This window comes from Ictalurus punctatus, chromosome 15 (genome assembly GCF_001660625.3).
Source record: "Ictalurus punctatus breed USDA103 chromosome 15, Coco_2.0, whole genome shotgun sequence".
NCBI classification, from domain to species: Eukaryota; Metazoa; Chordata; class Actinopteri; order Siluriformes; family Ictaluridae; genus Ictalurus; species Ictalurus punctatus.
This window is the reverse complement of record NC_030430.2, coordinates 16,901,175-17,032,400: the sequence shown is the minus strand read 5'-3', so window position 1 is coordinate 17,032,400 and position 131,226 is coordinate 16,901,175. Positions and strand designations below refer to the sequence as shown.

Below are 131,226 nucleotides of genomic sequence, written 5' to 3'. Positions count from 1 at the left end.
CATTTTTGGCAACCACATCAATTTATTTGCTGTTTATAAATACATATTTATTTATATATATTTATTAATTTATTCCACACTATCTCACAAAAGTGAGTACACCCCTCACATTTTTGTAAATATTTGATTATATCTTTTAATGGGACAACACTGAAGAAAGGACACTTTGCTACAATGTAAAGTAGTGAGTGTACAGCTTGTGTAACAGTGTAAATTTGCTGTCCTCTCAAAATAACTCAACACACAGCCATTAATGTCTAAACCACTCGCAACAAAAGTGAATACACCCCTAAGTGAAAATGTCCAAATTGGGCCCAAAGTGTCAATATTTTGTGTGGCCACACTTATTTTCCAGCACTGCCTTAACCCTCTTGGGCATGGAGCTCACCAGAGCTTCACAGGTTGACACTGGAGTCCTCTTCCACTCCTCCATGACGACATCACGGAGCTGGTGGATGTTAGAGACCTTGTGCTCCTCCACCTTTCGTTCAATAGGGTTTAGGTCTGGAGACATGCTTGGCCAGTCCATCACCTTCACCCTCAGCTTCTTTAGCAAGGTAGTGGTCATCTTGGAGGTGTGTTTGGGGTCATTATCATGCTGGGATCATGCTCTGCTTCAGTGTGTCACGGTACATGTTGGCATTCATTGTTCCCTCAATGAACTGTAGCTCCCCAGTGCCGGCAGCACTCATGCAGCCCCAGACCATGACACTCCCACCACCATGCTTGACTGTAGGCAAGACACACTTGTCTTTGTACTCCTCACCTTGTTGCCACCACACACGCTTGACACCACCTGAACCAAATAAGTTTATCTTGCTCTCATCAGACCACAGGACATGGTCTCAGTAATCCATGTCCTTAGTCTGCTTCTCTTCAGCAAACTGTTTGCGGGCTTTCTTGTGCATCATCTTTACATTTTACAAATGGAGACACTTTGGGACTGTTGGTACTCTACCAAGAAGTGGGTGCCCAGTCAAAATGACACCAAGAGCACAACGAAGACTCATCAGTGAGGTAAAGAAACAACCTCGAATGACAGCCAAAGATTTGAAGGCATCATTGGAACTGGCTAGCATCGCTGTTCATGAGTCTACAATATGTAAAACATTGAACAAGCAGGGTATCTATGGCAGGACACCACGAAGGAAGCCACTGCTTACTTAAAAGAACATTGCTGAATGCCTGAAGTTTGCAAAAGAGCACATTGACACTCCATAGTGGTATTGGCAAAATGTTTTGTGGACTGATGAAACTAAGATCAAACTATTTGGAAAAACCACACAGCACTACATCTGGTGTAGAAAGGGCATGGCATATCATCATGAAAACACCATCCCAACCATAAAGTATGGTGGAGGAAACATCATGATTTGGGCCTGCTTTGCTGCATCAGGGCCTGGCCGGCTTGCAATCATTGAGGGGAAGATAAATTCCCAGGTATATCAGACAATTCTTCAGGATAATGTGAGAATGTCTGAAACTGTGTAGAAGTTGGGTGATGCAACAGGACAACGACCCAAAACACCGGAGCAAGTCCACAACAGAATGGCTTCAGAAATGGAATGACGTGGAGAGCCATACACACGAGACGTCCAAAGAATATGACGGAGCTAAAGCAGTTCTGCCAGGAAGAATGGGCTAAAATTCCTCCTGAACAATGTGCAGGTCTGATCCACAGCTACAGGAAGCGCTTGGTTGAGGTTATTGCTGCCGGGGGGTGGGGGTGAACCAGTTATTAATTCTAAGGGTTCACTTACTTTTTCCACTGCCATATTGAATGTTGAATGAGCGTGTTCAATAAAGACATGAGGGATCAGTTTTTTTTGTATGTTATTATTTTAGACACATTATATTTGTCAATATCCTTGACTTAGATGAAGATCAGATCATATTTTATGACAAATTTATGCAGAAAACCATGAAATTCAAAAAGGTTCACATACCTTTTCTTGTCACTGTATATGTTTGTGTGTGTATATATATATATATATATATATATATATATATATATATATATATATATATATATATATATATATATGAAAACCATGCATGGTATGGAAAAGTAAGGGTGAGGCTAAATTCTTTGTAGGCCAGACTAGATGCCTGCAGCTAATAGATTAGGTCACATGATTACACAGAGTGAAACTCTCCATAAATTTGGGTTGATGTTTTTTTACGGCCAGCTTCTGTGACCCATGGGTTACATAATGTCATCAGCAGTGATGGAGACTGTACATGTGAAATACAGAGTCTGGTGTAATCAATGTGAATAAACTGGATTATTTTCTCTTTATTTTCTTGGAGGAGAAACTTAAAGTAGATGGACTAAGTAGACATTGTCCACAAATGACACAAAAGGGCAAAATGATTGAACCATAAGTTTAGTGTTACTGCCTATCTGTCTGTGAGGTGTGTGAAGTGTGTGTGAGGTGATAGTTTGCTTCACATCATTCTTATTGCACCATTTGATGATACCTTGTGATTATAATGCTTTGCTCAACCTTAATAATTTCATTCTCAAGCTTATTATATTAGATGTTAGTCCTCCCATCTCTCACTGCCTATTACTATATTTGTATCCGTTGAAATTGGTAGCAGTTTTAACAGTCAGTGCCTGTTTCCTTCCTGAAGTCTTGTTCCTCTGCTGAAAAGCCGCTATCTTAACACTCGTCCTTTGTACTTGAGCTTGTCTCTAAACATTTCGTCCACATCTCACACACACGTAGCGGAAACTTTATCTCTAGACATAACATTTCAGAAGCCTTTTAAGAGGAACAGGACCATGCCGCGCCGTGGTCACACCGTGTCATTTGATTGGTTCCTGCGTGCTTTGCGGCTGCTCTGATGTAATTGAGTGCTTACGGTGAGCTCATTCCTGACTCTTAAGGCAAATAAAATGCTGCGGGTCATGGAGAGGAGTCCGTATCATGTTCCTGACGTCACTTTGGTTGCCATGGGTGTGTGTTTTGCATACACAGAGCATGCTGCTGCTTCAGTATGAAGTCACTCATCTCAAGTATGCAGCTTGGCGGGAACACTACTGTTTGGGTGTCTGGAACAGTACATTCCTGCCTGTGCTATTCTCCCAGAGTGCTGAAGGCCAGGAGCATCTGCACACACTTTGAGGAGAAAGTACTTCTTTGTGATTTAATTGTCTATTCAAGACTGAACCTAGCTGTTCTAACTTCAGTGGACAGGTGAAGTGCTTATTTGTGTAGAAAAAAATGTTATTATGTCTGATAGAAATGTTTGGACTTTCTTTAGCAGACTTGATTGATGCAGTTCATCAGAACTAAATGAACATCTGAAACCCTAAAACGGGGCTTAGAGCCAGAGCAATCAGTTGTGCTCTTCTGTAACAATAAAAGGTTTTATGGAGTGACCTGTATCTCACTGTGTGTTACGATGGTGGTCAAGACAACTGTGTCAGAGCTGAAATTTTGCATTTGCATCTGGCCTACAGCCTGTTATATGTTCCTTAAATCAAAATCTTTTATCTCCTCGATTTTCTCTCCCAAAGCTCCCAAAAGTATCCTTCCCAGACCTTGTGTGGGTGATCAAAGAAAAATGTAATTAGGGCCCAAATATAGCCTGTAACCTGGCACAGGATTGATGTGAATTTGTTCCTCCTTTACAGATATTTTCTTATCCATGGTAAGAAAGTTCAGATTGTGTGGTTTCCAGATTAGCAAATTCCCTCATTTTAGGTAAATCGTGGCCATATTGTACCAGTTCGTGCCCACAATTTCATAAATCCATCATCCTTTTACTGTATGGTGATGACAGCTATAGCTGCTGTTATTGATGGTGACAATTTGATTGAGTTTTATTTTGAGTTATAGAGACATTTCAAAAGCCTTGTATTGTATGGAATCTTTTTAAGTGAGAGGGACCTACATCGCATATTCAGAGTCAGTGGGCTTTACCGGCAACAGGATAGTATCTTGGGGGCTGGGCTTGAGCGTCGGCTCTGGTGAGCCCGGGAATTAAAGGGGTCACGCATAGAGAGAACGATCCTTACTCCATGTTCTTTTCCAGGGCCTTGCAGCAGATCAACAATGAAGTCAACACCAGCCCCCAAGTCACCATATCGTCACTGGTAAAGCCCCCTGTCTGTCAGTATGCGATGTAGGCACGAATTGGTAAAACATGGCCACGATTTACATAAAACGAGGGAACGAAATGATACACCGTGTTCATGCATTAATAAATTGTGGGAACAAATTCTTAATTCGTGTCCATGATGTATTGTTTTTTTACCTGTGTGTCATGTGCGGAGCTCTGTAGGCATGTGGATGAATGTAGAGAACACAGACACTCTCATTTTCCAGGTTTGCTGCTCTAAGGTGTGTATTGTTTGACGAGCATGATTGAACACTGAGACACATTCACTATCTTGCCAGACCTTAATCCCAAAGAAAACTTGTGGGATTAATTGTAATATAGCAAGTGAAACACCAACATAGACACCATGAATTCTAGTGAACTGCTGATCCATTCAGTGAGAGAGTGGGCTTTGACTGGAAGTATTATGGGTAAGAAATGACACAAAGTTTCAGTCTGACTGCAGTGTCAACATATTATTGCTCCTATAATGACAGTCCATGTTTGGGTGTCTACAAGCACAAAAAGAAAAAAAAAAATCAGAATTTGTCACCTATCCATCAGGTCTCCTGGGTAATGCTTGTCCAGTAGATTAAGATTAGCTTCAGTAATTACGCACTGTCCCTGCCACAAGCTTCAAGTGAAAAGTATATCTAATAGTAGGGTGACCAGACATTCTATTTCTTTATGAAACTGAAATTATTGGTGAGGCTGTGGTTTACACAATTTTATTGAACTTGTTACTATGGTAGACTACCTGACAGGATTAGCACTGTTATTATGGTGTAGGGAAATGGAACGTGGTGTTAGGAAAGAAATGACATTAATGTTTTGTCAGTAGAGCTTAGTTAACGGCATCCATTAACCCATCGTCAGTGCAAAATCATTTGTATACACACCTGACTCTCCAATGGACTTGTTCGCACTGTCCCTGACTTCAGCTCGAAGTAACTGATCCACCTAGATGTGTTTAGTTTCTATAGCACACCCAAACACAACGTCTTTCTACAGCATTTTCACCAAGCAAAAACTCCAAGGGAATGTTTTACACTGTAACTGTCTCCTGTTTAGTCTGCTGAGAAGAAATCAAATCTTGTTTACATTCAGATGAAAAAACGTCTGGGTCAAGAGCAGCCTCCCAACCAGCAGTTACCGAGTTGCACTGTACAACAAGCTGAATAAGCTTGTAAATGTTTGTACAAAGACATACCTAGCTGAGCTGCTTTACATGTGGTCTTCCCTGGGCCTCACACACATCAAGAAGAATGAATCTGCCTCGGTGGACTGGGGAACGCTGTTTTGTTTAAACACACTTCTGGCTTTTACCATTCCATTGCACAGCCATAAAAAGAGCGCGAGTCTAAAGCCTAAAGCACAAGTATACAGGCAGTGTACAGTTGAAAAACTGTCCATTTGTCAACTCTTTTTGCAGCGTATCCTTACAAAAGTCATAATAAGGGCTAGCGTGTATAATCTAATGCTAATATTGTCTAAAGGAAGTAAAGATAGACTCATGAGATCACACAGGATGCCACCTAAAGTGAGAGCACTGCAGGCAGACATGCTCTTGCAACCCAGCTAAGTTTAGCTCCCTGACCTGACATGTAAGCGTGATGGGAGAGCAATATGACATCCTTTTTAAGGGCTTGCTGTGACTGAACACCGGAGGTGCTATTTCAGACACTAATCTCATGGGTACTGTGGTTGTGTGTGTAAATATGTTATTGGTCATCTGAGCAAAAGGACCTCCAGGAGAAAATGTAAATGACTTACAGGAAAACAAGCAAGAAAAGGACATCTAGATTGGGCTGCTTAATTTACAGTGGATAGTTTGAACGTGACGGAATAAAATGTTAAGTCAATATTGCTTCCAGCTGTAAATGACATTAATGCTCTTAATGTGAAAGTTTTAGGAGCTCAAGTGGAGTCAAGGGGACACACACACACACACACACACACACACACACACACACACACACACACACACACACACAACCATTAACCACTTCAAGGTGCTGAGAAACAGGAATTGAGGCATATCAGAAAATTTCTGCACAGAAACAGCCAGGAGAGGTTTTTTTATTATTATTTTTTTTAATGTACTGCCAACAATGATGATCTATGTGCCTTGATTGAGATCTAAAAGCACAAGAGAGTGGGAATGTGGGAAAGGTTTGTGTGAACAGGCTGTCCCAGCTGTAGACATAATGCCAGAGCTGACCTGGAACTGCTGGCGGGGAATGCGGTGCACGGATGAAGGGTAATAAGTTACCCAGAATTCAGTAGTCCAGAGGGGAGCATGAAAGGGTCATCGGCTTCAAGAAGCCTTATACCCAACAGAGACCAGTAAATTCACATGTACACTTTGTTGTTCTATAATGGGTGTAAATTATACCCAATGATATGACAACAGCGAGTTCTACAGTCTGCTTCAGTCCAGCCGTGGTGTCTGACCACCTCAAATTAAAAGCTTTTGTAAGGAATTGCTCCATGTGGAGCTTCACTAAGTGCCCTGATATTTCACAAAACCACAGTGTCAACACCTTATTGCTCCTATAATGGCAATCTGTGTTTGGGTGTCTGCAGGCACAAAAAAGATTTTTGATACCACATATCCATCGTGTGTCCAAGCTATTATTAGTACTGGTTATTATGTTCTGTCTATGCTGTAAGCTCTGAGTGAGAAATCTGTGTAATATTAGGATGACAAGATGTTCTGTATTTTTTGGACATGTTCTCTTTATGAGACATATGAGAGGTCCAGCTGGGGATTACGTTTTACACAGATGACAGGTCAAAGATATATTTTTGTTGGTTAAAAGCATGACTGGTATAATGATAACAACAACAACAACAATAATAATAATAATAATAATAATAAAGGAACAAAAGATTGTGGACACCTTCCAGATTTAGTCCCCCAGTGCTGTTATAATAACCCCCACTCTTTTGGGAAGGCTTTATGCTAGATTTTGGAGCATGGCTGTTGGGATTTGTGCTCATTCAGCTGCAATAGCATTAGTGAGGTCAGGCACTGATGTCGGTGAGGAGGCCTGGGACACAGTTTCAGTTCATCCTAAAGGTGTTCAGTGGGGTTGAGGTCAGGGCTCTGTGCAGGCCACTTGAGTTTTTCCACTTCAACCTTGACAAACCATGTCTTCATGGAGCTCACTTCGTGCACAAGGGCAATGTCACACTGGAACAGATTTAGGCTCCTTAGTTCCAGTGAAGGGAAATTGTAATGCTACAACATACATAGACATTCTAGGCAATTCTGTGCTTCTCAAATTTGTGGCAAAATTTGGAGAAGGCCCACATGTGGTATGATGGTCGCGTGTTCACATACAATTGGTGCATATATAAATACAATAACAGAGGATGGATAGCATGCAAGAGCAAAAACAAAGGACATAGGAACCATAAGCAGGAGCAGGACACCATGTATGGGAATGGGATGGGAGTTCAGATGCAAACAAATTTTAGGCAAGGCGCTAAATAAAATTTATAATTTAAACAGAGTACAGTGCAAAAGTTTTTATGCCCATAGGATTCTTTATGATAACAAAGTAACAAAATGGTGTAATAATGTAAGTCATGACATGCACTAGTACAGAAATCAAAGCAATACCATTTCAAAAGTTTGTAGCTCCCTTTCCTGATGTGATCTAAATATTTTCTAATAACTTGTATGTCTACATTTTGGCTCTCCAACCTGTTTTGCATTCTCCTTTGGATCCTCTCAGACCTATCTTGATTTAACCTTCTGTTTTAGATTGTAGTCTTGTTTCAGGATACACCCATATTTCATTTTTAACTTCCTGGAAATTTTTTGTTAGGCATAAATTGTAAAAAAAAAAAAAGTACGTTCTGGGAGGTGTACACTTTTGCACTTAACTGTACATTCCACAGCAAGGAGAATCTACAGCAAATAGCTGAATAACAATAAATCTAATGAAGGTTTAAGTTGCTTGCTTACTTAACACCCCCCCCCTTCCCGAGAAAATGAAAGAAAAAAAAATACTGACTGACCTACATGGTCTTAGAATAGACAATGTGTTCTCTGTAGCTTTATTGGCATAGATAGATATACTGTGCTTGATTGATCCCGCGAGAGAAATTGTTAAAATTAATAGTAGCATAATGGCATAATATTATATCTTGTTTTAAGCTACATAGAATGACCAAAAGTATTAGAACAACACAACAAAAGTAATAACAGAACATACTAAACAAGCCAGTGAGTACTACTGAACATTTAATGGGACTCTGATAAGGTTCAGTGAGGTCAGAGTGATGAGTTTAAGGTTAGGATGGTCGTTAGACTTTCTCTTGGCATGTCCGCACTCTTGAATCACATTCTGTGTTATTGGCTGGCTTTTTGGACCTCTGTGTCCTGAACAAGGAGAGTCTCAGCTCTTAAAACTCATCATTGCAGCCAGTTCTCCAGATAACTTCCTCCAACAGCTTGATTTGTCCATTATATTTATATGCCCTTGTCTTTTTGTAATACAAACATTAGAAGTTTATATTGTAAATAAAGATAAAAGAATGGAAATTGAAAGTTGGTACTGAACCTACTTCAGGTCATATTATAAAATTTGATTGTTTCCTGTGAATAAAACCTGAACTGACATGGTACCCTTTTGAGAAGGTTAACAGTAAAGCTTTTTGTAGAGAATATGTCCTCTTTGGTAATGTTCCCATAACCACGGCATATAAACAGAATCCTGCTGGAAACTGGGGGAAATCCAGAGTGCTCACCTCACCTCCAGAATTTGTCTACCGCCGCCACGGGCCAGATGAGAGAAGTCTGTCTGAAACACTTTTCCGACACTGCACATGCCTGGGTTTGGTCAGATTATCTCCTGTCTTTGCTGTCTAGACGACACATTATAGTCAGGTTCGGAGAGTATTTTGTCTACGACGTTACACAGGATAAAAAGAGAATTACAGCAGACCATATTTCAACACTCATCCTGCTCAGACTGATAAATGTCCAGCAGGTTCCCCCCCTCTCTATGTGCTTATCTGGGCAAAGTGACAAAAGATATCTCTGTTAGTCTGCTATGATTGTGTATGAAACAAGAGAATCTCCTAGATTTTTGCAAGTAAGGGGTACAGTGAGATCAGACATGTCTTATTTCAGGAAAATGTTGCTGGCATTTAATAAATCATAAAAATGTGTGTACGTGTCACCTTTCATACTCGTGCATATTGTATATGTATAATACTGTACATTCACATGCAAGACTTTAAATATACAGTGTAACTTATAATTTATGGTAAGAGTATCATATAGGGCAGTGATTCTGCCAACTGGAATTACAAATGAGTTTAGAGCAAGGATTTGGTGTATTTTTGTCAGACATGAGTATGTAAAAAGTGCAGGAATGGCAGAATTGTATTTGTATGGGAGAGCCAGGGCGGTGTGGATCCCCATGGCTGTGCTGGAAGTAAGGAGTCAGGTTTTTTTTTAAACAGCACTCTAGTGCCAGAAGGGAAGCAAGGACTCACATGTCAGCAGGGTCTCACGACTATTTCTCTCTTTCTCCCCCATGTCCAACAACAAGCTGTCCAGGAACCTGTGGTAAATTAGCTGCTCCAAACCTATGACCTGAAGACTAATCCTCTTAAGACACTTGGCACACAGAATGGAGCAGAAATATAATTCTTTGGACAATGTACCAAATTCATCCTCAGCATGCTTTCCAAAACCAAAAACACGGCAGCTTAAGCTTAAACTTTCACAGCCTCTAATGACAGAAGCACCATTTTGTTGTGTTCTGTTAAGTATTAGTCACATTTATTTTACTACCTTGTAGAAGAAAGAAGAATGCTTGGCTCCACTGTTATCCCAGTGTATTACACTATGTAGAATAAACCATAAGAATGTTTCAGTCATAAATAAAAGTAATTTAGACTCATAAATGCACAATAGTTGAAAGGGGGTTTAAGAGGCTGTAACATTGGCCATTTATTACTTTTCCAGCAAATACATAATCAGCATGGCCACCTGTTCTGTGAAGCTTAGGATTCATACGTTTGAGTGCACTTTATTATGGCACGATGAAACCAACATGACATTTAATGCAAGCTAGGCTTTACCGGTCCCTGTAGGATTTTGCGATCACAGAAATGAACACAAAATCATGCAAACTCCGCAATAATATTTGGAGCCGCTTACAAATTTTCAAAATGACTCACAGCTTTTCCGCAGATTCGGGCCAAGACGCATCATGTGACATCATCACAACGCGCATTCAGCCGAAGTTCTCTTCGATTCATGCGCATCGAACATAGTACAGCTAAAAAGTTGCATTTACCAACAAACTTCACTGTCACAAAAGACTGTGCGAAACAATTTCGGGCAATTCAAGTAGTATTCCACAAAAAACACACAAAAATTTAATCGCACATTTTGAAGGAAGAAAAAAAAACGTAGTAAAATCAACCATTTTTGGCAGCAACAATCACAAAAAATGCTGCAAAATCCTGTATGGACTGCTTTACAGTGAGAATACAATGAGAAAAAATAGTTTCACAATTAATTTAGATATTAATTGTGAAAAAAATAAAATGGCATTTCTGAAAGTGATATCAATCTGGTCTTTTATTAGACTAACTGGATTTTTCCAAATCTGTCTAGCCATTTACAATAATAATTCTTAATATTATCCTTAAACACTGATATCTTGTTGTGCTCTATGAAAAGTCATATCTTATGTCTTAGATTTTGTTGTAGCTGTTTTCGTGTTCTAATTGCCTGCTCTAAATGAAAGTTTGAGCCTTAAGACTTAACATAGTAAATACGTGACTATTTTAAGCCATTAGCCACCTTAATTAGGCAAATTAACATAAATGAATTATGCTATGGCAACGTTTGCACCTGCTAATAAAGATAAGTATTGATCTAAACTCAAGTGCTGTAATATACAGACTATGCTATTATAGGGATTATCCAATAGAATTTTGTTTTGTAGATAAACTCTAAAATAGTGGAACATTTTTCATATTTTCACCCAAGAGACAAGCAGGTTGCAAACCTTTTCACACAATTGTAAACAAGCTTATAAGAATAGATTATTTACAAGTATAATTATTGTGTGTCAGTGCTTTGTGTACACTCCTATACCAGCATGCACAAGTGTGGGGGATAATTTTGTCCATATGTTTGCCAAACTCAAGGGCATCAGTGCTGTACCACCCAGGAGAGGGCAGGAGGACAGGAGGTGCACTTCTGAGGAGTAACCGAGGCCAGTCATGGAAAAGAGTGTAATTGCTGCAAATGGCTGCCAAAGGCGATTTGAAAGTGGAAAAATGGCAAACTAGACTGATTAACGAAGACGCAGTTTGTTTAAGTGTCCCATTTAATTAGGCAGCCAATTCATTATAGTGAGCAGCAGTAATTACCTCAGTCCTCCATCATGCGTAAAAGAGGAGGAGGGCTAAGGGTGTAGCTGGGGTCAGGGTGGCTGAGGCAGGTGGGGGGAGGCTGTGGTCCAGACTGCTGAAACTTCTGCATGGAATCAAAAAAACATTGAGACTGACTCAAGTACTGCAACTCAGCAGTCGAATTACATCATCAGTACCTCTTCCTCATATTGGAGTTTCAGGTCAAATGCTGTGGTTTTCTTTGTGTCTAAATATAACTGTCTGTCTGGTAAAAGTGCAGCAACAATCTACACAGACGATGGCTAAACGTTTTATGCAATGGGCCTTTAAACGTTAGTGGGTCATTATGCGATTTTATTTTTCATATTTCATTTTAGATTAATGTTAACAACATGTCTACATGAAAGAACCAAAAAGAACTTCTGAAACTACATTCAGTAGAATAAATATGACTCTAGACTAACATTTGTGCTACTTCAAATCTTTACAATGGTATAAAGAAGCAAGGCTGGGGCTGGTTTCTTGCTAGCCCAGGCTGCATATTGATGCAGGGGGTTTGGGTTATGATATTTTTGGCCTACTTCACTGACACATCTGTACCACATCATTAAGTGCATGTAAAATACAGTCACAGGTGTAACTAACATGATTCAGGTGGATTATTTACACTATCATCAATCATTTTCCCCAAAATCCCTTTGAAGGAGAAACTAAAAGTAGATAGACTAAACACACATTGTCCAATTAAAGTACAAATTATACACATGGAGAGATGGCAGACTTTTGATGTGTTTTGGTTTGAATGAAAGGGATACAACTTTTCTGTTTACCATGTTGGGTATTCAGAGGAAACACGCCATGAACTCAGAAAAGCATTATGGAAATTAGTCATCAATGCAGCTGCTTATCTGTCTAAGTCTGTTTGTGGGTGTGTTATAATTTGCGCCACATCATCTTATTATACCATCTTGTGATCTGATATAATGCACTACCCAACCCTAATAGTTTAATTGTCAAGCTTTTGATAGATATTGATAGACATCTTAACCCTCCGTTTTAATATCATGACCTGCTTTCCCCACCAGAATGCTATCATTAACTTTATAAACTAAAGTTGCACTACTGAGGCCTGCACCCCACTACAAAATGTATTGCTGTATTCTTAAAATACAAAGCATTTATATGTTGTAGTTCATACTGCGCCCTGGTGTAGTCATGTGTCTGTAACACCCTTATGTACAAAGGTGAGTGTATGAATCACTGTTCTTTGTAACAACATAAATGATGTCATTCTGCATAGGGCTACTGGAATAACAGGCAGATCTAATTACATTCTACATAAATTTACAACACATTCATGACTGATTTTGACTATACATAGCTAAGCAAACTTGCAAGACATGCAACCATGTCTGTAGCACACCATTAATGTCCTCATATACCCCCTAACCCCTGCAGAGAGGGCTCACCATTTTTCGCATTTTATTCCATTGTTCAAGGAAAGCGTTTCAGGCATGGACTGATAATATACCGTAGGAATGCTTGTCACAAGCAGATTTTAAGTGTCCTTTGGTCTGTGTTTGCGAATGGTGATTAAAGCCATGTGGGCGAGAACATGAGGGAGCGCCCAGTGCCGGGAGCTCATGTGAGCAGGCCACTTCCTGTGGAGAAATTATTCGCAGGCCTCTGCGGTTCACAGCTCTCCCTGTTGGCTAGACATCACAAGCCCCCAGCCAGACACCACAACACACTGTTTTCTTTTTTCCTTGCTTTTTTCATGGCCTTGACCACACACGGAAATTTAGCTGTGCTGATCAGCTGTGGAAGATGGGCACAGCTGAAGGCGCTAGAGAACAGGCATGCTGGATTGCTTGTCTCTGGCCTGGCTGGGCATGTGTGGCTGGTTCAGGGGCATTTCCTGGGTTCTGGGATGCTGAAGGTGAGGGAGGACAAGGCTGACCTCAGGCTCTGCAGGAATGATGGACTACATGCTGAGACAATTAGCTGTCTGGATGTCATGTTGAAATTAGACCATTCATGACAGACCATAGGGGCCAGCGAAATCTGAAAATATGCTCACACTGAATGATGCATAGCACAACTTATTGGTGTGGAACTAGTTAAGCACTACAATTTTTATGAAGCAGCAGGGTCTATAAACCCAAAATAGACTACAGATGGAGAATTTATCAGTCTGCAGATCTCTGTTCAAGGAGCGGAGGGATGAATTATTTTCAGACTTTCGTGGTGTAGAACTTATCTCTAATGTAATCTGAGCCCAATTAGAGCTCCCAAACTTTTGAGTGTGATTGCTTAAGAGCTCAGCAAACTCTTGATTTACAGCTGAACATTGAGAATAGAAAGGATATCTACAGACAGTGCAAGTGAGACCCTTCTGCATGCAGAAAGATGAATGTGTGAGTAATGTAATGATAACAGTGTGCAGGTGGCTTACTTTAATGTACTCATGACTATGGCATTTGTCTCTAAAGCAAAACCTTGAACCAGACAATCTCTGCCAAATAGCTCTTGTTCAAAGCAACAGAAGAATCTTATGTCATAGACATTATCCAATCTGCTTAAGTGGAGTAACATTATGAGCATGAACATATGAGCTAGATAACATGTTAATGCTGCTAACTACCCTTACCTAGAATTCTGAAAATGCCTCTATAGATGTGCCAATCTTCACATCTGTAACTAGCCTATTGCTAATGTGTTCCCCATTTAACCAGGGTTTATATTTATTCAACTTTTTACTGAAGACCTATAGCTATCTAATATTTATGACCTATGTTGATTACCTTGAACATGGGGTTCTTAGGCATGGACAGTCTGGCTCAGAGCTCCACCTCATCTCATAATAAACTAATAGGTGATGATAATAGGTGATCTCAGATCTCAGATAATCAGGGAAATATACGTAACTGCATACTTTGATCCTCTACTCTTGACAAATTTGGCACACAGGTTTAATGTGAAAAAAGATTAGTGCACTGGTTCCCAAAGTGGGGTCTGGTGATTTACTATCTTTTTTTATTTTAGTTAAAGCAGTGAAAATCACACTGCACCATTATCAAAGTTATTATATTTAATATTAACTTCTTATAGTTATTAACTTGTTTGACTGATCGCTTGAATTGAAAAGGTTTTCATTCACAACTGAAAAGCTCAAAATATGTACCACTTTAAATAATATCAACTTGGAGCCAATGTGTTCGGGACAAGAAAGCTCTACAGCCAATATAAATAGACAAATATTATTGCATACACTGAAATGCTTATGAATATTTTTTTATTATTTATTATTATTATTATTATTATTATTATTATTATTATTATTATTATTTTACAGTTAAAGGGGTCCCTGGCTACAAAATGTTTGAGAATTTCCAGAATAGTGCATACATTTAACTTTTAAAACTCCAAGACACTGTGGGTGGTTCCACATTTATTACTTACTTTAAGAACATAATACTATACACTGTATAATAGTCTTTAGTGTTTGTCCCACTTTACTCTAAAGTCTATACAGAGAGATATTTTAATGCACACTCAGGATAGACTGCTGATTCTAAAATAAAACAAACAAACAAACAAACAAACAAACAACAAACAAACAAACAAACAAACAAATAAATAACCATGTAAAATGCTCCCAAATGTTGCTATTTGTTAATTACTTCCAAGCAAGATTACAGTGTGAATAAAGGAGATTATAGGAGAGATGTCAAAACAGAACTAAACAGATAGAGATGGTAGAGCAGAGTTCTAGTAATACCTGTTTTGATTTCACAAACCTCATACATACCAGCTAGGTCAAGCTGGTGCCCTGAAGGCATCATACTAATTTTAAACCCTTAGACAATACCTCACTGGCTTTGAGCACAAGTATGTGGATAAACTGTGATGCCGTCTATGGAAAAAAAAATCACAAGAATGTCCAACATGTGTTTGTCTTAAAGCAGCACTAGAGGTTGTTAAAAAATTGTTTGAATGCTTAGATGTGAAATGAAAAGCAAATGTAGAAAAGGTTCAAATACAGGATAAAATGGCTGGTGCCATAGAAAGGAGCTCCGGGCTGTTAATGTGAAAACTATTTATCACAACGTCTGTGTGCCAATAAAATTCAACCGGCATAGACAGACATCATAAACCGTGTTTCCTGTTAAGGTGACAGAGCTGTAAAATGGGGTTACTTGGTGTTGAGGATTGTATTTACAAGCAGCATAACTGAACTATGGTGAAAATTGTACCTGTCGAGGTTACGAGCCATAATATGTTTGCTAGGGTGGATTTTTAACTGTTTTCCTATTATGTATCTGTAAAGGTGTGCAGGAAAAGCTATAGTTCAATCCATATTCTCATTGCTCAAGGTTTTTTATTTATTTATTTATTTATTTATTTTTTTACATAAAATAGATATAAAAGATATGATTTTACAATACTCCTAAGATATGATCATGCTAGAACTCCTACGTCTCTTCTTGTCCTAAGTATCATAATATCATGCTTTTGAGTACAGATAATCCTATGAGTGATGAGATTTTCCTTGATTACAGGTAATTTTAATATTGCTCACAGCCACAAAGCCCTTGGACCAGGCTGCTTGAGACTTTTTATGTTCAGTGAACTCAAAAATCCTTTTCTATTGACTATAAGAAAATAGTGCCATGTTGAAAATGAACCATTAACGTATAATCATTTAGAAGAAATGGAATTCACTTGCACTTCATGGAATGACATTTCCTGAAAATTTGCCTACTTTTCTGGGATGAAACAGAGGGAAAACATTATTGTCGTCAGTATCATACTGTGAGTGTTTTTCTGATCAAACACTACTGATAAAAGAAAGCACTAGGCAAAACATTCTAGAGCAATTTCAGACTAATTCAATCAAGTTAATAAGCAACATTATGGGAAAGGCACACTATGTAAGGTTTCAGAGATGTCTTTACCACTAGATAACTGCTGTCATATTTATAACTGTCCTACAATAACCTTCATGAGGCTGGGCAGGAGACAGCTATTCTGAGTCAGAAACAATGTTTTGTCATTGTCCTTACATAAAATCTAATCTACTCAGTCTAATTTACAATCCTCCCTTTTATGACACAATCATGTCACCGTGAACCTGTAATGCTACAGTACAGACGTGTGCAAGTTTGTAGCCCATGTTTTTTTTTTTTAAAACAAATAAAACAAAACAATTTATTTACAAATAAATAGAATTCCATGAAGTTAAAAAAAATAATGTGATTATTTCCTTTAACAACCTAAAACAAATAATAATAATAATAAAAAAGAACTGAATAATCATTTGAAAATAACCTAAAGCAAGAGGTTAAACTTTTGTAGACTCACAATATGACTGGAAGAAGGCTCTCTATGACAGCTGTTCCAGTTAGAACAGATATTCCAAGAAGAATGTACAGAGAATGAAACTGACTGTGGTTACTCAGTAAGTCTAGTGAGCAAAGCGGTGGGTGTAAGAGTCAGATATGTATGATGTATGTATGATATTATACTATCATCCAGATTAGTTGGTTATGCTTTGCATTAAGATTCCATGACTAATATTATTTACAGAATTAGCTAAGAAATCATGAACTTTAGCATTAATACAGCGTAAGCAATGTTACAAAGTAGCAAAGTTAGTTAATTGCATTTGTTTCAAGGTTAATGAATTCAATACGTAACCTCAAAATAATTCCACATTAATGATCAAAAACATTCTATTACAGCATGTTCCTACATGTTGATAATGTTTAGTGAACTCCAGGTGTAAATATTGTTCTGAATTTTATTATTTTACAAACTCAAACATGTACCTTAAGGTGTGGTTCACACTGGTCATTGTGGGCTTTGCTTGACTCATTTATAGTATAAACATTGGTTAATGTACATAGGTGCTGAATTTTTTTTTTTTTTTTGGGGGGGGGGGGGGGGGGGGGGTTTGGTTTATCATTAAAAAACAGAGTTGATTTTTTCATGGTATTAATGGTGCATTAATGCTGGAGTTCATGGTTAATTCATGTCAAATACTGTCAGTTAAGAGAGTCTTTATATAGAGTGCAACCAATGTTTTCACTGTTAATATTTTAACATACACTATTTGATCACTTCTGTTACTTGTGATAATGAAGGAAAACCTAACATTGTAATTGTCTTGGCAAACATTAATGACTTTGTCTTCTTCACTTTTTTTTTCTGAGGGCACACAAACTTATGCACTTAACTGTATTTATATACAGTCTGTTTTTATTACTTTTCATTTCCTGAAGGAATATGCTGTTGTTGTTAACCTCTTAATTTGTTTTCAGACTCTGAACTTTGGCCCTAATTATATTACCGTAAGTTAGAATTCAAGATTTATTAACCGTGAACGGACAGATGATTCAGATCTTAAATTAATTTTCTTCACTCCGGAATTGTTCACAGAAAACAAGTGACGGCATATCATATGGTTGAGGGAATTAGAGACTTTATCTGTTGTGCTGGCAGGGTGATGGTAAACAAGTTATCTACCTCACAGTGCCCACAGAAAGCGTGAGCAGAAAATAAGGCTTTCTCTGTACTGTGTCTGATAATGATAATGATCAGCCCAACCAAATCAGAAATTATTACCAAGAGCCAGGAAAACACTTACAAGCATTTTCAAACAAACATGTGATTAGTGTAAAGGGAATGAACTGTGCTGAGGCTCTGTGGTGAGAAATATATTCTGGTAATAATTTGGTGATATTCAATTGGGATGAATTTCAAGTCTTGAACTGGGTGAGTGTACAGGGTAGTTCTACATTCTTTCCTTGGTGAAGTATCCAGACAAATAGGCATTTGTTTGTGGTTGTAGCCACATGAATCTGTCTGCAGGGCCTTGCATTCGTACACAGAAAAGACAAAAGCTGCTTTATTGAATGATGGGAAGAAATATAGATCAGTATATTATTTACAGGAGGAAGCAAAACATTCATGAATGGAAGCCATTGTGACAGTCATCCGAAAGTGCATATGTGGCTGAGACACGATTATGTTTCCTGTGGTGGAGAGGCCATATTTTGTGCTTCAAATGTTCTAAGTGTCCTGAAGCCTTCAATGTAACTGGAGACCATATGTGTAATAGGTAAGAATTTTAATAAAATGACAAAACCATCACTGTGTGTGAATTTGCAGTAAGTCAGGCATATTAACAGCACTTACACACACTTGGTATAGAGAGTCATTTGACTCCTGAGTGTGGTTTTTGTCATGCGTTTTATTCCTTGTGTCAGGGTTGAAGTATGAGCGAGAGAGAATGGTAAAGCAATCATGCAGCTGGGTTCCCTTCTGTATGTCAAGCTATAGAGATTTACCTCAGAAAATGTCTCCTCTACACATAAACCTCAAAAGGAAGAAAGCTGGGTGGTAGAAGAGTCCTTATAAGACATGTGAGAGCATGCTGTGTGTGTTTGGGTTTTTTTTATTATCTTGGTGACAGTTTTGAAATAGTGGGGACATTTGTATATCCCCATGATAAAAGAAAGAAAGAAAAACACTACAAAACTAAACAAATTTCATTTTGGGTACTGATGATAAGGTTAAGGTTAGATTAGGCACAGCATTAATTAGCTACATTAATAATTATGTCAATGGAAGGTCCTCACAAGGATATTAAGACAAATATCTGTGTGTTTGTAGGTGTGTCCTGTATGCCACAATAGCAGCTTTATAGGCGTATGGCCTGCTTCATATAGGAACATAAATAACTATATTAACACAGTCATTAAAGCATGAAGGCTGTTTTTGTATCTCTTGTGTAGTTTTCAGTGAACACTAAACATCAACATTTTGTATCGGTGGTATGTGCTTGTAATTAATTCCAATGTCTTAATAAATGGCTGCATAAAGAGCTGATTCTTTCAATGTTACAAGGAAATTTATGAGGAGTGAGAAGTTTCTTTTGGGATGGTTGTTTCCCAGTAGTCCTGCTGTGGGTTTGCGACTAGCTGTGAGAAACAGCTGGATTTTCCTCTCTTTCTCAGAAAGAGAGAGAGACACACACATTATGGGCACTTAAATCACTCTATATAATTTATTTACTCTTTGTTTATTTAAACACATCTTAAAAAGCCACTCTGGAATGTTACGAGTACAAAGCCAAGAGCAATGCGAGGATAAATTTGCATCATTTTACAGGGTCTGTCTGCAGATCATACACCACAAACACTGTGTCCCTGTGAGGAAGCCTTCAATTAGGAGGAAGGGATTTGCTGGCATTCATAGGTACACATGCAATTTTGGTAGTAATCTATCTAAGAACAGTGTACCTGACAGGATTTCTGAGAAAACTTTAGGTAATGTCCATAAATTCATAATTTACAGCTACTGCTAGCCAGCTAGTTAACATGAGCAAATCTAAATATGTTTTCTGAGAGAAATATTATCATTTTCATCAATGTTCACACCTAAAGCCAGACAGCTAGCTAGCTAACCCAAGCTAACATGTTAGGATTTCTGTGAAAATCTTTAAGACATATTCAGGAATGTTTATATAATCTTTCACTAGCACAAGCCAGTAAGGTAACATGAGCTAATCTGACAGGATTTCTGTGGGGAATTTAAGTCACATTCATAAATGTTTCAAATCTTCACTGCTTGCTTCTCTCTATGTGACTAGCACAAGCTAACATCACAGGATATTTCTGACAGTGATAAAATGTAAACCTGTTCAGAAATGTTTAATAGGCGTATTTTTGAGGCATATATTGTCTTAAGGATTCACCCACTGGACTGCATTATGCAGACCCTTCTTGGATTATAATGAGTGGGGTTATGCATAAAGGTAGCATATGCATAAAGTGTTATCCCTGCTGAAAAATCCAGCATGGTCTGATCAGCTGCAGAGCTAATCAAGCTGGTAGACCACCTTTACCATTATTAGTCTAAATAGATCAATAATTGAAAATTTCTTGATCTTGACTGTTGTGTTATGTTCTCAAAAACACCCTGACTGTGATCACTAGTAGCAATAATTTCAAAAACGGTTTCCATCTACCATCTAATTAATGGAACATGCAGTGTGCCCTGGGCCATGCAGGCTGTGCAGCTGTACTTTCTGAACCAATCTCTCTCTGGCCTGTCAATGCTCATGGCTGGAAAACGTAATTCAGTCTGAAGAGTAAACTCTAGAGACTTGTCAACCTGGCTGTGTTTAACAAGCAGGTGTTCGGGTTTGCCCATTCAAAGAAAATAAATAAATAATTAACAATAGTAAAAAATAGACCACTGTCACTCTTTGCCTCTTTGCCCTAACTGTCTCTTGGCAACCAGTTGCTAAAAGACTTTCAGTTCACTTATAAAAACAAAGACAATGGCAGACCACAGTTTTTATGATAGTCTATTATGACACTTGGAAAAGCAGCCAGCATTGCTCTATAAGTACACCAAATAGCTCCCTGTCACTCGCGCAGCCAATTCCATGCCTGTTTTATGAAACAGTGAGTCATTCTCAACGATTTGATTCATGGGTAATTCCCAGTGTGTTTTCCTGAAAGAATTTACTTAGACAAAGTTATTTGATTTATTAGATCACATTCTCATGAGTAATATTCAAGGGAGGTAAACAACAGAAGCCTTTATTTGTCCTTGTATCCATGTTTGAAGATGTACTTGTTCCTATAATCTTATTATGAGCTTGGGGTTGTTTAGGAAGATAGTTACTGGGTTTGGGAAAGGGAAGGATATTTTACAGAGGCAGATATTGTTCTCTGATGTACATACAACATGCTGATGCAGACTGGACATCTTGTCCATTTAGCAATGATGTCTAAAAAAACACACTGGCGTCAACAAGGGCCTTGGCAGCCATGACCTAGTAAGGGTCTCTTACTATGTCATGGAGTGAGCTGTGTTTTTCCTACACTAGGTGGCATAATTCATGGTGAAGTAGAGCAGAATGGAAATTAACCCTATCCTTTACCCTGTAATATGCTTGCTGACAAAGCATGTTGTTTACATTAAAAGCTCAATGTAACGTCAATCCCCTGAATGTGTTTAAGGATTACCCTGAGGTGAGAACCGAACAGACAAGGCAACATACAGATAAACATGACACGCTCCAACACTTAATTATAGTTTTGTAGTTATAATCTAAATGCCACAGTAGTTGCACACTGTGGGAGTATTTTTAAAACTTCTGCTTTCACACAAATCAGGCGCCAAAACACAGCCTCACATACACGCCAAAAACACCACGCTGTCAAAGGGGCCATGATCCAAACTGGTTGAAGCTGAGTGTGTATGAGTGTATCCAAAGTACAAGGGGCTTTTTCACTCTCATTTTTTGTTGGTCATGTGCTAAGGTGTTAAGTTAACTTTTTTTTTTACTCGAGAGATTGATTGTGATACAATTTGTGTTCCAAACTTTCGTAGCTTAAATAGTAATATTCATAAACACTATGCACATTCTGGAGAGTATGGAATAGCTTCTGCACCAAGGTGAATCTGTAATTGAATTCAATGCAGAGATTTGGTGATGCTATGATAAATCAGTGCCAAGGCAACAATTGTCAGTAGCACATCAAATGAGACTTATGTACATCTCCAGCTTATTGTGAGTTATTCTAGCAAACTCTCTAGTCTGACAATATTTACAGAGAATAAATCAGCCTGGGTGAACATGCACACTAGAAAAAGGTTACAATGCTGACAGTGTGAGAGTCTACATCTATGATGGCTAATTGAATGTAGTTCATGTTGGTATGATGAACAAAACATCTTGTTCACTTCGAGAGCTGAGATATATATGCTTAATTCGGTTTGAAATCTAATGCAAATAAATTATAATTATTCCCCCAGTTTATTCTGGTGGTCTGTAGTAATAAGCCATAAGTTGTCAAAAGAATGTAAATTGATAAATCACACAATGGCAACTTATCTCAGTCATTTATGTACATGGATGTACAGTACATGTATATACAAGTTATGTACATAGTTCCAGTTTACCTTCATTACTTCTTAGAAAACTCATTTTTAGACTTCATTCACATTGTGGGTACAGGGGTTATATGATAAATTGAAGCATGTTATGATTAACCAACTGCAAGTCAAACCCAGTAACATAAGGGTTGTTTACTTTAAAGAGACCCCAGTCACTGGGAGTCAGAACTTTGGCAGTGAGTCTAATCTGCCTAATTCCCAGACAATATAATGTTGAGGGACATGTTTTATATATTCCCAAAAGCAGTTCCTCAATCTCCATCAGTTATATGATATTCCTGGAGAAACAAGAGTATGTGAAGAGTATGTGAGACAATGATGTGCTAAGGGACTTTTGATCTAGTGTAGCGAGAATTACATCCAGTGTTTATCGTGGAGTACTGTGCCCAGTGGCATGCATCTCTCTGTTGCTCTGTGCACAAAGAGTCTTGTCTAATCCCATGCCTCTTGCCAGACACTCCCAGTGCCCTTAGTGCCACAAAAAACGTCACTTTTTCCCCTCAGACTACATCACATTTGCTTTCTGTTGTAATCAGCTGGCTCACTTTTCCTGTCTGTAATGGTCTCATTATGGATAGAGTCTAGACGCTCTACAACGTGAACATGCTGCCCACATGGAAGTGACAAGGCCAAAATCCCAGCCAGATATTATAAAAGTGTCTTTTGTGAGTTTCAGTGGCAGAATATTAGACAGAGATTGCTGCTTTAATGTCTCAGACAAGGTGGGTGTGCCAAATCTCTTGGCTTTTGTACCGCAGTCTGAGTAGGTTTCTTATGAGAAGCAACACTGTTGCCACATGAACCATCAGGCTGAGGTGGGCTCTGAGCTTGTTATTCATTGACATTTAACATACAATTCAGAAAGAATTTAGTATTCAGTTGAAATGAAAATATGAAAATAAAATAAAAATCATAATTTGGAGCTGTCCTCAACCTCAAACTGGCTGTGATGACCTGATACCCATATCTCCTGGACACAGAAGAAGATTATAGCCTAGTGTATATGGTTCTCTCCCAGTGCCATTCACAAGTATTAAAAGCCACTTAATCACCAACCCACCAGACATTCTGATGTGCTATCAAAATAAAATTTCCAAAGTGTCCAGAAAGATCAGGGTCATTTGTCTCCTCAGATGCCTGTGCTATTAATAGCTTAATTAGACTAGATTGTCCTTGATCATATCAAGGGTATCATATCAAGGGTCCTTGACCCTCTGTTGCTGACTGAGGCATAGGAAATTGAGGTTCATCCAGTCTTCTACCTTTAGTGCAGCAGTGAGTTTCTTCATTTTTGAAATGGACTACACTCATGTTTTAATTATTTATGCCTATTAATCTCAGTTAAAAACATTTTTTACACCACTTGATTAATAAAATACTTTCAATTGTTACAATCTTCTTGATTTAAAAGGAACACCATTTCCACATCACTGTGGGAAATGTAGTTAAATTATGACCCAGCATTGTGCTGATAGACACATTTGATGAAGAGAGACTCTCAGGCAGGAGGAGTCACTGCTGTTTTCGCCCCTTTTACCATAATTTGCACATCTCTACTGATCACTCACTGAGGAGATAGATGGGAAGTTGGTACCCTTCCATTTTGGACAGTAACTTTTGCAAACTGCTGTGCTCCACCCAATCTGAAGTGCTTTTGTATGGAATCATATATTATGCTTAACTGCTGTAACTAAACTATCACTACCATTTCCTACTTGTTCCAGATGCTTTGGAACATCTGCAAGGTGTTGTGTACTTTACCAAGATCTATTGAGTGTCTACAGTCTAGTGCCTACAAGGGAGGAGCTCAAATGGAAAATAATGTTTTTTTTTCATTACATCTATGCACTATGATTAAACTGTGCTGTTGTATGGTCTGTCTAATTCCTGGTATGACTCCTAGCGTATTAGTCTGTTATTCATTACAAAGCATGTAACTTAACACTAATATTGTCAACTAATATTTTCTCAGGATATGACTGGTATATTTGTATTGCATATAGACAACAGTTTAGAGATGCCAATCAGCCTACAACACATGTCTTTGGGCTCAAACAGGAATCAAACCCCAAGGGACGTGCTAACTACTATATACCATATTCGTATGCACTGATGCATGCACACACACACACACACACACACACACACACATACATATATATATATATGTATATTTATATATATATATATATATATATATATATATTGTATATATTATATATATCTTTATATATATATATATATATATATATATATATATATATATATATATAAAGATGCCTTCAAAATAATGCATGTTTGCATGTTATGTAATGCATGTTAGCATGTTTGCCTCACACCTCCAGCGGTAATGGTTCGATTCCCACCACGGCCCTATGTACACGGAGTTTGCATGTTCTCCCCGTGCTTCCTCCCCCAGTCCAAAGACATGCATTGTAGGCTGATAGGAATGTCCAAAAAATGTGTCCATAGTGTATGAATGGGTGTGTGATTGTGCCCTGCAATGGATATATATATATGTGTGTGTGTGTGTGTGTGTGTGTGTGTGTGTGTGTGTGTGTGTGTGTGTGTGTGTGTGTAGTATAATATATTATACATAATATATCTAATAAAAAATACAAGCTTTCTTCCTCATTCATCACAATGATTGATGATCGTTTATTGTTGAATAGCATTGTTTTTGTTAACAAAGACCTCTTTTATCATTCAATTATCAGTTTATTCCTTCACTTTTTTCACCTTTCACAGTAAATCCCTTATAGAAAATGGCTGTTCAATCCAACCTGTGCCATGGTGGTATTTCTGCAATCTAGCAGACTGGGATTTCTGTGCAGGAGAGCAGTTTGGCCCCTGTGTTCCTTCACACTCATTGTGGACTTCCATCAATGTTTCCTGGACTGACAGATCTTCAGACCAGACAGAGGTTGTTAATCTCAAGGGGTTTCTATCACAGATCCTCTGTCAACAGCTGCCATTTTTGGGGTCATTTTTTTGCTTTCTGACTTACTCAGAATTTACACAGCTAAGATGTTTCAGTTGTCTAACACACCACTGACTTTATTTATGAGTAGTAGTGGAATATAATGCCTTTGCAAATATACTGATGTTTTCAATATCTGTCCATTTTGCTGCAGGCATGTTTCACCTAAAACTAGATTCGAACCTTTTTATTCCTCACATATAAAATTCAGAGTTCTCCGGAACTGCTTCCTTTACCACATATTTAAGATGTATACATAATTTAATACATTAGTCAGCACACTTACTCTGTCAATGCTAATGTCTAATGCCTTAAGCTAGGAGCTGGGCAGGCAGACGTTATTCATCAGTTCAAATGTAGATGCTGACCTCTATTTAATGACTTCATTGAGTCATGGTCAAAAGAGATTTACAGACTATGATAAAAAAAGAAGCAGGCTTTTAAAACATGGTAATGGATATGTAAAACTGCTTAATTAGCTCGATCAGACCCTCAGGCATAGTGAGGTGATGAGGAGTGTGTTAAGTGGGTGGCAAGCAGTAAATGAAGTGCTAAATGGGAGTTGATAAGATCTGTGTGAATTATACATCACATTATGGTATGGTGTGTGAAGCCATCAGCTCCACATTGCCGTCTCTTTACACTGATGCCCACTTGCACAAACATCAACACCCTTAGATACCTCCTAATATATTTTTCCCTTTCTACCATATTCTCGCTGTCCCTCTCTTCAGCTATAATCAAAATTACATTTACTCCACAGGCAATAAAAAAAATAAAGAACAGAAAAAATAAAGACAGAAACAAAACATAAATCTATTTATTTCTAAGGGTTGTGGCTGATTCACAGACATTTCGTATGACAGAAACACACTTCCTGGAGACCAAAGACTTCCATATGTGACTCAGGCCTATACATAAATCTTGAAACACACATGAAAGCAGCAGTGAATTTAGCAGTAGTAACATGTGTTGGGATATATAACACATCAAGGTTGTTGCTAAATTTTGGAATGTCTATCAGGTGCAACACATGTGGAATTACATATTAAGTGCTTATTGTTAAACAACTTGTTTTTTAGCACCAGCTAATGCCAGATATTCTTACATTTACATATTAATCATTAAACCCTGATATGAACCCAAATTGAGGAGAGGTGCCATAAATTATGCACCTGGTAAAAATATCCCTAGTCGACCTTCACTGATTTAATAGGATTAATCATTAATATTATTTGACATGTCTATTATTGAAGATTTACACACCAAAGGGCAAAGACCTGTGGGAGGATGTTGTGGATTGTATTAATATCTAATTGTGCTTTATGACATTATTTATGGGTTTTTAATATGATTATTTAAATTCTGTTGCTATACTTTTTGGTGAGACTGGTGGGTCTCATCTTTTAAACCCACCATATTATTATTATTATTATTATTATTATTATTAGCAACAACAACAACAATAATCATCATCATCATCATAATACTACTACTACTACTACTACTACTACCACCACTAATAATAATAATAATAATAATAATAATAATAATAACAACAACAACAACAATCATCATAATCATCATTATACTACTGCTACTACTACTACTACTACTACTACTACTACTAATTATTATTGTTTATTTATTTATTTATTTATTAAAACAATTATAAAAAATCTGGCGTATTGCATTAACACTGAATGGACATCTATTTAATGTTCCTGCATTGTACAATAATGAACAATAGGGATGTCTTGTGCATATGGCCAACATCTGTCATGCTTACATTTACTTTCAGTTTTTCTTTGATTTATCAAAAGCAACCATTCATGAATGAGTTTACTTGCATGTTTGCTTTGAGCCAACTGGAACTGGATTGTGGTGAAGAAAGTGTTCATGTGGACAAGTGGTAGTGAGGATACACACTTCTATCACACACTATCTCCCTCTAGTGTTCACTCAGTTAACATGCTTATAAAACTCTATGAGGATTTAAACTATATACTCACTGTCTGCTTTATTAGGAACACCTGTACACCTGCACATTCATGCAGATATTCAGTCAGCCAATCATGTGGCTGCAGGGCAAGATAAAACAATTCAGATACAGCTGAAGAGCTTCAGTTAATGTATACATCAAACATCAGAATGGAGAAAAAGTGTGATCTCAGTGATTTTAAATTTGCTGTTGTTGTTGGTGCCAGATAGATGGTTTGAGTATTTCAGAAACTGCTGATCTTCTGGGATTTTCACACACAACAGTCTCTGAACACATCACATGAGTGGCCGTTCTTTGGGCGGAAATGCCTTGGTGATGAAAAAGACCAGAGGAGAATGGTCAGATCTCTGATAACTCAAATAACCACGCTTTTCTACCATGGTGAGCAGAAAAGCATCTCATAGCACACATCAAACCTTGAGGTGGATGGATTACAACAGCAGAACATCACATTGGGTTTCCTACTTATTATTCAAGAACAAGAATAGAGGCTCACCTTAACTGGACACTTGAAGAATGGTTGTCTGGTATTTTTCCAGTGCTCAATGATCCAGTTTGTGAGCCTGTGCCATCTGTAGCCTCAGATTCCTGTTGTTTGTGCATTCTTTTGTGCATTCTGATGCATTTCTTCTCACCATGTTTGTATAGAATATAACAGTAAACAGTAACTGAAGTGCTTGACCTGTATCTGCATGACTTTACTCATTGTGCTGGTGCCACATGATTGGCAAAGGTGGTCCTATTAAAGTAAAAATATTTTCTGAGTCCGGGAAGGCAGAACAGTCCATGAGTTTAACATTGGTATGGAAGTACAACCCCAATTCTGAAAAAGTTGGAACAGTATGGAAAATGCTAATAAAAACAAAGATATGCTAATAAAAATGCTAATAAAAACAAAAACGTATAAAGACAAGGTATTTGATGTTTTACCTCATCAACTGCATAGTTTTTTTTTTTTAATTTTTTTTTTAAAAAGATTTAAAAACCTTTATTTTGAAATTGATGCATGCAAAACGTTCCCAAAAAATTGGGACAGGGACAATTTGGGACTAATTGTGATGTGACAAGTTGAAATAAGAAGGTGATGTGAAACAGGTGAGGAAATCATCTAATCATAATATATAAGGAACCTCCAAAAAAAAAGGCCTAGTCCTTCAAGAGCAAGGATAGGTCGAGGCTCACCAATCTGCCAACAGTATGTCAGCGAATAATCCAACACTTTGAGAACAACATTACCCAAAGACAAATCGGTTGGATTTTGGGCATTTCACCTTCTACAGTGCACAATATAATTAAAAGATTCAAGGAATCCGGTCAAATCTCGGTGCGTAAAGTGCAAGGCCGAAAACCACTTCTGAATGCGCATGATCTCCGATCCCTCAGACATCACTGTCTTAAAAACCGTCATGAGTCTGTAATGGAGATCCTGACATGGAATCGGGAATACTTTGGTAAACCTTTGTCTGTCAACACCATTCGCCGCTGCATCCACAGATGCAAGTTAAGGCTTTACTATGCAAAGCAGAAGCCAAACATCAACACTGTCCTGAACTACCGCTGACTTCTCTGGACTCGGTCTCATCTGAGATGGACAGTGGCACAGTGGAATCGTGTTTTGTGGTTTGATGAGTCAACATTTGAAATAGTTTTTGGATAAAACAACCGTCAGGTTCTCCGGGCCAAAGAGGAAAAGGACCATCCAAGCTGTTATCAGCGTCAGGTCCAAAAGCCGGCGTCTGTCATGGTATGGGGTGTGTGAGGGCATCATAAATGGGGTATGAGGGCATCATAAATGCAGAAAGATATGTACACATTTTGGAGCAACATATGCTGCCATCCAGAGCAGGACAACACCAAACCTCATTCTGCTCGGATTACAGGAGCATGATTGCGTAAGCAGAGCATGACCTGCCTGCAGTCCTGACCTGTCTCTGATTGAGAATGTGTGGCGCATTATGAAGCGCAAAATAAGGCAATGAAGGCCCTGTACAGTCGCGCAGCTGAAGAAATGCATAATGGACGAAAGGGGGAAATTCCGCTTGCTAAACTTAACCAACTGCTGTCTTCAGCGTGCAAATGCTTAATAAGTGTTATTAAAAGAAAAGGTGATGTTACACAGTGGTAAACAGTTGACTGTCCCAACCTTTTTGGAGTGTGTTGCAGTCATCAGATTTGAAATGAGTGTATATTTTCGAAAGTAAATTAATTTCACAAAGTAAATCATCAAATAATGTGTTTAATAATGTGTTTTCAATATAGTACAGGGTGAATTGAATTTTCAAATGACTCTTTTTTTTTTTTTTTTTTGCATTTTCCCTACTGTCACAACTTTTTCAGAATTGGGGGTTGTATTATATTCAGGCCTCAACTCTGAGCCTTTTTAGCTGAACAAAGTACGGTGAGAAATCTATGTATTTTTTCAAAACTGCCTATAAAACAGCAGCAGTGAAATTATTATTAAAATTATTTATAATTCATGCTGTATAGAAAATCAGTTAAGATGAACACAGATTATTGCATGTGTATAAATCACACAGTCAAATCTCAGAGAAATATTCCACCCAAATCTCTTTATTTCATTTTTTTTGGGCAGTAGGACTATGTACAAAACAACTGTATTTACACAAATGAGCCCACCAAAGCATGAAGAGGTCACACTAACAGTCATAGCGATGCTTGATCTGTACCCTGTTTTGAGCAGCACACATTTCCTGCTCGATTTTTTGTTACCTAATTTGACTTTTGTACTGAAACTACAACATGGATGCTTCTAGCTTAAAAAGACCAGAACTGACCACAGAGGGACACAAAAGCACTAAGCAGGGTTGACAAAGCCAATTCATTTGTTTCAGCAAAAAAAAAAGAGAGAAAGAAAAAAAGATTTTATTTTTCTCACTTTTATACATTTCATTCAAAGTATTTCTATGAACTTTGAAATTGTCATTCATCTTCACACACTAATGACCTGCATTATAGAGCAAGACTGATATGAAGGTCAGTCAGGGAGATGTATATAAAAACTCCCTTTAAACTCCCGGGACCCCACACATTTACGGTATATCTCACTCATAATGACATACTAAAGGAATTAAGGGTTTAGTAGACTGATTCATAATCCTCATTTTCACTTGTTACCAACAAAAATGAATAGAAAGTTCTGTTCATGGCTTGGTCACTGGGGACAAATAAAAACAATCTTTTTTTTTCTTTCAAATAAATAAGCATATATACTTGAATATTTACTCAACATTTATACCTTCAGCTACCTCACATCCTCTGTAATTGCCACTGTTCCATACAGTAAAGCAACCACATGCACTTTAATCCTTTCTCAGTGATTCTCGGTGATATCTACATTTTACATAAGGACACATGATCAGTGAATTTGGCATTACTGAGGTACAAAGACAGTGTCAGGTTTAGGCTTATGCGTATATAGAGATGATCTATATAGACTAATCTTTATGTTTGGAGAAAAAATAAATATATTTTACAACACATTAGCTTCGGGTCGAAATGAAAATTATCACCATATATGACAATTTGTGTAGTGGCATGGATTTGAACAGGAAGGCTTGCATATTTTAGGCAGATGTTAAACCTTAAAGTGGCATTCTTCAAAGAGCTAGGGTCCAAACACATTAACCAAGGACCAAGACACCATTTTATACTCAAGTGAGCATGTTACAGAAAGAACTCACAGTTTGTTGTATATAATGTTTTCTGTGCTGTATATAATTAAGGTGACGGTCTCTTGCACAGAAATAACCGAGACTCAATAAAGGAGTTTTTCTCACTAAAGACAGGACATATGAAGTTTATAACACCACAGTTAATCACGTTTGATGAACACTGGGGCCACTTGGCTGGCTAGATGAATCACCTGTTTGAGGGTTAAGTAAGGCAATTTCTATTTAAAGAATGTATACTAGCTGACTAAAACTCAATCTTTTTTTTCCATTTTGTTGACAGACTGGGAATGATATTGATGAAAATGTTTACTCTGTAGTTTTATATAGAAATGTATGTTTTTATGTCACACAATATCAGTATCAGTAGTGATTATGCAGAGGCAAAAATTAGACAATAACAATAATAATCAAAATAAAATAATATAAAAAAAACAGCATGCCCATGCCAATGTCTGAGAAACATTCCAGTCAGCTTTACCTGATGAACAAGCTCCTGCTGCATGCTGCTCTTTTAAAAAAATATTTGGAGCTCAACATGGCACCGCTTTAGGAGACATTCGCAAAGATGAGAAAAGGATAGCAGTCTATGCTTAACAGGCAAAAATAGCACTTGATTTTCTACATGGACTAGAAGCGGTACTGAGGACAGAACAGAACCGGCCAGATTCAGCGGAGTGGAAAGCAGATGAGAAATTGACCATGAAAAGGAAAATGATGCAGTGCAAATGAGATCTCTCCATGCAGCCTGTGACCCCATTCCCACCTCTCTCTCACCCGGTCCTGCACTGGGCCACCAGTAGAGCAGTAGTCTGATGCAGGGCATAGTCACTCTATTATGTACATAATCACAATCCTGTCACTGTGGTGCAGGTTGGAGCTATTTTCATTATCTTCATCATCATCTTCAGCAGCAGTAGCAGTCACGGTGAAAACCCGAGCTCGTGAGTTTTATAGGAATGCTATAATGGTAGCTGTGAAGAGAGACGTATAGAGACAATGGTATGAATAAATTATGAAACATAAATATTAAGTTTAGATTGACTGTTTAACAGACTTTTTTGAAGGTAACATTCATTCTGTCCATGTTTTCAATTTAAATTTCATCCCCTATGTTGGAAAAATGCTATCTCAAGCTGGAACAATTTGAACTGTGGGTTGTGCTGCTTCCTTTTCCACCACACAGCACACAGTAATCTCACAGCTGTGAGAGTCAAGTAATAGGCATATACTTTAAATGAGAATTCAGAGCTGTGTCCAAAACTGAATTCCATCCATCCATCCATCCAGTTTCTGTATCGCTTATCCTACACATGGTCACAGGGAACCTGGAGCCTATCCCAGGGAACTTGGGGACATTCTGGACGGGGTGCCAATCCGTCACAGGGCACAATCACACACACATTCACACACTATGGAGAATCATTAAATGCAAGTACCCAGGCTGTACTGGAGTACCCAGAGGAAACCCCTGAAGTGCGGGGAGATCATGCAGGCTCTGCGCACACAAAGTGGAGGTGGTATTCGAGCACCAACCCTGGAGGTGCGAGGCAAACGTGCTAACCACTAAGCTGATGTGCAACCCCCCACCTCACAAACTGACTTCCATTCACTAAATATGATTCCTAATTTGCAATGATGCTAATAATAAAGTGAAAACCCTTGTTGTAGGGAAAAGGGTTCTTCATGTGGCTCTAAGACAGACATTGCCAAGATAACCTGACTATCTTTATTTAGCTGTTTAGCTAAAAGGCAGTGTGGGGAACTGTGGTCATGTTTGGTATGTGTCTTTATCACCTGATCTATACCTGCTATATACCTGCTATGATCTGGGTTTTCACAGCATCTAAGGAACATCACATATTAAACTATATTGTGTTCTCTCCTGACTCATTTTTTTCCAACCAAAAATCCTATGTACTGTAGCTTTAAAATGAATATGTTTGAATGAATATGAAAAAATAAGTTTTTTAGAATGGTTTTACGGTGTCTGTTTTAAGTCATCTTAAGATACCTTGATTTAATCTTACAGTACCTTTCCTACAGTAAATCAATGTTCCTCTGATTACTCCTTCAGATATGTGTTAATTAACTCTGCTTAAGTTCAGTAGTTGAATGAAGCTCTGACCTGTTGATGGAGAGCCATGACGTAATCAGATTGGCGAGGCTAGCAGCTCTGCACAGGACACACACACATACACATACACACACAGCACAATGGTTATGCAGGGAACAGAGCGTTGCCTAAATACTGCATTTCTTTGTTTCTTAACATTTCTTCTTCACTTTCATGTCTTTATCTTACAGCAGATGCAACATCCAAGATAATATTTTATGTTTTTAATTGTTTCAGGCATTTGAGCTGTTCTTTACGCAAGTGTAATATTGCAAGCTGATATTAAATGTACAATTCTTTATTAGAAGTAGTCACTGGTGACATCACAAAAAAGTTTTTAAAAAAATCTTCGTATAAACAAGTACAACATATTATGTAGAGTAATGAGGCATGCCCTATGAGTCATGCCCTATATATATATGTGTGTGTGTGTGTGTGTGTGTGTGTGTGTGTGTATATATATATATATATATATATATATATATATATATATATATATATAGCATAGTATATTCAGGGCCTAGATGGGTTTTTTTTCTCTATGAAGAAAAATTAAAGATGAAATGAATCAACAAAACCATTATGTAGTGAAGACAGTTTTTGTAATTCTGTAAGGGTGAATTAAAACTAAATCTGTAAATGAGAGCGTAAGATTTCCCCCCAGTAGATTTCCTCTGTAAATTAGGCGGATATATTATGTCTTTCGCTCTCTCTTCAACAACAAAGTCAAACAACCTGTTAAATGTTCTACATGAACAGACATTAGAGAATGCCTCTCACCGATGTAGACTTGTGGTCAAGCGGTCGATCTAGTTTGAAGCGGATGTCCGTCCGGTTCTGCTCATGACCTTTACCACCGTCGGGAGGTTTTCCTGTACCTGTTGCATGAACAGTCTGCAGTGAGCTTTCACACACTTGACATGACTCAACCTGACACGGTTACACACATCAGACTGTACAACTGTAGTGAATTGTTTCTTATTTATGGCTAAACATTATCACCCTGTGCTAGTGTTTTTAACTCACCAGGAGAACTTCTAGTGGTGGTGATGTTGTTTGCGTTGTCCTCCAGCCATGTGCTGTAGGTGAATGAGTCCCGCTTGTGTGGTGTCCCTGCTGATGACAGACTTTCCTAAACACAGAATGACACACAATTTTACTCTGCACAAATGTATCCACACACACTCTATACATACCAAAAGAGATGTACTTTAGAATCCCTTTTAGCTACAAGGACCAAATTTAGATTATTTTGTCAGCTATTATTAGTGTGTCAGGTGCTTTGAGCAGAGAATTATAAAACACTCATACCATGCCTGTATCGTAGTCCTCAGTGGCCTCGGTCACGTTCTCCTCCACCACACTTGCAAAGCTGCTGGCATTTGAGGAGGAACGTGACAAGTCATGAGCTTCAGGGATGGAAGGAACTCTGAAGCACATGGCTGAGCTACACACACACACACACACACACACACACACACAATTTAATATCAATACAACCTTACTGCTTTACTGTTTCATCCCAAATGCATATTTTCAGGTTCGTATCCCTCACTTGTTCTTAGTGACAAGGACCTCAGGTGAGCTCTGATTGGATGAGTTTTCAGACCTGGGTTCCTGTGAAATGTGTCCACTGTCAGGAGTCTTCTGTGTGCTCGGCGAACTGTCCCTGCTGCTGCACATAAACACACTAACCATTAGAGGGCAGCAGGAGAATTCTCTTGCACACTGTAGTTGAATATAGTGCTCCAGTTAGGTGCAGGTGAAGACCAGGCTACACGCTACATCATCTTGTTAGTCATGAGAGACATTAGACATGTATATTTGGAACAAAGCATGCTGAATCACTACAGTATCTGCTGAACAACAGGAATTCCAGAAGAGCAGCTGCGAGTGAAAGTTGTGCTCTGAGGTTTAACATGAATCATAAAAAAAGCTCTATTTTTGTGATCGTAACGCAAGTGCTAAAATAAGGCAACTCGTCATGGCACGGTGCAGGTGGCAGAAATATTTTGGGTTTTCTTGAGGGAACATAGCAGAAGAACTTTAGAAAAGCTTTGGTTAGAAAGAATTCATTAAAAACTGATGTGGATAGACAAGCTAATACATCCAAATTGAACAGTTCCTTTAAACAGTCTGTCCAATATTTTGCAATCACCGAAATGAGGGAAAAATCAAGGAAATGTCATAATATTCAGAGGAGCTTGCATTTTCATGCAAACAATTTCATGCAATTGCAATTTCACCAGTTCAAGTAGTTTTCCGGAAAAAAAAGCACAGAAAATCAAGCATTTCTGGCCACAACAATCGCAAAAAAAAAACAATTATATAAACTCAGCAAAATCCTGGCTGAGACATTTTCTTAATGGCTATAAGAATTTACTTATAGACTTCATAATAATATACAGCATGCTTTCTGTTAGATATTCTGTTGCTTGTATGGAATATACTATGACATTCAGTGATTAATGAACTATAATTCACATTTAACTACCACCAAAACATGCTGATTGTTCTTATTTGTTAAGAATAAAATGAATTTTTGGTTTCGATTAATTCACTTCTTTTACATTGAAAGTGTGGAAACATTTACAAAACAGCTGGTTGAACTACTCCGAACAATGATTCAATTTCTGACCACAAAAATTCAAACCGGACAGTGATATGTCTCTTATACCACTGATGCCAGCATGAAAATAGAGCCCATATACAGATACAGTACAAAGCTCTTTAACTTTATGTTAAGCAGACTTTCACTGTCAGTGAGGCAAAGTCTTAATGCACTGACTCTGCCATGGAATTCTTATTATTTGGAAGCACTGTGCGTTTCAGCAGCATTTCTTCTCTTTTGTTCATCACAGATACTTCAGCAGGGCAAGACGCTTTAAGTATGAGTTACTAACATTTTTAGCACATATAACAGAGGTCAATTAAGCTGCATCATTAAACACACAATCAGAACCTGTTATCACTCACTGCTCATTTCACACACGTAACTAATTTTATCATGCACACTGAAGCTTATAATCTCATCCACTCTATTCCACTGTGTTATATCTAAAGAGCCCAAGCAGTTCTGCTGTTAATAAGGCGATTCTAAGGTGGCATCTCTACTTTGAGGAATCCATGATGAGTCTGCCGTTCCTGAGACTGACGCTGGGTAGAGAGACACAGAGCACTGTCCTGTCCTCTGACAAAAGAGCGGCAATCCTTGAGTAACCACACAAACACAGATACAATGGCACACAATCAGTGACCTATTACTTTGTTTGTCGCTACATCTAAATCAAAGGGTTTAAATATATAATTTAATAGGAACAAATGTACACCTGCTCATTCATGCAATTATACAGACCAGGTGATGTTTTTCCAAACTTTACCTGACTGGTTTCTGAAAGCATGTGCCCACTGTAGCCTCAGATTCCTGGTCTTCACTGACTGAGGAGAGGAACCCTGAGCCAATCCACCTCAAGGATTGGCATTTTGTGCATTTTGATATGTTTTTCTGCTCACCGCAGTTGTAAACAGTGGTTATTTGTTATACTACAGCCTTCCTATTAGCTTGTACAACTCTGGTCATTTTCCTCACTGGATGTTTTATTGTTTATCACATTCTGTGCAAATCCCAGGAGAAAAGCAATTTTTGAAATAATCAAACCAGTCTGTCTGGCAGCAACATCCATGCCACAAAATCACGGAGATTATATTTCTCCCGTTTCTGATGTTTGATGTGAACGTTAAATAAAGCTCTTCACCTGTATCTGCATGATTGTATTCATTGCACTGCTTCACTGCACATGATTGACTGATTGCATAATTGCATGACTCTGCAGCGTTCCTGGTTTTCCTTCTAAAGTTGCTGATGACTGTAAATCCACACACATGCAATATCTTTCTTTCCCAAACAGCACAACAAACATCAGTGTACTGAGTAATAACATGACCTAAGACATTACAGATGCTTCTGCTTTCTGACTCACAAGGAGTCACTGAGCTCCTTACCTTTTCTCCTGCACCTCCTGGATGTTCTCGATGCCGATAGCACTGCTCCTGCGAGAGTTGAATGGGCCAGACTTTTTCCTCGTTGGACTTTTCCCAGGAATGATCAGAGACTGTAGGAGAGAGATGGCAGCTGTGAGCTTTTAATAATAAAAAATACTATACCATACCATCAGCCTCCCACATTTTGTAGTACACATAGTTTTGTTATATTCTGCTGCATGTCACGGAATGATTCGGTTGGACAGCTATGTCATTTTTTATTTTACTCTCCAAATATGCCCGAGAACTACAGCTTTTTACCATGCCCGGTTGTAGTTTTATTGTGACAGGATGCACTTTGACATGTCTGCGAGATTGAAAGCTATTGATGTGATCCAGAACTGGCTAGAGGCGACATGCTGGTCCACAGGCATCACTAAAGTGGCTTCAGCACCAGGCTTTATACATTACTGCAAGATAAAAGACAGGGGCTGAACTACAGAGCTTCGAGGAGGTTTACCTTACTGAGGCCACTTTGTACTCTCGGTCTGTTTACTGGATTTTACTACTCCCTCTTTACAGTTTTAAAAATATGATTTGAAAAAGCCCTTTATCTTGAATGACTTCAAAATCATTGGGAGAACTGACACTGAATTCCACCCCCCAACCCCCCCTCTTTGTAGTGCAATGCTAGCAAGCTATTAAATACCAATGAATATCCAGACAAGAGAAAAGAAATACACTGAGCTATATATACCACAACAAACAGGGAGGGAGACACTGGGAACGTAGCGATACAGGACATAATATGGAAGGATATTTGAAAGGGCAGGACACTGGAAAGGTGAATTGATATTTACAGTTCAATGACAATTATGCTGAGTAAGTAAAATGCAAAATGATAAAAATGCTTTCGGCAGCTAGAGAGCCTTCAGTGGTGTGACAGAATGTTGTAATTTTTTTTAAAAAAAATCAAAACTCCATGCATTATTAGTGAAACAATCATGAGCTACAGGTCATGAATAGTGTCCCTATGCTGAATACAATTCTATAGAGGGCTAATTTGTATAGGGGTTTCTTAAAGTAGCTGCTAATTGTAATAAGTAATTATGTTTTCAACATGGGAAGGTGAACACAATAGGTTTTCTATTCAAATGGTTCATGTCATGGGAACACTGTTGCTAGGCAGCTGAGAAATTAGCTAATGACTGAGGCAAGCATTTCGCTGTTGTCTTTTATACATTTACATTATTGTAAATTATTGTAAATGTATATTGACAGTGAAAACAAAACCAAAGTGTCTAGAATATCAACATTTTCCTCAAATGTGTTGACACATTATAAAGATAAGACTGTGTAAGACTAAAATCTCGGTATGATGAGACAAAACACACAGTACATTCACTGCTAGAGTTTTTAATATAATAAGAACACTGTTGCTTGGCAACTGAGAAATAAGCTAGCTAATAGGCAAAATATTAAGTCTTTATATAGACAATGTAAAAGCATAGTGATTGAAAAAAATTATAACAGATGTCTTTGTGAATTGCTAAGAAAAGTCTGTTTGACCATACTTCCATGGATTCTGCAATTTAAAAAAAAAAACAACAACAACCAACAAAAACAAACAAACAAACAAACAAACAAACTTGTAAACAAGAAATTCCTCTTGTGGAATCTTGTAAACACAGGGAACATAACCCAATGTGAAAGCAGCATTCATTATTCTAGATATAAAACTAAGTGAAACCAAGCTACTCCATACTGTTTTTTCTGAGATCGGGTGTTTGCCTGTATAGTGCAATGGTAGTGCAGCGAATGAGAGTCGGTCATGCAGTGGAAGCAATAGATGGAGAAAAGAGTGAGAGTTTTACATGAACCTCTTCTATCGTTCCTATCCCTATGGCACTGCCGCGACGTCCGTATTTACTGGGACTTTTCCCTGGGACAAGCAATGACTGCAGAGGGGCCACACAAACAGAGAGACACAAAGAAAGAGAGAGAAGGGGGGGAGGGAAGAGACCATGAGCTGTCATGCAGCAGGTTGTTGAAAAACCACACAAGGCAGTTGTCGGGCTTAATAATTCTACAGTAAAAGGGTTATTATGGAAACAACAGAGCAGCCAGATGAGGAGCCTGAGGAGCCATGGTTGGTTACGGAGGCCTGTGAGGAACAAGAGAGCAGGGCTGAGAAAAAGGAGCACACACAGCAGACTGTTAGAGACAACCCAGACATTGCGGACACACATACATTCATACAGGTTACTTTGCACAGTCTTCGATTAAGATAACCAATACAAGTTAGTGTTATGCTAAGAAATGAACGTAATCATACATATGGTTAGCAAATTTATTGTATATCCTGCATTTTTAGTTTCGTGATATGACCCTGAAGGACAAGCGGTATAGAAAACGGATAGATGGATGGATATCTGAAATTTGGGTGGGATTTCTCTGAGTATTCCAAGCCCTGTATCACACCCTGGACTTTCATTACAGTTGATAAATGCACAGTACAGGAAGCTACAGCCGTCTGTAAACTTCAACCGTCAAAGTCAGAATATCTGACTCAGCATGTAAATACACAGATGAGAAAACAACAACAACAACAATGGGGTCCCTAACAAACCAGCAGATACACAGTAGTTTGATCCAGCATGTTTGCTCCTTGTGGACAAAACCCTGTGATTGTTAGGAGGGGAATTGTGTGTGGGGGGGTGGGGGTGGGGGGGTGTTTCAGAGCAAACATGGTCAGAAAGGGCAGTGACGTAATTCATGTGGTGTCAGACAGCTGCAACAATCCCCAGGGCTGGCAGGATCTCCATTAGAGCAGCTGTGCTTGGCAAAAAGAAACTGATATAGAGAGGAGCAGGCAGGAGGGTGAGCTGGTTGACTGAAGAAGGCCAGTTTTGCCCTCAAGCAGTGTGACCCGGGCCTGCTGTGTACACATATACTCACCACACACACAGCAAAGCACAGCTCAGCTCATCGTCAGCTCATGCCTGTGGATAAAACACCAGAACAGCAAAAAAAACATCAAGCACGCACACACACACACACACACACACACACACACACACACACACACAAAGCTCACTCAGCAGGTTGTGATGCACACTTCACTCATGCCACATATTCGCATAGGTCTTCTTTCCAACACTGCCAGCACAAACTGAAAGCATGTTTCGACATTCTGGTACAAATTCATCCCAAAACCATATACAGCTGTAAGAAAACACACTGGACACCATACACACCCTGAAGGCTTGCCAAGAACTCAAATAAAATGGACAGAACTTTCATATCAGGACTAGGAGTGAATAACACTGTATTGGGATTTGACCATTTCTCTGAGTCATAAGACATCCCTTTAGTATAGCAGGTGGCCATTTGAACCTCTGCTATGGTTCAAATATCATTATCATCCAGCTTATCATGAGATGAGATGAGCAAGGACTGAGAATGCACTCTAGTGAGTATGTTTTAAAGAGCTGCTTGAGGCAGCGTGTCATTAGTAAGAGAAAAGAAGTATTAGAGTATGGATATGGCAAAAAGCTCTATCCATACATGAGCAAATAGTGTTAAATATGAATTTATACAGCTGGCCTCTCATGTTGTGTTCTTGTGTTGATTAGCTGTTGATCAGTAGTTTCATTTTGCTTGTACTTGTACTAACAGAGATATATTTATAAAAAAAAAATAGAAGTGGGCAGAGAAAGAAAAACTTTGTGAGGGTGGGACTTGGAAGAGGCACAATATTGGGATTCAGGGTGGTGGGAATGGGGGTGAGGGCTTCTTTTGGCTCATGTTGAGGCCAGAGGGAGTGTTACTTACTATCCCAGCGTATTTGGGGGTCTCTGGTGAGTGCAGCTGATCGTTGTTGTTGTTGTTGTGGGTAAAACTGCCGCTGTGACTAGAGGAGACCACGCGCTTCCCAATACTGAAACTCATGGCATCCAGAGAGTGGCTCCTGTTGCGGATCACCCGCTAGGGGTCAGAGAGAAACACTGTGAGCCAGGGGGCATAGTGGGCACAGGGACCATGAACAGAGAAGTGAGGAGGTGGGAAACCCGTTGATTTGAACGCCAATTACATGGGAAACCCTGAGTCATTGAGGAGGCCTGGAGGATTCTACAGATAAGAAGAGAATCAGAAATGAAAACAGAGATGGAGGCATGAAGCAGAGCAGAGGTCCATGACTGTAGAGAAACTGAATGGGCAAGGTGCACACAGTGAGGTCAAGCAAGGCTAGCTCAAGCCAAGGGGAAGCTACCGAGATATGTACCAGGCACTACTGAAGCCAGCTCACAGAGAGAACAGACTGTCCATAATCCTAACAGGAGTTAATTAAACAATTACAATCAATTATACTCTCTTAGAATTGCCGTACATAGGGATGCATCAATACAATTTATTTCACACTGAGTACATGTTTTTTGTACTGGTTTATATCAATACTGATGCCGAAATCAGCTTTTATTAACTTTCTTTGCATTAATCAACCAGTGGCACTGTGAAGCATGTTATTTAGCTCTGTTTTTTTGTTCATGGTAAAAATGAGTGCAAGGTGCTGTGAACTGCACCTTGACTTGAGACCCTGGTGAAAGCGGGCAAAGAAAGCATGCGTGTCTCAGTGCTCAGTGCTCGTAGAACTGAACAGCTCTTATATGCGACACTTTCTCTGCTCCGTGCTTGCAAATACCTCAGTGTGCATGCAATTCATGCAAAGGCCTTGCACTTATTTTTATCGACCACGCTCGCAGATACTACTCTATACACTCAGGTCAACAATCCTGTTGTAGTTCCTCCTGTTGATATTTTTGCAGAGCACAGTTTGCTGTCAGTTCTGTTTGATTGCCATTGTTAATTGTGAAATAAATACAGATCACTGTCATTTTGTGTTGTCTATTGATCACCTAGTATTACCCTACAAGTAAATGAGCATGGTAGTGAATGGATAACCAATTCATGTATTGATGTATCCCCAGCACCAAATATGATCAGTGCCCTTGATGTCACCCTAGCCAATGCGATCAAGGAGCTGTTTATATCAAATCTTTCTATATCAAATCCAATGCTCAGGTAAACTTGGACCATACAAATAGGTAGTGTGGCCATATGTACTGTAAATTGTTACATGGGTGTCTATTTATCCAAATAATGGACAAATGATTAACCCTTTAGACTTCTAGCTAGTTATACATAGTATAACTACTATGGATTATTTAATAATTACCCAGACAACAATATGAATGATATGTCGTTATGAGAATGAGGAAATGGTAAACATGCTAATGAGGCCTGAGTGTTAAGGGGCTCAACTATTTTAGGAGATAAAATAAGGGGATTAATCTAAGCAAATATTATACATATAAACAGTATCCTTAGGTACTGAGGCCTTAAGAAAGTAAAGAATATGAATTATACTACACATTTATAACAGTCCGATCTACATATTAGAGTGACTATAAATTCACACCTAATCTAATCATATTTTTGGTCGTTGTTTTTTGAGTACCAGTGTAGCAAATATGGATGCGCTTTTACTGCATGTGCTATCAATCAATTTAGGGTTATTAATCATGTGTAACTGTAATCATCAGATGACATGCTTGAGCACTGCTATTTCTTCATCTGCTAAGTGAACTAATTAAGGCTAATTAAAGTTTGAATGATTTCATTACATCACTGTAAATTCTGCAGAGCATCTGTTGGAACTTAACAGTTGTTGTAATAAGCATGCTGACTTGATATCTCCATCCTAGAAGATGACAGGGCCTGGCATTTACGCATTTCACAAAAACTGATACTAAGCTGCTAGAAAAAATGTGTCTAAAGAATAAGGTATGATTGGGTCTGATTAAGGAAAATATAGTCTCATAGAGGATACTGTGTGAAACCAGCACAAAAGCTACAGACTCTGTGAAGCACACCCACACCCACACCTGTAATGAAGAGCACCATGGGAGCCCACACAAAAGCAGTGCATGTTTATTATTAGGAGCACTCAGACAGACCCAGCCACCCATAAATCACTGCCCGTCCTCCAGATTATCATTAGCAGCACTTTGGGAGACTAGTAGCAAGGTCCTACCTTAAAAGACTCGAAGAAGCCCCCTCCTCCACCTCCTCCATTCTCGAGCTTCTCCTCATCCCCACCGAGCCCCATCATGGCCTGACTGTGGATATGCAACTCTTCATACAGTGTCTCCAGCAGGGCTCCCCGAGTGCGCTCCTGACCGCCCACACACAACAGACAATTCAATCCATGAGATACATTAATGAATAAATGATGGAGATATTAAAATATTTTCTATATATAACCTTCATACTTCCACAATTGAGATGTAACCAAATACGAATGCATTATTCAGACTGAACAAATAATGTGTTCTAAACAGGTACAAAAACCAGTCAAACAAGAGGCACACTATTTGTATTTTTCATTCTCTTTTGTTTATTCTACTTGTCCTTAGTACCTGCATGGTCAGGTGGTTTAAAACTAGGCTACTAGTTTGTTTATATTTTGGGAAACAGAATCAGCAAAATTTGTTCGAAAATATCACAGCCAGGTACAAAAAAAAATGCATGGTCAGGATTTAAAAACAGTCCTGTGCACATCTATTAAGTGAAATGAGGTTGAGGAACTGTCAGAGACAGAATTCACACACCATGCTGACAGTGTTTTTTTTTTTCCAAGTGTACTTTTCCAAAGTGACATAACTGTAGCCAAAAGTCTCAAAATTAATTTAGTTAAAAATGGATGTTTTGCTATGCAAATCAGCGTAACTGAATGATACACAAATCAGCCATAACATTAAATTCATCTGCCTAATATTGTGTAAGTCCCCCTTGTACAGCAAAAACAGCTCTGACTCGTCGAGGCATGGACACAAAGACCTCTGAAGGTGTGATGTGGTATTTGGCACCAAGACCTTAGCATCATATCCTTTAAATCCAGCAAGTGGCGAGGTCTGTCCTCCATGGATCGGACTTGTTTGCCCAGCACATCCCACAGATGCGCGATTGGATTGAGATCTGTGGAATTTGGAGGCCAAGTCAACACCTTGAACTCTTTGTCATGTTCTTCAAACCATTCTTGAACAATTTTACAGTGTGGCAGGGAGCTTTATTGTGACAAGTTGAAATGTGTTAAGTTAAATAGTCAAATGTTTAAAAAAAGAGAGTTAAAAGAGTGTTTATTTTTCGCTGTTGTTCCATTTTAATGTTTCAATACATAAAAATTCAAGTAAGTATAACGCTGATCAGTCATCTATTAGGATGGTCTGAATCCTGCACTCTGGGATCGATTGCTTTAGTTTCTGCCCACATACTTGGAGGAAAAGCGGTAATTTTCCATTCGAGTAAAGCTCTCGTGGAAGTAACACCGACCGTCATGCTTGTGACTTATTTCTCCTATATATAGATAGGGGACAACATTATCTTGCTGTAAAAGGCCACTGCTATTAGGGAATACCATTGCCATGAAGAGGTGTACATGGTCTGCAACATTGTTTAGGTAGGTGGTTTCCCAGCAGAACATTGCCCAGAGCATCATACTGCCAACTTGCCTTCTTCACATATTGCATTCTGGTGCCATCTCTTCCCCAGGTAAGTGACGCACGAGCACCCAGCCATTCACATGATGTAAAAGAAATGTGATTCATCAGACCAGGCCACCTTCTTTCGTTGCTTCATGGTCCAGTTCTGATGCCCGCGCTTTCCGCGGTGGACAGAGATCAGCATGGGCACTCTGAGCGGTCTGTAGCTAGGAAGCCCCATACGCAGCAAGCTACAATGCACTGTGTGTTCTGCCACCTTTCTATCATAGTTAGCATGAACTTTTTCAGCAATTTGTGCTACAGTAACTCTTCTGTGGGATTGAATCAGACAGGCTAGCCTTCGCTCCCCACGCACATCTATGAGCCTTGGGCGCCCATGAACCTGTCGCCGGTTCACCGGCTATCCTTCATTGGACCACATTTGATAGGTACTAACCACTGCATACTGGGAACACCCCACAAAATCTGCCATTTTGGAGATGATCTGACCCGGTAGTCTAGCCATCACAATTTGGCCCTTGTGAAAATCGCTCAGTCAGTTTTTCCTGCTTCCGACACATCAACTTTGAGAACTGACTGTTCACTTGCTGCCTAATATATCCTACTCCTTGACAGGTTCCACTGTAACGAGATAATCAATGTTATTCACGTCACCTGTCATTGGTTTTAATGTTATGGCTGATCAGTGTATGTTGATATGCATTTGAATACAGTATATGTATATTTTCAACAGTTCTAAATTGAGTAAAGAAAAACTAAAATATTATGTGAAAAAAAGTACACCCCATGGAAATTGTTGGCTTTTTTGACATATTTAGACAAGCAAACATTTGATCATCTTTGAAACAGTGCCTATTAATAAAGTTGATATACAAAATCAAAAGGAAAATTAACTTCTTCAATCATTTATTCAACAGAAATATCAATAGATGTGATATTCTTCTGTGGAAAAAGAAAGTACACCCTTGGCCTCAGAAACTAGTATTGCCCTCTTCAGCAGAAATAACTTCTTGTACGAGTTTTGCATCAACGTCCACCAGTCTCTGACATCGGCTTGAAGGAATTTTTGACCACTCTTCCATGCAATATTCTTTATAAGAAGAATATTAGTTGCAAGATGTTTGAGGGTTTTCTTGCATGTACTGCCGATTTCAAATCCATAGGGTGTACTTATTTTTTCACATGACTGTATATGTGGTACATTGCCTTAAATATGATCAACTCACCTCAAGTCTGGCAAACTTCTCAGCTTTGTAACAGGCGTGCTCAGCGTTGATTAGCTTTGTATATAAAAACTCATGGAACTCTGATCCCTAAGAGAGAAACAGAATACAAACCATGGTTTAATACTGAACGGTCTAAAAAACAAATGAGGATATGATAAGTTGCCACAACTTCTTTCAGCTTACTTTCCTGAATATGGCAGGATCAGGAAGGGCCGGTCCAAAGAATGGGACATCATCTCTCGCAGTCACTGACACCTGTAGAATGACACAAAATTTAAAAAAAATCTTTAAATAATGGTAATAGAAGATATTCATTTAGGTAAGTAATTTAAACACAACTCAAGCATAATGATGATTATTATGAAATAAAATAGTATTGGGTTGCTAAAGTTCTTAATTAGCTAATAAAAATGTATACACATATATCTGTGAACTTTCTGCTATAACACTATAACTTCTTTTAAGATAAATAAAGTTGAAAGTTCTATGCTTCAGTGAAGTAAAAATATGTCAGTTGTTTCAGGATGCTCTACCTTGTACAGGACATTGTCAGAACACGCATTCTCCACTTGTACCACAATGTAGGCGTGAAGGAAGTTTGATGCAATCATGTCTGGCACAAATGGAGTGTTCTCTTCTTGGAACACAATGGCCACAATGTCATTTCCTATATGTCTCTTTCTCTGCAGCTAAAACATAGAGAGGGAGGAACAGAAATAATAATGAAAACACATTATATACTATATTACCCTATACTACCCTGATCTATATCAGTCCGTTTCTCTACTTTTTTTTTTATCCCATTCTCAAACCTATCATATTTGCTTTCTTTAAAATACAAAAATATCTGCTTTTCAAAATGTACTTGGATTATCTCACATCAGAGCAAATGTTGCAAACATTTTTCAATTCAAGCAGAACAAAAAAGAGTAGCCAGAACATATGCATGAAATGCGGGGGGTGGGGGGTTGTGGTGGGGGGCTATAATCCTGATTGCAAAACACTTTCATGCACAACACTAACACTAATAACATAGCACTGCATTAAAACCAGGCATGATTCTGCAATGGAAATTATTGCATGGGCCCAGAAACACCTCCAGAACTCATTGTCTGTGAACACAGTTCACCGTGCCATCCACAAATGCTGGTTACAGCTCTATCATGCAAAGAAAAAGCCATATTTGAACGTGATCCAGAAACGCCGCTGTCTTCTCCGGGCCAAAGCTAATTTAAAATGGACTGAGGCAAAGTGAAAAACTGTTTTGTGGTTAGACGAATCGAAATTTGAAATTCTTTTTTGGAAACAATGGACGCTGCACACTCTAAACTAAAGAGGAGAGGGACCATCTGGCTTTTTATCAGCGATCAGTTCAAAAGCCTCTCTAAGATACTCTTTTTTATACCAATCATGTTACTGACCTGGTGCCATTTAACCTAATTAATTGCAAAATGTTCCTCCAGCTGATTTTTTGTAGTAACACTTACTTTTCTAGTCTTTTGTTGCCCCCGTCCCAACTTTTTTGATGTGTTGAGGCCATCAATTTCAGAATTACCTTATTTTTTCCTCGGTTTAAACATTTGATGTGTTTCCTGTGTTCCATTGTGAATATCATATGGGTTTATGAGATTTGCAAATCATCGCATTCTGTTTTTATTTACATTTTACACAGCGTCCCAACTTTTTTGGAATTGGGGTTGTAGCTATAAACATAAAGACATGAAATCATAGTGATTTTAGAATATGGGATGCAAAATGATCTTTTTCAAAACTTGGTGCTCCTAAAGTAAACTTCAGGTCACGTGATGCTACGCAGAATCTACAGGAATAACATGTTACCAATTATAAACTAGTAAGAGATGAATTCAGATGGTTAATTCATGCTCAATAATTTACAGAACAGAGCTTTATCAAAGCATTTGTTGCAAATTATCACAACTAATAATGCATTTATTAGACATTTTGACATAATACCTCATTAAATATGAAACAATATGAGTGTTGATGAATAAAGTTGAATTCCTATTGAATACCATTTACAAGTGTCTAATTTGGGGTTTACTGAACAAAGAACAAAACCCTATTTAACCCATAATATGTGTTCCTTAAAATAAAGTGTTACCACAAAATAAGTTAGAATTAGACAATGTATTAGAAATGTATTAATTACCATCTGCAAACACAAATGATCACAACTGATCCATCCATCCATTTTCTGTACCACTTATCCTACACAGGGTCGCAGAGAGTCTGATGCCTATCCCAGGGGACTAGGGGCATGAGGCGGGGGACACTCTGGATGGGGTGCCAACCCATAACAAGGAACAATCACACACACATTTACGCACCCATTCACACAGTATGTACAATATAGAGATGCCAGTCAGCCTACAATGCATGTCTTTGGACTGGGGGAGGAAACCGGAGTACCCCAAGGAAACCCCCAAAGCATGGGGAGAACATGGAAACTCTGTGCACAAAGGATAGAGGTGGGAATCAAACCCCCAAATCCGGAAGTGCGAGGCAAACATGACTCCAAGACATGAAACACTAAGCCACCGTGCCCCCCAACACAACTGATGAAATCAAATATCGTCAAATGTTCTATCCACCATTTTCCTACACCCCATGATGCTTTGCGTGAATTATAGGAGTAACATCCGTTAAGACGTAAGCAACCCTTTCGCCGCGGTGTCGCTAGTCATTAATTCGTAGCAAGATGTGGATCCCATGCTAACAGAGCTTATAAAAGACATCAGCATACCCGTCCCTTCCTTAATACAGGAATGTGAAGACAATTTAAAAAGTTCCCATGGATAATATCATATTTAGCATATTTAGCTAATTTGTTGATTCTGTTGCTTGTAATGGTAAGACATTGAGCAATCTGAAGAGCTCGGAGTCTTACCAGTAGCTTCACAGTAATAAAGTCGGTCGTGTGTTACTGAAGGATGTGGGAAATGATTTTGTGTACTTAAAAGCTGAAATAGAGCCATGTCAAAGCCTGAACCTGTCACACCATAAAGCTTGGGTTTTAGTGTCAACATCAGATGTCATACAGACATCGTATATATCGTATGTACAGCCGGTCTAGCACGCTCTTGTAGTCATGCAGCTGCAATAACGTGGAAGGTCATTAAATTAAGGATAAAAAAAATGGATGATGATGATGATTATTAGTATTTATTATATTATAATTATTACTAGTATTAGTATTAGGCTAGTAGTATTAGCATTATCTGAGCTCTAATAGTGTTTTATAGCTACATTATAGCTAAGTTAAAAAAAGAGTAAGAAAGACTGTCGTTTCTTCTATAAAGGTAGAGAATGCAGTCAGGCAAAGCAAGACAGGCATGACTGTACAATGGCTCACAGGAACAGTCCACCTTAACTCTAGGTCTGTGTATTTACCACTTTTCTTTAAGCTACAAATTAATTTTTGCCAAGTTGTAAGTGTAGACACGGACAGCACATGTTGTTCCTGAGCATCGTAATGACATTCTGTAATGATATTCCCGCCTGAAGCTACAAACAGTATTAGTTTTTAACACACACGAATCTCGACATAAACAACACCTACTGCCATCAGAGCAAGCCAGTTAACGCGGTGCTACTACTTCTGCGGAAGTTATACCCATAATCCTTTTTAGAGGAGCATCCTCAGGAAAAAGGTGGATAGATAAGAATTAAGAATATGTCTCATGAGTGGCTCTAATATATTAAAACCCTTTGGTGCAATGCACAATGACCAGACCAGTGTACCACTTGCGTCATAGCTGGAAGTGCAGGGAAGCCTGAATGTGTAACCTCCTGCAGCTTGAAGACTGCTGAAGTCATGATAATCTCCCTCAGCAGACGGTTGGCAACGATAATGCAAACTGCAGAGTTTGGATGGGCCGGTGCTGCTGATTATTTATTTATTTATTTATTTATTACCTAGAACTCAGTTCTATAATGGTGCTCTTTCTGAAAGCACCCTATGGTCTGTCAACCGGCAACAGCTGCTATTGGGCTGTGTGTGAGTGTGTATAAACGTGGCTGAATCCCTAAGGAGCGTCTAGAAAAACACTGCTCCTCAGAGAAACCGTTTGGCACCAGGAGACAAGAAGGTCACTTAGTGCAGCACATCATCTGCCAGCACGACAGCAGAGGACAGCTGGGTGAGAGATCTGCCGCTCACGCCTGTCCTGTCTGATCTAATAGGTTATTTATCATCTTAAATAAGGATGTAACAACAGACCAACTGGTTGGGAGCAATTGTACTGCTCACAAAAAAGATAATTGGCAGGCAGTTTAGTCCGCTAATAAAGAAGTACACAGCAGCACAGATGTTTACTGAAGCAGATGATAAACCTGATGGATGCTTGTACCTGCTGCATGTCACCTTCCGTATAGGGGAGCTTGGTGGATACGTGGAACATGACCTCTTTGTTATGGAAATTGTAGTAGACTGATTCTGTGCCCGTTTGCCCGTGTGTCACGTCCAAGCCTCCCCTAAATCTAGAGAAAATACAAGAGGACAGGTGGTGAGATTCCATTTTCAAGCATAATGGCATTTAATTTTCAAAACCATTAAATTCAAGTCCACTTTTACATTCCTCACACTTCTCACCAAATATTAGGTTTAGGCTTAGGTTTACTGTATTTTCAAAATATTTAATAGCTGTTCCTGAATAAATGTTGAGTCACAAGTCCACCTACTGGCATGCTTTTGGACATGATGATGCAATAAGGTTACTTATGGATCATCAGAATAAAAGTAATTATGAGGCTTATTGGCTTATTGATTGTCCCAGGCTTAAGTCAGGGTTTTAATTAACTTTGTTGTCCATCCCCCATGTTATGTTTTACTGACGTTGCTGTATGTATGCTATTGCACCAGTGGTAGCAATGTGTTGTTCATGCAACACAGAACCATGAAGAAGATATATTTGGTGTGTGTTCTTGGTGATACTGCTCCAGTATGAAATTATTGGGTTTTAGTTAACTACGGGGCCAAGTTCACACTGCCCAGATGAAATGAGGCAAGGGGCTGTATTGTCCGGTGAGCCTTGAAATGGATACTGGTGCATTACTACATGACAACTATCCTTATATGTAGCTGTTCACATAAGGTACAAAACATATCAGTGGGTAGCATGTTCAGTATCTTACCCTTTAAAATCATGGAGCTCGATCTTCTGACCCAAAAACTCTAAAAACTCCACAAATGCAGGACTTTCCTCATTATTTCCAAACAGCTCCTCCTCAACAGTCTACAATGACAAAGACATTACATTTCAACTTAGAAATAAATTCAGATCACTTCAAAAAGGATCTTATTCAATTCATTACAATTGAAGTCATATGAAAAATGTACGAATGCTAACCTTGGCTTTAACCCTAACCTTTGTAACCTTTCATACAAATCGAAACTTTGTATGAACAAATTGTTATGACTCCACGTTGAATATTTACATACACGACATTTGCATTTACGTTCTTGGCTGTTCTTGACTGTACAAAAGCACCTACACAGAAAGTCAATATAATTCACAGGAGCATCATTCATTGTTCGAATCAGTGCTTACAGTAACATGAAAATGTAATGACACTGCTTTTGTTAGACAGAACAAAGCTTAAAATTCAAAAGATGCTAAATAAAATGAAGAGCTTCAACATACAACTGACAAAGACAAAGACCCTGGCACATGCTCATATTAGCAAAACCTACAGAGCTAGTTCATTATGATTCCCTATGGGGCAATTAGGCTGATGAAAATGCTAATTGCTTTCCTGAATAAACATCGTGCCTTTTTTGAGTGAAGCTGTGGGTGCTGAGTGCACAGCGGTAAAGAGAGCTGTCTTGATGCTATGATAAGGTGTAGGTAAAACACTTGTGTTGGTCTCCTGATAGGTTCAGTAGAGAAGAAGAGAGCAAGAACAGAGCATTTTGTGTGGTGTGTGATAACAGACAGAGACATGACAGGAAGAGGCTCTTTGTGTGGCTGCATCATTAGGAGCCTCTCTATGCTAATGCTGCGAGTGGACGATTTCATAGGCTCTCTTCCTCTCTGCTCACCGCTCATCTAGTCCAACTTAAAGGTCAAGGAGCTGTGTCAGCAAATCTCTCTACCAACCCTAACCACACAAAAGCGTAATAATTTAAAGAAGAGAAAAACAGAAGTAATGTTCGGGGTGCTGTAACTTCTCACTCAGAGGAGGCATTACAATGTGAAGAGGACTTTTCAATACTGTATGAGCTGCTTTTGTTATTTAGAAAGTCTGTGTGTCTGTGGGCTAGGCACCTGGGTGCTGTTTGAAGATTTAAAATAGACTAAAAAAATTATATAGCTATTCAGACCTTGATAGAGACGCTCCTGTGGGACTCACCTGTCCAAACTTCTGATATATTACTCCGAACTTGAAGTTGTTGTTGATGACATGCTCATCAAAAGCCACAATAAGCCTCGAAGCCTATAAATAAATTAAAAGATTAAATAAATAAAACATTTTTGCACCAGAACTGTTGCATGCAAGAAGTGAGAGACACCGTGTCATTTGTATTACAAGCTATTGGGGTGAAGAAAGACGTTTGAGATATGGGACATCAAATCTTTGACATTCCAGCTAGCAAAACTTTAAAACTTCTTGAGCCATTAGAGAGTAAACTTCAACAGTGATCAAAGATTATGCTTAAGCCTTTTTTTCTGTAAGGCTTTTTAAAAAGGGGTCTGTCTGGTTGTTTCTCTTTAACTTAAAATATTAAATAAAGTTTTAATAAACCCAGAAGAGAAAGACATTTTGAGTCTATTAAGCCTATTTTTCTGAATGGCTTATCTGAGATCTAAAATACAACATAATTAAAAAATAACATTTCACTTTTTAAGATTGATAGAAAAACTTGACAATACATTAGAACATACAGTACATGTTTCTATTATTTATAGACATCAATCCATTTTCCATCCTATGTATCCTACACAGGGTCGCGGGGAACCTGGAGCCTATCCTAGAGAACTGGCGGCACAAGGCGGGGGGCACCCTGGATGGGGTGCCAATCCATCGCAAGGCAAATTCGTATGCACACTGACACACCAATTCACACACCCATTCACATACTACAGACAATTTGGAAATGTCAATCAACCTACAACACATGTCTATGGACTGGGACAGTAAACTGGAGCAAAGGGAGGAAACTGGTTAGCAAGCAGTTAACCACTAAGGTACCAAGCAAAATCCCCCCTCCCCCCACCCCCCGCCAAGCAACATTAAATAAAAATCTTTATTTTTTTTCTTACTTCACACTCAACATTACATTATATGGCCAAAGGTTTGTGGAGACACATAACCATTACACCCATATGTGTTTGTTCAAAATCCCATTCCAAAACCATGGACATTAATATGGAGTTGGTCTCTCCTTTGCTGCTGAAATCGGTTCCACTCTTCTAGGAAGGCTTTCCACTAGATTCTGGAATGTGGCTGTTGGGAATTGTGCCCTTTTATACAAGAGAATGACGTTGGGAGAGCAGGCCTGGTGTGCAGTCGACATTCCACTTAATCCCAAAAGTGTTCAGTGGGGTTGAGGTGAGGGCTCTGTGCAGGCCACTCAAGTTCTTCCACACTAACCTTGGCAAACCATGTCTATGCTTATGGACCTTGATATGTACACGGACGCATTGTTATGCTGGAACAGGTTTGAGCCCCTAAGTTCCAGTGAAGGGAAATTTTAATGATACAGCATACAAAGACATACTAGATAATTGTGTGCTAACAATTTGCGGCAACACTTTGGGAACGACCTACAAATGAGATGGTCAGGTGGTCACATACATTTGTCCATATAAATATACTTTGAGGTGCATTTTAAATATATGAATGATACTATATAAATATATATAAAACACAAAGGTTTTAATTATATTAACTGAAAGGCTAAGCATGTATGGTGGAGAACTGCATACCTTTGGGTAAAGCACTGGGAAGAAGCGATCCACGTTCACCTCCTCACACACAAGCTGGGAATAAGAAAACAAGGAAAGAAGCTGAATGATTTTTTTGCTCTTCTTGTTTGTTGTAATAATCAATCCATTGCTTTTGTCAGGACTGGTCAGATGAGGCTATCTATCAGTCATGATATTGAGGATGATAAATGACAATGGCAGAAAAGAACAACACTGAATCATACTCTCACCTTGGCCATCTGGACAACGTTGGGGAATTCAGTCAGACATGATATTGGGATCACATCGTGATATGTCTTCAATTTGCTCCTGGAAAATACCAAAAGAGATTCTGCAGTGTTTACCGGATTCAATTTTAATCTTACATTTTAACTGATGGATGTACAGACTCATCATTCGTTCAGTTTATTTGGTTTCAGATTGGATGCTGTACTGTAATTATATCACACTGGTGAGATGTCAGCAATGTCCTACAGTTGTCTCTTTCCACCCACACACTGGCCCAAATTGTCCATCTGGTGTCTAATTTGGAAACGATGGTGCTGTGAAGGTGCTGCCCATGTAATCTCAGGAGAGAAAGGTGTGACTGAATGGGATATTCTGATACATACTGTCTTCGGATATGACTAATGGTTCAGAGAATGGATACTGCCACGTCTAGAATAATCTTTAATCCAAATGAAAGTGCAAAGCAAAGCAGCTCAGGAGGAGAATATCTGTCAAAGACTAATCCCTCACTCAATAAGACATTAGGAAGGTTTAATATGAAAATGTATGGATGAGATATTAGGAGTGACGATGCATACCTTAACATCAGACGGAGGTGCTCCTGGTCCCCAATCACTTCGTATTTAACTGAGAAGACCAGGTGGCCCAGAGCGCTGTCCATTGTGTAGTAATTAAAATGCTCCTAATGAGAGGAAGGGAAGAAAGAGTGTGAGAACACATTTATCACACACACACACACACACACACACACACACACACACACACACACACACACACACACACACACACACACACACACACACACACACACACAATTGAATAAATGCACACAGACATGTGTTTGCTACAAGGTCACACTATGAGACTCATCCATTATGAGGATTTCATTAGCTAAACACATTATGTCAAATTAAGGGCAAAACTAATATGTCTTCTTTAGAGCTAAGCTCTAAAATGCGTACAGGGACACGCATAAACCTTCTTGGTGTGACACTAGTCATGCGTCTTACTTTGGTCAAATGGATTTTCCAAATCTCTAAGGGAAGGTTTTTTTGTTCAAATGCAAATGTTGTTGCACAAATGCAAAATACAAGCCTGACACTAAACAGTACAAAACAGTGTTCTTGTCTTTTATCTTTTTTTTTTTTTTTAAATATGGATTGAAAGTAGTACATTACAGTGGAGTACAGTCTTACCTTTCCCATGAAGTGTTTCCGGAAGATCCTGGCTGTAGTGTTGGTTTCCAGCTTGATGTGGGACGTAGGAGACAGCAATTGATCCAAGTCATTTCCATTGCTCAGCTCGTGATTGGTGCCTTCGATCCAGTAACCTCCAAACTGAGGCAGCAGGATCAGAGGAAAAGGGCTTTTCCTGCCTAACACCTAACCGAGAGAGCAATCACACCTGTGAAGCCGTGCAACAGATTTACAAAAAAAAAAAAAAAGGAAATGTGACTGAGACCTGTTCCTGGGTTATACCGTACCTCATGAACACTAGGGTATGGGATATAGTCCTCCTCAGTCTGTTAAAAAGACCCAAACAAACACATGCTGTTGTAGTTTACGATAATAACATTTGAACATTATAATATTCAGAATACACATATCAATATTCAAGTGTGAATTATTTCAGACAAAACTTCCACAGAACAGAAACTATAGCTCAGCACCAATACATTTCATCTGATTGCAACTCTATTAGTTGGTGTCTGAGAGAAGTTATTGCTGTAGGAACTCAATGCTTATCAGTCTGCCTGATAACTCGCCTTCCATCTGAACCAAACAATGGCTTGGAAACAATAGGGGCTGTGTGTGAGGTGAGTATGTGTGTGTGTGTGTGTGTGTGTGAAGGGCATACTTTAAGGGGTGGAGGAAGGGTACACCGCTGTTCATCCATTCTGTTGCTCTGAAACATAACAAAAAAAAAAAAAATACAGTACATCAACATCCTCTTTGCCACAATCTGTTCACGTCTCATTCATTATTAAAAAAAAAAATCTAACAGATTAGATAGAAATTGTAGCATATTATAAGCTGTAAAGGGTAATTAATATGAATTTGATGTCATATTAATGACAGTGATGATGAAGCATTAACAGTTGCGTGATGTAACTGATAACATTTAGTCTGTCACTGTCAACATAACACATGTATAAATACTGAACAACATACGGAAATATTCTTTTGTGTCATTCTACAGGACAAAGACCCAGTACGGTTTAAATTTTTTTTTTCAAAAAGTCTAAATATGGAAAGGTTAAGCTTTATTAAACTGTAATTAAGTACACGTAAATATATAGGTAAATGACTTGCATTGATGGATTTACAGAAAATAGTGATGTCATAACACCTATTTAAAGGCAATGATCGAGTGTTTATGAGCCACCTTTGTCAGTTATCAGGATTGTGTGAGATGCTTTATGAAGTCAATAGCCTTGTATAAATGAAAAGAAAAACCCTGATAATGTCACTTATGTAACACATACATAAAACCTTTTTTTTTTTTTTTTTTGCTTGTTTTTAAAGTTTGTGTGCATTCATTATTCTCTTTGTCCTCACTATAGGTATGATGTTTATGAATCCTTGGTCCCCCTCCAGTGTGCACTCATCAGCTTTAAGAATCAATTATCATAATTACAAGTCACAGACTTTTAACTCTTTCATATATTTTAATGCCTTTGAACTAAAGTGGTGTTAACTACGTTCAAGGCAGTGAATGATAACATGATCTGTTCATATAACCCCATGCATTCTTCTATAAATGTAATTCAATTCTTATGCATGTTATACGTTTTTACGGAGATTACGTTTATGTATAGACATACCCAAATGTTATAAAAAGCAACCAACAGCATGAACCACAAGTAGATATGAGAGTAAAAGTGTATTGCAAGAAGGAGAAGTGAATATGAGTAAGTGTAGAAAAGAGTGAAACAATGAAAGAAATTACACAATTACTACAGAATTGTCAGTGTTAGATATTAAGAAAAAATGATCATTGAAAGTATAGAAAATCTTTGACATGAACAATTTGACATGTCACTTTCATACATTGAGGACTTGCAGACGTGCGTACTGTATATCCAGGCCAAACCACCATTCTGTGTGTGTGTGTATTTGTATGGGCTCAGATGCTACTGATAGGTGTGTCTGTGTTTGAAAAGCACAAGGGCGATATTCAGATTACTGGATTGTTGGTTTATCTGCTGATACACTGCAAACAGGCATCTTTATCATTTTGTGATAACAGCTGTTTCTTGTTGGAGTGGAATGTCTATGATGTGCTTTCTTCTTTGCAGTCCCATTCTTAATTTTTTTTCACTAGAATGAATTCTAGGCATTACAGCTGTACTATCCATCAGCCCTGTTCGGATGGTATTACAGTCCCTCCAGGATTTTACGATCGCAGAAATTAACGCAAAATCAGGGAAACTCCTTGCTTGCAATTTTTCAGAATTACCGCAGATTTGGGCCAAGATGAGTCATGTGACATCAGCACAACGTGTATTCAGCCAAAGTTCTTGTCAGTTCATGTGCGTCGAACATAAGTACAGCTAAAAGGTCTAATTTACCAACAAACATCATTGCGAAAGTCCATGTAAAACAATTTTGTGCGATTGCGATTTAGCCAATTCAAACACAAAAAACTCAGCTGCAAAGTTGTACATTTTGAAAAAAAAAAAAATCAAGTATTTTTGGCCGTAATTCAGCGAAATCCTGTATGGACTGGTGTTAGTTTCCTAAGATGATGTCTACCATCATAATACTCACACATCTAAATTTAGGCAAAAGAATGATTTTCTTGCAGGTTTCCTCTCCCGCAAAACCAGACTATTGTGTCACACATGGTGATATATTCATATACTGGATGAAATTATTAACAAAACACTACAAAACACTACAATGATATTGTGGCATACTGTATGTGAATACAACTTCTAACAGCGGGATTGCAATCTTTTTTTGTGATTGACTTCATGTGTTTGATTGACTTCAAATGATATAACACTCTTCCAAAGCATACATTATTTTTGGACACTGGAAGTATAAACACTTTCTTCATGTAACAACTTCAAATATGACTAAATATGATGTCAATATTTCTGCTCTGATCCGAAACAATTGCTGGTATAATGAGAAAGATGTCGGTACATTTATCAGACCAATTCTTAGACCAGACTTCTATCCAGACAAAACTAAAATGATCAGACAATTATTTGACCAGATGTTTATCCAATTGGGACTAAAATTTTCGGACCGTTATTAGACCAGATGCCTACCCAGTTGGTAGTAAAATAATACGAGTGTTTTTAAAAGCCATATACTATATATTGTAGGTTGGAATTTTCTCAAAGGTGCATGGATTAAAAAATGAACGGAAATAAAATCACTGAGTACAGTTCCTGTAATAGATGCAAAACTACAACCATCCGAATGGGGCTATAAAATATCATGCAAAATAAAGTTATTGTTATGCAAATGTCTATCACCTATCTGTGAGTGATGAATAATGAAAATGAGTAACTGCTTTAATCACAAGTTAATTACTCAGCCGTGTTACACAAAGCTGTCTGCAATGATGAACGATTTGGTCCTCCTCTAAATTTACAGACAAACTTATTGACGAAGAATGAACAAGAAAATCTTGCACATTAGAAAGCATAGGACAACATAATGAAACAGGGTTTTCTCATTATCTACAAAGCTTTCCTTTACAAGAAGTGGAAAGTAAACAAGTCATGTCTAGGCAACCAGTTCTGAGAGCTGGTTCTGAGGTTAGTGGAAGACATCTAATATGAAGAACGTAAGAGCGAGATTTAGATAATAAAAGCAATACTTTACCTGTATTCTTTCAATCATTTCAAATAAATCAGTAGTCTGAAAAAGGGGGGAGAGGAAATGAGATGAGTGATGATAAAACTCACATGTGAGAGCTGAACCCTGAATTATGTTACACTGTCTAAGTAGAGCAAGAGTGAAGACAGTGAACACACTGCAGCTCTTTTAATCTGCTACCTGCACTGAACTCTGCTTCACCTGATTATGCCACTGTAGCTCTGCTGTGTTAAGGTGACCTTACTGGCCTTCATTTCTACAAATGACATCAAAAGATTATATTTTTTATTTAATGAAGCACTGAAGTGTCTTAGAACAGGAGGAGCTGGTGCTGAGGTTGTTGGAGTGCGATGTTAGTAGCAATAAGTCAGCATTAGTGGTCAGCAAGGCCCCTTGCTTATCTTTAGTGTTAAAACACTGATTCGATGTTAAATCACTTGTGTTATATAACCATAATCACATCATCATACTACAATGTTTCGTAAAGTTAAGGCATGTACACTACCGGTCAAAGATTTGGACACATTAAACTGAAAACACACTTCATTTGTTTATAAAGCAAATGTTTCTATGTGCTTTTCTGTCGAAGTCCCATCATTGCTTGATTACTCTAAAGTCTTGACCTGATCTGTGTCTGACCTTCATAAGGTTGGTTATTTCTGCTCTGCTGTTTTTGCATCTCCTTTTAAAATTTTATCATGCATTTCTAGCGTAAACTCCAAGCTTTGTTTCCCAGCCTTATTACTGCTTCTGTGTTTTATTGTCTTTAACCCATACTAGTGTTTTCTTTCTGTAATATGAATTATCCTAGGATTTATATCGTTATCCGAACACTTGTCTCAATCACTCCATTATTCCAATATGAGTTACTTTGCATCGTTAATAAGTTCTTCTATAAATTATCATTATAGAATAATTAAACAATAATAACAAAAAGAAAACTCTTCTATACACAAGCATGTTCAAGCTTATAAGAATACAAGCTGAAGTTTAGGGGCTACGTGGGTTTGAGTTCACTTCCTCATTCCACACTCTGAGGGGATCCGTTTATACTTTTTCATATTAGATTCACTGAATATCCTAGTGCATGACACTGCACAACCCTCATGTTTACGAACAGCAATGCGTAGACAGCTGACATGATACCCGTGTGTTTCCGGGAGGGGTGTGTCGTATGATTTCTACATGAATTTCTTCCCATTCGCCTGGGCAAACAGATTGTGTACCATGTCACATTGTTTGAGTACATTGTGCTAGTCCTCCTCCATATGCAAACAGACCCTACTGCCTTGAAAACAAACACCTGAGAAATTCAACCCAGCAAAATAACAATTTCACAACCTCGCTGGTAGAGAAAAGAAAGGAAATAGAGAGAGTGTGTGTGTGTGATGCGAAGCTGATGATCTATTTAGTGTATTGCTCTACGGAGGGTTCTCATACCTCTCAGCTATCAAACAACAAACTGAAACAGCAGACACTGAGGCTTTATCAAAGACTAATAGTAAAACTCTGCACCATATGCTGTTCCTGATCCTCAGCCCAGGTGATCCTCCTTCAGCAAACAGTGCCTGAGTCATGAACACTGGCGGCTTTAAAATAATACAAAGCAAATACAAAGCTAAGAACACAACAATAAAAAGTGCTCCCGGATACAACCATTACATGGTAACCATTACTTTATTGCTCTGGATAATTTTGCAGACTTTAAAATAGTGCAAAAATACTGTGAAATGTTACAGTTACTTCTCTCCATATACAGGAGAGATGCTATGGCACGAAATGCTTTTTTTTTAATCAACCTGACTAATCAGAAATTGATCTTTTGCCTGCAGTGCTCAGACTCTGATATAATTCAACACATTTTCTCAGAGCAACATCACTTCTTATTCTTATATTTTTGCTCTCTGACTGCTGTCAGGCTTCAAAGATTTACTTACAGTTCCAGGCCTTTTCCAGTGTCCCACTGTCACGCGGACTGGACTTTTTATAGCCATTCTGAAATGATGTCCAGTGTCTCTTACACACCCACACACACACAAAAAAAAATACTTTACATCCAGTCCAGACTTGTTCAGATCCAGAAATGTTTTTCCTGGGCCTCCAACGAGACCTCCTGTTTCTGTCCGATTGAGAAGAAAAGTACAAAGTGAGAACCAGCAGAGTGTCCCATCACAGCAGTGTGAGAAAGCCTCTGATAGAGAACGCTGCACTGCTCTGTGAGGTGTGTGTACCCTGTATGTGTGTTTGTGTGTATGAGCATGAGGTTAGGGCCAATATTTCTCTTTTCCTCTCTCCAGACTGGTGTGGGAATTGGCAAGGCAAGTCTTGCATTCCTTTCTCACAGAGCAGCTCTTTTTGTACTCTCTCTCTGAGGTGTAGAGGTGGAGCTGAGACTCGGGTTATACTTCAACAAGCCTACACGGAGCCCACCCAATGGAGCTCTAATGCTGTGTTCCACACCAACAGGTGCTGGGCATTTTCTTTATATCAGTTTTTGGAGCTGCATATGAGAAACCGGTGCATGATGAGATATTATCTTTACGGCTAATGAGCTCAGATTCTTACTTTGAGACTCTCGATCAAAACACTTTCTGTTCTGTTCAGGTCAAAATGACCCATTTTGAAGTCTTTCTAAAAGTGGAACATTACATGAATAAATCACTACTAAACCACTTTTCCACTATGAACCTTGCTTGAGATTATGTTTAGCTGATTTTGCCCTGAGGGCAAGAATGACAAAGTGAAAATGAGTGCTACATAGAGGGAAAAAAAAGAGTCCTCCAAGGGCTGTTTGCATCAGAACTGGTTGTATTGTCCATATAGTGTATAATGGTGATAAGGTAAAATGGTTATTTTAAAATAAATTTTTACATTTATATTGCTATCAATGCAGAATAAATGACACGGGAGCAAGAATTAATTAAGTTAAACCAAGAATTAATGTTCTTGGCAGAGAATCTTGACTTTCAGACAAAAGTTGTAGTTTGCCGACCAGGAATTTTATTACTAAAACAGCCTAAGGAAATGAAAAGCATTAAGGAAAAATAAAGGAATGACAAAAATGAAGACGATGATGAATTTTGAAAAGTGATGCCAGGCTTCTGGCAGATTTGAGAATATATTGGAATTCTCCAAAACTGTAAGACTATAACAACCACAATAAATGGTTGTTTGTAAAAAAACAAAAAAACATCGATGAGGGAAGCCATTTTACATTGGGGGTGCCAAAATTTCAAGCAGCATGCATGTGGTGTGTGCTATCTATATATTATTATTATTAATTTAGAAGGTGCAGTTAAAAGAATCCTGAAAGTGAAGGGTGCTGCAGCTTCCTCAGCACCCCCACTTCTTGGGTCCTTGCAAAAAAACCCAAAACCACAACAAGAACAACATAAAGTGCCTTTTTAAGGTGATCAACCACCAGGAGCTGTCAGAACAGCTTCAATGCTTCAAATGCTTCAAAGCTTCAATGGCATTGATTCTGCAAGTCTCTGGAACTGTACTGGAGTGCTGAACACCATTGTTCCAAAAGATGGTTTGATGATGGTAGTATAGAGCATGGTCTAACATACCGCTCCAAAATCTCCCATATTTGTTCAATTGGGTTGAGATGAAGGCCATAGGTGATCAATCAGTATAGTTTTGTATTGTTTTGCAGTGACTCTTTCCTAATAAGGGGACAAGAGAATTCAAAACCTGCCAGCACAATGCCTCCACAACATAGCCACTGGTTTTCCTTTAATTTGTCACCTGTCTATGTTTAGATAACTAGTGTTAGAAAGTAATGTTAGTTATGGAAACTGTACAATAGCTATGCCTACTCGTTATGCTGCTATGTTGACTACATAAGTACGTATCTATATAATTATATAGACATATATAATTGTAGGCATATGTAGGCAACACTTATACTGTATGTAGAGCTATGGCTAATATTTACATTGATGTAGTGTACAAATGCACATAAAAAACCCCAACAAATTCAAACAGTGTATGAATCAGTATGGAATACATATGAATGAAGAAAGCAGATGGACTCCTTCGGTGGTTACATTTGGCAGAAGTTAGCAAGAACTGCTAACATTGCTTACAGACATGTTAAATGAAGGATTCCACTGGTGATGTGGCTGAGACATTGCATAAAAAAAGATGAGCACTAAAAAAAATGGGCACTAATAAGGAGTTAGCACTGCAGCTCTTTCCCCTGATTACAGCTTTGCCTGCACCACCCAAGTTAATCCCTTTTTTTGCTTTTCAAATTCAAATGCAAATAAAATGCAGAGAGAAAAAACAACACTAACATGGAACAACGACAGAGCAGAACAGAACTCAGTGTCTGCTTATTGATTCTCCACAATGAGATGGTGCTCCACCTGCAGCTGAACATGTCTTTTTAATAAGACCATAATAAACATAATGTTGATGTCTATCGTGGGCCATCTAGTTCCGTGGAAACAAGGAACTGCAATCATCTCATAAAAGGATTTAGGATGAGAGTATGCTGTGTTGTAGATATGCTCAGAAAGTACACACAGACACACATTATTGCACTATACAAACAGTGATGACTGGGTGCAGCTCAATATCAGGCTCATCACTGGTACACGATAGCCATCTAATCCACTCTTAATTGATAACACAGAGCCATTTTTTCTGTACACACAGTCATTTGTGGTGTATACAGCCCATTCCTTACTTCATTGACTATCATGGGTAGTGCATAAAATAAAAACCCTGCAATATGTAAATCAATAAGTGTGTGCAATTTAAACTGTTTGTAGTATAAAAGATCTATGCCCCCCCCCCCCCCCCAAAAAAAAAAAAAAAAAACCTTGCTTAAGTTTTGCATCAAGTAAGCCCCTGCATCAAGCTATGCATATTTCTAACTTTAATAACTTATTTTAAACTAGCATGACTTAGACATGATATGGTTTCCATCATATGGAGTATACAGTACTAATCCCACCATGTACCATGGAGAAGTCTCATTACCTCACTTTCTTATTGAGGGAGTTCCTCAGGGATTAGTATTTTGTCCACTCTTATTTTTCCTATATACTAAATCACAGGGCTAAGTGTTCTGATCTCATGACTCCTACCACTACTACACTCATGACATGCAATATTATTTCTCTTTTCTTCCATCCAACCCCAAATCTCGAATTTAGGTGTGGGTATAGCTCATGGGATCAACTGGTGCAATCACATAAACTGGTAGATCCTGCATATTTTTGTTGGTCACATCACTAGAATACAGAATAATACAGAAACCATTTAAATTCTCACACAATATTTCCACAGGACCTCTCCCCTAATAATTCCTAGTGGTTATTAGTAGAAATGGTAGGCCTAGTTATTTAAAAAATCATAGTGCATTGGCATGGATTGTAAATTTCATGCATGTGGTTTAGTATATATAGTATAAGATGCAAATATCAGTAAATATTATAAACATGTATCACCACTATAATACAGTGTAATACAGTGATCATAATATTTAATTTCATAGTGTTACTAGCTAGAAAACATGACCATGCCATGCCACAAATATGCTAATTTGTGTTTTAAATAGCTGCCAATATAAAAGTCACATTGATCAACATGACAGCATGATGGATGTGGTGTAAAATGAGCTTAAGATGAGTTCCAAATTGAAATGCTAACAAAATGTAAATAATACTATACTAATAACCTGGCAGGTTTGTTTATTATAAAATATTCCATAAGTCTAAATGATATATACAGAGCTACATTACAAATAACAAATAGGAAAAAGAGAGAACTCCATCTGTTTCTGAGTCCATTCCAAATGGGGGTGAGACCCCAAGTTTCAGAACCTATGGTCTAGAGAGAGAGAAGCCCATGGTTTCATGGTATGATGAAATTACCTTGTGACTGAGGAGTCTGGGTACTGTCTCAAAGACACAGCAAACCTCCTCGGCTGTGATATAGCTGTCTTAAAGATGCATTGGTAAGCCTTCTGGATCATGTGCAAAGTGGTAGAATACATCACAGGTCCTGCTAACCCTAACCCTAACTCAAAGTGTCATACTAATTGCTATGTTACTCCATTTGTCTCGTAGCTCCTGAAATCTTTCCTGCAAATCATTGTCTATTGTTTTGACATCTATCTAAACCTGAATCCACAGCCTTAATTAAACTCTATATTGTTAATAATAAGTCCTACTGTGTCAGAGGTTATACAATTGCTGCTGTCCTTATAGTGCATTCACCCTAGTTCATCAGTGTGTAGTCAGATTACATCAGTACAAATCAGCATACAGGATAACCATGAATGCCATTTGAGATAATAAAGCCGACTGTTTGTATTTAACTAGATAAAGCTAATCCACCGAGACGTGCTCTGATAAATGGCATTACTTAATGCCAGGAGAATGATGTAATTCTCAGGCTCGTAACTTGAATAAAGTTATATTCATTGGTGGCTTGTCCCTAGTGGCAGCCAATATTAATCTTCATAAAGTCCTCATTCACAACTCCATACATTTTTTAATTCTGTTGAAATACTAATGGCCTCTTTTCAGTGACCAACTATCTAAAAAATGGTAGCTATTTGACAGATCCGCTGTTCTGTTCCGCTGATTTGGTCACCTTTCTACAGATGTTTTGCAATCATGAGGCAGCATGCTTACTGCCCCACTTAACTCCATAGAGTTATTATTGCACCTTGCGGGCAAAAATGGGAAAAGAGGCCCATTGGGGGCAGAAATCATATTGCCCCATGCTCAGAAGAGGAGCAGAGGGTAGGACACAGTTGCTAAATTGGGTTAGTTTAAAAGTATGGTCCCCAAGATCCAAGATCTTGGATCCATATAGTCAATAATTGGAATGAACTAATTCATATATATATATATATATATATATATATATATATATATATATATATATATATATATATATATATATATAAACTCAGTATGATGTATTGCAAAGATTGGTTGAGGAAAAGAGGGATTATGGAGTGGATAATATCTGTACAACAGAAATGCATATGTGCACAATGGTGCAAAGGCTGAGAAAGAAAAAGGCAAATGTGTCTCTATATTCCTATTGCCTACATTTTTGGGCTAGTTTCATGACTTTTGTGTTGTTTCACTAGATGGCAGCCTGTACCATAAGTCAAGTATGATAGCCTCTCAAATTAATGTCATTATTGTTGTCCAAACCAAAATCGATGGTCACAAGCCGCTGAGAGTTCTGGTGCTAGAACAAGTGACACTGGTCGAAGAGGAAACTTACAAAAACTTTACTTTTAAGATTAAGATTGTCCAATTTACAAGTCCATGGAGATTATTCTGCAATTATTCCCCAATTAGTCCTCCAATATTCTCAGATTAGTCACCAATTATTCTCTTTTGTGCATGCATGTTATATGTCATAAATCCAATATTATCATTATCAGAAAGCAATACAGATTTCACATTCCTCGGGCTTTTAATGTTTTGCATCCCCCTCTGCTTTGTGCCAGATTTTAAGATCTGGACTTGTTGCTGTCTTTGAAGCTTGGGAGCCAATTGCTAGCAGTCTGTCATAACTTCAAAAACTGCTGAGCTGCTAAATACAGGTGCTCCAGGGTTGGATATCTGAGTGTAAAACAGAAAATCAATTTAGTCAATTTAAAAACACTTTTCCAGTGGAAATATATTCATGATGCCATGGGACATATCTGCAATATCAGATCGCTTCATTTACAGTACATGATTCACCGTGAAAGGTTGTTCTGAAGTGGGCATTTTGGCTGCTTGAACTTTGAAGGAATATGATGCTAAATTCTTCTTAAAAATAAAACAAATCACATAATGCTTCACTCAAATAGTATAATGACTACCAAAAACCAAAAAATCTTTTCTCTGTAAATTTTTCAATCATAAAAGTCAACAATAGTTCAGCAGAGTAAACAAGTGCTCTTCAATGTAAGAGAGCGAGAGAATGAAGAAGGCTTTTTTTTTGTATAATTAGACAGTCTGGGAATAAAGAATTGCATGCAGGGAATCATTAATTAAGGGTGGACCTGATTTCAGAATCAAGATTTCAGTCCCCTTTCTGACTTTAAGTCTTTCTCTCTTTCTCACACACTCCCTCCTCCATGACCTTCCATGGCTCAGCATTAATTAAATCAGTGATACCACAGCACTGTCCTTTGGACCTCCTGTATCCTAATCATGGCTAAAGTGTCTGGTGGAGTGAAGGCCTGAGAGCTCAGGCTGAAAACTGTGAGTCAAACTCCATCTCACCTCCAGCCACAGACAGGCCCATGGGCACCGGGTCCTGGTCTGAGCTCTCTCGCCACTAATTAACATGTTTACAGCCTATGCTCTCTTCTTGTTTATTGATATTAGACATTATTATTCTCCATGCACTCCTGTTAGCAAACTGGCCCTGACCGTGCCAGTCTAACAATTCATGTTATCTTTCCAGAGCAGGTGGGGATGAATAAGTGAGAAATTCCCTTCGAGTGAAGAACAACGGGGGCTCACAGATAGGCATCACAGCCATGCGGTGTGTACTGACCGCAGAGAAAGGAAAGCAGAAAGCAAATAGGACTGTTAAATTCTCTTTTGCGAGAGCTTAATAGCAGCTGTCCATACATGACTTACTCTTAACTGACTGATTAAAATTATAATCAGAGGCATGGCTGGTTCAGTTCTGCAGAGGGATATAATGTTGAATGCAGAACAAAGTACAATAAATAAAAAATACTTCACTGAGTAGTTGAATAGAGAAATGCATTGTCTATATTTTAAAGAATGAGTGATTTATACAGTAGCTCCCTGACATTATCTATATTCTCTCTTGTTAATTCTCAGGCTCCATTCCCTTAGTGTAGGAGTCACATGTATCAGATTACACGTAGATATTTCAGTCTCTGCACTTCAGCCATAATGCAGGACGCCGTATCCTCTTCCATATAGTCTCGCAGAGCAGAATTCCAACTGTTGTTAGAGAGTCTGGTTGTTTTTGTCACTCAACGCAGTCGAGGCTATTTGACTGGCATTGCAAATGACCAGCCACACCCTTTATTTTTCCCTGCCAGGACATCAGACATACGGGCAACATCCTGGAAACAGCATGGTTTGCCACAGCCTCACATCTAAAGAGTCTGAGGCTAGGATTCAGTGAGCTAGTGGTGGTTGAGGAGATCCCCCCCACAATGTAAAGCACTTTGAGTGTCTAGAAAAGTGCTGTATAAATGTAACTACGTACATTCTGATCACTTGCATTGGAAACATTTGGAAATATAAAGACACCTGAATACAAGGAACGGATAATGACGTTCGAGTCAGTATTAGATAACTGCCTGCATATTTTGTTTTGTTTTGGGGTTGCATAGGCTACATTACACAAATTCCTGGTCATGGATATAGTAGGTACTGGGAACACTGGGAATGAGGCAAGTATACACCCAGGATGGGACAGCAGTTTGTTGCAAGGCACCATGCAAACATACACATTGACTTACACCTAGGGCCAATTTGGAATAGCCAATCCACCTACTGTCATGGTTTTGGGATGTGGGGGAGGTACCTCACATAGACGGTAATCTGAGTTCAGGATCGAACCCTGGAGCTGTGAAGCAGCGCTGCCCTCTATGAAACTGTGCCTAAACACGGCCAGTAAATAAAACTGTATGAAATGTTTAAACCCACAGCACTTCTGTGAGCAGATGATATAAAAAATAAACAGTTGTGTGCACACCCATAAAGTTTGCACACCCATAGGACAAAATGACTAAGAGAGAGAATATAAACGTATACCAACAGGACAATTAAGCCCTGATTTCCTAAAGGTCTGTCTGTGTAAGCCTGCGCAAACCTGAGAACATCCGTCTTTTCTGTTTTACATGTTTGCCTTAATGTATATGCAATTTGGGGTGTGTCTACCTAAAAGGGCAAAATGAAACAGGACTCAGTACAGATTAAGTTAGCACCTGAAAATACAGTTGAAGTCAAAATTGCACCATTCATAATTCATTATCAATATTATGCCTCAGAACAGAGGTGTCAAGGATAGCCTCATATTAGGATTTCGCAGCATACTTGCACATCCGATACGAACAGCACTTAAATACAGCTTGTGAAAAAGGTTTCATTGGCACATACCTTCTAAACAAAACAGACACTTGGTTATTCTGAATAATGGTGTATTATTAACAATTTTCAATAGACCTCACCGCCTGTAATTGCTTTTTATATTGGATATGCGTATGCTGACATTCAGTTTCCATTTCATCTCCCTGGATCTCTCTTTGAGATCTGAACTTGCCATGACTACGAAGAATAACTAGCCTAAGGAAATGGGAAAAAAAAAAAAAAATCAATTCATCCCATTGCCATGCAGATTATTTGGGATCTTAGTAATTCCTACCTAAGGGCAAAAGTGTGTTCGGTTTCACAGATGTTCTTTCTTACATTACCAAAAGTAACTAAATTGTGAATGTTAAGCTACAAATCAGTTTCGTATCCCCCTTTACACTCCAATTTTAATTTGACAGTTTATTTGTGGAGAAGATAGAGCTTTATTTTCCTTTTTTCACCCACAAACCATGCACAAACTTTTGCACTCCAATGTATGCAGATGATAGCACAAGCTTTTGAGTTTTTGTTTTGTTCTAACATGTGCAAGGGTGAAAAACCATTTTGGCTTCTTTATCACCCTCTTATTTAAACACATACAATGCACTGTATACAGTAAAATAATTAGTGGATCTCTTGCAGGGCAATGCGTTAGTGAGCAGGAAATGTGTTTTATGACACAGGCGGAACTCTAGAGCTCTGAGCAAACTGCCAAGCCATTGGTGTGAAATAAATAAGCTTTATAATGTGCATTATTTCAACAATTACACCTTTGTCTCAAGGAACAAATAGTGTGACTGAGGAACAGAATAAAATCAGGACAGGTGTTTAAAAAAAAATAAAAAGAAATCATACAGCGCTGGATTAACTCACTCTCATGTCAGTAATTTGTATCAGTTGTTAGTACCATGCTTGCAAACTTGATACAATTCATGCCATGACAAAGGTTGTGCTCAAAAGCTGAGCCATCTGTAGGAAGACTTTTGGTAATGTTGCAGGCAATAGATTAAAGTTCAATGGGAAAAGGCAAAGCTAAAGGCATCAGGGAGGATTTAAGGCTTAGTGTTAAAGGCAGCGATGTGTGTGTGTGTGTGTGTGTGTGTGTGTGTGTGTGTGTGTGTGTGTGTGTGTGTGTGTGTACTTGAGTACCTTTAGGAATGCAGGGGCAGTGTAGGGCAGCGGAGCCTGGAGCAGTGTGGCGTCTAGAGTGCTAGAGATACGTGCCTCTCCTCCATCCTGTTTCCTGCAAACAGAGAGCGACAGATGCATTGCTGTTCAGTGCTGCATCACATCTCACGCACAAACACACACACAGTGTATACATAAACACAAAGACTGTGAGGTCACAGCAGGGGAAGCTTTATCAATGTGGCAGCCTGGGGGATGACATTTGTGTTACTCCATGCAGCTGTGTTGGAAGCACCTCCCAGCAGTCTTTGCACTTTCGTTAGCAGATTCCAGGATCTGTATGAGTTCTTCACATGGGGAAGATGAGCAAGAGGTATCTGCTGCAGGGGAGAGATGAGTAATTCAATTCGGTTCTTCTCTCTTCTGACTCTTTTCTTTTTTTCATTTTTTTTTTTTTTTTTTTTTTTTTTTTTTTTTTTTTTACATCTAGTCATAATTAGATTTTCCATTGTTCTGAGACTGAGACAAAACAGGTTGCATTACAATGCTGCCTAAATATGATTCGGTGGCCATGTGAGTGAGCTGCTGAAGCATGACCTTCAATTTCCCATCAGAAGACAACTGTGGTATGATCCTCAGGCTGAAAGATATCCCTCTAATTCAGCAGGAACCTAAAGAACTCTGGACGTCCACTTCAAGGGATAAAGTCTTTTCAACATCAAGAAGCACAAATGAGGTTACTGCAAAAATACTGCTTGAGGTAATATAAATTGAATACAAATGCATACCATTAATCTCATTAGAGACCTGGAATTAAATGCAGAACTTCTGACTCCAACTTAAATATATAAATATGTTTCCAAACTTTATGTAGTATAGAAAGGAACAAATGAACACTGCAGGCTGGTACACATTTCCAGAGCCAGTACTGAATAAAACAGACTGAAAAGAGCAACATTCTACCTCAGATCTTCAGAGAGCCCTTGAACTATGATGATGCAGCACTTTCCCTCTGAGTGCATGTAAGTGTATATGTCTATTTAGACATGAAATGTTCAAGCTGATTTACTAACAGGGTGTGAAGAGGATAATTTTTTTTTACATGAGTAAAATAGCATGTCTTGTCAGTGATTTGTTTGAGTGTGTTTGCCTTAATGAAGATGTTATATTTTTGAAAGTGACTTCATGACCTCAGTCTGAAATTATTCTGTGTGTATATAATAAGACAACATGAAGGGCTGGTGTTACATTTGTGTAAATCTGTTTCTTTCATTTTAATGACTGAATTAAACTATTATGTCTCAAAATATCAAATATATAATAAGAATATTCCTTGAAATGATGACTTAATCTTTATATTTAGTATTCACTGAACATTCACGCCTCCAAACCAACAGCATTTAAACAGGGCCTGTTTCATTTACATATGTTTTGATCAGGTCTACTTTCTTTCATTTTGCATTCATATAATATTTTATATAGCAGCTTTTTAGTCATCTGAGCCTTTAAGTAGCACTATACTCAATGTGCAATTATGCATATGTATGATATGTAAGTTTCAGTTTTACTCTTCTGCAAGTCTTTGAAATAAAATTTTCATTTAAATATTGTTTTTTCCCCCAAACTGTGAAATTATTCGCACAGCATTTTTTGATAAATCACCTACAAATGCAGGCAAAATTGATCAGACTGCACAAGCAAATTAGTGCTTTATTTTTTATTTTATACATTTATTTGGGATCTTATTATATCATATAGATTATATCATGATGTAATCTGCACCTGAATTCACTTGAGGAGAATCCCAAACACAATGAACTGTCTATCCAAATGGACTCCAGAAAAAAGCGTATGAAAATGCGGTCATTTTATTGCGTGTATGTATATATTTTTAGTTGGAACACTTTATCTTCTTTCCACAGCCATCTGGCACTTGTTTTTGGCTAGTTGCTTGAAATATAGTATTGCAGCACTTGTCAGTGTCACTGTTGACTCATCAAACAGCTCTATGATTGGATTTGATTCCCATTTTTAACCTGAAACAACCTTAAAATTATTTAAAATCTCAAATAAACCAGTTTAAAACCCTATCATTTTTTCCACTTTCACATATTAAAGTTATCTGATCCTCTTTGCTGTGCTCTGCAGCACTGAAATCCAGCTTGGAAACAAACTTTAAGGAAGCTATCTCTGGGGATCAGGTCTTGACTAGGAGGTTGCACCTCCTTCACCAGTTACATTAGACCTTCCCTGCCTGGCAAATCCATTCATCATGGAGCAGACAGGCATTTTCGAGTGAAATACGGTTATTCTCCGATATGCCTCCTTTGGGTTATATCCTCCTGAACCTTCTTTATCATAAACAGCAGTAGAAATGCCAAGTATAGAATAGAATTATAGTATAGAATAGAATAGAATAGAATAGAATGGAATGCAATGCAGGTTTCATTAACTTTCAAGTTCCCTTATAATGCACATAAAGGGGTTTCTGTTAAATAATACTGTCTTTCTGCTTTCATAGCCTTCATAGCACCTTCAAAGCACTTCATGTAAAACAATATAAAATCTGTAAGGCACACTGAGCTAAAACAGACAGACAGAAAGAGGCATGACCTTGAGTGAACTTCAGGCAGGAGCCAAAACAAACTCTTCAGATTGCCTCCATCCTTCATAATGCTGTGAGTCTGAATCGTAGACCAGAGCCTGCCAAATGGATCATCATTTACTGATCATCTCTATGACTAATGATGAAAGAAATGAATTATGGTTGAAGTACAGTACCATGATGTTAACTCCAAAATTAACGCTCAAAGGATACAGTGCCCTCGACTAATATTGGCACCCTTGGTAAATATGAGCAAGGAAGGCTGTGAAAAATTGTCTTTATTGTTTAACTTTTTGAACTTTTGTTAAAAAAAAATCACAAAAATACTCTGCGCTCATGGATATCAAACACAACACAGGTTTATAAAAAAAGTACCTTTGTTAAATATAGGTGTGCACCAATTATTGGCACCCCTATGAATTCATATGAGAAAAATATGTTTGAAGTATATTCCCATTGATATTTAATTTTTTTTAGTACACTTGGGTGACTAGGAACAGGAAATTGTTCTCAACCATGACTTCCTGTTTCATAGGGGTATAAATATGAGGTAACACATAGGCCAAATTCCCTTAGTTGTTCGTCACATTGGGTAAGTCCAAGGAATATAGTTATGATGTGCAGCAAAGGGTTGTTGAGCTTCACAAAATGGGAAGTGGCTATAAGAAAACAGCACAAGCATTGAAAATGTCCGTTTCCACCATTAGGACAATAATTAAGAAGCTCCAATCAACTGGAAATGTTATGAATCAACCTGGAATTGGACGTGTGTCTATATTGTCTCAGCGCGCTATGAAGAGGATGGTTCGAGTGGTCAAAAAATCTCCAAGGATCACAGCTGGAGCACTGCAATATTTAGTTGCGTCTTGGGGTCAGAAAGTCTCCAAAACTACAATCCAAAGTCACCTATATCACGACAAGTTGTTTGGAAGGGTTTCAATTAAAAAGCCTCTACTGTCATCCAAAAACAAACTCAAGCATCTTCAGTTTGCTAGGATACATGGCATCATGGACTCTATCAAATATCAACAGATATTAAATGAAAACCTGACTGCCTCTGCCAGAAAGCTTAAAATGGGCCGTGCTTGGATCTTCCAGCACGACAATCATCCAAAACATACATCAAAATCAACACAAAAATGGTTTACTGACCAAAAAATCAAGGTCCTGCCATGGTCATCCCAGTCCACTGAAACCCATAGAAAACCTGTGTGGTGAACTGAAGAGGAGAGTCCAACAGAGTGGACCTTGAAATTTGAAGGATTTGAAGAGATTCTGTATGGAGGAATAGTCTCAAATCCCTTTGCCATGTATTCTCCAACCTCATCAGGCATATTAGGAGAAGACTCAGAGCTGTTATCTTGGCAAAGGGAGGTAGCACAAAGTTTTGACTAAAAGGGTGCCAATAATTGTAGCACACCTATGTTTCACAAAGTTTACTTTTTTTTGATAAACCTGTCTTTTGTTTGCAATTGTTTGATATCCATGAGCCCAGAGTATTTTTGTGAATTTTTTAAACAAAAGATCAAAAGGTTAAACAATAAGGACAATTTTTCACAGCCTTCTTTGCTCATATTTAACAAGGGTGCCAATATTAGTGGAGGGCACTCTAAATACAAAATGTATGACTCATGAATCAGTGTTGTAGCTGATGCATTAGTGTAGTAGAAGAGGGTTATTAATTTCTCCTTGTTCATCCTGATCTGACATAGTAGAAATTCCCATTAGACTCCCAATAGCCGCTTTTCCACTGCTACTTTTCTACAGCCTGTAACACCCTACTGTGGGAAGGGATAAGGTGTCTTTGTAGCACACAGTCCACTGAAAAAGTAATTACTGGAGAACGGCTTCAGCTGCTCCACTCTCTGTGGGATACAATTCTTTACTCTATTCTTTATTCTTTACTGATCTTCGTAATGTGACTTCAGGCTTTCACTATTAGCACTATTATAAATTGATTATGACACGATATGATATGCTGAATTAAAACAAAGCATGAAAACCAAGGTTTTGAAGAATATGTAAAATTTTAATTATATACTGTACACGTCACATTAAATAATCTTGTATTTTACTGTAGTGTATTTATTAAACTGTGATTTTTACCAGTGATTTTTCCATCTTTTGAACTATAGGTGAGATTTTAATAATTTAAATTTGAATTTAATTCCAAATTACAGGATTATTATATGGTTATAGTTTTGAGATTTAAAAAAAAAATCTGAGCCCTAAATATACAAAATCTTAATAACAAAAAAAAATAATTCGGAAACACAGAATGTATGCAAATTTGACCAAAGGTAAAGCATCCAGGATTCCCATGGAAATTGGCTATTTAAAGTGGTAGCCAATCACAGCTGTCTGCCGTGCTTCTGTCCATGAAGTAAAGATTAGAGTTATGTGGAGTCAAAATGGAATATAGGAATCAGGAATAATTAGGTAAATGTATTTAATGTTCTTACTGTATGTTCTATACCTTATATTCTGTAACGGTTAAATTCATATTAAACGTCTAACGTTGCCTGTTGTCTAGCAAATTTTTAGACTGAACCTGTTATTTCAAATGTATGTTTTTTAAGGCAAAAATTATTAAATATCTAAATCCCTAGGAAGTTCAAAACAAACAAACAAACAAAAACTTTCGTAAAATGTTGGTAAAAGGTCATATTCAAAACTTTTGTCAGCTTCCACACTCCATAGACAATGAGCTGCACTGAGGAAAAGCACATTGCATTCATTAAACACACACTTCACAGCTATTATCAACATCATCAGTGTTCAACAGCGTATATAATACACAGCCAATGAGATGGAAACGTGAGGGGATCAGCCCTCCCGATTTGTTATGCTGCCGTAATTGAAGGCGTGCATATATTAGGAGTGCTCAAGGCAGTAAACAGGTGTTACTAAATGACAAATTCTCTTGTGATGAACATGTTAGCATCCTCTGCCAATAAAATTAGACATGCTCTTGTATGATTAATGCACTTTTGTAAGCTGGCATTAATATCAGATGAAGGATTTTCTTTAAAAAATACCTTTATTCGTAATTATATAACATATATATGACAATTTTTGATGTACAATTAATAAAAACATACAGAATAGCCAATAATAAATAATAATGGTGCACAAGCCCTCAACTGAAGCATAATTAGGTAACTATCTATTTGCAACTTTTATTGATTTATTTTTTTAATTAAATGAGCCAATACAGATTTTTCAGCAGGCAAGCCGTTAATCAGAGCCCTGCTAATCAGAAACCACTAATCTATACCAATTAATTAGGATTTGACTAAATAATCCTGATCTTTCCTCTCTCCTGGGAGTCCAATAGTCCAAACACCTAAGTGGCACATGTACGTGACTCAGTCCTCTTCCTTAAGTGCAATGGACATTAATAGAACAACAGCCTGCTTTGTTTTTATCAAGTGGTTTGACTGACCAAATGTACAATAATATTAATAGAACACGGAGGAGTTGATTCTGGAGAAGTTCATTCAGCTGTCGAAAGCTGGAATATTCTGTATATTGTAATTATAGTGTAATTAACACACAGAGACTACATGCTGAACAGTAATAACACTGTTACAGATTAAATATAGTTCATGTAAAAGAGTATAAAAACTGAAACGATGTGATTTGACTGGATCTCTAAGGGGTTTCCTCTTCACGTATGCACACAAATTAAAGAAATATATTTTGGACCTGCAATTTTGAGTTGCATGAGCATCATGCATTATGGAGTTTCTCAATAAGACTGAGATAGATAATAATAATGAATCTTTATTGGTCACGTATACATTACAGCACAGTGAAATTCTTTTCTTCGCATGCCAGGAAGTTGGGGTCAGAGCATAGGGTCAGCTATGATACAGTGCCCCTTGAGCAGAGAGGGTTAAGGGACTTGCTCAAGGGCCCAACAGTGGCAGCTCCGGGGCTTGAGCCCCCAAACTTCTGATCTGTAACCCAGCGCCTTAACCACCACTGCCCAAATAATGATGACTGAAGTAGCACAACGTATTGACTAAAAGAGTGTCAATAATTGTTGCACACCTATATTTAACAAAGATTAATGAGAGATGACCGAGAGACGGTTTTAAATTGACAGCAACCTGTTGAACCGAATGCATCTTTTTTTAATCTATAATATTTCAGTTAAACGGGTTCTGACAGCATATTAATGAACTGTTTACCTTGCTTAGAGAGTGCAAGACTCGCTACAACACTCTCCAGATCCAAATAAATAATTGCTCTTGTTCAGTCTTCCTCCTTCTCTCATTTTCCTCTCAGCAGACAAGCTCAGCTTTCTGGAAGAGACTTCAACTGAGAGCAAATGAGATATTAAAAGCTCTCCAGAGCAGAATGAAAATGAGACAGACAGAGTGACTCACATTTTGTATGCAATGCACCCATCGCTACTGATCTTTTTTTCCCCCCAACCAAATGTGTCTGGAAGTGAATGTGATGCAGATAGAAATTCTGGAGTTAGGGGTAGATGGTTGACAGCTGCACCTTGTGGTGGCTGAAAGTCCTAAAATAACACTTCTGAGACAGAAGTCTGACAGAAACTCTGATATAGCACGTCATTATCCGAGTACTTAATTACAGCTAATGGGGCGTGAACAGAACCTTGTTATTGCTCACCGATCTGTCTGTCCCACTGGAAACGAGTAATACTGCTGCTATGGAAAATCTGCCAGCCTCCTTCTATGTAGGGATGTGTGGTGTGTGTGTGTGTGTGTGTGTGTGTGTGTGTGTGTGTGTGAGAGAGAGAAAGAGAGAGAGAGAGAGAGAGAGAGAGAGAGAGAGAGAGAGAGAGAGAGAGAGAGAGAGAGAGAAAGCAGTGTCAGTGGGGACTACATAAAAAAATCCCACTGAATTGAATTGAACTGTGCAAGGTCACTGAGCGCAACACAGGGTTAGGAGTGGAAGGGCTATCTGGTTACACATCATGCTCCAAACAGGCACCAGACTCATGCGTATGATCTCAGCCTGTGCTGCATAAAACCCTGCAACAGCTGTCATCAACAAAAAAAATGAACCTCAGTAACTAGCTTTGCAACAATCTGCTCCGAGCCTGTGTCTTTTTTCTCTGTTTGCGCCGTTACCCCAAAACTGAAAATTACAACCTCACCCAAACAATATAATAGCAGCAATACGAGCATCATCTCAGAGCGCCAGATGTTGACGCTCAAACATAAAAGCAAACGGGGTGAAGAAGTTACTCACCGTGTGGCAGCAGTAACAGGGCTTGTGTGTTTCCCCAACCAAGGCAGTGCAATCTCTGGTGCTGCTTTCAACTCTGCCACACACCTGCTAGCAGCTCAGTGCTCATCCTCCTCTCACTACGCCCCCTCTCCTCTCTTCTTTCCTCCACTCCACAGCTAGCTCCTCCTCCTGCCTCCCTCCCTCTTTTTCCTCTCTCCCTTTCTCTCTCTCCCCTAGAATGCCGCTGAGAGTCTGAGCGCTGCGCGTCCAAACTGTTTGATGCAGCCGTACTTTGCATTTAATTATGCTCTGCCATAATTAAACGCATCTCCCTATCAGTGACTGTTGCTTAGGTAACTGGAATCAGTAATGAAAATTAAACTCGCTCCTAAACATGTCTTTCTCTTAATATACATGAGTCTCTGTCAGTCTTTCAGATACCCACATGCCTACATCTGTTTATATCTACTACATCCATCTGTTTTCTCCTCTAAGGTTTAACCTGTCCTATTAGGATGAACAGAAAACCATGGAAACAGTGCTGTTTACTAGATTACCTCACAAATATAGTGCATAAAATTTTTTTGTTCAAGTCAACACCAACTGTGTTATCTCTTAGAAACAAACATTCTCATATTTATATGTAGCGTAAGTTAGAGCAGCCTTTACCTTGAGTGCAAACGCTGCTGACCTGCGTCGGAACAAATGGAAGCATAGGTCAATAAGCTACACAAAGAGAGTTTTTGGCTTGCAAATTGTGCCCTGCCCAACACTGAGCTCTGAGAGTGGAAAAAGGCCATGTACCCCTTCCTGACCTTTTCAAGGCAAAACAAGCCACAGCAATCAATATGCAGTGCATGGGAGCGAGGTTGAGCTGGATATGCCCCATTCATACAAATAAGACAGGATTAATGAGCAATCCTCAAACCAAGTAAGAGGCATGTTGTAATCACTGTAATCCCTGATCTTAATACCGTGTCGTGGATATTCTACATTCATATTTATTCTCATTCAGAAATTAATGCTGAGAGGACTCCTGAGTAGCTCAACAGAAAATCAATCGCCCTCTTGCCGTGAGACCATGTGTTAGAATCCCAGCAGTGCCATAGCCTTTCATGATCCACGGTAACTGCCCTTGCTCTCTAGGTGATTAGAAGGAGATTCCTTTCTCCTCTGTCAATTACAGCTACACTAGGCAATCATGGGTGTCTGTGAGCTCATGTATACAGAACAGGGTAGTTAACTTCTCCTCCAAGTGTGTTCAGCTACCATGTTGCATGAGCTTGTGATAGCAAAGTTGCACGGCTCATAGAAGCATATGTTAGACCTCACTCTCTTACAGTTGGTATAGGTGCCAGTGTTCATCACATCCTGGATGACTTGAATATTTCTAGATGGGCCCATCACTGGCTCTCTGTCAGTCCTGGGAGTTGAACTCACAACCTTCTGATCACTAGACAAGAACCAGAGAATATGAGCCAGAACCAGAGCTACCCATGCCTTAATAAAATAAATCAATTCAATAAAAAAAGCTGTTCAATACTTCCATTTATAGATGTCTGACATCTCTGTATCTATAATCAGAGCTGAATAAAACAGTGGCCCAGGCTTTGAAAGCAGCTTTTATGTCCTGGATATTATTATTAATATTTTAAATCTTTAGTTGCAACAACCTAGGTTCAAGTTTCATTTAGTGTGCATGTCTAATCTTAAAGAGATTCATGGTGGTGCAGCGTACCTTCGATGCTGTAATTACAGCACCTACTTCCAAATTCCACCACCTGCTGCACTACACACATCGGCCAAGATGTGATCTGACCAATGGCAGAATAATTCCTACTAGATGAACATGTGACATATGATCTTTTCAGAATCAGGAAAAAGATAAGGACTCTGGCTATACAGTTGTCCCTGGGAATAAATCTACTCCTCTGTTAGTGTGTATTAATGCACTTAATTAGCTACCTAGCTTATCATATTTTAAAGTTTCAAATAGATATATAGATTTATAGTTCAAATAGATACCATTGTTTAACCTATTCAATTAGTCCAAAACTAGCTAACAGGCTAACTAACAAATAATTCATTTGAGCACCCCTGTATAATCTGAGAAAATATCCTTGCTGTAGGCATTTGTCTAATAAGTAATTTGTGTTGAAAATTCATATTTAAAAGTGATGAAATCCTGTACACCTGAATGTGCCGGCAAATGTTTTTTTTTTTTTTTTTTTTTTTTTTTTAGCGTTAGGTAACTCTGCCTCTGTGAATGTTGCTGAAATGAGTAAAAACAACAGGGAATGGCAGGAGACTCAAATGTTGCCTGCACTTGCACTTGCATTTGCATTTAGGACTTTTACACCATATATGGAGAAATCCTGCTGGTCCGGGTTCCTGCCACTTCGCTACCTTTGACACATACAAAAGCTATTTGAGTCATAGCTCCCAATCTGGTGAATCCTGACCTGAATAAAATGTGTGTAAAAATATGACAGGTCTAATATAAAGTTGGCCAGTGTGGAATCACATTAGATCACATTAGTTTTGGAAATATTTTGTTGTGAGGGGGAAAATGATTACAGCCAATCTGAGCTAATACAAGGACCCTCACTCAGGAAACATGTCTAAGTTCCAGACATTGTGAGGAGTTTTCAGTAATGGCCTCCTTTACAACAAACCAGCTAATCAAAATCACTACAAATCTCTAGCCATCAAATGATCATAATGATCACTCCAACTGCTTACAGCCCCACTTAGGGAAAATGTGTGAGTGTCATATTTTTCACCAACCAAAAGGACAGAATGTCTGATCTATCACATTGTCAATGCCAATGCAAACCTGCTCTAATGGAGGCCATAGAGCCAGAGAATAGCTTACCAACTTTCCACAACTGAGAGTACATAAAGTCCAAGGACTAGTGCCTAAGTGCGGCGCTAAGCCTCAGAGAAAAAATTGCTTTTATTTTTCCCCTAACAAATGGACAGTTAGGAACAAGGACATGGCCAGAAAAGCTAATGGCTTATACTTTAGTCAACATGGCCAAATACCACAGAAATGAAAATGTCTCTCTGAGTGTTCCATTGAATTATGATTAAACTAGTTTGGGACTGACAGTCTAAATCTTCTTTCTCAGAAGGCTAGCATGAGGACTTCTTGACCCCCTTGACCTCTCCACCTCAGCTCAATGAGTGCTTCAAAACAGTTTCAGATATACATCATATGGCCAAACATTTGTGGACACCTGACCCATACAGTATGTGCTGTAAAAAATTCCCATTCCAGATCTAACCACCACCCCCCCCCCCCCACCACCCCCCCCCCCCCGCTATTATAATAACCTCCACTCTTCTGGGATGGCTTTCCACTAGAATTTTAAGTGTGGCTGTGGGATTTTTTTCTCCTTTAAGCAACAAAAGCATTAGTAAGGTCAGGCATTGATGTTAAATGAGGAGGCTTGGGAAGCAGACGGCATGCCAGTTCATCCCAAAGGTGCTCAGATCCAGTCCAGCCTTGGAAAACCATGTCTTCATGGACCTCGCTTTGTGCACAGGGGCATTGTCATGCTGGAACAAGTTTGGGCTAGGCATCTTAGTTCTAGTGAAGGGAAACTGGAATTCTACAACATACCAAGATATTCTATACAATTGTGTGCTACCAACTTTGTGGCAACAGTTTGGGGGAGCCCCACAGATGGACAGGTGATCACAACTTTTGGCCATATAGTGTATTAAAGGATTCAGACTAGCTCAGAATATATGAATAATAATCTGACATAAATATAAAGCACTGCTTCGTAGAACATGGTGGTAGATAAATAAAAAAGTAGCTAACGCTCTGCCAATGAAAATATAACAGAAGCTTTTTCTATATGTCCTTGGATATTACCTTTGCAGCACCTAGTGTGCTTGGTAAATCAACCTACTTCAACCTCTGAACCTTCTTTTTCTCCATCACTCTCTCCAACTTCTCTTCCCAAGGTTTATGTCATGTAGCTGCAAACATTCAGTAATCAGTTCAGCTCTAACCATTACATCGCCACTCTGATTCCCATTTAATACACAGTGACAACTGCTCAAATGGATCCAGCTGATCTCATCTCCTGTGGGGGGAGTGAGTCGTATAAACATCTGCAAGCAAACCTTTACCAATTTTATCCATAAAGTCAGTGCATCCAGGGCCTTAGACAGGATTAAAAAAAAAAATATATATATATATATATATATATATATATATATATATATATATATATATATATATATATATATATATATCATGGTCATGAGTCCCAGTCTCTCCAGTGGGGTTCGGAGACATGTCCACCCAAGTGATTTTTAAAGACTATGGTATTAATCTATCTATTTTAGTGCATTTTGATAGCAACAATAATCACCTTGAAAATTATTTCAGTGTCAAAAAACACAGATGAAAATTGTGCTAGGACACAGTCTACAATCGAGCATTGGCATTAATGGCTAAAAATGATGGCCAAATAGGTCAAAATATACACCATCCCTGCATTGAAATTAGTCCAGTAACCTTTATTGTTATGTATTTGTTTAGCAACTAACTGGGAAATACGTTTAGTTGAGGGGAAAAAACCCAGAAGTTATTATTAATCTCGCTTATTCTTGTACTTTGTCTGTAACGCATGATAAATTACTATACATCATGTATAAATTGTGCTATATAAATGAACTTGCTTTGCCTTGTCAACAGAAAATATTAACACACCCTGCATTTGTCTGCACCTGCTGGAGTTTGTCTGGACAGTATGTTAGCTGAAACAATGTTATCCTGTCTATATCTTCGACAAACATTAGAGGGCAATCCACCAGTAAAAACTCTATTGTGCACACTGCTTTTTTTAATAAACACACATACACACACCTTGTGGAACAGATTTTTTTAAAGAGAATTAATTAGGCTAATTCTAATTGACTGCAGACAAAACTATTCACAAGGAATTTGTCTCCATTGAATAAACAAACAAACAAACAACAACTATACATACATACATATATATATATATATATATATATATATATATATATATATATATATATATATATATATATATATATATATAATACTGGGGACATGTCTCATCAGTGGTAGCTACGGGCATAAGTACACAACTGTGATAGAGAAAATTTATTTTCCACTGCAGGTTTAGTGCATACAAACAGCCAAGTATGCACTCAGTAAAGTAGTTATGGCAGCCAAATTCTAATACAGGGAAAACTAAAGCAGCACTTCTCTTTAAATGACCATTCATTACTTCCAAGCCATCATTAAAAGCCCTGCCAACCTATGTATGTCATTAGCTCTTTACTTTAAGCTGTAGTGTCTGTTCTGTATTAACCGTCGACTGAAAAAGAAAGCACAATGTTGGTATAGTCTAAATTAATTTGCTGTGATTTACTTCAATCAGTTTGAGATGGGCAGGACTTATCTTTGGTACCAATCTGAATTAGACAGAGAAACTAAAGTGAAATCGTTCCTCTTCACTCATCTTCATTGTGCCTGTCTATGAATAAAACTAAATCTGGTGAGTATTTGTACCATTTTATATCCAAAAATTTATTTACCTTAGCAGAGTGGCTGCATTACAACCTAGCTGTATTTTTATGAAATAAACACATTTTTATAATATTCATTACTTAGATTAAATTACATGTGAACAATGCATTTGAGAGTAGACAGTTAGGACATTAAAAATCGTTTTAATCAATTTTATTAAACCTGACATGATGCGTGACTTGCCTAAGCATATTGCAATAATATGCTCTGCTGGTTTATAAATAAATAAATAAATAAAAATAGCTTAGCTAGCTGTAAGAGGGGAGTTAACAGTGAACTGCACCCAAACCTCAATCTTACCTTAATTTGCTGCTTCCATGAGCACAGAGTTGCTATGGGTAAATACAACACACCATACAAAACTCATGACTTGTCTATAAAAACTGGGCTCTGATCTGGCTTGAGGAAGGTAAACAAAAACCAGAAATGAATGGTATTCTGCTAGAAACAAAATGTGATCATCATTAACTGTTCCCAAATAGAAATCTCTGGTACTGGTTAATAACTGTTTTTATATTCTGCGTAGCCTACTAGCTTATTATTTACTTATGTACAAATAGTTTTGGATCAACGTCATGTCTTGTGTGATTTCACTCAGTTTATTGTTTTACAAAAAAAAAACAAAAAACGAAAGAAATATTTACATAATTATAATAATACATTAAAATGTATGGTATTATATTGTAAAATGTATAGTAATGTATTGTAAAATGTATGGGATTGTATTGTAAAATGTATAAGTATTTTGTGGACTTATATCATCAGGCAAGGTGGCTCTTCCTTTAACTCTGAATATTGTATTGAGGATTTGATAAGATGAAGAAGGTGACTTGATTATGTCACATCAACATTCTTATCCTTGGTCAGTTTTTCATAACTAAGTGGATCCCCAATAAAATCTTTCATGAAAATTAAATTCCTCACAACACATTTTTGTTAAATATGGTCCTGTTTCTATGCAGAATATGCTGCTTATTCCACACGATACAACCATGAGGAGAAAAGTTGTGTTTGCAAGCCAACTTCTATGAGTCTAACACTTGTTTGTGCAAACTGGCTAGTTTTATGGGCAATTTGTTACAGTTAAAAGTACAATCCAACAAAAACATTAAACCGCCGATGCTTTATTTATGGACGTGGCATTCTAAAATATGGTCGACTGTCAGTGATAATGATAATGAGTCTTTATTGGTCACATATACATATGCACAGTGAAATTCTTTTCCTCGCATACCCCAGCATATCAGGAAGCTGGGGTCAGAGCACAGGGTCAGCCATGATACGGCACCCCTGGAGCAGAGAGGGTTAAGGTCTTTGCTCAAGGGCCAAACAGTGGCAGATTGGCAGTGCTGGGGCTTGAAACCCCGAACTTCCAATCAGTAACCCAGAGCCTTAACCGCTAAACCTCCACTGCCCTCCACTGCCCACTGGATGTCACTTCCAAATACACACCCCATAGTATACTCACACCCCTACACTGATTGGCAAGTTTCTGTGCAAGGCATCGGAAATGCAAATGCAAATGAAAAGGGATTCGCGATTTCGTTTGAATTTTGGTAGGCTCCATATGTGATACCAAGGAAGTGAAACAGCAGATGGGGTAATTAATATTTCGATATGACAGGGTCATTATTCGTAAGACATGGGAAATGCAATTGCAAATGGACTTTTCATTTGAAATTTGGCAGACACTGTATGTTCGTGTAAAGGAAAGTGCGAATGGTAACATATGATGTGCATTTTCATTTGAATTATGTTACAATTTATGCATCCACAAATAGGAAACACAATTGCAAATAAATTGTCCGCAAAATGCTTCCATAAAAATGGGTAGGTTTTTGCAACTTTGCAAATGTAGGCTCAAGCCAGAAGAGCCATTAAGCTTTATTGGATTCTACAAGTTTTGTTCTACAATTTTGTTTAAAGTTTTTTTTTTTTTTTTTGCCAGTATTTGATTATATTATACATATATCCCAATACATGAAGAAGGTAATACATTTCCTTCATTTGTGGCTAGGAACTTTATGTTGGGGTTGTAACACAAGAAAGAAAAATGTTTATTCTGTTTTTAAGCCAAAAAAACAAAAGGATTGTGGGAGCTTCACTCTGTCATTCCTACACGCTTTTCTAACATTAGCTCTGTATGCTATCTGATACGCCTACACAGTTCTGATCAGGCAGAAAGTAGGGCATTTTGCAGCTTTTAGTTATAATTTAATCTTAGGGCTAATTCATATATAATGCATATATATCTTAGTTATGGATGTAACTTTACTAAAAGTAATGTTTAAAAAATAGATGAAATTTATTTTTATATATACATTATATTTAACACTGTAGTGCCAAGGGCTTTAACTGGTGTCAGCTGTTGTTGTGGGACTAACCCATAATGATAGTATAGAGGGTTTTTGACAGACCGTCTAATGTATTAAATCTCCACCTGCCAAGTGCTCAGGTGCAGTCAGTCTGTTTGTATACTTAATTACCTCCAACGATTGATTTTCCGCAAAGAGCTTTTAGAAAAGTCTGTCCACTCTGTGGCTGCTCTGGCAATGCTCCTGGGCAGTTATTTTCAGTCTAACAAGATCCATTCTCTTAATTGGTTAAATGGAGAGAGATTCAGAATTGGATCAACAAGATGATATTTCAAGCACAAATTTGAAATGGCTGTTTATAAACTGACCAAAAAATATCTGACATTTTTTTCAGGTTGTCAGTTTTGCTGCAGCTAAATAACTAACTGAGTAAAGCACCTTATATCTGCTCACATATCAGTGTAAAAGGCATTTTGTAGAAGGCCAGGCATTTTCAGCTATCAGCTTCATCAACAAAGCAATTCATTCATGCAGCAACTGCCCCCATTTACATGTTTAGCAGTGGTCTGCCTTGGAACAGACAGTGGAACATACAGTGGATATAAAAAAGTCTACACACCCCTGTTAAAATGGCAGGTTTCTGTAATGTAAAAAAAAAACAAAAAAAAAACAGACAAAACAAATTTAAAAAAATTATTATAAATGAGGTCAGAAAGGTTTTGACACTCAATGTGAAATTATAACATATAAAAAATAAGTAAAAAACAATCAGAAACATTTTATGGAAAAATATACGATAAAAACAAAACAAGTTATGCCTGATTGCATAAGTGTGTACATCCTTTTTATAATTGTGAATATGAAAACATGAAAATGAACCAATCACATTCAATCTCCTGTTCAAAAGTAATTATCATACAGCTGTCTTCAATGAACAAAAACTAGACAAGGCAAAAACTTACCAGGGAGGCTGTCAAGAGACCTACGGCAACATTAAAGGAGCTGAATTAAAGAATATCTGACAAGTACTGATTACTCTCTGCATGTGACAACAATCTCTCATATTCTTCACATGTCTGGGCTATGGGATAGGGTGGTAGAGGGAAGCCCTTTCTCACAAAAAAACATCCAAGCCCAACTAAATCAATCCAAAACATATACCACAATGTGTTATAGTCTGATGAGACCAATTCCAAAAGGTGTAATAATTCCATAATTCCAAATGGTAAGTTTGGTGCTAAAGAAGCACATCACCAAAAGAACACCATACCCATTATGAAGCATGGTGGTGGCAGCATCATGCTTTTGGACTGCTTTTCTTCAGCCAGAACTGGGGCTTTTATCAAGGTGGAGGGAATCATGAATAGCTACAAATACCAGTTGATTTTATTGCAAAACCTTCAGGTGTGTGCTAGTAATCTGAAGATGAAAAGGAATTTCACCTTTCAGCATGACAATGGCCCAAAGCATACATACAAATCAACAAAGGAATAGCTTAACCAAAAGAAGATCAGCATTTTTGAATGATCACAACTGAATCCAACTAAAAATCTGTGATGTGACCTGAAGCTGGCTGTGCACAGGAAAACCCTCACATTTTGATGGCTCTAGAATGTTTTTTCAAGAAAGAGTGGGAAAATATTGCCAAGTCACGATGTGCCACACTGATAAACTCTTACCCAAAAGACTGAGTGAATCAAAATGTGCTTCAACAAAGCATTAGTTTAGGGGTGTGTACACTTATTTATAGGTTATTGTACATTTTTTATTTTTCCTATTTTTCCCTAAAATGTTTCTGATGAGTTATCTCGTTTTTTTTTTGTTTTTGTTTTTTTTACATCGCAAAAACCTGCCATTTTAACAGGGGTGTGTAGACTTTATATCCACTGTATCAGTAGAAGGACGCAAGCAAATGGCTCTGGTCATGCGACCAAAATTATGCTTTGAGTTTGTCAGAAAGGCAATATTTATTTTCATTTTTTACAAGTATGAGTACGTGTATGAGTAAATGAGCATGGTAGCAGACCGATACCAGAATGCTGTATGAGCATCGATGCATTTCCAAGTGAAAATAATCAGGTGTGTGCAAAATATTATAAGATGGTCTTACAAAAAGTTCCGAAGACATGAACACCCAAAATATCCTCCCCTCATTTTTTTCTTCAAAGCACATTGCATTTCACTTTCTGCTTTGGCCTAATGAGCATGACCAAAAACTGATGCCATGCAGAGAGACTTCCAGTGTGAGCCACTCTAAACCAATACTTACTGCACGGTTGGAGTTCATCTCTCAGAGCTCCAACTCTCGGAGACCTCAAACCCAAATGACCCACACTAGCATTCAGAGAGAGAAGATCGATGCAGATAAGTGGAAATCATGTATTAAAAGTCTCAAGCTGGGCTGACAAATTACATGACCTCAACTCCTTCTCCCTCTGGATAGATAGACAGCACTGAAAATGCATGTACTTTGATATTTGTGGTTTTGAATAATGAATTTGTTCAACCCTAAGCCTGGATTATACTTGATTGTGCTCATCTTTAGAAATCAATGCTATGTAATATCAACATACATAGTGGGTGCTGTATAGCACCACGTGACACTGGGACCAAATAAACTAGTCTATCCCAGGAAGCATTGGGCACAGGGTGCCAGTCCATCGCAGGGCACAATCACATACACACTCACACACCCATTCCCATGCCAATCAAGCCAACCATGGCTGTCTTTGGACTGGGGGAGGAAACCGGAGTACCCGGTGGAAACCCCCGCAGCTCGGGGAGAACATGCACACTCACATGGCAAACACACACGGCCCCGGCAGGAATCGAACTCCAGAACTTGGAGGTATGAGGCGAACGTGCTAACCACTAAGCCACTGTGCACCCCAAATAAACTAGTGTTGTGTCTAAATTCCCATCTCATTATGTGTAAGTTGGTTGAGTGTTTGAATTTTAAAAACCTCCCACGTAGCCTTTAAAATTAACAAGAATATCTCTCTTGTGTACCAATATTGTAAATCATCTAGATTAGTAAATATATTCAAATGTAAGGTCATAGCTTTTGAGCTGAGATGTAGAAAATGACAACAGTCATGATGATGGCAGAAAGTAAGACAGAGCTTGTCAGGGTGTTTAGCATTGCTGTGCATTAAATTGCCAAACATTGAATAGTTTGACTTGGAAACATAATGGACAGGATTGTTTTGGCTCAGAAAATGTCGCTTTTATTCCCTCAGATGTACTCAGAGTATGCAGGCTTGTATGTGAACAATGCATCTCGCATTTCATCTCACGTTTTTTTGTTCTCTCTAATCTGTTTCTAATTTGCTTCTAATCTGATTGTGCCAACTGTGATCTGCTTCTCGAAGGTCGAACCCCCTGCTTACTAATCATACCACCTTGCCATAGCTCTTTCCCTACAACATCACATTCATTAAAACCAGGAGACGGTGTGATCTAACCACCATAATTCTGCAGCCTTGCTTCATGCTCCTTTTAGCAGAATAAACCCTCGTAGGATTTCAATTAAGAGTGACTGTGAATATTATTAAAGCTAGTTGCGCAAAGTAAAATCCTGAATAAGACTGACCGACTACATCACTTTTTCCTACAGGTTGTCACCACTGTGCATTACTTCACAATATCACAACCATTTCCACTAGCAGAAAGGTCAGCTGAACACATGACAACAATAGAGTATGGAGGTCTGCTCTCTGGAAAATGAATTAAATCTGCACAACACAACAATATGTATATTGTATATATGTAACTACCTATTTGTAATTATAATATCAGTAGACACAACACATGGTTTTACCCTTTTAGTGTTTTTTTTTAAAGAAGCACATAGCTTCAGACCCACAGATACACACACACACACACACACACACACACACACACACACATACACACACACACACACACACACATTCTCTCTCTCTCTCTCTCTCTCTCTCTCTCTCTCTCTCTCTCTCATTCACTGTTGACTGTATGACAGTGTACAGAGCTGCAGGGTAGTAATGATGGATGTTGAACTCTAGACCCAAAGGGCATCATTTAAAGCACTCCAACATAAGCCACGAGCACTTGAAGACCACCTGCACTACACTCACAACCACCATTATCTTTATCAAGATATGTGTGAGCCCAAACATAATACTAATTCTTTTTCATTAACCTTCAAGAATAAGAATAAAACATGGTGGGCACATAATCAACATCAGAGTGGTGTAATGCAAAGCAGAGAGCAATTACCACCCCAAAGTTGATTATTTTCCTATAACAGCATGTCCAGAACTGTTTTATTACTCTTATACCACAGAAATTTGCCAATGATTACAATGTTTAATTAATAAGTGAATGACATGTCATGCTTTTTATCACTTTATAGGGTATATTTAATATGTCTGTAAGACTAGTTCCTGTTATTATTACTTTGCAGCAGCTATAAACAATTGTTCTTACATTAGCCTCTCTTTTTTCTCAAGTTAATCGGACAAAAAAAAAAAAAAAACACACACACAGCTTACTGAGTGTTACACAGCACTGACACTGGAGACTCCTTTCATCCATCCATAATCTGTACTGCTTACCCTACACAGGGCCGCGGGAAGCCTGGAGCCTGTCCCAAGGGACTCGAGGTACAAAGCAGGGGAACCATGGACAGGATGCCAATTCATTACAGGGCAAAATCACACACACACACACACACACACACACACACACACACACACACACACACTCTATGGACAATTCAGAGATCCCAGTCAGCCTACAACGCATGACTTTGGACTGGGAAGCTGGAGTACATAGAGGAAACCCCCAAGCATTTGCAGAACACGCAAACTCTGCACACACAGGGTGGAGTCAGGATTTGAACGCCCAACCCTGGAGGTGCGAGGCAAACGTGCTAACCCTAAGCCACTTAGCCCCTCACTCTTTCTGTAAATGTTAAATAAACATCTCCTGACAGAAAACTGTCTGCCTCTCTGAGAAGCATTCTGGCTCTACAACTGATCAATTTAGTCATATGGTGTGCACACAAAATGCCTTTTAGAGGACTGACAGAAACATTTACTGGGTGATGCACACTGCGTACTTTTTCTTGAAACTGTATTCAGTATGTAAAGAATAAAACACAAATATATTGATTAAAGAACAATATGTCATACATGTTAACTGTTTATAGTTACATTTAAGGTGATAAGACAAAAAAATGTGGTTTGTCTTGTTATTAGGAAGTCCTCTGTCCAAAAGAATTTCTGGCTTGAAAACTTGAAGAGCCTTAAATCTGACTGAAACAAAGCGCTGGCATTGAAGACTTTTTAAAAAAATCTGTTTAAGTTGTTACTACATAATTGGTAAAATTTTAGAATGAGCATATCAATATAAACCTTTGAGTCACCTTACAGCCTGCAAATCTGTGATGGGCTGTTACAGAAAACTGATCAACCCCTTCTGACCAACCCCTTCTGGCCAATCAGAATTGAGATTTTTTGTGCTGAGCTTTAGAACTATATCTTCTATAAATAATACGACAGATCAATCCTATTATTAAATAAATGGTCATAACTCGTTGATACGCACTGCACATGAGTTGGAAGGGTAGAATTTAACAACTGCTCTTAGGCTTGCATTATAAGTGAAATTTTGAGTCAAAGGATTTTCTGTTCTTTTCCCAGTAAAGAGAAATGTGTCAAAGGTTTTGTTCATGCCATAAATATGGTGCACAGAGATTAGGTTGAAACTGGCTGGAGTATTCCTTTCAACCAGGTGAAACTGCTGTAATTAGCTTTCTAATACTGGTGTCCGTATAATGTGGCATATTGTCCAGTTAAAAACTGACTAATTTTCCAGACAATAGGGCCATATGGTCTTAGGCCACCATTATAAGTGTGGGAGTAAGTCACAAAATATGGACAATTATACAAAGAGAGTGACAAGACCTAGAAGTGCTAGTGCTGACATTAATTTTCATTTGCATTAATAAAAAATATAACATCTGTTTTGCCACACACACACACACACACACACACACACACACACACACACACACACACACACACACACACACACACATACAGTCTCTGCAGAACAGATCAATCCTCCTGGTCAACAACCCAATTATTACTGTGCAATACTATTATCATGGAAATCATTATTATACAGATAGATTAGTTTGCTAGTTAATCACTGAGAGAAGTGTATGTGTGTGTGTTTGTGTGTGTGTGTGTGTGTGTGTGTGTGTGTGTGTGTGTGTGTGTGTGTGTGTGTGTGTGCGTGTGTGCGTGTGTGTGAAATGCAATTATTTATTAATCGGTTTGGTTCAATGCAGTTCCCTGACATACAGTAGCAATCATATCTGAGCTGCAGGTACTTTAGTCCCTCCTAGCATAAGAGCACTTTAACAGCCCCATGAGGAAAAAGAGATAAGACAGAGAGGTTTAAACAGAGTTGCAGTTTGATGCTGCTTTGTCAGACCTGACTTTAGCTTCATGCTTTTCTACATACGCTTATGGCTGTCATCAGGATGGGGTCATGTTTGGATGTGTAGTGTCTGAGAGTTAGACACTAGCCTGTCACTACATTGCTATATTTAGTCAGATTGTGGCATGTAGGTGACACACGCAGACAGTCGGAGCTGATTGAGTATGACAGCTCTCTGCTCCCTCTGATAAAATCTTCAAACCCAATAAAGCCACACACACACACACACACACACACACACACACACACACACACACACACACACACTTGTCTTACTATCCTTCATTGTGAAGACCTTCCATTTACATTAATATTACTGCAGCTAATAAATGTGCTACACATAACCTTAACCTCAGTATGTACTACATATGGACACCTGCTCATTTATGCAGTTGTCCAATCAGCCAATCATGTGGCAGCAGCACAATGCACAAAAATATTCAGATACAGGTCAAGAGCTTCAGTTAATGCCCACATCAAACATCAGAATGAAGAAAAATATGGGATCTATATGCCTTTAACTGTGATATGGTTGTTGGTGCCAGATGAGTATTTCAGAAACTGCTGATCTACTGGGATTTTCACACACAACAGAAATGTCCCCAACTAAACATCCCCACAAGGTCAAAAATGTCAGATATGACATTCTCCCCTTTAATTAAATGAGTATTAATTAACAAGCCACAAGAGTTTACATGCAGTTTTAGTTTTTTCACTATCCTGACATGCTGCACTAACTTTAGAGTTCATCAATAAAAACAAGTGAAGTGCTGAAACATTTACTGAACATGGGTTTAGTATCTTTTGCGTATCGCTTGAAGCTGGACGTAACAGTGGAAATGACATGTACTCTTTCAAGCACACATGAGATACACTTTTTCACACTCCTGACTCTATGAAAATTCATAATGTCCATTTGGGGTCATTTGCCCAAAAGGTTAGGTAAACATCAATATGTTTAAATACATACAGTATATTGTATCCCTAATCAGTGTCATGCCTAACCATCAATAAATTCTTTGCCAGAGGTTTATCCAACTTTCAGATTTCCACATAGCTACATTGCAATAACAGCAGAAGGTCACAGGTGAGGAAGTCTAACGTGCAGGAGCACTTTTCATTCAATTCTCTTGTTAAAAAGTGAAAGTATTTATTTCTGTTGTCATTTGCTTCCTAAGCTGCTGAAAACCATTAACAAGAATGACCAACAAAATACCAGGCTATACAGCAGTCATTCAGAAATCTGTGGTGATTCTTATGGGGAAAAAAAAAACAACCTAAGAGGCAGGATGTTTTTTCCCCCCAGAAACATCCTATTTCTTGAAGGTGAACTCAAGCAACTAAATAAATAAATAAATGAACAAAAAACTACACTACAGAATCAAATAAAATCAAAAACAGCTACACATTACAAAAAGGTTTTTCTTTCTCTCTCGGACTTATGCACCCTACTGGTCAAGTTCAACATGTCACAGCCATATTATGCTTGTTATGAAAGAACACTGGTTACACTGGTAGAGACGTAAGCCATTGGTTGTATTTTTAACCAGTTATTTGAAATTCATTCTTCTGCATTCTTCTCAGTACTCACACAGACCGTTATTTATCAACAATTTGTTAATGAACAAATTGAGTATAAAATATGCTTTGCTTTTCATTTATTTCATTTATTTGATCAAATTCAGAGAGCCTGAATATAACTTGAATAAAAATGTAATACTCTCTAGACATCTCTAGAGTAGTGTCTGTTTAGTAGAAGTTTAGTAACAATTTGACACATGGTCTGAATTTTGTATTATGTCCTAAATAATCTGGACATAACTAGTTCTTAGGGGTATTAAGAAGTCAGCTTGAGAAGTACCAAATGTCTTCCGGCTAGAGGACACATGACCTCAGGCATCTCCGCTCTATCTGAAACTCAATAATACATTTGGGACATCTGTCCAAGTCATTAATGAAGTAAAGTTCATCTCAGTAGAAAACTATGAGTACTGAAGGCTGCAGACTGCACTCGTTTTAACTTTAAAAATCATGGGTGTGTTTGTCCACTAGTAAAAATCTTTCACCCCAGTAAGGTTTTTAATTTCCATTTAATGTTCATGTGGAGTCGTTTTCCCAAAAAGGAACCCCCAATATATATAAATACATATACTGTAGGCCTGAAACAACCCAAATCAGTGACAATCATAACCATCAGTTATTTCCTTGCCAGAGTTTTATCCAAACTTTAATTTCCAGATAGCTACATTGCAAGAGGTAACAACAACAGCTGTAGTTCTTTATTCAGTTAGACTCTATTGCCTCCCCTAAAGGCCGTCTGGAACAACAGATTTTTATCTTAATGGCTCACTTTGTCTTATTTAAAAAGTTCCTCAGTCATCTCAGTTATGGCTTTAGGCAATACACAGACTAATGGACTAATATATTTACTAGTTGCTGTGGTGAGGATGTTGACTAGTCGGGCGTATGGTGAAAAAAAATCAGTAAGCCACTATCCAATCCCACTCAGCTAGTTTAGAGTGGCTCAGCTGACACAGAATGAGCCAGATACTAAAGAGGCTGGAGTTGAGCATGACAGTTCAACCCCGGGTCATTAAACAAAACACTCCCAGATGCTGATGTAAACAGTGCACCCTCCATCCAAGGATAGCCAGCCAGTGAACTACAAGCAGAGCTTTGCTAATGAGCTTCTGTATCTGTGTACTCTTAGTTTTAGGATCAACAATGTCCTCTAAGCCACTTCTGCCTCCAGGCAGTCCACACAATTGTGTTTTAAGAACTGGCACATGCTTAATTTATGTTATATGATACACATACTGCACTGATTTATTTATTTTTAATCAATAACAGTGTAGACTAAAAAATTATGTGGAAACAAAATTTGTAGCCGTATATGGCTTTTAAAAATAAGTGTATTTAGCTGCTAGTGGTCATCCAGAAAAAAAGAATAGTCATGCAACCTTTAATGTGTTGATGTATGCCAGTACTCTAAAACCCTTTAAAACTGGTTGTCTAATATCCACATGGCTGATATTTTTCACTCTTGATGCTTTTGATGCTGTCTAGTGCAGGTGAGTTATATATATATATATATATATATATATATATATATATATATATATATATATATATAAAAGTCGAGTGTGTCAGATGGGGGAAGAGGCTTCCTGGTGCTGTCAGTTAATATTGGAGAGTTCAAAACACCTGCACAAATCATTCCAGATTCATACTGGAGGCTGATTGCCTCATCTCCTGTTTTATTGGGGAGAAGAAGTCTGCTCTTTTGATGTGGTTTTGAATGGTAACACATACTAGTGTACTCTGATGTTAATTTTCAGGCCTCTATGCAAAATGCATAAAGTTTGGCAGGTTGGGTTACATAATATAACTGGAGTAAACGTCACCGTATATCATGGCAGTGTAATATGGTGCACTGTAAAAAAAGAAAAGTTGACTTAACTTAAAATTTCAAGGCAACTTGCTGCACAGCTTTTTTGAGTTGACTCAACTTAACTTCACTTAACTCAATTTTTAACCTTGAGTTGAGTAACCTCAAAAAAGCTGTGCAGCAAGTTGCAATGAAATTTTACATTGTCAACTTCTCTTTTTTACGGTGTGGAGACGATTTTGCAATATAAATCACTATATTGCGTGAATAACCTAGTTCACAAATATACAGATCAAGAGCCAAAATTTAGATAATCTCATCTGTACACATCTGTCAAGGAGAAATGCAAATTTTAACAACTATTTTTAAAACTAAGTAAAAGTGGTCATATGGGTGTGCAAATCAGTTGAATACTAATCAGTCTATACCTGTAAATAACAAACTAGTGAAAATTTAATAACAAACCTGCTTTAATAGTTACAAAGCCCTGCTGCTGACCTTATTGTTTTTTTGTTATTAAATTATATTCCACATGTCCTGTAAATGTCAGATTGCTACAGTAGTATGCATCGTTTGTTCTTTATGTGTTGAAAACCAGCCCGAGTCGCAAATGACTGCCTTGTATAAATAAATAAATTAAAACAGCAATGGTTCAGTTCAAAGAATCACCTGCACTTCATGATGAGCCAAGTTCTTTTTAAGTGGTAATGAACGAGCAGTATCACTCACGGCAGTGCAAGCTAAGTATATCTGCCAGCGTCCGGAGCCGAATCAAAGCAGGCCGTATCGCTTTGATGTTGGTGGAAGCAATACAGCAATCAGAAAGACACTTGATTGCTTTCAAATATCACCTCCTAATGTCACAGCTGCCTTTCCATGGCCACAGGTTAGTCATAGTTCAAATATTAATGACAACGCAGACAAAAAAAAGTGTGAAGAAGCATCTCTGTTACGTCCAATGCTACATGCATGATGAATTCGTGCTTCCATATTTATCACTGGCCCTGGCTTTGGCTCCTCTAGACTACTATAATTTATGGAGGAGAGCTCTAGATATCACAGCTATAAGTACAACATGCTTTCTGATGAAGATTAGCAGCAGGAGGGGATTAGTGGTGAACTTGTTTCCTAGCAAGTCGCAACCTAGAGTTCATACTACTGACCATCAATGACACATGAACCTGAATGTATTGAACTGTGTATGCAGGACATAATTAATAATGATAATAATAAAACCCATACACAAAATATATAAAAATCCAAGAAAAGGCAAATACACTATATTGAAAATTCATTGCTGCTATAAAATTCCTTTGGTTCAGAAAAACAAACTCACATCCACTTTAAACTCACAAACAAATTCACAGCATGCAGCAATTTATTACCACTACAGAAAAAAAAGCGGTGCATTTGCTCTTTAGTGGTGAACAACTGCATTTATTATCCTGTCTGATCTTGTCTTTGTGAAGTGTAATTACGTCCCCTATTTATTCATCCTCACTATTGCCACCAAACTGTTTCTCGATTCAAACATGACAATGAGAAGCAATTAAGGAGTGCAAAAAATGGCTCTTGGCTGAAACAAATATTGTTCCAATGTCAAAACAGTGGTTAAAATCTAGGCCGTGGTTTAGTGGGAAGTCCGAGTAGACTAAATAAGAGTTGTCTTCAGTAGGCCACCTGGCACCCAAACACTGCACTGTTACCATCATTAATCAAGTTGAACTGGCTTTCCACCATATTTTTCTTCCCATTTAGTCGCTGACAATTCCCACCCACTGCTTGACTTCTCGCTCTTTAGCTACTAATCTAGGACAGTGATAAATAATACTGATTTCTTGTAGCTATCCACTGGATTATTTAAAAACATCATACAATGCCATAGGACACCCGGACATACTTGTGGGAGTGTTAACTGACCTTTTCCATATACAGTGCAGAGAGATGGACAGTAATGCCATCTCTCTAAGAGATCAGCTCTACTTTCTTGGCCTCCCAGATAGGATTCAAACTCAATGACTCAGTGACAGGGTAAAATTCTTATCACTGCAGCATTCAGGAGCCTTTCCAATTTACATTTTTACTACCAACCCAACAAACTTTTGTAATACTTTATTTATCTATGTTGGACTGGTGTATTATGTCCAAACTTGTGCGGTGACATTTAGATAGATTGATGGATGAATGGATGAATTAATGGATGAAATGGATAGTTGGATGGATGGATGGATGGACAGCCAGATGGATGAGTGGATGGATGAATTAATGGAAGAAATGGATGGATGGATGGGTGGCTCGACAGACGGACGGATGGATGTACTTTATTGATCCCCAAGGGGAAATCTGGGTACTTCTAGGACATTTGTTAGCGAGAAGAAACAACAATACATAATCCATCCATCCATCTTATACCGCTTACTCCTTCTTCAGGGTCGTGGTGGAACCTGGAGCCTATCCCAGGGAGCATCGGGCACAAGGCGGGGTACACCCTGGACAGGGTGCCAGTCCATCGCAGGGCACACTCACATACACACTCACACACCCATTCATACACTATGGACATGCCAATCAGCCTACCATGCATGTCTTTGGACTGGGGGAGGAAACCGGAGTACCCGGAGGAAACCCCCAGCAGCACGGGGAGAACATCGGGCATCGGGCACAATATACACTTTATATTACAATGATTTCATCCAGGACTATGGAAAATATAACCAGATACTTTTCCTGAGATACCAACGTAATTACTCTGACGTGTGATTCTGTGTAGCATTCAGCGTGAATTTTGAATACATTTAGCGCTTAATATTAAAAGTGTCTGTCTACATAACACATTCATGGCCTTTAAGGTAACACATGGTTGCCGTAGATTACATATGATATGTCTTTATAAAGAAGAATGTAATCAGTCCCTGTCGCATTTGTTTTTTTTTCTAATTCAAATTCCCATCTGTGCACACCCACCTGCCATGTGTTTCTATATCCATAAATGCAGTGTAAATTGATAACAGTGAAGGAATTATATTAGGTATTTTAGTAGAACTTTTACAGTGTTGCTATAAAATAGAAAGGTATGACATGGGTCAAATGGATGTCAACTACAAATGAATTAGAATTAAAGCAATTTCTTATAAATATGGATATTATTGTTAAAAACCATGTTATTTTGATTATAAATGTTGCTCATGGTACAAGTAAGTGACCCAAAGAGCAGTGACTCTCTTAGTGTCAGTCTCTTAGTGTCATTTATTAATTTGCTAGAAACTAAAAATACATAACCCTTAAAAGCAACAGCTATAGATAAAGAGAGAGAATAAGAAAGACAGTAATATGTTATTTTTCCAATATACCATCATATACATTTAACCCCTTAAACACCAAGGATCTGTCAGTGCCTCACTCTTGTAACTGTATACCTTTCCTATTAATTTCACAATAGCAACTGAATAATTCATCATACTGAATCATATGCTTTAACTGACCAGCATTTCTTTTTTGTGTTCTGCTTTTTGAGAAACACAGCTGAATTGTTCTGTTTTGTTGACTCTGAAGAGCACATACAACCGCAATTCCAAGAAAGTTGGGACGCTGTGTAAAATGTAAAATAAATGTAAATAAAAACAGAATGCAATGATTTGCAAATCTCATAAACCCCGTATGTTATTCACAATAGAACATAGAAAACATATCAAATGGTTAAAGTGAGGAAATGTACCATTTTAAGGAAAAATAAGGTAATTTTGAATTTGATGGCTGCAACACGTCTCTAAAAAGTTGGGACGGGGCAACAAAAGACTGGAAAAGTAAGTGTTACTAAAAAGAAACAGCTGAAGGAACATTTTGCAGTTAAGTAGGTTAATTGGCAACAGATCTGTAACATGATTGGGCATAAAAAGGGTACCTTAGAGAGACATAGTTTCTCAGACGTAATGATGGGATGGAATCTGGATGGAAGCATATGTTGCTCTAAAACCTGTATATACTTTCAGCATTGATGGTGCCTTTCCAGATGTGCGGCCATGAAATTTTAAATTACCTTATTTTTTTCTTAAAATGGTACACGTACTCGGTTTAAACATTTGATATGTTTTCTGTGTTCTATTGTAAATAACATATGTCTTTATGAGATTTGTAAATCATTGCATTCTGTTTTTATTTACATTTATTTACATTTTACACAGCGTCCCAACTTTTTTGGAATTGGGGCTGTAGATATTACAGCAAAAAAATGTCCTCTGTTGTGCAGCAAAGTTCTTCCCATTCAAATTCAAAAGTCACAACATTTACATGACATTGCTGCATGCAAAACTCACCAGAACTTTTTTGGCCTCCCGATTCGGAATGGAGAGCAAGGCATGTTGGTCCTCTCTTGTCAGACCTATAGAGTTTTTTGTGTTTCTCAAGTCCCAGTGATTAGCACAGTCGACTACTAATCTGGCCTACATCATACATTCAATGAGATACAAGGCCTTGGCTATAGCTTAGTGCTTGACCTCGCAATTGTGAGAAGCTTTTGGAATTGTGTACTTCACTTTGGAATGCTTTTCTAAAAAATATCTGGATTGCATTCGTCCTTGCTTTGGATAAAAGTGTCTTCAAAATGAACAAATGAAAATCTAAGATATAAGCTAATCACATTTTGCTAAACTTAAAACAATTTTTTTTTTTTATATTAACATCTTTCAGAATTAACACTTAGGGTAAAATTGTGTTCTGCCTATTCAAAACAAGGCCTGTGAATTGTTCGGCTCTAATATAACTACTGAATTTTTCCAAATGATATCTTCCATATCAGAATCTTTCCTTCATATCAGACACTGTGGCCACTGTTGTGATCTGACCAGCATCATATTCTGCATGCAAAAAAGGTCATCATGCACTAACAGCAAAAATACTGACAAACCACGACTACAGCAATAAATCCACTGGTATAAGTATGCTATGTAGGTAGCACTCCCTGTATCCTCTCCGAAGCGGACGGACAGTCAGTGCGATGAGGAGGAGTCGAGTGTGGTCTGCGGTAGGCTCCTTTTTCCCAGGACAGCTAGAAGCTAGAGAGGCTCATAGAGAGGGAAAGACGCCAGTGCCAAGTGCTGCAGAAACCTGATAGAGGCTCTAGCAGGCTGACCTTCAGGGCTGGATGAGCTCACTGTCCATCTGCCTTCACACACTTCCTGTCAGCGTGAGCACGCATGCACGCATACAAACTCACACATACACTTTCACGCATGCATCCTACTTTGCACCTCACCCGATCTGTCCTGCCAACACTGCAGAACTGTCTACTGTTACTGTGGCAACCAGACAGCGGGGCTGCAGTGTCTCGGCTCGTATTGGGACCGCTCTCTGTCTGCCTCTGCCTCACTAGTGCCATGCTCACACATGCACAGGGCCATACAAACTAGCTCAGGATGTGGGTGGGTGGTGTGATGTGGTTTCTGCTTTCAGACTGCTGGGGAAATCGTGATGAATTAAAAAAAAAAAAAAGAAGATATTTAGATTTTCTAGTAGGATTGCCAAATTACTCTTTAACAAAACTTCATTACAATTCAAACATTTAATCATTTTAAGATGTTAAGATAAGTAAACATAAGGTAAGATAAGATACGATAAGAAGAGAAAAGATAAGATACAATACTGAATATAAGACAATAGAAAATACAACAACAGAGGAATATTTCATAAGTTCAAAATAAGCAACTATGTAAACATACAAAAACTTTAGAGAATATATCCATCCATCCATTTCCCGCTTATCCTACACAGAGTCGCAGGGGAGCCTGGAGCCTATCCCAGGGAACTTGGGCAACAAGACAGGGGACACTATGGATGGGGTTCCAACCCATTGGAGGACACAATCACACACACATTCCCACACTATGAACAATTTGGAAATGAAAATCACCCTACAACACATGTCTGTGGACTGGGGAGGACACTGGAGTACCCAAAGGAAACCCCCGAAGCACAGGGAGAAAATGCAAACTCTGCACACACGTCATAGAGTTGGGAATTGAACCCCCAACCCCAGAGTCGCGAGGCAAACCTCCTAACCACTAAGCCGCCATGCCCCCCTTGTACAGAATATATACAGAAAAAGCAAATAACGGATAGTAAGGTTATAATAATTAGGTTATACTAAATAATAGTAAATATTATTTATTGACTTTATAAGACTTTCTTTGGTTAGGACTTCTCTATTTACACATACCCAACCATATAATCTGTTCATTCTTTATTTTAGAAACTAGAAAATCGATATTTAAGAAGTGAAAATAAAGCATGAACAGCCTTAAAAAATGTTCATGTGAGGAATCTAGGAATCCTCAGAAATATTATAAAGAATGTCAGGAGCTGATCTGATTAGATAGCACAGCAACATATTTAATCCACCTCTTGATAATGATCTGTGCCACATGCACTAATGATGCCAAAAATATACAAGGCACCAGTCTTATGGCTGTTTTTTTCTTTTCTTTTCTTTTCTTCATGTACATCATGATAATGGAAAAAAGAGCCAGTTGTTCACCTGAAAAATCTGTATGTGTAGAATGCACCTTCCTAAGCAGGCAGCATTTTTGAGCAGAAATAAGAACTGTCCCTATCATAAAACAGCTAACCAGTGAGGTGATTATTTTGGTCATGTGTCCTTCTGAATGTATGCAATCCCACAAATCTGTTAGAAAAATGGTGGACCACAGTGAGTACATACACAAATGTAAGTGAACTCTTTGTTTCCTAGATAGCTAATTACAGCTGTTTGTTGTAATCGCAATATTTTAAACTTGACACTCATGTTTTGTACAATGTGAATATACTGTATTCAAACCAAACAACTATGCAATGTTGCATGATGGAGACTGTACTGGATACAATACTTCTTGCGGTAACTGCATGAATTATTATAATAAAATACACACTCATTCTTTATTTTTTATTTTTTCCCCACATTTTAGAATAATAATACAGTCATCAATACTCTTGAATCACACAAATGGAACTACAGGAATTATGATGTGATAAAAATAATAATAATAATAATAATAATAATAATAATAATAATTATACACACACACACACACACATATATATATATATATATATATATATATATATATATATATATATATAGAGAGAGAGAGAGAGAGAGAGAGAGATAGATAGATAGATAGATAGACAGATAGATAGATATGCATCACAGGATGCCAAAAGGTAATTTTTGTAAGAAAGTATGGATCAAACTGGCAAGCTCTGGCAAGCAGAAATCCAGGCTTTGCCACTTGCATTTCAGTTGCAACTTTAAGACTAATCGACAGACAGCAAAACAGCATTATTCACTCCCAATAAGTGCAAACAAATTTATTGCAAATAAAGTGGAGATTAAATACTCACCATAAGCTTCGAGCTCTGGAGAATGTCTTGTCAACTCTGAAAGGACATAAAAAGTTTAAGTTTTAGAGGTTTAAATTTTATTTATTATTTTTTTTTTTTAATGAAATCTCACATGAGGTAGTATTGATGCCACTCACATCCTCACAGGATGTGCAAACTGTGTTCTTTAATGTCACGGTTTCCCCTTTAACCAGTGCGCTGGAGAGCATGTGGGCGCGCGTGCACAAGCAGGGTGCGAGAGCACCTGCTTTTCGTATGTTGACAATCGTGACATTGTGTACATTGGACACGTGCTTTTGTTATGTTTCTGTTATGTCTCCTCCCTGGTCTGTCATTGGCTGCTATTTAGCGTGCGTCTGGATTGCTGTCAGCCGTCAGCAATTAAGACGCTGATTGTGTTTGTATATATACCGTGCGTCTCCCAGCACACGGCGCGGAATATTATAGTAGGTTAGATTAGTTTAGATTCCACACGATAGATTATCACAGTCATAGTCTTAGTTATTGTCCATGTTATGTTCCATGTTAGATTAGTGCACTTAGTCCAAGCTGGTTTCTCCGCTCCCAGTTCCCGCTATAGTTTATGTTTCTTGTTTTGTATATCGACCCTGTATTCCGTGACCGCGACCTTGATACCTGCTTTGCCCCGTGTATACTTGCTTGCCGATTGCCTGACCTTTGCATGTTTATGGATTATGTTTCTGATCACGATTTGGATTTACCTGCCTGTGTCTCACATTTAATAAACTGTTAAACTGCAATTGCATCTGTCCCTATCTTCGTTACGTCTCGAGACGTGACATTTAAGACAAGTTGAGACCTATTTTCATGCCAACGCAAGTAAAATCCTCTATTCTTGTTATGTTGTTGTTGTTGTTTGTTTTTTTTGCTCACAAATGAATGTGTTGCTCGGTCAGGTTGGGGTGATAAAATGGCATGAGATTCAAAATCGCACATGTAGTGGAATTTTTTTAACAGATTTTGATGCATGGGAGATGTAATGTACATTTCATCATGCAAATATGAATGTAATACCTTTCAATTATCTTGATATCTGCATATTTAACCTCTTGCGTAGTTTAAAATGATTGCTTCTTGGGATTTGTGACACTACCACTACATTTCGCCAATTCAAGGAGTTTACTGTAAAAACAAACAAACAAACAAAAAAAACACCTCTGCTAGTTGAATCACAAATTTTGAAAAAATCTGCAGCAAAATCAAGCATTTAGCCGCAACAATCCCAAAATAACACAAAATCCTGTATGGACTGCAAGAGACTGACACAGAACAGATGATCACAATAAGGTAGCAAACCAATGAAATGTATGTATGCAGGCCTACAAATCTGTGAGAAACATGGTGGATTACAGTGAGTACACTCACAAATGTAAGTGAGCTCCTTCTTTATTATATATAAAGTGTGCTCCAATCTGAATGTAAGATAACGTAGCCAATATTTCTATAATATAATATTTTTTAATATATAGTATTTATATAATGTAATATTTGTATTTGTTGTGCATAACAAATGTAACAATTCCTACGTTCAGATTGGAGTACACCTTATACCGTCAGTTCACTGGATTACAAATATACGTCAGGTCGAATCTGATACTGGTTCAGGCCATTTTTGACTGTAACATCTCTAAAATCATTTCAGTCATACTCTACTTAATATTACAGCTACTATCTCAATGATATCAACAATTTGAACTGCTAGTGTGAGATCAGGAGAGCATGTCTCTGAACTGGGACTGATACACTCCTGATCTCTCAGTGTGTTGCTGTCTGTAAAGCATATGGAGTAATTATTGGGGATAAGTCATTTGACTGTACACACAGTGGGGTTCAGTTTGCTAATGCATGACTCAGTACCCTCCCACTCCCTCAGCCCCTGAGTACAGGGACAGCTTTCCCAATTAAAGTGCCAAAAGAGTAGCAGAATTCCCGCTAGACTCACTAGTCTGATAGACATGTCCTCATTCAAACCTCTGGCTCACCTTTTGAAGTATTTAAACTTTTAATAAAGTTGCTAATGAGCTGTGGGTAGTCATGAATCACTGATGTGTGTAACTGCTCTTCTATGCTCTCTGCCTTAATAATTTTTTTTTAATTTTCCGCTTTAATCATGTCGCAAAGTTATATGATTACAAATGCAACCTGAGTCCATGTGTTACATAAACATCTCAGCAGCATAAACACATCACAAAAACCAGAGCATGCACAGCCCACACAGCTGCTGATATTGTGAATAAATCATATTCTGTTCATGCTCATCTGTCTCTAATAAGAGAAGTTGCTTTTGAAACCAGTAGATGGAGTTGTGGTGCAACACTCGAATAAAGTCAAGTGCAGTCAACACTCAAGTGCAGCTGCAAACATTTCACTACAGACTTCGTAACACGTCAAAGACGTCATGATGGTCATAAATGAAAAGAATGGTGGTTGGATTTTATGGATTTTAGTTCAGTCTAAATTGCATGTTGTTGTTGGTCAAAGCAAAATGACAAATTTGAAGATATGAAGACGTTTGATCAGCTGTATTTTAAGAAATGGTTTACCAAAGATTTATAGACGACTGAAAGTGTGATTTAAGCCATGTAAATCCCTGAAATCTGTCGTGAGAATTTAATTACCGTCTCAGGATTATCATACAACATAAAATGGTGCTCCACACTCAAGCTGAATTAAATAAATAATTCAATAATATTCGACAAGTAGTGCTGGCTTGTTTTATAGCCAAATTTCATTCATTTATTCATTCCTCTTTTGTAACCGCTTTATCCGCTTTATCCTTTCCATGGTTGCAGTAACAGTACGCTGGACACAGAGCGATTCCTTGGATTGAAGTCTGCAGGAAATCCATTTTTGTATTCTGTACGAGTGGTCTGAAAACGCCAATAAGACTTCTGTATAGAGATACAAGCGCACTTGTCTGTCATGTCAACAAAAGTTATCCAGCTGCTCAATATTTCAGAACTCCTGCTGCTAAGTGGTCTCTTTTCATATCAAACCTCTTTTTTTTCTCAAGCATTTTGCTTTGAACAGACAGCCCCCTGTTCCTAGGCAGGCCGGAGAGTGGGCTGTTCTGGGAATCCTGTCATCTTAGTTATGTTTCTGTCCTGGATTAGGCTGTGTATTAAGTGGATTCATCTACCACCATCTGACAACAGCTCTGGTATTCCTGTTCCCATGTTAAGTGGGATTTAAATGGAATGTGCTTTGGTCTACGTACAGGCTAATGATAGTTGAATGTTATGTTTCGTTCCCAATGATGTTTTATTTACTCTGGTCTTTAAGTGCATAGCATGCTGACAAACCAAAAATGCAACAGCAAAATCAAAAAGAAATCAACATTACCTCAAAACAGACAGTGCAGGTCCTTATTAAATATCACATTCATGTTCCTGATTGGATATGGCATATGAGGAGGAAAGGAGGAAAAAATCGCACATTTTCAGTCTATCTATTTTATCTAGTTAGCCTAACGAAAACAATTTATTTCAAAGTTACTTTGTTATAGTATTATAGAAGTTGTGTTATTATAATAAGGAGTCATTCTTTGTTCTGAAAAACCCAGCTTCCTTTAAGTGTGTTTTAAAGATCACATCTTACTAGCATACAAAATTGATAGCGTGTTTAAAATAATACCAATGTACAATTAAGCACGAATAAAAGTATCAATAGGTCAGCTGTCACGATCTCGCCGGCAGATGGCGCTGTGGCGACAACGTACACGATCTTCTTCAGAGCGCGCAACCGCACGTGCTTGAAGTGCGCATGGACGCTAAACCCTGTACAGAAACCCATTGCACACTGCTCTGTCAGCAGTACATAATGATATATGACAAGTGTTGATTCTCCTATGACAGTGCCATGTTTCATAGAGGTCAATAATACAACTCTAAGCTTTGCATTAGGATATTTATAATGTGTTCTCTATTCAAGTCTGATCATGTCATTTGCTACAGAAATAGTGAATGTCCTTCAGGGGCCAAGGAGCAAAAACATAAAGGCTGCTCTTGCATGTACACGCATTTTGCAAATACAGACAGAAAACCCAGAGACACTTGAAGAAAGAATATATATTAAAGATATATATATATATATATATATATATCTTAATATCTTAATCAACCCTGTTCCTGGAGATCCACCTTCCTGAAGACTTTAGCTTCAGCCATAAACGTGCCCACCTGACCATCTAAACATTGCCTTAAGAAGTTCATGATTAATTAAAACCGGTGTGTTTTGGTAGGAAATGAAATGTGCAGGAACGTGGATCTCAAGGAAGATTGGTGGTTGGTGACCACTGGTATAGTTTAACCTTTAGACCTTAGAATTTATGACAAACATCACAACCTGTTACAAGCTGCAGTGCTCAAGAGACAGAGAGGTTCTCAACACCCATGTCTTCAGTACAGACTTCAAAAAACATGTTCTGTGTAATGTTTGCTTTTGTCTTACTGATTCTTTGCAGAGGCAGCTAAGGTCAATAGCTAAACTCATCTAAGAGCCTGATAGCTCAGCTATGAAAACATGACTGTGTGTTTAATCCATTTATGCACTGAGGAAGCAGGTCCCTGATGGCTTTTAAAGAAAACCGGGGCATTACCGAACACAGCAATTGTAATTAAATTCACTTGTCTCTATTACAATAACACCAGATTGAGTAAGATTGTGCTAGGGAATGAAGAATGCAGTTTATACCATGGTTGTAAAGAAAGGGTGCTTGAGAAAGACAAAGTGCTACACTACAATTATACAGTTATATATTGCGATTACATTGTGCATCACAATATATTAAAATACATAGCTTGCATTATATGAAGAAATGCGTTTTTTTTGTTCTTTACAATGTACGGTGGCCCACAAGAACAAAACACAATAAGAAACCAAAAACAGAATAGCAAATTCAGAAACACAACATTAAAAATGAAAACACATCAACTGAGTTTGTACAAGAATAAGCAATGAACATGTAGTATTCAGCAAGGACCTACTCTTTGGAGTTAATGCTCTTATGTTTCCAAATTTGCTGTTGTGGTTTTGGTTTGCTGTCCTCGTGTTTGTGAAATTGTGTTTTTGATTTTGTTGTAGTGTTTCTGAATTTGCTGTTGTGTTTTTGGTTTTGTTGTTGTGTTTTAGAATTTGCTGTTGTGTTTTTGTTTTTTTGTGTTTTTGGTTTTGTTGTTGTATTTCCAAATTTGCTGTTGTGTTTTTGTTTTTTTGTGTTTTTGGTTTTGTTGTTGTATTTCCAAATTTGCTGTTGTGTTTTTGTTTTTTGTGTTTTTGGTTTTGTTGTTGTGTTTTTGGTTTTGTTGTTGTGTTTCCAAATTTGCTGTTGTGTTTTTGTTTTTTGTGTTTTTGGTTTTGTTGTGTTTTTGGTTTTATTGTTGTGTTTCCAAATTTCAGATTTCAGTGAGCCAATGTCCAAGCCAATATTGCAGTGATGATTACAGCACAATATACTGTGCAGCCCTATCACAATGCTGATTTTAAAGCAACTTCATATGTTAGCCTACATTGGAAGATACTGGATCCCAGACACTACAATGGTGTATACAATATCTGTTCACTGTCAAACATTGCACAAGCAGGGCTTTAAAAAAATGAAATCAAACCTACAGCTGTTGTGGTGTGTTTTTATTTGCCATTCACTGGGTGCTGTTTGAGTGAACTATGCATATAGTTTGTATTACCATTCTATCCTATCATGTTTTATAGGTCTTTGATTGGATGTGCAATAGTATATCTATAACGTGTACAGCTCAAGAGCACAGAAAGACAGATGTTTAAAATACACACTTCAAATCACAATATATTAACACAGTGAAGCTGTAACTGCCCTTAAAATATCACTTAGGGAAACTAAAGGCATATTTCAAAGTTTAAAAAATTTCTGGGGAGTACACTATATGGCCAATAGTATAATGGATGCCTGACCATGACCCCTATACTATATGTGGGCTTTCCTCAAAAACAAAGTTGGAGGCACATGATTGTCTAGAATGTCTTGTGCGATCCATCATTATGATTTCCCTTCAGTGGAACTAGGGCCAAGCCTAAATCTATTCCAGCATGATAATATCCCTGTGGACAAAGTGAGGTCCATGAAGACAGGGTTTGCTAAGGCTGGTTTGAAAATATTCAGGTATCTTGCACAGTGCCCTAACCTCAAATCTGTTGAACACCTTTGGGATGAATTGGAATGCTGACTGCATTGCCAGGCCTTCTTGACCGACATCAGTGCCTGACCTCACTAATGCTCTTGTAGCTGAATGGGCACAACGCTCCAAAATAGGATGTTCACCAAGCACTGTATGGTCAGATATCCACATACTTTTGGCCATAAAGTGTAATCTGCTTACTGTATATGCTAGAGAGATTAAAACTTTGCACAATACTGTATGTAAGTACAGCATATTGGATATGAAAGTATTACATTCAGGATTAATTTTCAAAATGCCATCAAAAATCTGTGGTGCTCAGGGTCAGAATATTAAGGAGGCCTTGGGACATCACAGCGATATACAGACTGGGTGTCGTGAGACAGAAAAAAATAAACAAGCAGTCCAACTTCCTGGAAACACCGGATCTCAGATTTGACATATTTTCCTGTTCAATCTACAGCCACCACACAGTTCATGCACATGAACACAAGACACAAGTTGCCATCATACCTGTACTATTTTGCATAATGACTGCAACACAAACCTCACAGCACAACATAGCACAAACCTTTGACCTTGAAAAGAAAATATGACTAAAAATAAAAGATACATTAGAAATTCATTTGACATGCCATTCATTGCCTTACAATAAGCCATACTGTACTAAATTTGTAATTGTTGGGTAGTGTTACCACCTCACAGCTCCATGGTCCCTGGTTTGATATTTAACTTGGATTACTGTCTATGTGGTGTTTCACATGTTTTTCCCCTGTCACTGACTGTGTTTACATGGACAGCAGTAATCTAATTATTGACCTTATTCTGAATAAGACAAAATTGTGATTAAGGTGTTTACATTAGTTGCTTTTAGAATACCCCTTTCATGTTCCCATTTTACGTTATAGAACGTAGATCGATTAACAGCACATGTCATTACGTCACCAGGCCACGCTGTCCGACGTTCCTTCCAGAATTTCACGTCAACATACAGTTCGGCTTCGTTATGGTACTGTATACAATTTTGGGTGTATTTATTTACAATTTCTATGAACGCTTCAAGTGCGGTTAATTATTTGTCATGCTGTATGTGCAAATAGACGACTGCTTGAAGCAGTGGGCTGCGACCCAAACCATGTACTTACCTACTATATAGTAGCTGAGATACATGTATTTCGCCTACTATATACATGTATTTTGCCTACTATATACATGTATTTCCTCTACTATATAGCAGGTAAGTACGCGGTTTGGGACGCAGCTGTGCTGTCTTGTTTGCTGTCAAACGGGTGAGCACTTCAGTGTGTGTACGTGTCCTGTCGCAAAATGCGGTGAAAACACACACGACGTTAATAGTGTGATTAAGGTGTGTACATGTCTGTAATACACGCCAATAATGTGACTAAAACAGGAGTACTCCACATGTCTTAATTCGAATTGTGTCTACTTTGTGTATGAGTTTTATCAGATTAAAGTAATTAAAAATTGCTGTTTACATGGCAGTTTCTTAATCAGAGTATTGTCTTAATCAGGTTAATATTGGAATATTGTTGTCCATGTACATGTACTGAATGTTGATTCTCTGGTTTCCTCCTACCTCCTAATGTGCCACAAACTGCCCCTAGGTGTGAATGAGTGTGCCAATGTGCATGTGCATGGTCCTCTGGATCCACAGCAACATTTGTCTGTGCATATGTGTGGGGGGAGATTTAATAAAGGCTGTAGAGTTCATTAGATGCCTTGTGAGAGTAAGTGATAGGGAATCTGTGGTACACTGATATAAAAACATCTTGGTTTATTACTCTAAAGCTGAACATATGCAGTGTGTTTACAGTAGTCATCACTGTGACAATTCACACATTATCCTGGTGGTTCAATGTCTCTCTGTCTGGCTGTACCAGATATGTCAATATTTGATGTTTGATGTGACATTTAAATGATTTTAAATGGCAACATGCTTCTTTGAAAGTGTACTGATGATAAAAATTGAAGGGTTTCGTAGTAAATTGGTATAATATGTTGGTTCTACAGCTTCAAACATAATTAAACATAATCAGAGTAGGGATGCATCAATACAAATGTTTTTCACACTGCGATGTGACTCCAGAGTATAATTAGGAACCATGTGCAAGACGTTGAATACAAACAATGTCCAAAATCCAAATACCACAAACAATGGGCAGATCTAGGTCATGCACAATTGAGGTCAAATGAAACACAATCCAAAAGGCAGATCCAAAATCATGATCACAAAGAGAGGTAAGAATAGATACACACAAGATCAGAGGTAAACAAAAACAAGGGCATAATCAAAATGATAAAAACCAGAAAAGCAAAGCCGGGCAATACACGAAGCTGAATCAGAGAAACAAAGGCTCAGAACGTACTTGAGTGATAAATAAACAAATCGCTTCCACATTATCATGAGTGTCCATGTGCTTAACGAATATGGAATTACATTTGTGCCAAAAGTATTGAATGTAACTTGTAAAGAAATGAACAAAAATATACAATGAGAAAGAAAGCAAACACTTTGAATCTGAAAACAGTGAACTCAGTGGCAAAAATTTAATATAATCTTCAAATAAACAGCGGTCTATGTTCTAACGAAGCTTCGAAACTGTTAACAAATAATGCTGTTTATTTGAAGACTATGTTAAATTTTTGCCACTGAGTTCACTGTTTTCAGTTTCAGAGTGTTTTTCTTCTTTCTCATTGAATATTTTTGTTCATTTCTTGAAAATCTATGTTCAATACTTTTGCCACAAATTTAATTCCATAAATGAAAAGGAGTTCAAACTTGAAAAGAGGGTCCCCTCTTGTGGCGTGGTGGTGAATTGTCCATGACAGATGTGATGTACTGCTAGCAAAATGATGACTGTCAAGAACAATATACTGTGTAATCACTGTAATTTCCACTCATCTAGCTTTATTTGAGAACATTTCTTCTCACCACTCAGCATTTGCCTGAGTTGGTGGTAGCAGTGAATTCCCAGTGCTAGCTATTTCATCTGGTTACTTTTACAAAGATGCTGTAGTCCCTCCCATTGATATTTCAGATTTTATACTCATAATTCATTGCAAAATATGTTCAGGTCACTGTCATTTTGTGTTATCTCTTGACATGACAATGTACAGTAGGCTTACTTATTGTATGTAAGTACTGGAGCAATTAGTACTAGTATGAGTAAATGAGCATGGTATCAGGACCAACACATAATAGCAGTATCATTACTGTTGCATCTCTAAATCAGAGTAGTGTTCAATGTTTCAAGTCCATGTTTTCCCAAAAGTCAGGCATCACTGCATAAAAAAATCTACCACTTGTATGCTCCACATCTCTGCAATCAGTAGAGACTACACATTAAATGGTCATTAGTGCCTAGTGGCATATGGCATGAGCAATGATGTATAGCCTTCAGAGAACCCTTAACCTGGTTTATCTGGGCCAGTGGAGCAAGTGCTTTGTGCCCACATAATGGAGGCATCGAGGAAGGGAGTGCCCTACTTGGCTTCCGCAGTGACATTAATTAAATACATTAAGCATAGTGCTTCACTGCCACACAGGGAAATAGAACAAAGAGGGATCTGTGTTCTGAGGATGAAGAGATTGCAACTGTCAAGCATACTCTATACAGAAAATGTATATAAGTGAATAGTTTTATTCACTTTAATGGGAATGTAGATGAAAATATCATGTATTAATTCATTCATCTACAGTAAGTACTTCAAGGTAGCAGGAGATACAGAATGTGTGTATTCAGGGTGTGAAGATACCCTCGATGAATCCATAACAGGGCCCCATACACGTAGACACTCAAACATTTATTCTCCCCCATGGTTAATTTACAGTGGATAATTTAGTTAATTTAGTGTAGCTAATTCACCTACCAGCATGTTTTTAGGAAGTAGGAGGAAACCAGACAATCCAGAGGAAATCAACACATGTCTGGTTAACATGCAGAGGAACTCCACACAGACAGTAACCTGAGCTCAGGCAGCAACACTACCCACTGAATTACAGTGCTGCCCAGAGTTGCAGGAAAATATCAATAATTTATTATTATTTATATATTATATAAAAGAAAGCCTTCTTTTTAATTACATTTAGCTCCAGAGTACTTTCACTCTTATATGGTGAAGTGATTTGGGAAAAAGTGAAAAGAAAAAGAAAAAAAAACTGGAGTGACTGAAATCTGGAGAAAAGCCTGCCACTATCAAGATACTTTATCCTACAAGTGTCATTCAAATAATTGTGATTTCTCTGGGAGAATCTGCAGCAGCTGAAAAATATTATTTTAAACAACATTTAATTTTTCTGCCTGTAACATGACACCTCTACCCTTGTGAAAACATAAATATATTTTTCAGTGGATAAATATTTTATTACCTTTCTTACCTTGACGAGGCATTCCACAAAATCATGCTAGGTAAATAAAAAGCCAGTTAAAAAAAAAAAAATCCATAAAACTGGTCAGACTGCCTAATGCCTAAATGTTTTATTCCTCTTATACCACAGCAATTTGTCATCGATTCAAATCACATCCATGTGATAAGTTAGTTTCTGTTTGTCATGACATCTGAGTGCAGACGGATACAATTGCAGTTAAAGCTTTATTTAGAGAGGAAGGCAGACAAATCAAAAAAAAAAAAAATTAAAGGTAAGGTCAAGGTCATAAACTGGCATGGGGCAGGCGATCAGCAAGCAGATTACACTACAACACGAAAACCGAAAAAGTAAACAAAGTCGAGAAACCTGAATAACGAAACACAGAACAAAGGTTTGGTATGAACAGGCAGATAGACACTGAACGGCACTTCGCACAGGACAAAGACATACGCAGGTTTAAATATGCAAACTAATCAACGAGATACTGAAAGCAGGTGTGACACACGAGGGCGGATTTTCTTCCTGTGGTGAACACTATTCAGTTTTTGCTTGTGGGTAGTTTAAGTAATGTTATCTCTTTTTCCTCATGAACACAGCGTAGATAAACAAGACCACGTGAAGTGCTGATAATGTCAGAGACATATCATGTGCTACACATATCATGTGTTACACAAAATAATGAATCAGTTACTGCACTAAAAAATGGCACATTTTTCTGGTACTCAAACTGTTTTTTCTATTCTACGCAAACTATATTCTCTAGAAAGTTGTCGAGAAATACTGATAATACATTTAAGATCAAAGTATGACTCATATTAAGATAAGAAAACAAGATAATTGCTACACATCTCAGGGTCCACACGTGTTATCTGGAGAGAATCTTACAGACAGGGAAAGACACACAACGTGAGACTCACACGAAACCTAAAAAAATGAAAGGAATAAATAAAAAGAGGAACTCAGACATCTTGCTTCTCTTTGATCGGTTTCATTTCTGTTAATAATGAAAGCTATCACCATCATCTGAAGTAACCAAGATCACATCGAAAGCCAGCTGTAAATTGCAACTGCAATTAAAAGATAACAAAAATATTATACCATGATTCTTGAAGGCATCTCTATGCTACACAGTGGGTATCACGATATATAGGTTTGCCTACAAACTGATGGCAATTCTGTAGTGTTTCATTTAACCCTTTCTCACAGTACACTGTAGTTCCAGTCTGCCCGAGTAATGGAAATCAACTTATCGGACATTTTCAATCAGTATAAACGGATGAATTATTTAATCGCCGAAAGTATGTTATAAGATTAGTCAGGACACTGTTGTGTTTCTGTGTGTAGAGTATCATGGCTGTGTTTTTTTTTAAATAATGAATTTGTTAAAACGTCTTACATTTGCTATAGTTGAATAGTTTATTTCATAATAGTTTTACCTTTACTATTTTAAAGATTAGCTACAAAATTTAACATCAGATGAGTTGCTTCTAGTCAGTTTGTAATGATGTCAATAAATCAATGTCAATAAAAAGATATTGTCCATGATATCTCCGAAAAGTGTACCGAAAAGTTTAAATACGAGGGGTATATATAATAAACATAATCATGGGTTAAACACTGGACAGCTGAAAACAATGAAGGCACGTTCAGAGCACGCTGCAATACTGTAGTGCTGACTCAAGGGGAAATCATGACACCTACTAGGATTTTCTTATTAGCAATGTTGGAACCTCTGCAAAGGGAAAAAGCGGGTAATGTGAAAATCTAAAAATTTTCTGCTATATAGTATCGTCTTTCCTTATTTATGGCACCAATCAGAGATACCCTGCCTATAGCATTAGCAGACCCAATCAGTATGCTACTAACCTCCTTAAGGTAGCTCGGCATGTTGTGAAACCGAATTAAATTACAAGCCATTTGAGATAAATTTATCTGTGTGACTAACCTGCAGTATATCAGTGAGTTGTAACTTTAGCACCCATAACAGGTTCTTTGGGTGTTTCTCAAAACTATAGAAAGCACAATAGCACAAAAATAAACTTCTTGTTAGCTGTAACCATTTGCTAAATGTCTCAAGCAGCTCCCTAGTTCAGTAGTCAGGGCACTGATCAGGGAGTCGGCCATTTTAAGGGCTGTCTCAATCACAAAATCCTTCCAGTGTACTGGAATATTTGCTCCCTAAAAAATCCCACAATGCACCACAAAAACCAGGGAGCATCGATGCTCACTATGTTCCCTTACTGGAAATGATGTCATGTTTTCTGAAGCCTTTCAGCTTGAAAAAAAAAAACAGGGGATTAACTCTCCGGCTACAAATGTAAGGAGCTTGTTATTTTTGTTGTAGCTCTCAAATGATTACTTACATTAGCAATTTTTAACTTTATTTTATCTCACTTTTAAATGCAGGCACATTTCACATTAAATTTTTTTTTAACACATATACTAAAGGTTAATATTTAATCTTTAGGGAATAAATATGATAATTAAAGATAGGTTAAACCTTATGTTCTGTTTGGGGCAGATTAATCAAATTTATAGTCTTACTAAAAGTGAAAAAAAAAAAAAAGTAATAATTTTTCCAGCTTGATAATGTATGTATTGGCTCAATTTCACTCATGAACATAAACAATCTGGTGTATATTAACCATAATCATATTTTTCTTCCATATGTCACATCTGTACGCACTTATCTGTCATCCATAAACATTATTTACATTTCTAATAACTAAAATGAATCATATAAGATACATTGAATATTTAAAAAAAATAAAATACATGGCCTGGGTCAAAGGTGCACGCATCACTAAGTAGCACAATAATATCATGAGGATTAAGTGTATTTTCACTCCAAATATTAGACCATAATATGCAGCGTGACCTGAGGGTTCATAAGGTTAACTGAATGCAGTCACTGAGTATGAAGAAGTGTGAATATGCATACTCATACCTCAATACAGTGGACACATTATGCTGCACTGTACTAACACAAATAACACACACTCACACATAGTGGTAATAGCCTAGACTCGTCAGTAGAACAGCCATATGAATAAATGCAGTATGACAGCCACATAAATAAATGCTCCTAAACATCCAGTATTTATTTCATGCTGTTACACTACACCAGCAGCCTGCATTAGCGTTTGACCCCGTCACTGACTTTTAACACAACATAACACCATGTTGCGCAACATGACGAGCGTCCCTGAGACTCATTGCCACCTGTCACACAAAAGCACAAGAAGAATGTCATGTGCATGTGCCTGTGCTGCTCAGATAACACTGAGTGATGAGTTTGACTTCATTTTTAGAATAGCTGAAATGTAGCTTTGCTTTCAGGAATCCCATAGCGCCATGAATTGTTGCTCTTTAACTGAAAATCAAAACAATCAACAGTCAAATCAACATGTCTCTGGCACAACACTGAGATATGAAGTGTAGTCTAAAAATAAGTGAAGTGGAAATTTCTGTTGTTGAGTTCTATAATCCTGTACGCTGGATCTAAAATGACCTTCAACTTTGAAGTCAAGGTTATTTATTAGAATAAAGTAGTATTGTAGAAATCACAGCATTTTAAAGGGGCGGCTGTGGCTCAGTGGTAGAGCGGGTTGTCCACTAATCGCAAGGTTGGCAGTTCAATCCCCAGACCACATGCCGAAGTGTCTTTGGTTGTAAGACACTGAACCCCAAGTTGCTCCCAATGGCAGGCTAGCACACTGCATGGTGTACAAGTGTGTGTGTGAATGGGTGAATGGGGAACAGTGTACAGAGCTTTGTAGAACCACTAAGGTTAAAAAGGCACTATATGCTGTAAGTGAAGACCATTTACCATTTAAATTCAAATGAGCACTAGATAATACATTGTAATAAAAAATTAAACACTGGTAAAAAAAATTAAAAAAAAGTCAGCTGGTAAAAATTTACATATATGTATCAAAATTGGGCCACAACTAACTCAACCCTGCACAACAAAGATAAGCTTTTTGCAATTTGTATGTAGAGTGTCTAAATCATTTTACCATTACTGGATATTCGAATATATGCCAGTATATAACAATAACAGTACATAACAATTGTTTTTGTTCTTCACCACTGTATTCTGTATTTCCCATTGCCTTAAAAGGAACCCAGACTATGTGGACAGGGTTGCCAGGCCTTAACACCCAATAACGGCCCTCTCCTACTAAAATACGTTGTTAGAAACACATGAAATATTTTCATTACTTTAAAAATCCTTGATATTTAATACATATTTTAACCTATGGAGGCCGCCATTACGTGAGATGCGAAGTGCACTCTTACTCTTTACGTTGATGACGTAAAATGGTTGCACTTGAGCTGTCAAAAGAATTACTACTACACCCCGTAGCAGGAAAAGAATGCCACAGTGTGCTACTTTTGGCTGTAATTTTCTAATTCTTGTGTGCTGTGACACAGGGGATATCTGTAAATATAATCAAACCTGTAAACATCTTGTTAGTGTGTTTTTCTGTATATTCTCATAACGTAAATCTCCTGTAAAATTAGCATAAAACGCCTAGCCAAGTAAAATTAAAGCTGGTCTTGAACCATTTAGAGCACATGCATGGTTGTGGTCTCTTTTGAAAGGTGGACTAAATATTTTTACATAATTGGATTGTTTGGACCTTTGCCAGTGTAACAAGGCTGTTATTGTCAGGATGTTATGGATCAGTGGATTACTATGAGGCTTCATATGAGGTGAGTTGCTTCCATTTCATAAGTGCTTGTTTGTATATCGGTGGTCTGACAGAGACATTGATTGTAGCTGCGGTTGTGATTGTATCTCAAAACTGTTTATATCAATCGAATCACAATAATCTTAACTTTCCAAAGATATGAGTACCTTCGGACATACAGAAGCTGTGTAGATTTGCTCATAACATGGTGACGGTGCGCTGGCCGGCCGTGAAAATTTGAACAGGATAAAGTATATGACAGCGAGATAATATTTGATAATCTTTAAATTACTGATATTAGAATGTTTCATCATAAAATGATAGTTTAATCCATATGTTTACCTTGAACAACAAATGCTACAGTTGATACACAGACATCATTGATTTTGCCCCACTCTCGCCTCCTCACCTCTCTGATCATCTTCATTTTGATGTACATTTTGAGTAACGTTTTCTATATTAGCCTCCTCGCTTATGTTGCACCCGGGTTCCAATGGAGAATCAAGACCGTTGCAACTATTTGACGTCACTACCCAGAATGCATTGCAACGTAAACAGCAATGGCGGCCTACGAGTGCACGGACGTTTAGTATTTTAAAAAAACCCTGATATCTAGAGTGTTTTGTATAGTGGATTTATATAGCAGATGTCACCGTTAATCTAATAAGCCATCTAATAAGCCAACATAGTTGGGGTTCCTTTTAATAGAATCATCTGAAATAAGTCAACTGAATGTGCTGAATTCTTAGAATGACTGACTGGCTACACTAGATTCAATACAACAAATGTCCTTTTCCACAAGGCTGTTACTGAAAAAAGGTCCACACATGGCTGGGCTTTTTAACCACTGGCATTGTGGCAGTAACAGCAGACAAAGACTTGGTGTGAGTCAACCAATCAGCTAGTTCCCAGATTGTCTGGCCCTGGTATAGGTGCTATGCTACAGTGAGAGATAGAAAGCGGGGGTTGAGCATTTCTGGGTCTAGGCCAAATCCTAGGCACACTGTAGCTCCATTAAGAGTTCATGAAATGAGGCACGACCGGCCATATGAAACAGAAAATGGCAAGCATGCTAAATATGTGAATGAATCAAGACACTTCTGCCTTGGAGGTTCCTTAATACAAAATTGTCTTCCCTGTTTTACTTCAGATTCGAAGTGGATGATAGCAACGTGTTTTAAGTCAAGACACTGCACATCATGTACGTTGGAAAGCAAATATATTACAACAGCATGCAATTTTCTTAGATGACATTTTACAGAGATTATCACCCACTGGGACTGGAAATAAAAAACACCCATTTAAAGGTCAAAAGACTGAATTTTTGAAAAAGTAAGGGAGAGAATCTATATGGTGATCTTTTGCCAAAACAATGTCTGACAACATGAGCAAAAATCCCAATGAACGAAGAGTTGCCCTTTCACAGGCAGTAATTTTTTCTGTATTTCAGGGTCAGTCGGTTGGGACAGTGGCTGTTCTCTCATCAGCATTCCAGCCACAGGCACAGGAACAGACAGGACTTGTCCTTGATGAGACAGCATTCAGAATCGGTAGCCTTGCACCTGTTGACTCAAGTGGGATACTCCTCCATAGATGAGCAGACAGAAGAATTTTGCTCAGGGTCTCCTGGAGCCTGCTGATGTGTGAGTGTCTCCTGCTGTCTGTACATGTGTCAATCTCAAATCCCACTTAACGGTGCCTTCTTCTGGTGAGTTAACAAACAACTCAAGAGGGACATAATCTAACCAGATGGACTGGCTGAGAAGGTAAACAGCATGTGATTGTGTTACGCTACCTGACCAGTTAGCAGGTCTGTCTGGTTGTCACTATCTGCTACAAACAGCTGCGCAGACTAATTTAATCCAGACTCAATTATACCTACTGCTGTGATGGGCTTTAAAGACTTTCATCCTTACATGATGGCCAATCATCACGGCCTGCGTTAAAGCATATGCTAGAAGCGTCCATGTTTGCCACTGATGACACATTAAGACTGGTACAAGTGTATTTAATGTCATGTTAAACCAAGCTAAGCATGAATGGTATTTCCTTCAGCATGGGAAAAAAAAATCTCTGGACAATGACTGGGGACAGCCATTATTCTACTCCACAGCATACACAAACTGTGAACAGACACTAAAAACATGTGATTTAGAAAACAAAAATGGTAGTTTATCTTACCCTCCATATGCTCCAAAAGTAAAACTCCTTTTCCTTTGAGCCATCTTGGTAAACAGGCTGAGCTCAGCATTAGAGACACACAGACATCAACAGAGATATGCACTGAGATGGAGGCACTATGCCTGTCTCACCGGACTGAACCGAGAGTGGCCAAGCATGAGTGTGAGTGTGTTTGTGTGTGTGTGTGTGTGTGTGTGTGTGTGTGTGTGTGTGTGTGTGTGTGTGTGTGTGTGTGTCCCTTCTCTTCCACTCCCCTGACTCTCTCTCTCTCTCTCCCTCCCTCCCTGTCTGCCTCTCTCTCTCTCCTGTCGTTCTCTCTACCTCTCTTCGTATGTATATTCCCTTTCCTCTATTTCTCTCTCCACCGACCACTTTTAGCCTCCGGTAACCAATAGCTGAAAAGGCTCTGTAAAGAAGCTCTGCAAACCCGACTTTCTAAATAATGTAAATGAGAGTTTCAGAATATAGGTGATTGCTACCATTAATGACACTAATGCCAAGACAGAAGACAAATAACAGACAGAAAATAGAGAAAACAGAGATGGCTTTAAAGAGAAAAGGCAGAACATCTAAAGTACATTAAATAAAATAGTGATACATTCACAAATCATTTCAAAAACCAGCTGGCCAAACAAAAGGGAGGAACAAACACAGCAAGCGGGAATTGTCTCCTCCTTTAGTCACTGCCTTGCTAAACAAAGTTCTCGATTCACGACACCCGCTGTAGGCCGTTATTTCCCCTTTATGCTTGCACATTTGCAATAAATCAACCAGGAACAGAGGAAAGTGAAAGTAATTTTGTGTATTATTTCGTAATATGTGTTATTTTAGATATAGTAAGATAGAAGTTCTACTGAAGTCAACTGTTTAAAAACACACAAGTGGTGGAAAGTTTATTACACAATCTTTTTCAAAAGTCTCTTTGCACATCCTTGTATGTTAGGGATGTAAAACAATGTATCTATATCTGTCTATTTGTTAAGTGCTCAAAATATTCATATCTGTTTTCAAATTCAGAAACCCAAAGTGGGTGTGGTCTGTACCAAAAGGTTGCTTCTTTCTTTCATTTTTCTTTGATGAGAACCCTACCACTATGCCCTGGAAGCATCGGAAAACACTGAAAAACAAACAGGGCTGCTGAATAAATAAGTCATGTTTAACTCACAAATTAACAATCTGTTGAAAATAACTTCACTCAAATCTTGAACCAGACACCGTCATCTAAAGTGCCTGTTTCAAAAGAACAATGCCCGACCCCCCCCCCCCCCCCCCCCCCATCCACCCACCCCCCTCAATTCGGTTTTGGGGTTTATTACATTCCAGTTTGCTGGACTCACTATCAGAATCTACTTATCAAGCTGGGACACAGTGCTGCTGCAAGTCAAAATGAGGTCCTTTAAGTGGTATTTCATTAGCATGGGTCAATAAATATAAGCATAGGCCTATTTTTTTTTTTTTTTAATTTGCTTTCTACAGAAATATGGAGTTTGAGTAAAGCAGTATTTAGGTCAGGCTGCTAGAGCAAACCACTGACAAAAAAAAAAAAAAAAAAAAAAAAAAACAGCTTTCAACATTCTGGTTACTTTCAAGTCTTTTTGGACAGTTTTTGAGTTGGCGTGAGACTTTGCTGAAACCTGGCAAACCTGTCCATAAGCTTCCACAAGCTGTCTTTTCAAGTTCCACATGAAAGTAAAAACCTTGTGCTTGTGCAACTTTTTTGTTTCACCCTGCAGGATCTCAGTCCCAATGCACCCAGTCTAAAGCTTTTTGGCAAGCTTACTTGAAAAAAGAAAAAAAAAAAAAAAAAAAAAGAATAGTCCGCCTACTATTCATGTCTGTGTTTGTATTCATGTAGGGCACGTTATCTGTTCAACCCGAACACTGTATTCACATTCAGTTACATTCAATACATAACAAAAACCAAAAGGATACAAATATTGTATCCCAAAAGATTCATCTTTCTTAGGGAGATATTCTCCATAAAATCTCTTACATTGTAATAATTTATATTGTTGTTATAAGCTGAGAGAGATAGTGGCCATGTACATATAACTAGCATGGTAGTGTACAGTGCTGCTTAGCCAAAAATAGATAGTTATTTAGTTTAGTTCTGGTCAGTAATGCAGTGTTCTTCTATACGTTAGATTTTATTTTAGCATAGCTACACTATATGCTATTAAAATGGGTTGTTAATTGTAAACATGGTCTCTGGTTCGATAATCACATAAATGAAAGATTCATAACTAGATAAATACAGACAATATAAAATAATGAAATATGATAACCTGTGTCATTTTTCCATGAACCAAATGAGTTCATGAATCAAACCAACAAAATTCAATCACTTTAAATTGGTAGTTAGAAAGAACTGGCTTAATAAAGTAAATCATAATGTCCAACTCTACTGTCTCTATCTCTCTGTCTCTTTCTGTCTCTCTTCTACTGCATTACGTCTTTCTGCCAAAATACCAGCTCAACGCTTTTGCTCCAAACAAAAAAAAACAAAACAAGACCGAGCACTTCCTGTTTGCTTCTCACTGGCATGCTTTTTACCCTTCTATCAGAAAAAGATTGGCAGACAGACTTCCACAAGGACACTGAAGCTCAGATTCCTCAGGAACAGGCCTTCCTTTCTGCCTTGTGGTAGTTGGGGATGGTAGGTGGAGGGGGTGTTTGGCATTCAGATGAAGATTGAAAACTTTATTACCAAACTTTTCATGAATATTCAGTGGTGCAAAAGCAAATTTCCATATCTTACATTCACTAGAAAAATTAAACAGCATGCACTCAGCTGACCATGTCATATATAAGAGCATCAAACACAGGGGCGTAACCTGACCTGGCCATTCGGAGCTGTAACCCCGAAGATTTTTTCTTTAGCCCTGAATAATACTCCCCTTGGAGTATTATTACGTAAATGAATGTCAGTAAAAGAAGACGACGATGATGTCATTTTGTATCTTCAGTGAATGTGTTGAGTGTAATAGTTTATCTTCATCCTTTATCTACATGGTTTACAGGAAAATACAGGGAAATACTCATGTCTTAATGCCAAACAGTCAGTTAGTGTAAGGGAAAAATGGATATAAACTGATATATCCTCTCATGCTGAGCAGGAAAACAAGGTGTGCAAATGTCTATAGGACATTTAACATACTTTGCACGGCACTGTAGCAGCTAAACCCATACAATGATAGCTTAGTTGTGCCTCCCCTTGGCTAGCGACACCAAACTAGTTTAGACTCATGTTAGATAGCCTAAAAGTTTTAGATTTTATCGGTCTGGTAATCCTACAAACAACCAAGGCAAGTTTTATGCTAAATCCAACTTTTTGACCAACTTTCACATTTTGTAAGCAAATAGCCTTGACATGCAAGAAAAATAGAAGTACAATATGTTTTTTAAAGTTTTTTGATGGAGAAGTGTCTGGGCTCAGCCCCGGATGATTAACAGTCCAGCTAACACCCCTGATCAAACATATAATTTTTAGTACTTGCTGGAAATGCCGTTAGAAATGACTACTATATGGTTCGCTCAGATGTCGAAGCATCTATATTTTTTTTTTCTACCAACACATGTGGTCCAGTATAAATTCCAAGACGTGCAGCTCACTTCATAGATCCTGAATGGAGAATGGCATAGATCTGCACTTCATACTGCACTAAGGAAGTAAATACACAGCGAGTAGTTCATTGCCTGCATCACCAGCAGCTCAAGTCAAACTTCATCAGGATATATATGCCTAAGAATCACAAAATATCAGGTGAGCTAGTCAGTATATTAAATGATCACTTGCTCAAACATTTCATCCTTTGTCGTCCTCCTATTGGGGGCTTTTAGACAAGCATCATAGCAGTGGTCACACTCAGAGATTTTAATTAAAACTTTCTGACACTGTCAGAAATTTGTTGTCAGCTGTTTCTGATTGCAGTGGCGCTAAATCGGCTGCCAGGAAGCACATCACGATATATGTGTTCTAAGACCACTGATCTTTACTCAGGATTATTATACAATGTGTGATTTTTGCTTGCGAACAAGACGCTGTTTTCGAGCTTCATAAAGACACAATCCATCACTTCAAAGCTCACCAGAAACTTTAACAAACATATGAGGTAAATCTGATTTAAAACCCAATAAACACATTTATCAGGCATCTCACATTATAACAAACACCCTCCAAAAAGTGTAGCAAGGTTATTATAGCTTATGTCACTGGTGAAGAGCAGGACTGTCAATGGGGAAGGTGGTGACACTTTGAGGCACCAAAGAATCTAATATTGCACACAACTGGGGAAAAGCTCCCAGCAACATTTGAAACTGAGATGAAAAACATACAAGTCAACATTGTGCAGTGGTACAATCCAACAAATGACAAAGAAGAAGCTATCAAACAACTTTTACAGCAGACTATAGGACATTGTGGATCAGCAAAAAGAAAAAGACAAATGCATTGATCTATGGCTTTAATGCAAACATTGGTACTAGAGATGTACATTTTTAAAAAATCATTATTCGGTTTGAACAGATAATGTGTTCTACAGTAAATAGTTACACATACAGAAACGAATAGGAGGTGGCTATATTTTGAGTGCAAAGTCGTGCTTGTCTCTTTCGTGAATGCATGGAAGTTCACCCTGCTCAGCTTCTTTAAGGCTCTGTTTTGGCCTGGTCTTAGCAATCTCACAGTTGCTCAAACCTCTGTATCACAATGTGCCTGTGCTCATTGTGTGGACACTTCTTCAAATATGATTTCCGTTTCCTTTTTAAAGATGACACTTCTTTGCTGAGCCACTGATCCATACAGCCTCCTTACACAAACCACACACTGTGCACAGTCTTGCATATCACTTCTGGAGTCTAAAAAATGAATCGAATACTTTTAAAAGAATTTTTATATTTTTTCATGTTTTCCTGTTCACCTTCACTTTTAATAATAATAATAATAATAATAATAATAATAATAATAATAATACACCTTTCAGGTTTAGGCCACAGCAGTTATAGATACATATACAGTTATATCTAGCATAAAACAGATAGTGGAATTGCGTTAAACCCCTAATTGCTACAGACAATAGAGGATAGTAAGATATCATATGAAGACATGGTTTGGATATGCACAACCTATGCACAACTAACAAACTGGTGGGAGGCAACACATGTCCACATACAAGAATCTAAGGCCAGCATGGTTTCATCAAAGCCTCGAACTAAAAGCCAGGTAGGACATATTACTATCAAACAATCCATCTGTACTCCATCTGCAGATGCAGCGTCTTATCACCACCTTCTGCAGATAAAGAAACCTTGGACCTCAGGAAAGAACAGATAGAGCTCCAGTGTGGACCCACTAACAGATTGCAGACTAGTAAAGAATTCATGATGAACAATGAAGAAACCAAACAAAAAAAAAAAAATCCAAAGAGACTTGTCAATTTACTCTTGAAAAGAAAGAAAGAAAAAACAACCAGAACACCTGCAGATTTTATGGAAAGCTTTTTGGGTAACCCTGGCAAAAAGAAAAAGTGACCTACAAAACACGAACAACCATGAAGGTATCATGCTGCTTGCAATCAATTATTAGGAAAAGTCCTAATAAACAAAATTATCATAAAGAGGATGAAAGTGGCCATCAGCAATTTACTCAACAAAGAATTCTGTGCTGGTCATGTTGTAACTCGTCGTAGTGGAGCACTCAACATACAACATAAAATGAAATGATGTGTAGAGGAATCCATGTAGGACAGCTAAAAGATTTATTCAAAGTCTAGCTCTAAGTAAGGCAATGGTGTTTGCTCTCATGCTTCCTTTTTATCCTTGCTGTCAACTCAATTATGCAAACAGCCACCACTGGCAAGTAAGTGAGTACGCAATGAACCCACTGTAAGCAAGAGAAGGACTTGGTCTTTACAGATGACTTTAATTTCACACAGCCGACATCAACTTCAGCAATCGACAGGACTAACCATTCACAGACATCAAGATGGTGAGGATTAATACTACAAATCATAGAGCTGACAAATTCAGAGCACATTTCCTGGAGGAAGCAGAGCCTTTCATGATCTCCCTCATCTCCCCCACTGACAATTCAGCTGTCCTGCACCAATGACAATTTGCACCTTTGATGAAAATATTACTGCTAGAACTCACAAGGCCAAAGTGACAATCATTACCCTGAGGAAAATCTGGATTTTTAGATGACTATCACTTCAGCTAAAGTCAGGCTTCTCTAGTGTTGTGTGAGCGATTCTCTATGGCTTAAAAAATAATGAAGGCAGGTATTAAAAGGCTACACATACAGTATACACATGTCAGACTACACATATTTTCATATATCTCCGATATGATGAACTCAATTTGACTCAAAAACAATGACCAAATTTGCCTATGTGCAACCCTGACCTGTGGGAGACAACAAATCAAGAACCTGTGCAATTCTTAGAAAACAGAGGTTAAGAGACTCCACACCAAAAAAGCCGCCTTGTATTATGAGGCAGGCCCCGAATGGCACACTTACTGAAAAGGGAAAATATTCATTTCTAGTAGACACTTTATGCTGGTCAGGGTTGTGTAGATCCAGAGCCTGTGGCAGGAACACTGCGAGCAAAGAGGGAGAATTCACTCGGGATGGGACACGAGTCAATTGCAAGGTACCATACAGACACTTTCACACCTACAGGCAATTTAGTGTAGCAAATCTGCCTACCTGCATGTTTTTGGACCATGGGAAGAAGCCAGAGAACCTGGTGAAACATATTCAAAATTCTGTGCAGAGAGTATCCTGAGCTCATGATCAAACCAGGGACCCAGGAGCTGTGAGGCAGCAATGCTACTGAACATGTAGAAAAACAAATTTCTCACTAATTATAACACTCCGGTCCACTAATTAGATTGGTCGAGCGGTGTTACAAGAGTGCTTATATTTAGTATAATCACACTGTTTCACTGTTTGAATCCACTCCGCTCGTCACATAAAGTTAAGTGACATAATCAGTGGACATTGCAAACGATACATTTTTCATGAATATAACTTTTTACTTAAAATATGACAACTTGTCAGATGAGGATGAAAAGGAAGAAGGGAAGCCAATTTCATTGGAAGCACCTTTAACATGAATGTACAAATCATTGTGAGCTAGCTAGCCTACATGCTATAAAGTGAGCGTTGCTTTTTTGGGATAAACAACATTTAGTTATGCCACTCAGCCAAGCCAAATCACATCCATGTTGATATTTAGTATAAAAACACTCTTACTCGTGCAATATTGCTTTAACACAGCTAACGTAAATAACAAATGATTTAACTGGTTACACCAAAGTTCATAACAGTACTGTAGCTTTTGGTTTTACAGAAACGCTGTCAAGCTCCAAAGTGAAATCAACAACTTTACTGGAGGCAGACTTAGAAGAAATGGTGGCCTTCTAAAGATGTGGCATGCACACAGAAGCAACAGGAATTGAACAGTTCTGGAAAGTACTTGATCAGACTGCCCGAGAGCAATGACGAAACAGAGCAAATGTTCCAGCAAGAGTAATAATTTTCACTGCGCAAAAATTGTAAAAGTAGACAGCAAAGCAGCTGTTTATGGGCTGTTGATCCAGGACCTGTAAAAGGTTGCTTGGTTCTTTACTACGCTTCAGAGTGGAAGATTAATAACATGATAATATTTACACTGCACCATGATGAGCACCCTGCCCAAGGCGATCCAGAGCACAGACGCTTGATTGAAGAAAGCCAGGTTGGGCCATATTTAGAATGCAGGAGGAGGCTCAAACATGGGTTGAGAGGTAATATTCAAAGAGAAATTGTGCGGGAAATATTTAGCATCTTATGTGTGCTGGGTCCTTTGTTTTTCTTTTCTTCGTTTTCATATTGCCATGCTAAAGCAGAACACGTATATGCACTGCATTTCTGAGGTGATAGCTGGGTCAGATCTCAAAGAGTGAATGGTTTCTTAGCACTACAAACTGTTTCGCACATCATTTATTGATGTGAACTAAGCTTTAGATTGCATATGGAGTACACTATGTGACTATGTGTTTAGAGCTGCTTCTTACATAACGTCTCTGGTTGCTGCAACACTCTGTGTGAGAAGGGTTCTGCGGTCCTTCAAGACCTGATGCTGTATTTGGGTCTCATTAAAAAGGCTGTACATTACACAAACACAGACTGAGGTTAAATATTTGTCCTGTTAATATGCTGGGCATAATTCCAATAAAGCCAAATTAGTTTCTTAGTGTCTCTGACTTCATCAGGCATACTTGGACAGAAGAAAAGCTCAAGAAGAATGCTAGGTCAGTTACTAAATCTCTTTAAGGTTGTTTGGTTTTCTGCAACAATAGAACAATCCAAAACATGCAAAATCAACAGAAAAATATTCTGCAAAGAATACTGATCATGCCATGACCTTCTAAGTCTCCAGGCATGATTTGACCTGAGCACATTCAAAAGTTGTTCAGAAGAAACAAAAGTTGCAAAAGTGACGCATGGACACAAGTTACAGTATTTGAGAATTTGTAGTTCAACAGAACATTTATATGCACACATAATTGTCTGTTCAGTAATTTGAGTAACTTAACAATTTCCTCCTGTGCAATAATAGTTCTCATGCTGCTCAGCTGTTCAAAAGGTCAATAACTAGATAACATAACATTAGATGGTCAAAGGACAATGGTCAGACTCGTTCAAGCTGACAGAAAAGGATACTGTAACTCAAATAACCACAACCATGGTGAGCAGAAAAGCATCTCAGATAGCATAACATAACATAACAAACCTTGAGGCAGATGGGCTACAAAAGTAGAAGCCTATATCAGATTCCAAGACAGCCAAGAACAGGAATCTGAGACTACAGCAGGCACAGGCTCACCAAAACTGGACAGCTGGAAATTGGAAAAATGTCACCTGGTCATTTTCCAATCTTCAGTCACCCAGATTCTGAAAAGCTCAAACAAGCCAGTCTTGCACCAAGAACCATTGACCAAAGTCATTGAGATCACATTTTTCCTATTCTGATGTGAGCATTATCAGAAGCTCCTGACCTGTAATGCTGCCACATGATTGCTTGATACAATTGCAGGTGTTTCTATTAAAGTTGTTGGTGAGTGCATCTCCATTGACATTTAGTTCATTTGATTGCAAACCCATCATATCAAATTCACATTCCAACTAGTAACGTGATTTTTCACCTTGCAACCAATCTCCCTTCAGTGTTACTGTAATGAAGCTTTTTAGTCTAAGCTGGATCAATAGGTTGACTTGGCAAGTGGTTTATAGGCATGGATAGACGCTTGGCCAAGTATTTTTCATCCACATTGATTGCACTGACAAACCGTAAAAGATCTATTACAGTTCTAATGGAGCCTCAACCTCTGATGGATGTCACCCTATGACCACAGGGCATCTCTGAGCTCTTTCTCTGTCCTACAATCAATACCAGACCAATGCAAAGTGTAAGTGTAGTGCAAGCTAATTAGTAAGCCGCCCAAACAACAGCACCTCAGTTAGGACCCCTAAACAGTGCAAAATTTCAATTTCAAATAAGTATAAATATAATTCTGTAGTTACTGTTTGTATATTGCAGCAGTGTGGTAATCTCATGCAATACTGCCACCCATTGGAAAACAGTGAAACTGCACTGAATTGTACTGAGTGTATCGTTGAACTATGTCAAATTCATGAAATATGAATAAAAAGCTGAAATGTATAATTCGAAATAAAAGAAGGAAAAAGAGGTGCAATTTCATTATCTCAAATGAGGAGTGCTCTAAGGACACACAGATTTCCGATGCAGATATCGAATCAGTACGAATATCATGTTTTACCCCAAGATAGAAAGCATGCTTTACTGGGGAAGCTGTGGAAGTCAGGAAACTGGACACTGTCTTAGTAACAAGGCATTTCTGGGAAGAGATACATAAAGTATTAAAATAGATCTTCAGTATCAAAATGTCTTTTTTAACTTTTGCACATTGTATATGGGGAATGTATAATAGGAATAGTAGTCAAATCAAGTGGCTTTATTGTCATTTCAACCATATACAGCCGGTACAGTACACAGTGAAACCAAACAATGTTCCTCCCGCGCCATGGTGCTACATAAAACAATACACAAACTGCATGAGACGACACAGAACTAAATAAGACCTACACATTGCTACATAAAGTGCACGTGCACATGTGTGCAAACAACATAAGACAGTACAGTAACTACTAAAACAGGAACATTAGGCACAGTAAGTGACAGTGTAGCACCGGAAAGTACAGAGTTCTAGTATGGAAGTGTCTGATATAACAGGTAGTGCAAAAAAATGCTAACATGCTATGACTTCAGCAGATAAAATTATACCAAATATAGACATAGCAGTTATTGCAGTAGTGCCCAGGTAAAGTGTATAATAGTGAAACATAATAGTGAGACAAGAAATTAAATACAATGTTTTTATAAAAAACAGTAGCAGCAAAATAATGCAATACAGTCAATCTATGACAGATATGACAGATACTTATGAGGTTTTGATAGCTACCTGTTAAAAAG

The 131,226-nt window shown here is 38.1% G+C and overlaps 1 protein-coding gene across 9 annotated transcripts; it reads right to left on the bottom strand.

Annotated features, from left to right (window-relative positions):
• Positions 1 to 30,011: 30,011 nt before the first annotated feature.
• rap1gapa (RAP1 GTPase activating protein a) lies at positions 30,012 to 120,883 on the bottom strand. 9 transcript variants are annotated; one of them, XM_017487492.3, is made up of 27 exons: positions 120,689 to 120,883; positions 103,248 to 103,283; positions 70,291 to 70,384; positions 59,054 to 59,089; positions 56,070 to 56,117; positions 55,696 to 55,734; positions 55,409 to 55,594; positions 54,791 to 54,894; positions 54,215 to 54,293; positions 53,985 to 54,038; positions 52,408 to 52,491; positions 51,190 to 51,290; positions 50,406 to 50,535; positions 46,569 to 46,724; positions 46,219 to 46,290; positions 46,036 to 46,122; positions 43,342 to 43,482; positions 41,082 to 41,234; positions 39,128 to 39,205; positions 37,269 to 37,378; positions 36,381 to 36,476; positions 34,822 to 34,941; positions 34,578 to 34,713; positions 34,293 to 34,398; positions 34,047 to 34,144; positions 33,279 to 33,326; positions 30,012 to 32,124 (listed from the first exon to the last, which is right to left on the bottom strand). In XM_017487492.3, exons 1-26 carry the CDS (start codon positions 120,730 to 120,732, stop codon positions 33,318 to 33,320), a joined length of 2,397 nt encoding a protein of 798 aa, XP_017342981.1. In that variant the 5' UTR covers positions 120,733 to 120,883; the 3' UTR covers positions 30,012 to 32,124; positions 33,279 to 33,317. The 9 variants fall into 9 exon arrangements, with proteins under 9 accessions (XP_017342981.1, XP_017342982.1, XP_017342986.1 ...); XM_017487493.3 differs by having other exon boundaries at positions 34,822 to 34,938; XM_017487497.3 differs by lacking the exon at positions 36,381 to 36,476 and having other exon boundaries at positions 34,822 to 34,938; positions 120,689 to 120,882.
• Positions 120,884 to 131,226: the final 10,343 nt, after the last annotated feature.

Bases quoted from the DNA above. Each gene is read 5' to 3' on its own strand.
- rap1gapa (XM_017487492.3), bottom strand. From the start codon at position 120,732: ATGGCTCAAAGGAAAAGGAGTTTTACTTTTGGAGCATATGGAGG. The intron at 51,291-52,407 runs GTGAGTCCCACA...TTGTCATTGTAG, and splicing joins TATATCAGAAGTTTGGACAG to ACTGTTGAGGAGGAGCTGTT. The intron at 34,145-34,292 runs GTGAGTTAAAAA...TTCATGCAACAG, and splicing joins CACCACTAGAAGTTCTCCTG to GTACAGGAAAACCTCCCGAC.